The sequence below is a fragment of the Gymnodraco acuticeps genome, unplaced genomic scaffold (assembly GCF_902827175.1).
Source record: "Gymnodraco acuticeps unplaced genomic scaffold, fGymAcu1.1, whole genome shotgun sequence".
Lineage (NCBI taxonomy): Eukaryota > Metazoa > Chordata > Actinopteri > Perciformes > Bathydraconidae > Gymnodraco > Gymnodraco acuticeps.
The window spans coordinates 1-144,179 of record NW_022992264.1 but is presented as its reverse complement, the minus strand read 5'-3'; the positions used below and the strand labels follow the sequence as shown (position 1 = coordinate 144,179).

Below are 144,179 nucleotides of genomic sequence, written 5' to 3'. Positions count from 1 at the left end.
CTCTGTGTCACAGTTTCGGGAATATCAAGATCATTGCACAGGGCCTTGGTCTTGTCATGATAGACCTCATGTGCTTTCTCGTTACTTTGGTAACTTGTCAGTGTGTTCTCAACTGCTGTTTTGTAATCTACTGCCTGCACCAAGTCAATTGTTTCTTTCTGCAGGTATTTGTGCAGGCCCTGAGTGGTTGAGAGCAGTGTCTGGAACATGACAAGCATGTAGATGGTACTGAATTTTAAAAGCTTGCTTTCCAGTCCCTTTGCTAGAGGGGCTGAAGGCTCCCTAAAGTCTTGATCAAAGCAGGGAGGTTTTTGACATGCCCAGCGAACAAGTTGTTTGTCTCCTACCTCTAGCTGTTTTTGAAATGTTTGCAATCTCTGATGGTGGACAAGAGATGTGGAGAAGAAAGAGTAGAGACACTCCAGGAGATCAATGCAGGTATGTGAGTTTTGTACACCAGTTTGTATAAGTTTAATGTTTCACATTGCTTGTGAAAAATATACTACCACTATACGATCACTGATGTTTTGTTGTTGACTGGACACTTATTTTTTAAAAGAGATAGCATGAGAGGATCTCTTAAGCAATGCAGCTCACGTGTCCTTTTTATAATCTGTCCATTGAAATGCAGGAAAGTAATCACCAGCTCTGGGTGATCTGTTGACGAGGGGACACTACACCGGAGTTACATAAGCAGAGATAAAGTGCTATTTCTCCTCTGGGGTCCCCCAGGAAGAATTTTTTTAAATACTGAAGTTAAAAGCATCAATCTTGTGCACTTTGAGAGCAACATTAAGAGATATGGATACATCTCTCAACAACCATATGTCAAAAATAAATCAAAGAATCAGAATCAAAAACGGGTTTATTATTTAAAAACACTTAATTTTCCAATTAAATCATAAACTATGCCAAATTATTAGAAGTTGTTAGGAATCAGATTAAACAGAAAAAAGGGATGGAAGGAGGAAATAATAATCCCTCATCTCTTGCTGCTTCCCTCATCACTTGCTGTTTGCAGTTGAAATTATCTCTTTTGCTGGCCAAATGGAAAGCAGTGATGTCTCACTTGCCTTGGCCCTGTATCTGCAGTCCCTAAATCAGTCATGTTACCCATTGACTCTTGTCTGTTCTGGTGTTCCTGTTCATTGTTGTCTCCATTGTCGTTCTTGTCTGTTGTATCTCCTTCTTGTGTGTCCCTTTCTCCTGTTCTCCTTTCTTCATCCTCTACTCTGTTTGGCTCATCTGTGATGACTGTGAAGGTAAACACAAACAAGTATGTAAGTCAATCAGTTTCCAGCTCTGTCAAATAAATGAATTTCAAGATACACACATTTGTCTTCATTAAAATGAGTGTCACCACACTGTCACAAAATGTAATACTAACCAATTGAAAATAGTTACATTTACATTGGAAACCTCTTGTAGATATCACTGTTAAGAGTAGTTATCTGCCAATAGGACAGAATCATTCCTATACAAATGCAGTTTGAGTAATTCACTTAATATATTCACTTAACACTTTAATATAGTCATTTTCACTTAATACTCTAATATAGTCATCTTTCTGCATTCAACACTAAGGAAAGCTGTACAATTTGACATGATAATGAGGAAAAAAGGCCTCCGACAATGCAGATCATTTTTTGATCATATCAATTTTAAGATGCGGGTCAAGGCTTAATATTTGGGAGCATAGTGTCCCTTGCCCCCTTTCAGGAGCCCCACTGGATTGGCTTTGATCTGAAATATTTGTATAAAAAGCTTGTTAGCTGGCTGTCCATCTCATAATGTTCACATAGAAACTAGCTGTCAATAGGAAATATCAATCAGAAGAATTATAATTTCATGCAAAATCTGTCACAAAAAGAGGTTGCACATTTAAATGCAGGTGTTGTTATGGCAACGTCAGTGGCCAGACAGCCACATTTACTGCTGCAAATACGTTCAAACCAAGCGGCAAACTGTGGGGTAGAGCCGGGAAGCCAATACGGAAGTGCCACACACTGCAGTTCATATATTGGCCGATAGGCGATGGCTGCAGAAAGGAGCAATTTCCATAGACCCCATGTTAAAATGCCCAACTTTACAGCAGAAAAAAACATGTTTCTACCCCTGGCTCCATACATTTTTTTATCGATATAGTTAGATTCCACCTTCATGATTATGGATCTGTGAGTGAATTGTTTTCTAATGCGACCCTTTTATTTATATTAGGTCTTAAAGTGTGTGCATAAATTAGGGCGTGGTCACATTGAGTGACGGCTCTGTCAAGTGCCTGCCGCTGTTAGCTTCTTGTCTCTCTGCTAGCTGCTCCGTGAAGCTAGCTACAGGGACTCTGCCTGCTCAGCTCATCCAGGAAACACAACTTGTGTTTGTTCCGTGGTTGTTTGTTCTTCATGCTTATATATCGGACTATTGTGACTCGCTCTGCGGTTAAAACAGACGGTGCATGAATGCGGTAAGTGAAATTCGAGTGCTTTATTTATGTGTTAATGATTTTTAATCAGCTACGTAATGAATGGTAAGGCTTGGGTTAGCATGTAAGCTAGTGGTAGCTACATCGGTGCTAACGATTGTAATCGTAGCCTCCAAGTTAAAATCATAGACTGTATATATAAAGGTTAAAATGAAATAGACAAGTGTTAAGTGGGATAATACTGTTGAACAAACGGCTTCTGTTTGAGGTTGATAAAATACGTTTACATCCTTGTAACTTAGAGATATTGTATTATGTAGGGAGAACTGTATGCATCTAAGGTTAATTTAAATTGGCTATGCTCAAGTATGTAGACAAGCTAATGTCGAAGTAGTGTATGTGAAAACAACCTCACAATAAGATGTGTGTATATTACAATTATTAATGTCATATTTCAAGATGATTACTTAGATATTACAATATGGTTGGTTGAGCTGGAGTTCATTATTGAGCTTACACGTTAACGTCACAGTCATCTGAAGAACGAACCCAAACCTTGTTGTTTTTATTAATTGCATTACCAAATGGGTATCAAATAAACAGTAAGCATTGGTAACACAACTTCCAAAGTTACAGTAAAATAAAAAGGCCCCTGACTCGGACAATACACAATCCAACATGTTCAACAGAAGAGAATCAGTTATAGTGTTTGTACACATGGTACTTTACATATATCTGTTTGTTTAAGGTGTCCAGGTGATGCAGACAGGCTGGACCAGAGAGTGAGAGACAGAACTGGACTCCTCACAGCAGTGAACTTCAGCACAGGTACAAAGACTCTTTTTTCATACTGTACAAAGAATCAAGAAAGATATTGGTTTAAATGAATGAAGTATTGACTTGAATACACTGATATACATTCCATTAAACAATACTAAATACTAGATCACCTACACATCAGTTAAGTTGAGGGTTTTTTTCCATGCAAAAAGTTACATTTAGATGATAACAAGCAATATGACTGCCAGCTTTCTAATTTAATGTATTGAAGGCAAAGATATTTAACACATAGTGAGAACTGCTGCTATTTATCTCTCAATATTGTCTGTAAAAAACGTGGTAAAAGTGATTCTTTCAGTGAGACAACAGAGCAAGCTTCTACAGTTGCACTACGTTTTGATAACAGTTAAATATTATTTTGATAATAACATATATTTCAATGTTGATGAACTTCATACTGTTCATTCATAATCTGATTGTCTTTGTAGCTCATTGTTGAAATAAAAAAAAAACATTACAATTACAAAATAATTATATCTACAGCCCCTAAACACACAAACACACCGCTTTCATAAATAACACACTTGTTCTGCAATAATATGTTTTATGTTTCCTGTCATTTTTGTTAGGAAAGGACATGCCTAAAAGACACAACATTTTCTCCTTCTCTGAGGGTCAAGAAGAACATCCAAGAGGAACATTAAAAGCTGATGTTATGAGATTTTAAGACCAGTACAGGACATTCACTAAGAAACTACTTTTATTGTAAAAACAGTCAGCTGATCGAATGCAGCTATTTCCACATCTACACTCCATCCGCTGATTATTTCTATTTGCCTCACTTTATGAGCTTCACAACATGTACCTTGTTTTGCAACGTCACAAATAAATGGGGCCAATCTTCAGTCAGATGTGAATGTGTAATCTAACATTTTCAGTAAGAATAATGGACAAAAGGAGTGCAAATACAATTTATTGAAATGTGAACCAAAAATTAATCAAATGTTTTAAATAAAAAGCACATATGGACAGAAGGTGTAAACCTATTAAATGTATTAAAAACATTTAGTCAAATAAAGTGACAGACTAGGCCTGTGCAGTTGGTATCAGCTTTGCCCAGCATGGGCTCCTTCATCAGGCCTGGTCCTCCTCGCAGAGGAAAGACCCTCAGTCCTCTCCAAACCAACAGACAGGATGTCCATCACACGGAGGTTTCTCCCTGAAGTCTCTGCAGCTCTCTGGACACCACGCTGTCTCAATCCGTCCACACTGAATATGAGATTGGGAAAATGAAAATAATAAATGCTTTAGACAATAAGAAACATAAAGTTGACTGTTGAGTTGCTCAGTTTTTTTAGATTGTCAATACTATTACTGTATAACTAATATCTCAGGTTAAGAGGCACATTCAAATAAAGATTGGTCTTTAAATACATTTTGTCTTTTGAATTGTTTGTCTAGGATCTAGAACTGGTACTTAGTTTTAATGATACAGTCTGGTTATTATGCTGTTTGGAGGAGGCCTCACAGGTAAGAGCACTAACTAGCTACCATCACATGTACCTTAGCTTGACTTAAATGTATTAAACGTATAGTTAAGTGATATCAAAATATAAATAACTAATGTCATGCAAACATATTAATATGCGCTTGATTCCAGTGTTGAATTTAGCACAATTGCATACAAACATTAAGGGGTTTTAAGATTCTGAAGTATTATGTTAAAACTCAATAACTTAGATTATTATTTATAGTTTTGCTGAATAGTTTCATGTCCGCTTACCTTAGAAACGTAAAATGCGACGGCAGCGTGCAGATGGGGAGCATGTTAGCTTAGCTTGGTAGCTTCAGCTAGCTCTGGAACTTCCAGCTCGGTGGCAGCAGGTCCCGCCTCGGCTCCGCCTCTTTGCCCTTATTTGGAGCAGGCTGGAGAAGGCGGGAGTTGAACTCTGACGTCACTGTCGAGCCGTTAGTGGCCGACTCCGCCTACTAAGGGCTTCACGGCAACTCTGCAGAATCCTATGGGTAACGTCACGGACCCTACGTCCATTTATATATACAGTCTATGGTTCAAACATGCTATCGACACGTAAAGCAGTGGCAACTATGCCACCATTTCAGCTGACTTTTTCTCAGAAATACTGTCACATAACATCCATATATATTTCAGTGCTAGGTTGATGCTTAGCTAAGTATGGAGTCAGATTTGGGTCAATATTCTAGCGCGTAAAACAAGCTACTCACGAGCGGAAAATGTGCTTTTACACGCGCATAAAATGACCCTCGCGCACAGATTAAACCCCCGCGAGCGGCTCTGCGCCCGCGAGCATCAGCCTCGCGGAGTCTGTCTACGCGCGCGTGAAAAGTTTCTGGCACTTTGGGGTGGAGCCACTGGGCTTTGATTGACAGCTGCCAGGAAACCCGGAGTTGCCAGGTTTGATAAATGCCTGAACTACCAAGAGCCGAGGAGTGACGGCAGCAAAATCAGTTGGACGAGATTGAATGGTAAAGTTGTCCATAAAAAACTATTATATTCGTAGTAAAGTGTACAGCTAATATATATATATATATATATATATAAATTAATTTTATATAAAACAATATATTTTTGAGTGGGCTGTATCTGGCGAAAATTGCATATATATATATATAAATTAATTTGATATAAAACAATATATTTTTGAGTGGGCTGTATCTGTCGAAAATTGCATATATATATATATATATATAAATTAATTTGATATAAAACAATATATTTTTGAGTGGGCTGTATCTGTCGAAAATTGCTAGCTACTGTCTGCTGTACACTCTTAGAAGGGATGTGTCAAAAATGACACAATATGTGTTGAATTTCAACACACCTACAGAGTGTGCTCAGGGACAACACGTGTTGTGTTTATTTATGTGTAAATCATTTTTACACACAAAATGTGTTACATGCCCCTAACACACAATGTGCACATTTTACACATTGTGTGTCATAAATGTGTAACCAAGATGAACACACTCATTTGTTATTTCTGCACATTTTGTGTTATATTTCTTTAACCAGAATTAACATTTGATTGTGTTATATCTGCACATTGTGTGTCAATGACGATTACTGGAAGTACCAGGTGGTGGATATGGTTTTTATTAAAAAAAATCGAATGCAAGAATACATTCATTGGACATTTATTTACAAGGATTTAATTAGCACAATATGTCATTAAGAAAATAATTGTTAACATTTAAAAATATTAATATTTTTCTAATTCATCAAATGTTGACAGAATAGATAATTCATAAAATCACACCTAAAAAAACCTTATACCTTGGTTAAAACAAACTTAATCTTCAGCAAACTATTGTTGTAAATGACTTTCAGCTGAGGGAATATAGTGATGAGATTCTTCACAAGGACCACCTTTTCAGTGTTGGATGGATAATTAAGGATAAAAATGAATGACAAGTGAGCTATTTATTTTTTATTTTTCAAAAATAATACAACAGTTCTAGCATACAAATATTACAAATGCGTGATAATAAAGCAATTGGTTATAAAGAATGTCCTTTTGTATCAAGCAAATAAAAAAACAATTTTTACAACCAATTATATTTATATATATATATATGCAATTTTCGCCAGATACAGCCCACTCAAAAATATATTGTTTTATATAAAAATTAATTTATATATATATATATATATATATATATATATATATATTAGCTGTACACTTTACGAATATAATAGTTTTTTATGGATAACTTTACCATTCAATCTCGTCCAACTGATTTTGCTGCCGTCACTCCTCGGCTCTTGGTAGTTCAGGCATTTATCAAACCTGGCAACTCCGGGTTTCCTGGCAGCTGTCAATCAAAGTCCAGTGGCTCCGCCCCAAAGTGCCAGAAACTTTTCACGCGCGCGTAGACAGACTCCGCGAGGCTGATACTCCCGCGAGCGAGCAAGAGGGCCGCTCGCGGGGGTTTAATCTGCGCGCAAGGGTCATTTTATGCGCCTGTAAAAGCACATTTTCCGCTCGTGAGTAGCTTGTTTTACGTGCTAGAATATTGACCCAAATCTGACTCCATACTAAGCTAACTATGAAACACTTTAACTGACAGGACTCAGGAATCAGGATCAACTGTGTACTACTGTAACGGCCCGTCTACACTACAGGCATCGAAAAATGCTTTCAACGCTTCGCCCATTCATTTGAATGGGGTGACGTAGAAGATTTTTAAACTTCGCCGAACTGCATTGTGGGGAGCATGGCATGAATTTGCAAGCATCACGAGCATCTATCGGCATCAAAAGTTGAACAATGTTCAACTTTTGAGGCTTGATGCTTGGCATCAGCCAATCAAATCCCGCGTATGCAAATCTGACAGTACAAGCGCTAGCCAATCAAACCGCGTGTATGCTGGGAGAGACTACGCAGGTCATACATTACATTACATGTTCGCATAACTTGTAAGTTTACTGACAGGTACATACCTTGTTCACCTGGCTCAGGTGGTGGCTCTGGGGTTGTTGTGTGAGCCACCACTTGAGAATTGCCGTCTTTTTTATTAAATAAATGTCTAATGTCCATCTTCAGAATCTCCGCGTCCGGGGCTGACAGTTTAAAGTTTAAACATTGTCACAGAGGAGAGGTACGTACCTGTCAGCCAATAAAACACGTTTATTTCCATGCAACTCTCTGATTGGTCTGGTGGCGTCGTCTTGCCTCTGTGTTGCATTCACTGAACATGGGAAATTACATTCCTGCCGTCCGTCCTATAGGTAAAGTAGGTTAAGCCCCGGATACCTACCCCAGGCGACGCCCCTGGTTCACACAGGATCTGCTGGTCATATGATGTCCTGATGAACAGAAACACAAGCAACCCGCTGGACTCAGATCTCTAGATACCTCATCACTCCTCCGCTGCTCCGATACAAGTCCGGTCTGCGGTGGTTTGTTGAAACATGTCGTCTTCTTCTGTTTGCTTTAATCGAGGCTGCGTAGTTATGCAGCGCCCCCATCGTCAGTAAATGGAAGTACTACAAAGAACCCCTTTAATATAATTATTTCACAAGTTTTGTATACACAGCTCGAAAAAAATTACCGAGGTCCGGACCTCGGTGACCTCAATGGTGGATACGGCCATGAGTCACAGAACAAGAATCGACAACTCGACCCTCTGCTCACTCCTTTCCTGTCAAATACAGGTCCAGCCCACAAATATGCTCCATCAAGGAAGGTGCTACAGGCCGCAAGGCAGTGCACTTACAACTACAATAAGCATGTTAATGTTAATCTAACAGCTCCGGCGATCTAGCACGATGGCCAGCGAAGAGATATAATCCCTCCACCTGGTCCTAGGTCTACCCCTTGGTCTCTTCCCAGCTGGACGTGCCTGGAACACCTCCCTAGGGAGGCGCCCAGGCGGCATCCTAACTAGGTGCCCGAACCACCTCAACTGGCTCCTTTCGACGCGAAGGAGGAGCGGCTCAACTCCGAGTCCCTCCCGGATGACCGAACTTCTCACCTTATCCCTAAGGGAGACACCAGCCACCCTGCGGAGAAAACCCATCTCGGCCGTTTGTATCCGCGATCTCGTTATTTCGGTCATGACCCATCCTTCATGACCATAGGTGAGGGTAGGAACGAAAATGGCCCGGTAGACAGAGAGCTTTGCCTTCTGGCTCAGCTCCCTTTTCGTCACAACAGTGCGGTAAAGCGACTGCAGTACCGCTCCCGCTGCTCCGATTCTCCGGCCCATCTCACGCTCCATTGTTCCCTCACTCGAGAACAAGACCCCGAGATACTTGAACTCCTTCACTTGGGGTAAGGACTCATTCCCTACTTGGAGTGGACAGTCCATCGGTTTCCTGCTGAGAACCATGGCCTCAGATTTGGAGGTGCTGATCCTCATCCCAGCCGCTTCACACTCGGTTGCGAACCGATCCAGTGAGTGCTGAAGGTCGCAGACCGATGAAGCCATTAGAACCACATCATCTGCAAAAAGCAGTGGTGCAATCCTTAGTCCACCGAACTGCAGACCCCCTCCCCCATGACTACGCCTCGAAATCCGATCCATGTATATTACAAACAGGATTGGTGGCAAAGCGCAGCCCTGGCGGAGAACAACCCTCACAGGAAATGGGTCCGACTTACTGCCGAGGACCCGGACACAGCTCTCGCTTTGGGAGTACAGAGATTGGAACGCCCTGAGTAGAGACCCCCTCACCCCATACTCCCGCAGCACCTCCCACAGTAACTCCCTGGGAACTCGGTCATACGCCTTCTCCAAGTCTACAAAACACATGTAGACCGGATAAGCGTACTCCCAAGCCCCCTCCAGGATCCTTGCGAGAGTAAAAAGCTGATCCGTCGTTCCACGACCAGGACGGAATCCGCATTGTTCCTCAACAATCTGAGGTTCGACAATCGGCCTGACCCTCCTTTCGAGTACCTTAGAGTAAACTTTCCCGGGGAGGCTGAGTAGTGTGATGCCTCTGTAATTGGCACACACCCTCTGATCCCCCTTTTTAAAAAGGGGAACAACCACCCCGGTCTGCCACTCCTTCGGTACTGTTTCCGACTTCCACGCAATGTTGATGAGACGTGTCAACCATGACAGTCCCTCAACACCCAGAGCCTTCAACATTTCTTGGCGGATCTCATCCACCCCCGGGGCTTTGCCACTGTGGAGTTGTTTGACGACCTCAGTGACCTCCCCCCGGGAGATTGGTGTTGATCCCCCGTCATACTCCAGCTCTGCCTCTAACATAGAGGGCGGAGTTGTCGGGTTCAGGAGTTCCTCAAAGTGTTCCTTCCAACGCCCTAACACTCCATCAGTTGAGGTCAACAACGTCCCATCCTTACTGTACACAGCTTGGATGGTTCCCTGCTTCCCCCTCCTGAGGTGTCGGACAGTTTTCCAGAACAACTTTGGTGCCGCCCGAAAGTCCTTCTCCATGTCTTCTCCGGACTTCTCCCACACCTGCTGCTTTGCCTCGGCCACGGATGAGGCCGCTGCCCTTCGGGCCTGTCGGTACCTTGCAACTGCCTCGGGAGTCCCCCGGGATAACAAATCCCTGAAGGCCTCCTTCTTCAGTCGGACGGCTTCCCTGACCACCGGTGTCCACCAGGAGGTTCGAGGGTTACCGCACCTTGAGGCACCTAGGACCTTGAGACCACAGCTCCCCGCCGCGGCTTCGGCAATAGAGGCTTTGAACACTGACCACTCTGGTTCAATGTCCCCAACCTCCACAGGAATGCCCGAAAAGCGCCGCCGGAGGTGTGAGTTGAAGGCCTCCTGAACTTGGGCCTCCTCCAGACGTTCCCAGTTCACCCGAACTACACGTTTGGGCTTACCAGGTCTATCCAGAGGCTTCCCCCGCCACTCGACCCAACTCACCACCAGATGGTGATCAGTTGACAACTCCGCCCCTCTCTTTACCCGAGTGTCCAAAACATACGGCCTCAGGTCCGATGATACGATAACGAAATCGATCATGGACCTTCTGCCTAGGGTGCTCTGGTACCACGTACACTTATGAGCAGGGCTGCACATAACTGGTGCGCATGCGCACCTCCGCCAAAAAAAGAGCACTGTGTCATTTGAAAAAAGGCGCATTTGCGTACCAACATTGAGAGAGAGAGAGAGAGAGAAGAGAGAGAAGGGAGAATAGAAAAGAGAAAAGAGAGAACTCAGGGCCGGCCCGTAGCACTGGCGTAATATATGTTCGCCTAGGGCGCCAGATCTGTGGAGGCGCTGCGCTGGCAGCTCTGGGAGGGAAAAAAACATTTTTGACCGTTGGGGCTCATCCTAATTTTCGGCCTTGATGTAACAATATTCATAATTAAGTAAATGTAACACCCTTTTCCCCCCGGTTACACGTTTCATTTGCCCTGTACGATGGGCGCTGTAAGTGATGAAAATGGGGGATGTTGGCTTATCTGGCGCCCGCAGCTCACAGCCAAAATGCGAGTGAGCGAGGGAGAGAGAAGGGCGCACCGCCCGGTACCGGCGCTGTTGTTATTAGAATCTGGTGCTAGCTGCTTTAACGGATATAAGAAGAAGATGTTTCTACAATAATGTGGAGGGAGAGTCCTCTCCAGTCAGACTGAGAGGCTGATAACTACAGCTCAGTGAGGTAAAGGACTCTTGAGTGTTTAGATAGTTCACTTTAGTCTAAGTTCAAACGGTTTGGTCACAATTTATGTAAACACACATTTCCAAGGCACTCCTTTATAATTATTGAGATAAACAGGTTTGAAATCATTCCAATGTATACTATAGGACAGTAACCAAAAATATCCTTTAAAACTGGAGAGATTAAAAAAAATGCATAAATAAATAAATGTTAAGGTAAAATAAGATATGAATGAACAACATAAATAAAATAAGTTACATTAATTTGTTATTGGTTATGTTCACATACTTATTTGATTACATCCACTTTTCTAAGATGACAACAGAGACTTTCAACCCAAAACAAGCAGCTAATCGCAGACTCAACCAGAGAGATGGCTACTCTCTATGGTGCACCTGTAGAAGCTGCAGAGTATCCTGGAGTCCATGCAGTGTGTACCAGACAGCTTAATGAGCTGAAAATGTGCCACAAACAACCCCTTTATGCATTATCAAATGATATACATGTAATTTGATAACAAAATACATTTTTGTTATTGATTATAGCTGCTTTCAAGTACTACAGTTAAGTCTATTGTTTCCTCTTCTCCTCAAATGATGGATGCTTAACTAGTTTTTAACATTTGGCTTACATTTCCCAGTAGATTTGTTTCATTTAACCTACTCTTTGACCCACTTTAAAGAGCTTACTGCTGACAAAAACAAAAAGGCAACATGACACATATAAAGTGTGAAATTTAATATAACTAAGAAGCCCTTTCTTGTGATTCTTTTTAATTCCTCCACGTTTGAGCAGGCGTCTGGTGTACAACAAAGTCAAGGCCAGGGGACTGTCTCTAACAATGTGGCGGCCTGTCAATCACTCACTGAGACTGCGTGGGTCCCTTCACCCAAGGGCCCACCTCTTTCCATTAGGCTGAGTAAATGAGGTGCCATTCAGGCAAGTGAGGTTTTGACTCCACACAGAGCACAATGGTGCCACTTGTTTTTTCTGGTTATGGGGAAATCTTGTCGGGGGATTCACTTCACACTTAACGCATTTTGGGAACAACAAACAGAAGCACTCGCTGTCGGTGCAGGCGGGGAATTGTGTGTCTCTGGTTATTTTCAGGCTGAAAAGGCTGCAAACCTGAGAGGAGAAGATCAAAAGGAGGAGAGAATAGGGGGAGAGAATGGTAGAAAAAGACTAGCAATAACCATAACTACTACATGTCCTACACAAAAGAAGCAATACCCCTCTGGGCCAATATGTGTACTAAGATTTTCCTCGTCATAACTACAGTGTAGCTATGTTCGTATGACAAAATAAAAACCTTGAACTTGAACCTTGAACCTTTTGAAAATGCTTCAGATTTGAGTCATGTATCCCCGCAATTGTTGCATGAATCCAATAAGAGGTACCAACTCTGTAGTTATAAGTGAAAATGGTGGTCATGGTTGAAAGATATCAATATTGGCTATTGGTTAAAGGGATGTAAACTGCAGTCAAATTTTTTTTATAGTTGTCTATTTATTTGTTAGAACACATGCCTAATGTTGATCTTTATGATGAATAAAGCAGTCAAGTGTTCATTTAATTTTACTTAGGGAAAAACAAGATAATTTTTTATAAATTGGTAAAAATGTATATAGGCAGTTATTTTAAACAGCTAAATATTTAGTTTAACATTTTATTTATGTTATTTTTTAATATTTTCCCTGGTTTTACCTTACCTTCAGACAGCCTTCAGATGCTGCTATCAAGCCACCAGACTTCATAGATGAAAACAATGGTTTAACAGTGTAGAAGAGGGAAGTTGCTGGTCTGCCTCAATCTGTTTTTTTGTTTGTTATGTGACTTAGTTCAGATTTACAAAAGTCACATCATTACTAAAACAAACTAACAGATTTTGGCAAAAATAGACCAGCAACATTAGTGTTCTGAAAGGTAACTGACTGTTTTTGTCATTGGAGTCTGGTGGCTTTAAGAGAGATGGATTTTTCAGCTTTTGTTCCACAATGTAAAGGCTTTCTGACGGCATGGTAAAGCGGTGACATTTTTCCAAATATAGCTTATAGGAAAAGTCATATTGATAACTTTTTTGGGTGGCTTTTCTTTTAGGTGTTAACATAAATTGTGCAGTACATGGCTGGATTTGTCTCGTTCGTTACTCCTGTCTGTCTTTCCCAAATGGGAGTATACAGCCTGATGTAAGTAAGCTAACACACTGACTATGTGTACCTCATAAAACCCCACTTAAAAAAAATCAGATGTATGCCTTTGAAAAAGAAGATTAATGGATAGTTCTTCTGCAAAAACAGCAACAGAAAAACAGTAAGTATGGCATCTCATGGGACCTTTCCCTGCTGTGCTGTCAGTCATATGGAGACACTGATATCTCTCCTGCGCCTCCTTTATCAGGAAACATGGCAGACATGAGATATACATATCAGCTATAAAGACAAAAGACGATGGCTATGCATGCTACAAAGATTGCTTCTACCCGTGGACCTTTTTTTTCTTTTCATGGTACGAATTTTAGCAAAATCCCTGCAAGTACAATACATTTTAATCCACTGTCAGTTTAACATGACGGATGGTGAAATAATCTTATGTCACACTGCAAGACAAAACTCTATAGCAAGGTGACAGAGGGAAATCATGCGAGGCAGTGCTTTGAACTGGCCATTGGCCTGCCTGGGTCTTAATTCATGAAAAGTCCTGCTGAGCTCTTCCCCTCCACAAGTTTCTGAGGGTGCTCGCCGAGCGTACTAGAGCAACAATGATTAATGTGGTTATAAAACCGGTCGGGCGACTTTTAAGTGTTACACTAGATCATCCAGGGACGGAACGCGACCATGTGCACTGGAGCGACATAAAACTGGGAGCTGTGAGAAGTGCATCAGAAACATATCTCGCATCAAACTTTGATGTGCCTCCCGCTTTAACAAAAAACTCCTCCTCTCTGACCGGGTTATGAAAAGCCTTATTGCCCCTTAAGTGTCGTGCTTCCGAGGTAATATTTGCTTTCCATCATACACTGAAACTGCACTGCTGCTGGTTTCACATTAGAGGTTTGATTGGTATTTTCGTTTTAAAGAGGCAATAAGTAAGAATTTGACACAAAATGGCCATAATATATTTGTGGGGAGTAGACAAGGTTGTGGATCACTTACTCCCAATGGCTCAGGGATTACTTGCCTAGAAAATGAGATCTGCTCCCAGAGAATCATGTCCTCATGCTCAGATTTACAGCAGCTTTAAGGAGGCTAAACAAAGTAAGCAAATACATAAGATGTGAAAGCAGATGCTATATAGCGCACTGAACCGAGAGTATGACTTTCATTTTTCCTCTTTTTGGTCTAACACTAATGGGCATAGGCGGCGCGTGAGGCTCAGGTTTGGGAAGGCTAAATAACTTCTTTTTTTATCTGACGCTGCCCGCCTCCGGCGTCTATAGAAAAGAGATCAACTCAGTGAAAGCACCGCCTGCTGACCAATCAGAGCTCAGTGTGCGGAGTTTAAATCTATCAAGTGATATTACAGGATAAAGGAAATACAGTTTAAACTGCCGTATGCAGAGAAGACGCCGACGTGTCGCACTTATCATTCATATCACACTGATATCACATCATCAATCAGATCATCGATCATATAATATCACAATATGTCCTTATCTGAGTCAGCTTCTCGAGCCGTATCTGGCCGTGCAACACTTACATTGTCACATATACTGTATGCAGACGTATTATTTTAAGCAACACATTAAGTTGACGAAACACTCAACTCAAATGTAATTAAAGTCAGATCCCCTCGTGTCTTAGATGGGGCAGTATCATAAAACTGTTTTCAAACACTCGGTAGTTTATTTTTTAACGAGTTGCTCTGTATTCTCCTTGCAGGTGCAACTATGTGGCTCGTATCCTGGATTATATGTTTAAGTCATGGATGGTTAAAGTTCATATTTGTCTAATATTAGTTTACTTTTCATTAATGAAGTATGACGCTGCGCTGTCAGTACACTTGTCCCTGTTTGTGATTGGTCAAATGTTGCTAACCCCGCCCCTTTCACGAGAACACGTTCTCAGCTAGAGAGAGAAACCCTGGCTTGATTCACCGAGTTGATAACCAGCGTCGTGGACCACTTAGCGAAATCTCGTTTGTTAGGGTTAGTTAAGATAACTCAAACATATCCAGGGTCTGTTGAACTGGCTTCGTAGAGGGCACAGGTGGCTGCATAGCAGCACTAATGTCAAAGACACACACATTATACATTATATTTTTATTTTACCAGGATGCAGTGACACAAATATTTGGGAAGGCTTAGCCTTCCCTAGCCTACAGCACCCGCCGCCCCTGCTAATGGGCTGTCAATCAACTCCAACCATGGTAGCCACATGAGGCTGATGCTGACATAGACTCCTTATATAGTTTATTTTTACTACACTTGTTTGGACAGATGATGGTGTGACATCCCTCTTTGGACTGGACTTCTTGGCCTCTTCCTGCTGGAGCCCGGAGGGTGGGGTCAGGTGGTCAGGGAGATGCAGCTCACCTGAACTGACTGTCTGATTTCTCTATAAGCTTGTGGCAGTCAGCCAATATTTGTTTCTCTACTAGCTTCACACAGTTTAGTGTTTTAATAATTGTACTTAGTTTGCTCTCTCCTTTTCTTCTTGTGTGGTCATAATGTAAATACACCTATGAATGGAAGCAGCTGCTTGGGACAGGACTAAACAAGTTTGTCTCCTATTACATACATCTTCAAGGATTATATTTATGTTTGGTTAAAGCAGCTATATTGGTAAAACAAAAACAACTTGATAATATGACATGGTTGGCTCGCAGTGATGCAACTACAGAGTACTAGCACCTGAATCTGCTGCTCCCCTCTTCTTTATGGACTTTTTATAGGGAGTTTCAGCCATTGACTGTAAATAAGAAGTGGACATAGCCACTATAAAGTCACCCATTGGTTTCTGGACTACCATTTTCAAGCCTTGTTTTTTGGGAAACAGAAGTGACACTATAGAGGATTGGGCCATATACAACCAAACCCTAACCAAGACATACTGTGTTGAGACTAAAATGTCACTGAGAATCACCAGGAAATGGTTAAAGTTGTAGGACCAAAAATGGACAACACCCAAACTGGACAATGCCATGTAGAAACCTGTCATCACAAGACAGCCCCACTCACTAAATCAAGTGAGAAGTCATTTGTGTGTATGAAGGTTTAAGGCACCTCCGCATTGTGTTTAATTTTCTGTTGGTTTCAGTTTAGCAGTCCGGCTCATTCATTTACTGTTTTGATTTACTCTTACAATTCAAATAGCATATCATGGATATATAAAGAACCTGAATAATGGCACCAACAGCTTTTAATCCACATGGAAACGTAATTAAAAATAAGTTTATATTGTAGGTCAACTCAATTTCTGAAAAAGCATCTCATCGACATATCAAAGCTGACCCTACTCCTTTCCTGAAGTCATCCTGTATATGTGTGTTTAGAAAGATGAACGTTCTCTTTCAGAATGTTGTGTAAATGGTTTCCCATTCACACATTCCAGAACAATAGAAAATAAATCTTACATTTTTAACCTCTTTTTCGATTGAATAGCAGTTGGCAAACATTCATGCACCTGGTTATGCAGTTATCAGCAGGTACACTGGTTCCAATTAGTAGAGATTACATGAGATCAAGGGAGAAATCAAAGGCTAGAAACAAATATATTCAAGGCATTTATTGCACTGTGCTCAACAAAGCCCATGGAAGGTGGGTCCTATAGAGCTGAAAGCCCACCAGCAAGTCTGACAAACACTTTTGTGCATTCAGGCCTTTCTTTTCCAAGTCAATCTTTTTCAAGTTCATTACAGGATTGTTTTAATATAAATAATGGATGGAGGTTTGCCAGTTTTCATTTTGACACGTCCTCGAAACATGAAAGAGCCAGGAAAATGGAAACATTGTCAATGAGTAATCAATATATTTCTTGTTAATATCCAGAGGTCTTTAGTCCTTGTTTAACCTACCCTTAAAAAGTGTGTACTACTTGGATTTCAGTTGGCCATTATGAGTTTCAGTACTGACCTTTTCTTTGAAGAGGCCCTACTATGTAAATGTTCAGGTTACATAACTGCATTTTGTTTCCATGCTTTTATGTTCAAAAAGCTCTTTATTTTCCTCATATTGCCTGTGCTGCAGCACCTATTTTCACCCTCTGTCTGAAACCAGAGACCAGTCTGTTCTGATTGGTTAGCTGGCCGGCTCTGTTGTGATTTGTCAACCGCTTAGAGATGTCTCGCCCTTAGCCGATCACGTGCAATGTGTTGGAGCGCTAGCCAACAGAAATGCAAGTGTTACGTGGTGATGTCACCATGATATGGAGGTAAACAAAGGAGTCTGATAGAGACGTTTCAGGCAGGGGGTGGGAGTGTGTGGGAGAGAAACTTTGCAGTTTTAGCCTTTGCAGACACTTTACATGCATACAAACCTACATTACATAAAACAAGTAAGGGAAAACCCAAAAAGCATAATGGGACCCCTTTAATTGAAGGTTTTTATATCCACATTTAATGAGTTGTGTAGACACTGTCGTCCTAAACCAGGGGTGTCAAACTCAAGGCCCGGGGGCAAAAACTTCATTTCATGTGGCCCGCAAGAGCTTGCAAAGAATAAAATAAGTTTAATAAACGGTTTCATGCCACTTTACAGAAGCAGAGATTTGCAATTATTTGTAATGAATTGCCCTAGACTTCTGCTTTCAGACGTAGTTAATTATAAAGTTATTAACCAATCCGATAATAATCCAATGCATAGGCAATAATGTAATATAATAAATAATTATATATATTTATTTGTATAAATATATATACATAGAGTTACAACTTAACTTAACTGGCCCTTTGAGTGCAACCTTAATGATAATGTGGCCCCTGATGAAATTGAGTTTGACACCCCTGTCCTAAACTGTTCCCTCATCATGGAGGTGGACTCCCTTAAAGCTGAAGGTCAGTACTTTAACCTCATAGTAATTGTTTCACTGCGAATCCAATATGCTGAGTCAAAACAATGAAAAACATAATGCATCACTGTCTAATACTTACAGACTGCACTGCAGATATTACATTTAGTTGACTTTCTTTTCTGATAAGATTCAATTAATGTAAATGTTAATTATAATCCCTGCTTATTACTTTTGTCCGTCTATGCTTATGTTTCTACTCAGACTTTCTACTGATTGAAAGTCTGACCAGGACGAAAATAGCACTGTTAATGATGTTGCTGTATACTTTTTATGTTTCCAATTCTATTGATTCGCCTCCCCCTCATCTCCACCGTCCTGTCTTCCTCACATCCCGAGGCGTTACGTAGGCAAATACAATTATTTGTTCAAAAACAAAGGATCAGCGACAGGATTCAGTTCTGTATTAAGCTGTGTTTTATTTAGCCTTGGGGCGAATATCACAGCATGCATAAGGAAACAATTTCCTTTCCAAGTGAAGATTAGATGCGTCTTTTTCATGCTGAATACATTGTGCTGTGCCACATGCACTCGGAACCTCTTTCCTTGTTATCCAATGCCAAGTAATCTGTTTGAACAAAGTCTCTCGTTGCTGTACATATTGGATTCATGGCCGCTAGTATTGACAGTGACATATGAGGCCTGGTTGTTTGGGGGGGGGGGGGGGGGGGGGGGGTTTGCGTGGAGAGCCAGATTCAGAGCATAGATAGATAGGAGGTGTGCCACATTACTGAGTCTGTAGCTACCACTCCTTTCCTCTGTTTCTGCTCTCCGTGCCAGGCAAGCATACCCGGGGGGGGGGGAGGGGATGTTGGAGGATCTGCCTTCAAAGGTTTTTTTTTTGCATATACCTGTTCCCCGGTACATCAAAGCAAGTCTATCAATCATAATTTAGGTGTTAATATGCGTTAACCATTGCAGAACTCGTCACCACTGAACAAATGGTTAACAGTGATATTTGTGTACAGCTGCTAGCCATGTCATGTTAAAGAAATCTAGGCGTACACGAGCCCATCAAATCCATTAGCTTGTCAAATTGTTTTTGACTGGCTTTGATTTTGCTTTTACCCTCGTCTGTCGCTCGGCAAGAGTGAGGCGAGGCTGTTATCATGCAGAGGAAATGGAAAACAGGTCTTAGTCTGTAGTACAATTGCATTGAAAGCTCTTTGAGTGGGACATATCAAAGAATACGCTTTATCAATTCACAGTAAGTGGGTTTCAAGGACAAGTCCAATAATACTTTAGTGGCTCATAAGGAATACTATGACTGAATTAATGCAGACAGATTATTTGGGTTCTACATAACAGGGACTTCAATCTCAACATCATTTCAGTTCATTGTAATGCTTACTTTGCTTGATTAAACTGCACAATACGTTTTTTTAGACATGAATATAAGAAGTTGTACTGGAAAGAATGTATGAGCATGATAGGAGCAAAGATTGCAACCTCAACTATGACGTCTGGATATTTATGGAGGAAGGTGTGGTTTGCTAATCAGTCAGCTGGAATTCCCCATCAGTGTTAAAAATACATATAGTTAAGATACTGAAGTGGTGTACTTAAGCACAATTTGAAGTACTTGTATTTTACTTTAGTTTTGCTACTTTATACTTCTACTGCATCTCAATTCAGTACAATTCTTATAACACCACTACATTTGTAGGAAGTGTGAACGTTGAAACAAAAACAGTTTGTAGTTGCAACCCTGTCTCTTAGGAATAATGTTTATAGACCTACATTACTTAATTGTTTTCCCAATGATACTGTGGGGAATAAACCAATACATAATTGTCCAAGACAGTCAGGGGACTAGCTTCAACCTGTCCAATTACTAAGGTAAAATTACTGTTATTTAGTAATAACTTTTTGATCTTTGACATTTATCTAATTGGTGGGGTATAAAGTGCTTTACATGTATGTTTATGTTGAGTTTATGATATAGAACATCAGTGAGTTTGAGTTGCTGGTAGTTGTATTGTTTCCACATCGAACGGGGTACCATATCTTTGTTTGTGAAAGTGTCTCTATATCTATTAATAATGTTGCAACCCCGTCAATTGATCTCTGTCGGCATTATAACCAAAAAACGACTGGCAACATTTTGTATACATTTTGGGGGAATGAAGAACCCCATTTAGTTTAGGAATAATTCAAATTTTAGAATGACACAAACAATTACAGATTTTGTGAGATAGGGCATTTGTGCATCCATGTGGTGTTGACACAATGGTACATTTCACCATTCAAACAGCTCTGAGCAATAAATCACAACATATCTTCTTTGGAGCAAGTGATTGAAGCATTGGCCTTGGTGGAAGTCTGCTTGAGGGCCATTCTTCCAAAATAATCCAAAAGATGGAGTTAGTCGTTAGTCGAAGCTGTTATCAAACTGACAATTATATGTGACATAATATCACATACCAGCAGTAAACAAACAGTACACTCAATGCATTAGTCCCATCTAGGCTGAGATGTGCCTGATGTGTTTTGTCTACAGACTCATGGACACCAGGGGCTGCATGGTGCAATAACAAATACCTTAATGTGTAAAATATGTGTTTATTCTCTGAATCAAGCCGCTTCCCTTCACCACTAACCCACTTCCTGAAATAGATCTGCACCATTCACTCTCTGAAGTGTTCCAAAGAGAAAAAGTGCTTCTGGCTGCCCATGTCCTACATAATGTAATTATGTAAACCCAACCAAGAGAAAGAGCCCCCACACAACAAAATCTACCACGCAATCAATGGCAGATAATCACTGAGAGAGCTATAAATGCGCGGAAGTGTTTCCAAGCATTCTAAACACAGTTGCGGTTAAACATGGTGCCGGTGTTTTTATCCTCGGGTTACAAGGATATTCTTTTTCTCTCAGCATGAGTCTTTTGGTAATATTGATTAAAAATGTGTTTCTACAGATGAAAGGATTCAAGAGTTTGTTATGTACCGACAGGGGCATGTAAGAAAGCCCTTCAATGTGTCTACCCTGACAGCAGATTGCTTTATTCAAGACCAAAATGACAACAGCCATTTTCTGTCCATTCAACAAAGCCATTTGGTGCTTCAATCGTCATGAATTGCCCCTTGAAAGCCTCACTCTTCATTCTGGAGAACGCAATGGGCCGCTGCCTTCATTTTTGCACTTATACACACTCACATGTATACCATCAATGTTCAGTACATGGGAATCAAAGCAGAAGAGTGCTTTCATATAATTTCTTTGTAACGAAGGTCTGAATGTGGGTAGAGCTTAGGAGAAAGAAGATGTCGTGTTTAAAGCATGTCTGTAACACAGCTCATTGGTCTAGCCCAGTGGTTCTCAAATGGGGGTACACAGACCCCTAGGGGTACGTTGGAATACTGCAGGGGGTACGTGAGATTTATTTTATGTTAATGAAAAAAAAAAAATAGATAAATATATCAATTTTAGGAAAAGTAACGAAGTTTGAGCAGTGTGGGTTTTATATTCATAGACTAGAGTTACACATATTTCAAAACTCGAAGTGTAATAACTGCAGTTTGCCTCCCTGTCAGAATGACAAAGATTCTCAGTGAAGCACAAGCCCATGTTTCTCACTACATTGTAAGTACATCTTATTAAAAAGATCAGTTCAATGCAACTAATGTCGTCTTAGTGTTATTGCATGATGTTAAAATTGGTTTGCCATGAATTTAGTGATGGATTGTAAACATTTGAAATGTAGCATTTAAGTGTTTCTCAGTTACAAGGTTGTTGTTTTAATAAATCAGACACCGATGGTGCAGCACTGTGCTGTACCTCTTTATATACTGTAGGCATTTCTTCCCTAACAAATTGTTTTTGCGCTGATCAGGGGGTACATGGCTGGATTTTTTTTTTCAAAGGGGGTACATTATTGAAAAAAGTTTGAGAATCACTGATCTAGCCATTAAAAAAGAACAGACTCTATCAAATGCGTCCATTGATCATATTGACTCACTCGGGCCATTACAGTGTGATTCAATCTGCGAGTGACTACAGCACTCCTTCTCTTTCTTTCTTTTCTCTTTTTAAGAACTGAGAGGTGATACACACACAAATACACACACACATATAGAACCCAAACATCATAGCCTATTGGCACTATTAAAGCCAGGGGCATTTTCCTCAGCTAAACCTGTCAAGTCAATAAAGATGCACATAAAGCGAAGTGAAAGCTTTTTGTCACCTTTTTTTGGACACATTACATGTTCACACAACAGTGTCTGAGTCTCACCTTCTTTGAAAGACCATGTAAAGATTCTTGGTATTTATTTCACAAGATGTCAACACTTTCACTGATATGTCTGAGGCAGGAAGGGGTCCAAATGATTATAACATTGTACATTTGCCGTACTGAGTGCTTTATACCCAACACTTTCAAGCCCTGACTGGTGTTTGAACCACCATTAAGGCTAGACCACCATTACATAATGCTTTGTTACTCCCAGGAGCATTCATCACACTTACTCTTGTCCTCACTCAACGCTGTTTCCAAGAAGACTGCCTGAATTGAATTGTCAAATAAAATGATCTTCTTCTCATAGGTTTAGTTCTCAGAAGCAACATGTCATATTTCATGTATCTCGTCTTTTTTGTCTTTGACTACTCCAGATTGCTTTATTGAAAGAGATACTTCTAACTGGAATGTGCATTCTACAGTCCAAACGTGATGGTAACAAGTGTGAAAGGCAGCTATCAAATGGCATAATATTATCCTTCCTTGTCTAAAGTGATGTTGGCAGGACAGATGCAAACTCATGATTGATAAAGGCAATTTCTCAACCAGAGATTGGTTAACATAAACCAAATGTCAATCAAACAAATGTAATTGAGTCTATAATAAGGCTAAAAGAGTACTTAATACCCAGGGGTGGAACACTTTGGGAATCTCGCAATGTAATTTATTACTTATTGTTAGTCGCTTTGGACAAAAGTGTCAGCTCAATGCAATGTAATGAAATGTAATTTGAATTATTGGGGTCCTTTTAAATTGATTCACGGCCGAGACAAACCATTCACTTACCCAAGTTTCTAGGCCACTGAATAAAAATTCAAATGTAACTTTAAGTTCATTGCCAATATAGGATTTCACTTATTCTGGCAGATAAGGCTTTCTGTCAGGTTTGAGTAGGTGTGTTCACACTTTTAGATTGACGTCACTCTGACTCTCCTTTTAGATTTGTTGCACCTGTTAGGGTGGGAAAGATTGTTATCATTCTAATTAGTGTGAGTAAGCCGAAGACGTCATCTACACTCCATTGTTCCGATCAACTTTAACCTGATACAGAGGTTAGTTGGTACAGGGGATTTATTCCCTCTTTCTCATCAGAGTATTTATAAAGTACATTGCAGAAAGAGAGAAAGAAAGTTATTAGGTTGATTAATATATAATCCACACAACTGTTTTACTTCTAAAAAAATTAATTGGTTGCTTCACTGATTCATGATTGAGATCCATCTTTGTTCCATTAACATAATTCACATCGTAGAACATTTATTAATTTATAGATGTGAATTGTGATTTTTATATCTTAAAAAAATTGTCTCCAACCCAATAAGAACAAAATAAAAATGAACATAGGGTCTTTTAGGCTTAAAATAGATTGTGTTTGGGGAGTAGTTGTTTGTTCCACAATTCTCTCGGCTTGTCAGAGTCGAGCATACTGCTGGCAGCTCGCATTTTTCCCTCTTTTAGATTTTCTTTTTAAGGATAAATCAAAATCCAGACTCTATAGCAACTCCTCCCAAACCGTCACAAGTGTCTTTTTCAGTCGTTCAGTTGCTACTTCAATTCTGAATGCTGAAAGCGTTTATAAAAAAGGGCAAAAATAATAACAGCCACAGTGAACTAGTTTAGAATACATTCAACATTTTCATTATTTAAATGTTTGTTCAGCTAATAACCACAGCTTTGTATTATGCACTTTGTACCCACCGTGAATTTGACATGAAGATACCAGTCTTTTAGAAATGAAAACTGAGAAAAAGTAGCCAGTCTTTTTCTGTGGGGAGCAAAATTAGGACATCGACATCACACTGTGAGGGTATCACAAGGCAATATGGCTCAGGAACATTTGAGCTAAATTCAAAAATGTGTTTGTTCATCGAGTCCTAATTATGTCGTCCAGTCAGACGGTAGACTGTATTTCCTCATTAGAACTGGTGTCCCGGCGTAACCTCGGCCTCTATGACCTGTGGCTGTGTTATAGATTGGAAGTTGGTAAAGTGGCAGCACTCCCAGCTCAAGGGAACTGGCGGATGGCAAAGGAAGTGGCCAATTAATATTTCAACAATACATCCTCTGTGGCCTGAGATTGACTGACTAAACTGCTAACTGTCAGAGCAGTTATTTCCAAAACTGCCATGAGGGTAGGAATTCAGAATGCTCTGTTTAAAAAGGTATTTCACAGTCATTGCTGACTTTTGCATTGTGCATAAAATTGGTTATGGAGGCAATTAACACTGCAGAAAAATGAAATTAATATAAATAAGGCTGAGAAACAACAAGTCAAAGTTATCAGACATCTGGAGAGCTAAGGGTGTTTTGCAACTTTGGTTTGTCTTTGGATCATAAACTAGCAGGAAGTGAACTGAGAAAAACTTTTCTGAAAATTAGATGATTCCTAAACTATCCAGCTCTCAGTTGGTCTTTTCTGGATGTTAATTAATAGTTATTCATTCAAAGTAACCCCATACAACTGTTTGTATGATATCATAAGATAAGTTATTTGGTATTTGTTGTGCGTATTACCAAATAAATGTGTAGCAATATAAGCAATGGCCAAGCATATTCTGTGCATTAAACTGACTTTTTTTAACTAGTCAACACTGACTTCTGGTTTCAGACAGGACACGGCAACAGGCTCCTCATTAAAATCCACCTTCCAACCCACATTTCTTTCTATTTAGACTTCATACTATGTCACCTGGTCTGGCTCACTAATAGGTTGGTTACATATAAATGACATTGTATTACTTTCTATGCCTAAACTACAAACAGTGATACATGATTCCATGTACAAATACTTGCATAATACTAGCACAAGAGACCACAGAAAAACAGACCAGAAAACAAAAGGCTTTTTGTATTCTTTAGTTGAAAGTACTTGAAGGATCTGATCACTGATTTCCACCTAAACTGATGAATTCACCCCTTCCTTTGAAGCTCAGAACCAATAATGGCACAGTATGTGATGTTCTGTTTGTACAATTGCAAGATGGTTCTTGTGCCTGTTTCAGTAGGTAATCTCTAATGTCCATTGGTGAAATCTGATTGGGATGAGATAAGGAACATGAACTGTACTTCTTTAGGATAGACTCATTGAAAAGCAGTATACTGTTCCTCATTGAAAAAGGTAAGTGGCTTTAGGTCACACTGACTGGAAACTTAACATTTTTGAAAGTTACATAATTAAATGCCATAAAGTATGCCTTAATAGCACCTCTATATTACACCCCATATCAAAAAGCCTATCCGGTGATAACAAGACAGCCCTGATCCACAACCAGGGAAGTAAAGCTCATTATTTTGACTTGCATGGGTGTTACATGAGGCGGTGTGAGCCGGATCCTCAGCTGCTTGTCAGAATGTTGTGAAGTGCATTACAAGTTTGCTTTTGTTTTTCACTCCTCCTCTCTGGCTGTGACGTTTCTGTGTCATGTTGATAGGTTTATCTGCTGGATGTGAGACTGATGAGGCGCACCTTGGTGTGTTTGGACTTCCTGATTAGTTGACACAAAATAGGGAAATAGTGGCATGTGGTGAAAACGCTCCACGCTGTCATGAGGAATGCACCTGCTCAGGTTGAGTGGATTTCTCTCTTTCGTTTCATTACAACATCCGCAGCCTTCACGTTCTGTTGGAAATATGAAAACAATGTTTACCGCACTTGAAAAACATGATAAGGGATAAAAATGCCATAATGTGGCATGCAATCACTTCTATCATTCTTTTCGAGACATATCATTTCAAGCTGAGAGGTAAAACTTGCCATTTAATAGTGTACTATTATATAATCAGTGTAAGTTATTTGGAATGACACATTAGCTGAAAGGAATGAGATTTATCTTGAAGATTTGTTGGGAGTAAAACGTTTTTTTAAAACTCATGCTCAATTATTGTTATATTATTTATATTGTTTTAATAAAATAAAAACTGAACAAATATATGTTTTAACCTTTGCAAAGTATGCAGTGCAATTTAATTCATTGTACACAAAATAGAAGCTCTCACCACACAAAACTGGGTGGAAAGTTGCCTCCAGACCTTCAAGGGGAAACCACGTTCAATGTTTCGCTTCATTTGTGGCAATTTGATTAGTTTGTTAAAACAAACTGAACTCTTACGCTTGACCAAACAGTAGCTTGACCAAAGAATATTGACTCAATTGATACTTCTTCAATACAGCAGGCTGTTCATTTTGGAAAGAATTGTCATAATAATACTTTAAAGCAGCCTGTCCTCCTCCAAAAAACGACCAAATATGATTGTTCAGCAGTTTATTATGACCTATAGTCAGGGCTGCACATAACTGGTGCGCAGGTGCGCATGCGCACCTCCACCAAAAAATTAGCACCGGGTCATTTGAAAAAAGGCGCATTTGCGTACCAACATTGAGAGAGAGAGAGAAAAGAGAGAAGAGAAAATAGAGAAGAGAGGAGAGAGAGAAAGATATTTGCGAGTTGCATATGAACTCAGGGTCGGCTCCGTAGCACTGGCGTTATAGATGTTCGCCTAGGGCGCCAGATCCGGGGAGGCGCTGCGCTGTCAGCTCTGGGAGGGAAAAACTATTTTTTGACCGTTGGGGCTCATCCTAATTTTTGGCCTTGATGTAACAACATTCATAATTAAGTAAATGTAACACCCTTTTCACCCCGGTTACACGTTTCATTTGCCCTGTATGATGGGCGCTGTAAGTGATGAAAATGGGGGATGTTGGCTTATCTGGCGCCCGCAGCTCACAGCCAAAGTGCGAGTGAGCGTGGGATCGAGGGAGGGTGCAACGGTTCCGGCGCTGTTGTTATTAGTATCTGGTGCTAGCTGCTCTAACGGATATAAGAAGAAGATGTTTCTACAATAATGTGGAGGGAGAGTCCTCTCCAGTCAGACTGAGAGGCACAGTGAGGTAAAGGACTGTGGAGTGTTTAGATAGTTCACTTTAGTCTAAGTTGTCTCAGTGGGTCTCAAACGTTTTGATCACAATTTATGTAAACACATATTTTCAAGGCACTCCTTTATAATTATTGGGATAAACAGGTTTTAAATCATTCCAATGTATACTATAGGACAGTAAACCAAAAATATCCTTTAAAACTGGAAAGATTAAAAAAAAAGCATAAATATATAAATGTTAAGGTAAAATAAGATATGAACAACAAAAATAAAATAAGTTACATTAATTTGTTATTGGCTATGGTAGGTTATTGGTTATGTTCACATACTTATTTGATTACATCCACTTGTCTAAGATGACAACAGAGACTTTCGACCCAAACCCAGCTGTTGACTTGTAGATGCAAGCAGCTAATCGCAGACTCAACCAGAGAGAAAGAAGTAGGCCTACATCATCAGCTACCATGTCTGACAGAGAGGAAGACAGTGAGGAGAACAGTCAGGAGGGTAGTGATGACAGCTTGTAGGATTACTGGTCGTGCTAATGTTGTCTTGTGTTCACCTCTGCATGTGTGTTCTGTGTTCACCTCTGCATGTGTGTACTGTGTTCACCTCTGCATGTGTGTTCAGCGCCGTGTGTCTGGCAAATAAAGTCAAGACCCCCTCAAAAGTTACGGTTTATTTCATTTTAAGGATGAGCACCAAGCAACATCTCCAGGTGCTCCTTTGAAAACCAGGGCAAAAAAGTTATGTGCACCCCTGCATATAGTCACGTTTTAAATTGTAGCACCTGTAGTGGTCGTGTAAGAAACAACAATTTGCAGCCTTAGTTTTAGGCATGTTTTCTTTATTGCTAGCTGAAATTAGCATCCCAATACTAACACAGTTAAGTACATTTCCGAAGCATCTTGCTAACCAGGCTACAGTGTTAACTGGTCTAATATTACCTTCTGTAAAATATTTTCCAGTTGTATATTTAGTGATAAGCATCTTTTTTGGCTAGCTGAAATTAGCATCCCAATGCTAACACAGTTAAGTACATTTCGGAAGCACCTTGCTAACCGAGCCAAATATTATAGTCACTTCTGGTTCCAAATAATAACAGTTTTTCAAACCAATGGGTGATGCCTTGTGGATTAATAAATACCTGCCACGCTGTGTGTGTCCGTCAGGAAACACGCTGTTTACAAGTAGTTCCAGCAAACATCCACTGATAAATTGGGATGTTAACAACCTCATGATAACCTCATGTGTTTTTAACTTAGGATCATACCTGTGTTTAGTCTAGAAAAAGGTAAATGTGTGCATTTTATTATAAAGTTGTGTATATTTACAGCATACTTGCCAACCCTCCCGATTTCATTGCCCTCTCCCGGTTTCCTCCCGGGGTCATATTTCTCCCGCATGTCTCTCGATTTCTGACAAAATCAGATTTACTCAGGACTGTTTGCACTCTGACTTTAATACAGCTGGGTCGATTCTTGTTCAGTTTTTATCTTCATCACCCTCTCAAACGTTGAGTTGCGCGCGCTGCTAAAAAGACGCGTTACCATGGAAACCAAACAATGGTGTAGCTGTATTAAAGTCCGAGTGGAAACAGTCGTGAGTAAATCCGATTTTGTCAGAAATCGGGAGAAATATGACCCCGGGAGGAAACCGGGGAGAGGGCAATGAAATCGGGAGTCTCCCGCGAAAATCGGGAGGGTTGGCAAGTATGACACACACACACACACACACACACACACACACACACACACACACACATATTGTTCGTATTTAGTTTCCTGATTTTAAATGGGAATTAAATCATTTGAGTGTTCCCAAAGCACCAGTGTTCTGCAGTTTGTGTGGGCCTACTGTACTGTTGCACAGTTTTGGAAGATTAATATCTAACCACACATCACCAGATAATTTAAGGGGTCATTTCTCAAAAATGTCTTCCGGAGGAGGATCCCCCGGGACCGCCTTAGTATGGTTTGGTCCCTATTTCCATAGCCCCACCAAAAATATTTTCCACCAGCCGCCACTGAGCTACACCATTGTTTGGTTTCCAAGGTAGCACGTCTCTTTAGTAGCGCGCAACTGAAAGTCTGAGAGGGTGAGGAAGATAGTCACAGAAAACAGAACAAGAATCGACAATTCTACCCTCTGCTCACTCCTTTCCATATGCTCCATCAAGGATGGTGCTACAGGCCGTAAGGCAGTGCACTTACAACTACAATAAGCATGTCAATGTTAATCTAACAGCTCTGGCGATCCACTAGCACCGATTTAAATCTATCAAGTCATATTACGTGTCGCACTTATCATTCATATCACACTGATATCACATCATCAATCAGATCATATCACAATATTTCCTTATCTGAGTCAGCTGACACTCACAGTGTCACATACTGTATGCAGACGTATTATTTTAAGCAACACATTAAGTTGAAACACTTGAGTCAAATGTAATTAAAGTCAGATCCACTCGTGTCTTAGATGGGGCAGTGATATCATAAAACTGTTGTACGCTTTCAAACACAGGTAGTTTAATTATTTGTTAACCAGTTGTTCTGTATTCTCCTTGCAGGTGCAACTATGTGGCTTGTATCCTGGATTATATGTTTAAGTCATGGATGTTTAAAGTTCATATTTGTCTAATATTAGTTTACTTTTCATTAATGAAGTATGACGCTGCGATGTCAGTACACTTGTCCCTGTTTGTGATTGGTCAAATGTTGCTAACCCCGCCCATTTCACGAGAACACGTTCTCAGCTAGAGAGAGAAACCCTGGCTTGATTTACCGAGTTGATAACCAGCGCCGTAGGACCGCTTAGCGAGATCTAGTTTGTTAGGGTTAGTTAAGATAACTCAAACATATCCAGGGTCTGTTGAACTGGCTTCGTAGTGTATAGGGCACAGGTGGCTGCATAGGCTGCTAATGTCAAAGACACAAACATTACACATTATATTTTAATTTTACCATGATTCAGTGACACAAATATTTGGGAAGGCTTAGCCTATAGCCTACAGCATCCGCCGCCCCTGGTAGGAGCTTTCAAACATCACCTGGAGGCAACATCACTCTTTTCCGTGTGAGCAGATCTTTTTCAGTCGAGGGCTGGTGAGGGTTGATTTTATGTGGTATATCCATGTGCAGTGGAGTTGCAGGCTTTGAGTTTCTCTTCCTCTCTCTCTATGTAGGGCAGCCCGTGGATCAGCTGACATCCCCATCCTCCCACATGCCCACACAATCTTGTTAAAGCATGCAGTTAATCTGAAGAGGAAAAGGACTCTCTTCACAAGCAAGCGGCTCTTTCATCACCCAATTATATTGCCCACATCGTGCTGTCACGCCAATATCGGATTCTCCCAAAACTCAGGTGCTTAGAAGAAGCTCCGCCCTTGCCTTGGCTTTGCGTGATGTCACTCGACTTGACTAGTTAATTGGGCATTCTCTTGCACTCTAGGAGCAAAGATGGCATTATGTTGCGGGAGAATCAACATCTCAATGGGGACTCTCCATTAATGTTTCTCTTCATTCTTCTTAAAAGTCCACCATCAATTATTTAAACCGAAATGCCGCCAGAAGGATGAAACAAAGTAGTGCTCTCCAGCAAATCCTCTGGAGGAAGCCTACAGTTGTCGATTTGGGAAAGCTTGCTCATATTCTATGCATTTTCCTAAAAAAGCACGAACAGTACAACGGAGGGAGTAAAATGCTCCTTCCTTCCTCTCTGGCTCTTTATGTTTCTGCTTTTCTTTCTGTCTTTCTATTGATAACAAAGAGTCGGCTGTTGTTGAGAGACTTTTTGATGGACACAGATAAAAGACAACGAGAAAAAAAGACCTGGGATTGAATTGCCACTCTCTGTCTTTGCTGCAGACACAGATGAGAGGTTCATCCATAAATGCACGAGGGCCACATCCCGGCACTCGTTTGACAGGAGAGGTATTGTCTGGATCGAGGTGAGGGGGCGAGTGGGCTGCGGTGGCGGCAGCGGCTGTTTGTCCCTACTGTGAAGTGGCTTGAAACCTTGAGACCCAGCTTCAAACATTTTCTCCGTCCTTGTGGGCACTCCTTCGCTTTCATAGGCTGTGGAGGAATATCTCAAAAGCACCTTTCAATCTCTCAAAAGAGAGAAAGTGAGAGCAAATCATGTTGAACTCGAACAACTCCCACATAATCACGAGTGTGCTTTTTCAGACATAATACAAATGCACTGAGCTCTCAAACAGGCCTCTATGGGTGGATTGTGCTCAAGAGGAAAATGAACCTTGAAAAAAAACATGCAAACCTCTTCATTCGCCTCCTATATCAGCTGCTTAAAGATGACTGAGTCTTTATAATCCATTTATCTCATATCCCATTCTGTATTATCAAGTCTAACAAAGAAATTCATAGAGGAGATTTTCATGCCATAAAGCCGCAAATGATGAAGTTCCACACTCCAAATGTGCTACGTTGTAGATGTCTCACAGGTCTTTTTCTATTTAACTGGAAAGCATGTTCCAGTCAAGCAAACATTGCGCTTTGGTTGACTTGGCAACACTGCCATCTCATGGTGACCAGAGAAAGAAACAACATCAAAAAGCACAATTATAATATGAAAATATTTAATAGAAAATGTTTATTAATTAAGCAAAACATAATGTGCACAACACAGTGAAATCATGTCAATACAAGTTGATTAAAACAAACTGGAAAGCACAAAGCGTGTAGATTTGGATTCAGCTGTCGTTCCTCATACACACAGATTGACAGTTACAGAGCTGGTGTTCTTCTCCCTGGAAACCTCCTCTGACTGAAACACCACTTTTTGGAAAGGTTTTCATCAAAGGGGTTGGAATAAATGAATCTAATCTTTTCTGTGGGGACTTATTCTCTTCTCATGTGGTCTATTTCTAGTCACTGAACCCTCCAGAGAGCCGAGACTGTCTCTGAGCGAGGCTGAGATGCAAGAGATGGCAGATGGGTTCGACTCTCGCTTGGTCTGTGAAAGCCTACCTCGCGCCCTAGCCCCCGAGGGCCAAAGTCATGCCTCATGGCATTTTGAGCTTTTCTATACCTGGACACCACTCTGATCTTCTTCCCTCTCTATGCCTCTCTCTGTGTCTGTCTGACAGCTCTGCTCCTCTCCACCTGCTTCTTCTTCCTCCTCTTCCTCCTTACCGCTCTGGATTCGACAAAGGCGTACCAAAGCGGGACACCTTTCCAACTCTGATTCCCCAACCAGCTGCTCGCACTGCACCACAAAGATTCTGTAAAGCTCCAAGAGGACGATGAGGATGTTCTTGCAGGTGAAGAAGATCATCAGCTGGTTGAGTACCTGCTCTTGGACCATGAGGTAAAGCCGGTAAATCAGAAATGGGCCATCTTGGAGCCCAACAGTGAGAAGCAAGCTCCACACTTCACTGGAGCAGCAGGAGGTGAACCACGATGGAGCACCAGGGCAGAACACGCACGTCTTTGGAGACTCCCCCTTTGGGAGTTGTGTCTGGGTGAGCACCAGAGGAAACTGCATGAGTGCCCAAGAAAATAGGCCCAGTCCCATGATGACTACCGCTCGGTTGGTTTTGACCTCGGGTTCTTTGAAGGTGTCGAAGATATCCAAGATGTCTGCACCCAAGCCCACGTAGACCATGAGGAGCTGGGAGAGCTGGTCACGGGACATGTCCCCCTTGGGCATCAGCCAGCGACCCAGGACCAACACGATGAGCATGGTCTGCTCCAGGCCAGCCACCCAGTTCTCCGGGTCCAGCTCCACAATGCCCTAGGGAAAGGAAACAGCATCATGTTCTTAGGTCTAACGAGTTAAGTTAAAGTTGTCTGCCCTCTATGCTAAACAAATTCCATCTTAAGCGCTGTCATGGCCAGTTGGATGGTTGGGCGACACAAAAAACACAACTGGTATCGCCCAAAAACAGCAATGTCAGTGATCGGGTATGTGTTGTCATGTCTCGGAAACTAATTATGAAAGTTTATTCTTTATATTAGTTTTGTCATGTCCCTTTGTCCTGTGCCTTCTGTCTTATTTTGAAAAGGAATTCTCCCTCTCGTTTCAGGACTCCATGCTCCCCGCCCCTATGTGTCTCCTGCGTTCGTGATTGTTTACCCCACCCTGATTGTTTCCACCTGTGTCCCTCACCTTGTGTATTGTTTTAGTCCCCACCTGTCCAGTGCCGGTTCGTTTTCATTCATGACTACATTCAAGCCTGCTCCATGGTCGTATTCCGTTTTCATGCTCCTGATGATAGCAATTCGTTTTTCCTCGAAAGAGTGATTTTGTGTTTCCTGTTTTGTTACTGTGTTAAAGTCCAGTAAAGTCTTTATTTTTGAAAACCACCTGAGTCTGAGTTGTGCATTTGAGTTCATGCCTCTGAGTTCACCCCTTGACATGTGTCGCATAAGTGTTTGTTTCCATGTCTACGCATAAACACTCACTAACGATCTTAAAATCTTCACCTTTTGTTTTGCAAAAGCTCTGTTTGAAGAAGACCAAAAATTAAATAACATGTGGTCTAGGTGTTCGACTATTCCTTTTCCACAAGGTTGTGTTACATAGCTAATATTGCAACTATTTCTGGATCATTTACATTTTACATCCTCTCGAGAAGGCCTCTCCACTCAACTCTCAATATAATACCCATGATTGTGTGTCAGATCCTCATTGTGTCAGGGTTCATTAAGTTTATCTTGACAGCCCTACTTGACATTTAACAATGTTTCCGAAACACCACGTCTTCAAGTTTCAAAAGCTGCCACCCAGCCTGGAGCACAGCCAGGGGGCAAAAAAGTTCCCAAATCCTACATGAAAGAAATCGCACTAAAACCAGCCCAGGAGGAGAGACATCAGAGAGTTTTTTCAAGCAGGAGTCTATCTGGACTTCATTTGAATGTGTCTATTACACATTTCCTGCAACTAATAGTTCATCCATCCCCCTTCGAGACTTGAATCTTATCTGATATCAGGTTTTGCTTTAATGTAACTGCGTGGAGGGTGAAGCGGGGAGGGCAGATTTGTGTTGGGACACCTACCGCTGTGATCGGGATGCCAGCCAGCAAGTGAAGCTCGGGGCCTGAGGAATTGTTGACAGGCAGCTTGGACTGCAGCAGGCTCAGCTCCAGGAACCAAATGGACGGGATGACTGTACTGAGGTACAGGAAAACCATGGGGGAGAACCTAAAAGAGGACCGCCAAAGGAGAGGGAAGGGTGGTGGTGGTGAGGGAGGTAGGGGTAGGTTATTTTTAGTGACAAGCCTATTTTTTGAAGAAGAAAGAGTAAAAATGTTCCCCAAAAGAAGCATCGAATTTTAGACAGACAATTATTCTCATCATATATGCAAATCCCTCTTGACAGTGCAAAGCCTTCTCCATGAGGGGAGAACTTCAAAGTAAGACTCAGGGAGAAAGAGAGAGGCCTGAAGAAAGCTTGCGTCTGAGGATGTTCACTGTGTATGTGCCAGAGAGCTTTTGAATGAGTCGCAGCTTTATGTTGAATAAGGTGTGACACTAAATGCTCATATCCTTTGGAGACTGGTGTCAGTTTATGTTTACTTAATCCAAGCTGTTTTTTTCTAGCTGGTCAGAAGTGAAAACTTGAGCCAGCCGCAGACATTTTTCCTTTACGACTGTCTGGCTAGCAGAGGAAGTGACAGATAAGTAATAGCAGGCTCAGCTCAGGGAAAGACAGTGCAATAACACAGCAGAGGAAGAGATTTGTTTCTGATAGACAGTGAAAGAGAGAAAGAGCTGCAGAGAATCACAGATAATTTAGTGGCAGAGAATATTACAGGCCGTACACAAGCTGCCTCTCAACAGCCCGACCAGATGGGTTGTAAAATGTTCACACAGTTGCAAGTTCTGAAATTATTTACTCCCTTCGTGAAACAGGTTTACAAAATCTGCATACAACACCTCGATCACCCCTTTAAAAATAATAAAAGCAGCTGTTTTTGACATGCTTTTTCAGTCCACAGCACACATTTTTGTTTATTAACGCAGGAGAGAAAATGATTACAGCTATTACATGTATATATTCTCTTTTTGTTGTTTAAAGATTTAAACCTCACTTGTATATTTTAACACCAAAGCCTATAAAAACACTTCTGCTTCTGTAAAAGATCTTAGTAAAGCCAGAGAAATTGAGCCATGATGATGCTATCAGGTTTAGCTTTGTTATATATATACTAGCTAGGGATGGTCTTAAAAAGAGCTGTTGTTGCATTATGGGAAATGTAGGATCCAGCGTTTGTGGCAGGTCCATGAAAGGGGGCAATCTCCAGTTTTTTATATAGCCAACGTATATTATATAGAAGTCTATGAGAAAATTACTCTACTTCTCAATTGATACTACCTCAACATACATTATCCATTTGACTATTCATGTTACAACTTTAACCCTAAACAGTGTATTTTCAGTTAATTCAAGTTCATTGTAATCTTTTTGCTTTGGCTGTACTTTGTTCCACCCTCTTGTGGTTCCAAAAAAACTAGATGGAAACGGCCAAAATCACAATTTTCAGCCCAATCCCCACAATCAGAATCCATGGTACTTGATTTATCACTGGTTAAAAAATTGGATAAAACAATAAAATAAACACTGATAAAGTGGCCGCATTGTTACCATTTCCACTCTGCATTTCGCGTGCACTTCAGAGTGACAGCCATTTCCACACCCAGCAGAGCCACGCCTGTCAGCAGCAGCCAATAGAGTGGCTCCCCTTTCACGGCCACCACACGCCACACTGTCACCACCCCGTGCACCACAAACAGGAAGCGACTCAGCAGAGCCAGCAGGACGTTCAGGAGACGACACATGGTGCACCGGAGGAAACCTGTACAGAAGATAGTTGTATTATTATGTTCGATTAAAATGTATAACTTACTTCAAATTATAGAAATGTGTTTAGTTGGTGTTGAGGTAGGTTGTAAAACCTTCTTTTCTATGCCTTTTGTTTGGCATAGAGGTCAAATGTTTGATTGTGAAAAAAGGGGGTGGTCAATGAGAGTGGTCTGTAACAAAAAGTCTCCTTACAATAAACTAAATGGGTCTAGTACATACTAATGCCAAACTCTCAACCGTTTATAGTAGACTCTTGTGGGAGACTATTGGTCTAAACATAGAGGTCCTGTTCCATTGTTGCCAAAAGGTCAAGGGTCTGTGAAGTTCTGCATGTTCTGAGGTTGTGTATGTGTGTGAATACAGCCATTGCATGATTAAAAGGTCAAAATCTGTAGATTTTTGGTGTCATGCAGTTGTAATTGAATCCAGTTGGGGGTCAGATGTGGCATACAGTCATTTGAAAATCCTATTTGTGTGCCATATTTGCTATTCAATACATAATTATTGCAAGACTAATGAAAGTTGAGGCATACTCAGAATTTTGGCAAAACCTTTACAAAACTTTTGTTAATAATGTCTCAAAAGTTGTAACAATAAAGGCCTTTATGTTCTTTCAAGCTCTTTAGTGTAACACACTTAATGTCAAACAATAAAAGCTTTTGCCAAGCTAATAATTGAAAAGTTCCAAAGGCCACTATTTTTGATTGCATTTTGCAATACATTTAAGGAATAAACTGTCACAGAATAAAGTGTCAGCCAGCCAAAACCCAATTCAACTATAACATGTTTACACTCTTATGTAAGCGCATCAGTCGAAATCATTCCCCCGGTTTAGTTTTTATGATCAATAACTATTGCATGAGCTTAGTGTACAAACAGTCCTCACTGTCAATTAGTCAGCTTAGGATAAAAGCTGCTGAGCTTCTGGGGAATTCAGAGCAAGCTGTGATTAGTAAGCAAGAGTTAGAAAAACGGATCTGCATTGAAAATTAAAAGACTCCAGTAAGCTTTGCATGAGTTGCCTAAATCTGATCTCTGGAACCCCTGTTGATTATTGTGATGGTTTACGACTTGAAGGTGGTTCCCTACTGGTGTAAATGATATAACCCAGTTTAGGGTTATATCAGGAACATCATTTGCAAGTCATATTCCTCCCTTGTTTACTGTTGGTATTTACAATGTCACCATGTTGAAAACAAAATGCCAATAACAGTCCTCTTTGAAATTACACTCTTTAAAAGTGGTTAATAAAATGTATTGATATTGTATAGATCAGACACAGAAGAATAATGTTTTAGTTGGCAGGTTGTTAAAGATCTCTTTCTATAGTCCAACAAATTATGTTTGGCCTATGTTAAATTCATGTTTTGTCAAGACAGCAATTTATTTCCCAACAAGTGCACATTATATTACAAGATTGGATATTTTACTGACACAATCATGCTCGAAATGTGTGCCATTTTAGGTTCATTTGTATCGATTATTCATCGTGTTTCTGTCCAACAAAACATAACCCAAGAATGATGTCCCTTAAAACATAATTTTGTCACAAATTAGCTTTATTTAAATGTATTTATAGAAGACAGGTCTGCAAACCCACAACAGAGCTTTCACCAAATATGGAGATATATGGTTTTAACAGGACATTGGAAGAGTCTCACTGCGCAGTGTTTTTTTTAGAACCTGGCAACCCAAAATGTGTTGTTTTTGATTGCTTATAACTTAGCTTAAATGCATTAGTACTTGTTATTATAAATAATGAAGTCACATATTATATATAACTCTTTTCAAAGTGTGCCTAAATATCTTATAGTTTAGATTATGAGCAAACAAATAACTGTTATGTCTTTAACAGAACTCATGCATTATGTATTGTATGGTGTAGTTGCATGCAGAACGAACCTACAGATGTGAGCAGGAGTCCTCGTTGAATTGGTTTGGGATCAGTTTCTTCAGTGTGTTTCCCAAAGGTTCTCAAGAAGAAAATCACCATACCATAACAGTCACACACAGTAACCAGAAGAATCTGTCTGTCCGATTTTCCCTTATACATGACAGCCACCCCCTAGACCCACTAGATGTGTAGGCATGTCAGAGGAGTGTGTTTTCCTGTGTGTATATGTGTCCAATGTTGTCCGCTGGAGTGGAGTATAAGTGAGTGTGAGTGTGTTCCACAAGTGTACATGTGTGTGTCTCACTACCCTCGGTGCCATTGTGGAAGATAAGGTTTCCGGCCCCCTGCGCCCACATCTTCATCGCCATCTGTCATGATGTCACCTCTCCTGGCCCAGAACAAAGCTATCTCCCTGGGAGAAGCCGTCCTGTCGCGCTCCCTGTTCAGAGAGCACCCAGCCCTGCCCTGCTCTCCACCCAGGCCTGCTCTGCCTCCGCGCTGCCTGCCCTGATAACAGCCTCGCTCCCTGGCACTCACAAAAACATGGAGCAACAATGGAGATGCTGATGGCCCCCTGAGCAATCACTAAGGAGAGTGCGGGTATGTTAGTGCTGTTGGAGAAACTGTGTAGGTCAATGCTGTCCAGGAACATCACTCCACGAAAAAGTGGAACAATGACGGTTGACTGGCCAGATGTTTTATTTGATCAGTGTTGACATTGGTCCTATAGCCAATATGATGCCTCCTGGGGGCAGCGGAAACAAGTTGTTAAATGTATCAGTATAATTTGTCCACCAGTTATAGTTGCTAGTTTTGTCTATCGGCTGTTAGTGTACAGTTTATATAGCTTATCATAGGGGCAACTGTGGCTGTACGGTAGTGTGGTCGTCTATTGGAAGGTTGTGGGTTCAATCCCAGCCCTTGCAGTCAACATGTCGATGTACCCTTGGGCAAGGGACTTAACCCAGAGTTGCTCCCAATGGCATGTATGAATGTGCTTACTTGACTAAATGGTACATTGCTCTGTATGAAGGGGGTGTGAATGGATGAATGATGACTTGTGGAATGTGAAGCGCTTTGACATATAAATACAGTCCATTTACCATTTGTTTGCTGCCTGGGAGCAATGAGAGTGACCCAAAAAGTTAAGTTGTTCAAGAAACACCAAACAATTAGCTAAAAGTATTACATAATGAAAGGCAATGAAATATCTCAACTTGAACAAAAAAAGAAATGTTGTCTGCAATAGAATGACTGGAAATTAGCTTCACAATCAGTCTGAACCCTTTTTAAGGCCATTGTCTGTAAGTTAAGAGTGATTTATGACTGGAGTTCACATTAACTATTTAGGTCAACCAATCATCTGTCCCTAACCATAATCATAAACGTATCAAGCTGCAGTTGCCATGCAGAGATATATGAGGAATAAATAATTAATAAAGTTGTGATTTTTCTTTGACAAAGTACGTTAAAAGCTATTATGATATTAAATGTATTGATAATATTCATTTATCTTGATTCTAAAGTATTTGGTTACCCTATGATCATGCCTGTTGGGAAATTAGCCAACAATTCCTACTTTTCAAAAAAAATATTGCAATACAGAAGACAGTTTGCTATCTTCATGCTCCTCAGTCAATGAATCATTTTACATTTTGGCTGCTTTATGTTTCCCCCTCAAACTAAACGGAAGTCTAAATAAAATAGCATAACGACATTTTTGGAATAGGCCAATGTAGGTTTAAGGGTCATGAGTCCGGAAACCTTGACACGTTCAAAATTAACGCAAATTATTCACAATACCAAGTTGGACTCAAATTGACTCAATGTTTACCATGAATTGCATGGCATTAAAAAAAAGCAGAGGAGTCTGCACATGCTACACATTACATTAACTGGAGACCACCGTACATCAGTAAGCAGTAGGAAAATATTCCAACGAAAATGAACAAAATTAATTTTGACGAACCAAGCGACGCTTTCTGGAAGTTGAGTTGGATAGATAGTGCTCACAATATGATAGCAGCAGAGATAATATTCCCTGTGTAGCACACATTGTACAGAGGGTCCTCTCAGCGGTTCTCCATAACAGTGTCTTTGTCAATGTAATAGTTACATTTTGCATACCTCATGACAAGAATTCAGGGTTAGTGTTAGGGTTATCAAAAATAAAAATAAAACACTTTTTTCTCTTACGTAACGTCCACACGGTTCCGTCGCGTGCTTCAACAGAGACGCTTCCCATTCACTTTGAATGGGGTGACGTCAAGCTTTGCTGAACTGCATTGTGGTTCCGTTGCTTCGCTTTGCCTCCGTTGCTCGCGCTGAAAGTTGAGAAAAGTTCCACTTTTCTGACCAGCGGGCCATTTTGAATCGGCCCTCAGCAAATTCAAAAAGTATAATGGAGTACAGTATGGCTCACAGATGAAACTTGTGTTTGTCTTATATTGTACTTCTCAAATATAGATGAAAACAGATATTACACAGTATTCATGTGTTATGAAGCCCACTTTTCAAACAATTCAGTCAATTCAAGTTGAAAACATTTTCTATCAAATCTAAATTGATATGAAAAAAGCCCAGTAACTTATTTTCATAATACGCTTGAAATAAATCCTTCCTATTTCCTCTTATTATAATCAATCTGAAGCTTCTGTTTTAAGGAATGAGCTGCTAACAAGATAAGTGAAACCCTATGGAGAGCTGTGATGTATACAGTAGGCTGTCTTACAGCATTTTCAAGTATTAAGCATAATTTACCTACATTTGATTTATTTTGCTGACTTATAACTTAACTTATCAGGGAATATACCTGCACCTCTAGTGAGTAGCCCAGCCCTTCGTATGTTTTTCTGTATGTGGCCCTCGGTGAAAAAAGTTTGGACACCCCTGCTTTAAATGAATTATACAACGTTTTCTTATTTATTTTCTAATAATATTTGCTAAACCCCAAAAGATCAAATTAGAATGTGCTAAGACAAGACACCTGAGGTTAAAAAGATTATCATAGGCAATGCTTTGATGCTGAATCTAATAAGGAAACTAGGTCATTCTTTCAAAGGGTAAGCAATGCTCTCTCATGCCTAACCTTCCTGAAAATCAATTTGGATGTTCAAAAAAAGGACACACAAAAGTATGCAATTATTCATAGACCACGATTCTTGACCTCTGACAGTTGGACAATTCAATAATTCATAATCCATTAAATTAGAGCCTTTAGACAACCTTCTTTTTGAAATAATATCCTAATATTTTGCATTGACAAATTTGCTGCCGCCAGAGGGGATTTTAGCGTTTGTATTTCAAGGTTAAAGTGACCGTTTGAAGCCAGGGGAGAGAGACACACACACACAGACACACACAGGTACTGTAGTGAAGGAAGTACTTTAATGGCGAGGAAACAGGCAGAACTGGCAGAAGGAGATAAGACCCCGCAGACGGTGTCCTGTACGAAAAATGAATTGAAAACAAAATGGGTGGAGGACCGAAGAAGAGAGAGGAAGAGAGGGGGTGGCGATGGCGCGGGAAGAGGGTGAGTGAGTTATCAGCCATGCAGGATAGTAGTACACCTCATCTCTAGTTTGGGCGGCGCTTTTGCTTCTTTTTTTCTCAAGATAACAGGCGGTTCACTCCAGATTGTTACTTTGAGTTTGTTGAGCTATTTGGTGTTGGCGAGATGTGAGCTTGTGGTCAGTACTGCAGGTAGATGTTTAGTCCTGTGCTTCGTTCTTATAACAGGATGACGTGTGGAAATAGGCTAAACTGTAACTGTGCAAGCAATACAGTCCTTTGCCTTTATACAGCACATTTCTGTTTGTATTTAAATATATATAGTCCTGCTAACACTTTTTATACTCTGAACTAGTTCCATTAATTACCGTATTTCCATATTCAGAGACCGTGTACTATTTTAGCTGGGGCCTGCAGTATATTTGGGCTGCACCAGTCTGCCAGCATTGAAGTGACGAGACTCCAGCAGTTTCTTATATACAGCCCTGGATGGCAGCCATTGGCACGGACCAGCAGCCTTCTCTTCACATGGTGTACGCCACCCAGTAGATCACGTTCACCACGGCGAAAGTGAAAGGGAACACGGCCCTGGCGTAGATGTCGATGGTGTCGGCATCAATGGGCTTGCAGACGCACTTGGAACAGCACTTCTTGTCCTCCGTGCTCTCCTCCGTCTGCCGGGATCTTCTCCTCCTGGGCTCGGACTCCTCTCTGCCGCCCTCCCTGGGGATTTCACTGCTGGAGCGCTTGGGCCGCCCGTGGCGGTTGGAAATCATCACGCCCTGGTTCATTCCGGTGACCGACAGGGAAAACAGAACCATGGCCTGTTTGCCATTCTTCACAATGGACTGTATGGAGGCAAAGAGAGAGAGGCGTGTCAGCATTTTCTGGGGCTTTACAGGCAGTTTTCAGTCAATCAGAAGCAAATGTAGTCAAATCCTGCAAAATCAGTCATCTAGTTTAATAGTAGTCTAGAATCCAGAAAAACTGGCAAAAAAATAAGGGAAGGAAATACTAAAAGACCAAAAGAGATGGAATGATGTTTTAAAAATGCATGTTTACGCAATTTGAATATTGCACCTTCAACAATTTATTCATAAAAAATCCCAATAGATCTAACAGTGAAACACTTCTTGATTAAACACCTTGAATGTTTAGCACCATCTGTTTACACTCCTTTCACTTTATTATAGAAATACTTGGGATTTTTTACATATTACAACATCATCTTTTGGATTTTAGTCAAATAAAACTTTAGCCCCATCTACTTTAGATATAATGATAATGAATCAACAATCAAGAACAACAAAGAACAACTCCTGGCACACAACACATTGGCTAGTATTTGAGTCGTTATTAAAGAAACGATGTTCTTTAACGTGTTCTTTTTAGGTAGACTGTAGCTGCATTGGTAACTTTTTACAGTCATTGCAGCTGGACTCACTTTCACAATGCATGCTGGGTCCCCACACATTTGTAATCACATCACGGTGAGGTTTAATGTGACTCACTTCACTCGTCTTTTTCTGTCATACCCTGTCTTGTGGTATTTCTTTTATTCCATTTGGACATTCAATATACAAAGAGTCAACACATCTGATGGTGTATCTCAGCATGATTTATATCAACCGCAAAACGAACAGACAGTATGATGAGAATCACTAATACTCCCTGAAGGGAAGTCTTCCATTTCCCCATTATGCTCTATAGAGATTCATTGTCGTGCTGAAGGTCAGTGGGATGGATGCACAGGAGTGAGAAGCCCGGCCCAGGTCTATGTATGCAAGGCACGCTCATTACTACAACCCCCCCCATGCGTTGTTACTTGCTGATGGGAGTACATGATGGGAAAGATTTCCTCACCTCGGAGCTTAGCTTGTTGGCCTTCACCTTGGCCTTCTCTTTGAGTCTATAGTCAGCGTTGTAGTGAGCGAAGGCGTACTCGATGAGTGCCGCGAACACAAACACGTAACAGATCCAGAAGTAGACGTCCAATGCCTTGATGGCCGACGCTCTAGGAAGGGAGGAGCGGGCGCTTACCATCAGGGTGGTCATAGTGAGAACAGTCGTAATCCCTGTGGAAAGATCCAGATGTAAAGTACAGATTAGGATGCTGTTGGTTTTTTGCCATGCTAGCAACACTGCCTAAGTATAGCTGTAGAAAGCCGCTAAAATAGTATCATTAACAGAACACACAGGCTGTGAACAGAGAGCCAATATTCTGTCTTCTGCTACATTTCATTATTGATATTCATCATTTTCAAGAGGAAAAATACATTGTGTTCACAATACTGGAAGGGAATAGCACTAACGGTTTTTGATGCTTGCAGCCTTGGTGACACTTCTGGCCAGGTATCAATCTCAAATATCCACTTCTACACATAACTAATCAATATCTAATGGGCCTATTGCCATACATATTATTGAGGATATTGTGCTACTTACAGGATTAACTTTTTCCACCTGGGACATTTAATGAGCTTGTGCCATTTTCAGGACTTTTACACAAAAACTCTCATTATCTAACTGTCAGTCTGCAATGAAAATTAGGAACAATTTTGAACATTAAATCATTTAAAAAGGTCACAGTAGAAGCAAAAAATAAAAATATTAACCTGAAAATGCACAATCTTTTTAAGTTAACTCTTGTTAAAGAACGGTCTGAAGCTCTGCACGTTTCTACAGATGAATAAACAGCCATTTTGAGGTTCCACTTTTTAAAATGTAATCTTAAATGTAAACACAATCAAACTAATACCAACCCAAGGACACACGAGCAGGGACTGCTGTTTGGCTGATCCAAAAGGACACCCAGGACATGGCGACCAGCAATATGGATGGCATGTATGACTGGATGATGTAGACGCCTCGGTTACGCCTCAGCTCGAAGCGAAGGCTGAGCCTTGGAAATCGTCCCGCTGGGAAGACAGAAAACAGACACTGTGTTTAACGGCTTTCCTGAAGAAGCTTATTATCCATTATGAAAATATCCAATTGTTCTTCACAGACCAAGGGGCACAGACTAGTTGAAAACGGCAAATATTACAAGCTACATTTTCCCAGCAGCAACTCCTATCATCTCCTAAACCTCCTGCCTGGCTCAGCAGCAAGCCTGGCTTCATACATTCCTTCTATGCATAGAATATAACCACAGAAGTTCTTGAATAAAAATAAAAATCAAGAAGTCTTCTAACACAAGATACAAGCCAAGTCCGAAACTCAAAATCGTACATTATTCATAGAACATTCCCTCACATGCAGAGGGCTTGCAAACCAGCTCTACGGGAAGGAAAACCTTGAAAAACATGATGGATGCTAACCAGATTTGAAGTTCATCATCTCAGTGACAAACCGATAGTCTGTGATGGTGAACTGGGAGAGCTCTAGTTTGTCCAGGCCGTGGATGTGCTTCTGACTGTCCGACCAGTGGTACACAATGTCCTCTGAGGAGTAGCCATCTAGAAATAAAGAACTGATGTCAAGACATTTTATCTGTCCAAAGATGCGGTTATGTGAGGGTTGTAGCGGTAATGGAGAAAGCTTGTAACATTGTAACCTTTCTTTGGTGTCACTTCACTTTGGCATGAACACGTCAAAAGGAATCCTGAGAGCATAGTTGTTCGTGAATGTGTAAAGGAGGGAAAAGATGTTACCACTTACAGCTTTCCAGGTCCAGCATACACTCCTGTTCATCCATAGGATACTTGGTCAGGTCCATGTCACAGGCCACCGTTGAAGTGATTCTAGGAACAAAACAGCCCAATTAATCGACCTATATTGTTGATTCTTTACAAATCTACTGACCAACATGTTTTACTAAGAACTCCTGGTTATCATTCACATGGTTACAACTTGTCAGACCTGGTATCTTTCTAGAGACATCGCCATCCTCTTGTTACCGTAAATAATGAGGAAGAAGAAGTTGTTTAATAAGAGAAAGATACAGAAAGACCCAATACTTTGAGCTACATTTGATGATTTTCTTTGGCAACTTTGGGAAAGTGAAAATAATCTATAACTACAATATGGACATATCAAGTAAATTGCGCATATATAAAAACAGGAAGTACTAATTAATGTTGCAGAAACAGACAACTATTGACATTCACTTGGAGTCGTGTTTTTGGCCAACTGGCAGATGCAATTCCGATATTCTCCTGTTATCTGCTGTGTTTGGTTTCCACCAACTTCTGAGAAAATATTTGGGAACAAAGCTTACTTTATGTTTGACTATACTGAGGAGCCAGACGCTAACTTTGCCTGCTTCATCATATCATATAAGAGCAACAAGAGTGAACGAGCAGCTTGGCTGCAGTAAAAAACTCAAAACGAGATTTTCTAACTTAAACATAAAGACAGATAACAGGCTCATCACAGACAAACTGGATGTGGCCAAGTACTTGAACATTTTTTTCACAAACATAGCCACAACTCTTGTAAATAAATTACCCTCCCACTCAGGGCTTTTTGGAGTAGATCACATCATGACCTACTACAAAAACCTAGGGGTACGCAAAGATGATTTCAGTCTAGCAAGGGTAACAACAGCAGAGGTACTCATTAAACTGAGCGCCCTCCAACCTAACAAGGCCAGTGGCCACGACAATATCCCCTTCAAATTCCTCAGAGACACAGCAACCGCCATCTCACCAGTCATAGCTCACATAATTAACCTCTCCATAAAACAGGGAAAAGTACCCAAAGACTTCAAAATTGCAAGAGTAACCCCCCTGCACAAAAAGGGCAGCAAATTGGACCCAGGCAACTACCGCCCTGTTTCTATACTTACCTCCATCTCGAAAGTCATGGAAAAAATAGTATATGAACAGGTCGAAAAGTACCTCGCGGAAAATAAACTAATCTATGAATTTCAATCTGGCTTTAGAACATCCCACTCCACTGACACATGCCTTCTTTATTTGAGCGACCACATCAAACAAGAGGTGGACGAGGGCAAGTACTGCGGCATGGTGATGCTGGACCTACAAAAGGCTTTCGACACTGTCAATCACCCCATTCTGATTGACAAGCTAAAAGCAATTGGTTTTGATAAACTATCGGTGAGCTGGATGCAATCCTACCTGGAGGGGAGAGAACAGATGGTGGAGGTAAACGGTACTCTGTCCCCCCCCCCCTCCCAGTGAGCTGTGGTGTTCCACAAGGAAGCATATTAGGTCCGTTACTGTTCCTAATGTATGTAAATGACATGTCATCAGCATGTGACTGCAACTTGTTCCTGTTCGCGGACGACTCAGCCCTGCTGGTCTCTGACAGAAGCAGATTGCAGGTTGAAAAAACCCTCAGCTCCGAGCTCGGCAGAATCTGCACCTGGCTCGCCGATAATAAATTATCATTACACCTGGGTAAAACAGAGTCCATTCTCTTCGGTTCGAAACATAATCTCAGCAAATCCGACGACTTCTCAGTTGCAGTGGGTGACATTATTGTCACAAGTAAGAAGGAAATTACATACCTAGGATCTATTCTTGAGGCAAACCTCTCCTGTGACAAAATGGCATCCAATGTAATAAAAAAAGTCAATCAAAGAACTAGATTCCTATACCGGATCTCCTCTCTGGTAAACAAAAACACCCTGAAAACTCTGGCAGGAGCACTCATTCAAGGGTACTATGACTATGCTTGCACGTCATGGTACCATAGCACCTCCAAGGCGCTAAAAATAAAACTTCAAACATCGCAAAATAAACTGGTCAGACTACTGCTTGACCTTTCATCTAGAACCCACCTTACCTCTGCCCACTTTGACAACCTAGGATGGCTTAGAGTAGACAACAGAGTACAGCTACTTGCAATGGGCCTGGTCTACAAGATCCACTACACCTCTATGGTACCCATGTACATGTCAAAATTCTTCCCAAAGGTCAAGGAATACCATGATCATAACACCAGAGGGAGCTCCACAAATCATGTGAAACCCAGATTTGGCACAAAAAAGGGGGAATACACGTTTCGCAATTATACCACATCAAGGTGGAACGCTCTTCCCACAACTGTAAAGGAAAGTAAAACTATACTTACCTTCAAAACCTCTCTTAAAGAGCACCTTCGGGGGAGAGCATTGCAAAACTGGCCCCGGTAATGGTACAAATCTCAACCTGTCGTTCAATGGACAGCTTCCCCCCCCCATCTATGTATATACTCGCATTTTAGACTCTGTTACTAACTGTATATCTGTAGACTTGGTATGTCTTAAATGTCCGGTTAGGATGTATTAGAACGAAATCTAAAATGAAAATTGTAAATAAGCCATCTGTATGTCAAATATGTCGTATATGTCTTAAATGATATGATGAATTGGAAATGGGGGACCCTGATGTAAACAAGACGAAAGTCTTTCTCTGGTCTGCATCCCCTTAACAATTGTATGTTTTGAGCTATACTGTACTGTACCCAATATACAAGCTGTTAATAAACTTTTCAATCAATCAATCAACGTAAAACTAAAACAAGTTTTAAAATGCCAAAAGGCTCCCAAGAGCTAAGGGGAACTGAAGAGGTGGGTGATACATCTTTATGGGTTTGTTTGTTATCCAATCAGATTAGTCTTGCCTATTGTTGACTGATTGTCGAATCATGTGTTTTGTTCTCATTGGACAGAACACGGTTTGTTAGCTTGCTTGTAATTTGAACTTTCAGCTATAATTCCATTGTAGCCTCATGTTTTTTTTAGCATTTCTGAGGCTATCTTCTGCGTCTGTAGGTTTTGTATCATGATTTATTGGAGGAAACCAAACAATTCTATGCAAGTCATTCATTCAACTCCCCCATATAGCCCAAATTGAATGATCCTTTGTTTCAGAAGCAGAATTTGCAACCTCTACTACAACGATTTAACTGTGGGATTGACTGTTAATAAAGCTCCTTAGATCAACTCATAGTTGACTATTCAGGGTCACCTCTACATTACTCATTAAATTCATTGTTGAGATAGAAGTATTGATTATAGCAGTCTGTGTGAAAATGTTCACTTCAAATGTTCACGCCAGAAAAACAACAGAAAACTTTTTGTTATTTATAGCAGTTTTGGGAGGCACTGACAAACAATGTCATTCTGCCAATAGAGACGGCAGATAAAAACACATATAAGGGATATTTGTAAAAGCAGTGACAAAGAGCATATAGTTTGTCATTTCTATCGGAGTGTTTTTATTTTTATAGCCGTCGAATGGTTTTGTTTAAAATGTCATGGATTCTGCAGACATACTGACAGTACCACTTTAGCTTCTGTGAAGATTCACCTTGATCCATTTTACCTTCACCTTTCCATATTCCCCCTCATCCGACGTCTCTTTGTACAGTCACATCAGAACATATCCCACTTTTTTTAAGGCTTCTGAAGTCACCTCAAAGAAGATATTTACTTTCAGATCATGGTATGGATCATGAGGGATTTTCAAACCCAAAAACTGCAAATAAGAAATGCCTTTGCTCTCAAATGTCTAAGGTTTTGACAGCTTTGAAGAAAAATAAAATAAGCATGGACTTTCTTACATACAAATACAAAGATCCACATCATGGATAGATAAAGTGCTTTCTGCCCCCCTTGTTGTGTTGTCTGACTGTCTGAGTATGAGAAGCAAAGACAATACTCAGTGTTCTTATACCGGCTGCTGTATAGAATGACTCCATTTGGCTGCAGGCGGATCAGCTTGTTCTCCACCGTGACATCGTGGAACCAAGCAGATTTGGCGTTGACGATGAAGGTGTCGGGTAGCCACAGCTTGTCCACAAATCGACTGTCCAAACCCAGCGTCTTGTTGGTGTGATTGTAGGACAGGCGGTCGTCTTTCCAGCTCTGCCGCAGGTACACGGTCATGGTGTAATCCTGGCATGAACAATACAAATTCAAACACACAGACACAAACATATAGGCTGAGTCAAGACATTCTTTCTAATACTAGTTTCAGTATTAGAAGAAGGAAACTAACTTTACATCAAGAATCTTTTTTAAACAAAATCCAATGCAAATTGTGTGGTTTAATATTAGATTGAGTAAAGTCTACAATTATAGAATTAAATACAGATAAGGATTAAACTGGAACTCAACCTATATTAATAAAACATGAAGATAATTTACAGGTTGTGAGCAATACTACCTTTGTCAACTCTTTAAAGTTAAAATGCCTTTTGGGATCTCTAGTATTCTGTGTTTTTGGAGCTTAACCCATTAAAGTCTGGATTTTTCTACTTCAGATGCGTCAATTTCAACCATTCACTTTTTTAAACCATCAATCACATGTCAACAAACTTAATGGAACTGTAAAGTTTAATTGTTGGAGAACTCCTTTAATTACTAAATGTTCATGTTAAACTAACACTCAATTCAGTGTATGTAAAGTTAAGTGACTATAATGTGTCAAATCTTACTGTAGACCAGCATTTCTTATTTAATTTAGTTATTTTTAAGAGTGTTTTCATAGGAACAAGTTGTGATTTAGAAGGAGATATGCTATCTCGGATTTGTATTGAATTTTTATTGAATTTTTTTTAATTAATTAATTTTATCAGTGTCCTTTGTTGTGAAGCGCTTCGAGATTTGTCTTGGCAGATGAGAAGCGCTATATGAATTAAATGTATTATTATTATATGCACATTTGCAACTGCTATAACTATTAGTCCTTTGCTCAAATCAAACATACTGATACTGTCGGAAATAATCTACTTGTTCATAGTATTTAACTTCAATAGGAAGAATGATAAACGGTAATAACTGACCAAAATGTAGATCCTAGTTTAATTTATATTCTTGTATTCAACCTATTCACATCTTTCTGTGAGAATCCCTGTGGTGTGCTTTTCATGCACCTTTATTTGAACACTTATAGTTGAATTTTCAACTTCTGAAGCAAGGAAAAGATTAACTTGTTTGGAAAAACATCAGGGTTTCATCCATAAAACTGCATCCCCCCACTATATTTGGTTCTCACCACAGAATCCCTGAAAGTATGAAATTATCCAACGTGTCACACACGCTTACTTTGAGTACTTCCAAACCCTCCAGTGGGATAAATCAGGATTATGCAAATAGCGAATCTTTGATCTTTGCCGCAATAGTGAATTTAAGGGATGGTAGACAATTTTAGTGTGGAAGGAAGTGTGAAAGTGACTGTATACTCTACCATGTTGGCTTCGGAGATGTGGTCGATGCTGGCCACTTCGATGGCCATGGCCACGTTGACTGGTGGACCTGCGAGGTGGAAAAGTCAGAAAAAGAAAGCAAACCCTATGCCCAGACACAAACTCACACTCACACACACACACACACACACACACACACACACACACACACACACACACACACACACACCTTCTCTGCTCATTCTAAACCCAGCAATCCCTTCCAGCCTAGCTCCATCACCCATCTTTTTCCCTCCCACCTACCATCCTCCCACGTCTCAAACACTCCTACAGTGCATGGAGATTAAGCATTATCCAGTTTAACCATCCTAAGTGGCACATCACACTATGGGCATTCATAAACAGCGCTGGGTTTTCGTGGACTCACACTAAGTGAGCTGCTGCCAACATTTGCACACACACACACACACACACACACACACATAAACACACACACACACACACACACACACATACACACACACACATTTCCACTCAACAGTTTGCCATATGATTAACATGGAGTATGTCTCTGTGATCGGATGCTAGAGGGCAGAAACTACAGGGGAGCGCACTGATGCAGAACAGAAAGGCTATTTATACTGAACATTAAGGAATCATACATTACCATTCCCCACCATTCAACACCTTCCCATAACAATTTCTAGCAAATCGTTCTCTATTGGCCTTGAACTGGATCAAATGTATAGTGTGCGGTGATTTACAATGGCATGGTAATTACATGCCAAGGTCACCAGGAGCGAGTTTAGAGGGTGTAACATGATGTAAGCTTGTTTTATCCTCCATTGGCTCTGCACACATTAATAATACATTTGTAATATACATATATATACTATACACATGTATATGTAGTTAAATAGAACATGTTGCTTTCAACAATCCAACCATAACGATGCTGTTATATTTATGTTAATGTGTCATTAGTTTTGTGTCATAAAGCTTGGAAGAAATAACATGAATATTACAGATATACAATGAGATTCACAGATGTTTTAAGTGCCTTGAAAAAGCACAAGTAGGTTTTTAACTCTGGAAATTCTGCTACTGATACGGTGGCCAAGAGAAGTCAACATTTTATATATTGTTTAACTCAGTGGTTCTCAACTGGTCAGGCCTCGGGACCCAACATTTTGAACCACTCAAATCTATTCAACAAAAAATCGTGCTGTAGGCTAATATATACGCTTTTCAGCATACAATATTAATTAAAGTGAAGTACAGTGCATAATGTCCCTCATCTCCCTTCACAGAACTAAAGTTTTAATGAGATGATGGAATAAAAGCTGAACTATATCACATAAAAGCCTGACATGCTGAAAACCCAACCCCAGAAGGGGGGTCTGGGGGGATTCTTAGAAATACTAACATAAAAACTACGTATTCTGGTACTCTCTGAGTAGAAAATAAATAAATATATTACTACCCGACATATTAATAATATTTTATGCCATTGTTTGTTTTTCACTTTGTTCTGACAGCTGAACTTGTCTGTGTGAATTACTTTGTGGGTAAGGGTAGATAGCCCCCATTGTTCTGCGACCTGTCAATCATCAAACCGGGGGTCATATTTCATTATGTGTTCATTTGTATCTGAAGTTGTACCCATGGATGTATAAAGAGTATCTACCGCAAAGTTATTCTCCGTGGGGACTTCCGGCAACAATCTTGATTCTGATTGGCCAGAAGACTGAAAAACCATCAGCAAAGATATTTTATTGCGAAGATGATCACTACGTGACAGAAGTTTTCAAAACCGTTTATGGTCTCCGGTACTTCCAGTCCAACGCCTACTGCATGCACAGCGTTAGAAAATCGGGCCTTCAAAATAAAATGTTGACTTTTCCCCCCAAAAAAAAAAAATCGGCGACCCAGAACCACTGACTTGTTGTGTTCGTTTAGGAGGCATGCCATTTAACAATGTCGATTTGGACAAAAGTATCTGCAAACTGAATTGTTTTAATGTAAATAAATGTAATTAATAATAATACATATATATATATATATATATATATATAATTAATAAAAATAATTGTAATAATATTATTTTTTAATATTATTGGTACTTCACGTGGAGTCATATTTGTGAATCTTATCTTATTTTCCGGATGCAAAACATGCCTATGAATCCTTTTTATATACAGCATATCTGTGTTAGTTTGATATTTACTGTCTAATGAGCAGTGTTGTGCTAGTTATTGAAAACCAGTAACTCGTTACCATTACTAGTTACTTCATTTAAAAAGTAACTCAGTTACTTTACTAGATACTTACACCAAAAGTAATGCGTTACTGTGAAAAGTAACGTTTTAGTTACTTCGAAAAATGGCTCCCATTAATGCCCTTATAGCCTTCATTTCAGTACTGTTATTGCATTGGAGAATAATACAATCTGTTGATCAACTTGACATGCATTATATGCAATCTGGATTGCATCGATATTAGCTGGCTTTCCATTTTTGTATATTCTTTCTCCAGGTAGTTGGAAAAAGTTTTCCGTCCCATATGCCGTGTGCCGCCCGGACATTGTATCATGCTAACTAGCTCCCTGAAAGCGGGTGACTCCACTGTAGCACTGGGCAGTAGATAGGCTCTTTGACCCGCCAAGACACAACTTACATTTAACTAAAACGTTCTTTTCTTTGTGCTCGACAAAAGTGAAATAGTGAGAATATCTCCAGGTTATTTAGTTGGTCATATCCAACTAAATAAGGGTTGCCCAATCATTTGGTGATACTTTTGAGGTTGCCAGAATTCAAAAAATGCATTTAGGTGAAGATAAAGGTAGAAATTGACCAAAAATAAGCTGTCAAGGTTATTTTCATTTATGTTGTTTTTTTTCTGCACAGTGTAGATTCTTGTTGTGATGAGAGGGATGGAGGTATTTAATAAAAACCTTGCTCGCTGGAGAATAGCTAAAGAAGTCCTGTCACAAGTTAATCGGAGAGGATCACAGCTGGCCACGGATATCGATGCTGCATTCGGGCTGTGAGTAAACAACTTGTGTCTTACTTTTAGGCTGTCTGGAGGTATGGACAGCTATCAAAGCTACTAAACATCACATTAACAACGATGTACAAATGAAAGTCGGAGACAAATACATATTTGAAATGATTTATTCACGTTTGCAATGTTTTGAACAGACATCCCCAGTCACCTCATTGTCATTGTGTAGTCCTCGCTGTCCGCGTCCGGATATCGGCATCGCAACCACAACCTCACACACTGGTACTGAATGTGCATCAAAGTGTTCCTATGGAGCCAAATATACCAAAAGATAAATGTAAACAACAAAAGAAGCGATCGAAATGTGTATTTCCTGGTTATTCGACAATGGCTCCTCAAAGTACACGCCCCATTCCTACCGTTAACGTAACGTATACGAGTTCCCCGGTGTAACCAGTTAAACGGTAACACCGGCGCCCCGTCACCGCCCACTTACGTCATCACAACAAACCACACGTGTGCAGTGTTAACCTGAAGCCCTTGGCCTGTGTTGATGGGATCACTGTTTTACCAGCCATTGCAACATATAACAACTCCCACACATTCATGTTGTTAAATACCCGCTCCCTTAACAACAAAGCATCACTTATTAATGAAATCATCATTGATAGGAAATTGGATTTTCTCTGCCTCACTGAGACATGGCAAAACCAACAGGACTTCCTCACACTCAACCTAGCCACCCCCCCCCCCCCCCCCCCCCCCCAGGTTATGCTTATCTCCAACAGCCCCGCTCCATTGGTCGTGGTGGTGGGCTGGCAGTCATCCACAGAGCAGATATCCCTGTCAAACAGCTGCTTGTGACGAATAAAATCTCACTTGAGTGCATTGCCTTCTCAGTATCTGCCCCCTAAAAGCAGCAGGTAGTCCTCATTTACCGCCCCCCCAAACCTTCCACCTCATTCATGTCTGAGTTGTCTGAGCTTCTCACCACAATCTGCTCCATGTCCCCATCCACACTACTGCTAGGTGATTTTAACATCCACGTGGACTCCAGCACCTGCACCTTTGCCGCTGAGTTTCTGTCACTAGTGGAGTGCTTTAACATCACACAGCATGTCCAAGGTCCCACCCACACTAAGGGCCACACCTTGCGTGTCTTCACTTGCAGAGAGAAGCAATCAGCTTCATGGACTGTCTTGCATCACTCCAATAGTGTCCAGAGCTGGCTGCCATTACAAGTAGTGGTTTGGGATTGTAGCAATGCAGTTGCAGTTGTTTTGCAATTTACTTGATATATGTTGCAATGCAGGGATGTGTTCAATTGTTTATAGCCTGCATTTATTTTGTGATTAGACTTTTATAAATCATTTAACTAAGAGTGAAACACTTGATGTGCTATCTTTGTGTGTGTGTGTGTGTGTGTGTGTGTGTGTGTGTGTGTGTGTGTGTGTGTGTGTGTGTGTGTGTGTGTGTGTGTGTGTGTGTGTGTGTGTGTGTGTGTGTGTGTGTGTGTGTGTGTGTGTGGTGTGTGTGTGTGTGTGTGTGTGTGTGTGTGTGTGTGTGTGTGTGTGTGTGTGTGTGTGTGTGTGTGTGTGTGTGTGTGTGTGTGTGTGTGTGTGTTCTGAAATGTACTTCAAATGATCACTTTTCTCTTGATTTCCCTTTGATATTTTGTTTAGGTAGTGTTACTTGCAGCTAATTGATTGATTGTTTTATGGGTATTCTGTGTTGAGATGGTGCAAATATTTTTAATACATATCTAATATCTTTCTAATACATTTCTCTTGTGTTGTTCTTTCACATAACTAAGACTATAGAAGTGTAAAAAATAGGCTACGTCAGATTATTCCAAGGGACATACAAGTCAAATCAAGTCAATTTTTATTTATATAGCCCAAAATCACAAATCAGAATGAGGGGGTCCTTGGTGTATTCTCTATCTTGTAAGGGGTCCTTGGCTGAAAAACAATTGAGAACCTCTGCTCTAGAGATCTAGACTTCTGTGTGAAGAGCTGTTTCCTGGCATCATTCACCTCCATGCTCTCACTGGTTTGGTCGTACATCAGCACCACAAATCGCTCCAGCAGTAACATTGATCCTTCACTGACCTCACTTGGCATGCATAGGAGTTCATTGAAAGCACCAGTCACCTCTGGGAAAGACTTCCACGTTTCCCAGGCAGTCTTCTTCCCTCTGCCAGCCAGTGGCGTTTTCTCCTGGAGGCCAAGGGAAGCCAGGCTTCCCCTGTTTTTTCGGATTGTAGTTATAATTTTAATAAATAAATAAAAACACTTCGTTTAGTTTCGGAAATTCTTTGTTGTGTGTTGCTGCCGGCCCGTCTCTCCCCCATTCTCATTGAATATTTTACAAAGAGTGAAACAGCGCCCCACTAGATGTTATGGTGAAACAGTAGATTGCACTCTCTGTTGCGAGAGGAGGCCAGCCGAAATTGGCTTCCCTTGGTGAAAAAAAATGGAGGGATTGACCAATCAGACATGACATCACGTCATGCCCCTGCAAACCTGTGATTGGTCAGGGCCATGCCAAGGGAAGCCAGAGGCGGCTGGCTTCCCTTGCCTCACAATCCAATCAAATCGCATTAACTTAGTGTTGCAGTGACGCGTCCTAAAATCCGGAAGTAAGCTGCGCTCGGTTTCCCTCATGTTTCCCTCGACAAAAAAGCAATGGGATTTCTCCATAGGATTTTGGAAAATAGCTCGAAATAAGGTCAGTGGAAAACTAACCTGTTAGATAAATGCACGTTTTGTTCAGCCGGATAATATCCACATGTCTACCCTACTTTTATAATTTTCGAATCATAAATCTAATCGATAGGAGATAGATAGCGTCACTGCACCACTCTCACCGCCATTAGAAAGTAGCAAGCAACTGAAGCAAGTGCAATTATGGAGGGTGGAGATTTGGAGTGTTTAATACAAAATAATTGTACTAAACCTCCGCTACAGCAGCAACAACAAATACAATCTGATGACAGGCTAATGCCCAAACTGGAGCTGTGTACAGCGAGGAAAAAAGGAGCGAGTCGGACGTAAAACGTTAAAGGTCTCCTGATTTAGTTTGTGAATGAATGCTTATTAGAGTTTGGGCTGGAGAGTGCGTGCGGACCTGTCGGTTAGATAACAGGCGTGTGTAAGTCCTGCATCTTTATGATACAAGTGTGTGTAAAATGATACCGGGTAACTCATCTGGTTACGTTATTACATTGACCACCACACCCCCGACCCAAAAGAAAGGAGGTATTATTGGCTTCCCCTAATTTTTTTCCCACGCCACACTACTGCTGCCAGCGAAGGCAGAGACAGTGTCACACCAGGTGAAAGCGTGAAGGACTGGGAGAGTCAGACACTTTGTTGGATTCATTGTGGCAACAATTTCATGAACAGCTATGTAGTGAAAGCTTGATCCAACACCAAAGGCAACCCACAGCTCATCAGGAGCTATTTTGCTGAATGAAGCCACAGCCAGTACCACTACATCGGTATAAACTGTACGTATGGTCACCTTCTTACACCCCTTTTGCACAGCATCTGCCACATGCAGAAGTAGACGAATGTCGGCCTCCTCTTGAGAACACGGGGCAAGGCAGGCTAAGTAAGACTCAGCAGGAGAGCAGAGAACTCCACTTCCATCTGTTGCATACAGTTCCTTGCCCTCTGCGAGAGGAAGATGAACAACTCTGCGAGACAGGAAAGCAAACAAGTCGGTTTTGTTCTCATTGCATCGAAGAAAGTCCTTCCAGTCAATGCAGCTGCTTTTCTCAAGTTGAGCAGAGATGTATGGTGCAAACACTCTATCTCCATACTCTTGAAATGTTCTTGATGTTCCAGGATTTAACATTTGAACCACAGCTGCACCATCGAAAATTGTTGCATCAGCCATAGGTACACTACTGTTTTCAAGCAGATCTGATTCTAGGCAGCGAAGTAGATCTGCTTTAACCCCAATCCGAATTTTTCCTCCAGTTGACAGAGCTGGTGGGGATCCCTGGTTTTCATGGGAGAAGAAATTGTCGATGTCTCCATCTCGTGTTTGACAGAAGATGTACAGCCACAAAAAGAGACCACAGTCACTCTTCAGTGCTGCAAGTTGTGCCTTTTGTTTCGACTTCATCTTGACCGGCGGCCTACTGAACAGTGGCAACTTGTTCTTTGGAAGTGTTTGTGTGACAGGTGTTGTACACTGTTCTAGCCTCTCTTTCATAAACGTGGTGTACTGCTCCTCACCAAGGGTCTCGATCCTTCTCACAGTTTCAGCCACTTTGATGTCCATGATGTCCCTTGTGTCAATGACTAGTACATCTTGGCTGTGTTCTAGGAATGGATTTCCCATCTCATCCAGCACTGTCACAAGTGCTTTAACTTCCTTCAGAAATGCTGCTTGTACGCCAGGTTGCTGGTCGTGATGACGGTGCCCAGTGTCACTAGCACTATGCTGTTGCTCAAACTCTGTAGTGATCCTGGAAATGTCTGGCCCTGCTACCATCCAGCGTCTAAGTGCTCCTGGATTGCCAGTCAGTCCAATAGCCCCACCAGAACCTTTCACCATTGCATTGTTCTGCTCATGGCACTGGTCGAGTGCCATGGCGGAGAACTTGTTGCTGGTTTTGTGTACCACAAAATGTCCAGACTTGAATTCTGCTAGGACATGTGGATGTTTTTCAGCGAGAGTCATCATGTCACGGATGTGTACGGAAAGCCATCTGGAGTAGTGTGTGTAATCTAGGTCAAACATCCAGGGCCTGATCTGTGTCAGGGATTTCACGTACAGCTGGAAGTTACCTTCACGAAGTGACCTGATGTACCGCAGCAAGAGAAGCTCCAATGACAGGGTCTTTAGCCAGTAGTCAAAGTGGACACTGGCCTTTGCTCGCTGTATGCACCACTCAAAAGGCGGACTATCAGGTTGCATGGCATTAGAGTCATCAGGTGTGCAGTCTTCACTGTAAGCTTGTTGGAGGAGTGTATAAAGGCTTGCAGCTGTGAGCTGGTGCGCATGGCGGGTCTTGGTGACATGGCTGGCATGGCTGGCATGTATGAAGGAATTTGCTGTTCCAGAACTTGCAATGTCAGCCTGTACCAGGGTGTTCGTCCAGCCACTGTCTTCCAGCCAGTCTCCCAGCAACTTCAACATGGCCATCTCAATGTGTAGACCACCGAACATGATCACAAAGTGATCCTCTCCATAAGTGGCTGGCCAGGTCCACTGGACTTCCTTAGCAAGAGCATACAGTGGTTGGTCAGCTGCAAGGACAGGAATCTGACCAGGGTTCACGTGCTGAACTGCTGCCTTGACGATGTCCATGGAGTGACGTATCATTGCCACTGAGTGTGCATTGTCAAGAAACAAAGGCAATAGTGCGGTTATTGCTGCAGGTGGGATGACAGCTTGGTGCGCATCAGCGTGGTAGGCAGACCACGATATCCAGCCATCCATGGTAGACTTTTCAACAGCTGTCTTGACTTTGCTGAGCCATGCATACATATCTTCTTTGGCAGCTGCAGCAGTCAGGAGGTTGGGAGGTCTCACAGGACCTTGTACAGCCGGCGCACTGAAGACCTTTGTCTTTAGGGCTGCTGGTGGCACAATTGTGTAGGCTGATGGCAGAGGTGTCACTGACTTGGTGGAAGAGCCACCCTGACCTGAGCTTATTTTTTGTTAAATGTCTATCTTGTCCTTGTCCAATTCAGTTGGAAATGACACCTTAAATTATTTTCTACATTGTTTGGTTCCAAAATTAAAAAAGACGTGGACATTAAACACAGCGGACTGGCGGCCATCTTGGATTTGACTGTTACTTTGATGTCATTTATCTAGCTGATGATAAGTTGATATCATTGGTAAGGCGGGACCATAAGCTACATATAATTATCCAGGATTTATTTACCTGTATGGCTCAAGAAAACATATAACTCTACAGAGAATGCATCTATACCCAGTTAGTTGAAGCATGGATATACACAATACATAACTGCGCCACATCTGCCACCAGCACACACACACGATAAATAATTTACAATTTTGCAAATTTCAACTGATTGACAGCTTATTTTTGGTCAATTTCTACCTTTATCTTCACCTAAATGCATTTTCGTGAATTCTGGCGATCTCAAAAGTATCACCAAATGATTGGGCATCCCTAATTCAGTTGGATATGACACCTTAAATGTTTTTCTACAATGTTTGGTTCCAAAATTAAGCGTGTTTGAACATTTGACCCAAGAGACTGGCGGCCATCTTGGATTTGACCTCTCACTGTCCTCACAGGTCAAATCTGACTTCCCTCCACATCTGAAAATAAACCTTATGGTATGCACTAACTATGCTAGAAATGTCATGCTTTTCTCATAAAATGCACAATTGTTGTGCTTATCCGCTGTACTATATAGGATGTCTGTTGAATGACGGTAATCTCTCCCAATAACACACATGATTCCTTAGTGTTCACAAACAGCTCTCAGCGCATTAAAATGTCAAACCAATAGTAATGCAGTCACCACATGATGCTGTGTAATGATGGTCTGTGTGGAGCTCTGGGCGGCGTGTGGTTCTCCACATTTTCACCTTTTGCTCAGCTGAGTTAAGCTGTGAGATTGAGAAATCTATCGCTGTGGTCATTGGATGTTTCACATCTTGCAGCCATTCTTAGCAAAGTCAGTCGGCAGTGCTCAGTGTTTGCACCACCCGTCCTTGAGGGGCATTGTCCCACATAATCCCTTAAGCAAAGCATCTCTTAGAATAGATGTGTTTCCAAAGCAGGTATTAACAGGAGGTAAATACGGCTTTGTTCTAACGGGAAAAAATGAACAAAGGCACCTCTCAGGTGAATAGAATTAGAAAATTAAATGTCTTCGTTGCTGTAGCTTGTGGTGGGGGGATGCTAAGGATGGCTGTAAATGTGAGGGGGTGAAATGCAACCCAACGCCACGAGCAGTAGATCTCATACTCACCTCCTATCCCAGGGCGAAAATTTCTGGCATAGCCCTTCATTAATTCATCCAGATTAGGTAACCAGGATATTTCAATGTCTGAACCTACATAGTCCCCAATGTCACTCAGCATGGCCCTAAAAGAGACACACAGCAAACACAGGAGGCTTCAGCGGTCGTTCGGCCACGCCATGTGTCCACAGGAGAGTCTCAGATACATTCAGGAACAAACACAGGGGAAATAAGCCTTGAAAGGTGAGAGAGTGTTACCTTCTGAAAGAAAAAAGTGTTAGAAGTCATTGTGAATAAACTTTTCTTGCACCTGCATGACCTCATCAGGTAGCACTTTTTGTGAAGCCAATGTCTATAATGAATTAATTATATAGTTATAATATTCACTGTATAATTGTATTTATACCAACGCAGACTTGAACCTACCACTGAGACAGCATGCCTTTCTTTCCATTTACAGCCATATAATTTATAGCTAAATCGGGCATACATAATCAATCCTCTTATTTTTATGCGTGGTTCTTGACCACCAAACACTTTGCCTAATGTTTTATAACAGTATCATCATGACACATTGAAAATAATTTTAGAACGACTTAAAAGGTCAAGTGACATACAACTTCATCATTTTTTAAGTAGCAGTGTATTATAGTTCCCATTCTCATAATATAATCTCTTTAAACGCATAATGATCACAATCATTATGCAATGTAATGTGATTACATCTTACATAAGTGGTGATTAGGTGCTATAAGTCAAGTTATACAATTATATGACGAAACATTACAAGCTTGTTATAAATCATTGTACGTGATCATACACTGTACGTGATCATACAGTCAGTCAAATGTCATTGAATGACCAAAAAAAAAGAATAATTATGATACTTGACCTTATTTAAATGCTTTGTAATGTTGAATTAATTAATATTGCCCTAAAAGCATTATGAATATTAGTGCTTAGAACTATAATTAAACAGTGCTACATAAAGATGCATAATAGACATGGGCTTCAGAGATAGTGTTACCCTTTTTGGCCACTTGGGGGCAGCAGAACCAGCTGTAAACACAACAAGGACATATTATCACCTTGTAAAGTTGTTAGGACAAACGTGTCAAGTGTTAATCTACAAATCCGGTAACATAGACATTTATTGGGAGCTGTGTTCCTGTTCTCTTGATAAATGTAAGTCCGATATTCACTCTCCTTTTAGCTCTCTCCTGGTCTCCATCATCTCTTGAAGGAAATATCTGTCCAAGCTAGCAGCTAACTGATAGCATACAATAGGTTTGTCACTACATAATCCCCTTTTTCACTGTACAACAAGTCCTTTTAACTGATAGTCATACAGGATATTGGAATAGTGCAGCTTTGATTTTGAGTGTTGTAAAATGTGGTCTGTTAAACATAGGGATCTCCATCTAATTCTAAGGTGTATTGCAAACCTATTCAATCATGATTTTAATTATAGAATTGTGATTGTCCTCAACACAATGTTTACAGTGATTATATTTCACAAATGATAGAATATAAAGTTGAAAGCCATGTGTGGAAATTCAGTTCAAGAAGCTACAACATGTTTACATATTTCTGCCACATACTATAAATTGAAGTTTTCCTAATCGCTCCAATCCTTTAAATTATTCATTATTGAATTAATTGCATGGAGTCTCTTAAACTTACAACAACACTAAGGGTAAATGTGACCACATTAATACTTAAAGAGATAAAAGTGGGATAAAGCTGGCCCTTTTTTCTTTTTCATGCCGCCTCTGTTTTTACTCTGTTTAAATGTATTTAGTTAATGTCAGTAAGAACTTTATTTTAAAACATTTATGAGTCATTACATATTATATATGTGCTCCTACACAGTAAAATCCGGAGTGATAATTTAACACTGTAGATAAGGACCATAGGCTCTCAGTGTTAAAATGGACTCTTTAAGTGTGTTAATCCCTCCCTTTAAGTGTTAATTGAACACTTAAAGAGTACATTTTAACACTGAGCCAGTGAACATATGGTCCTTATCTACAGAGTGTTAAATTAACACTACGGATTTGACTGTGTACATGTACATACATCCAATGAAGAATTTAACTTTTTTCAGCATGAACATGAACAAATTATGTGATAATTTCATAATACATTTCCAGCCATTAGCTGCATCCTTTAAATTACCTATACTAGCATGCAAAAGCCACATTGGATAAAGCCTGGTTGGCACTGATACTTATATTCTTTTCTCCAGGGTGCATTTGTCTTATGGAGGCCAAACTGATTCTCCCAGTGTGAGACTGAACTGAACATCATGCTGTGCCTGCCCCCAGTACATTTTTATTTTAATACGGTAACATTTTTAACTAACCTTTTAGTTAGATACATTTGATGAAATGTGATGTTTAAATATACAAATTAGGCATGTGAATTTGCTATATTGCATATATATATATATACAAAAATGGGGGTATTTGATTTGTTTAAGGGACAGGCTCAATATAATTCCATTTGGTTGACATATTAGTGTCAAAGATCTTTACAGAGGAAATAACATGTATAAATATGTCTTTGTATCAATCCTTAAATCAGAAAATTCTGAAAACAGCTTAAAAACAATCTATTTCTGCCATTTAAAGAATGTATAATTAGGGTATGAGTTATATATAACAACACCGCTCTCTGAACATCTTTAGAAAATAGAAAAGAATGAAACTGGAGAGGCTGGTGCTGAACTGGATATATGAAAAAGATAAAACTATCTTTGAGAAAATATATATATGGTACAATTCCATACATTTTACAAGACACAACAGATGGGTAAATTGAACTAATGCATATCACCATGAAACTTCCCCATTTCATCACTTACATTCAGACGGGTTATGTTTTAAATGTGCAAATGAAGCATCAACTAATTTAGGATAAAATAAAAAGTCCCACATAGACGTTTGGTTACTTTATTAAACCATAAGTGTATATTGTGGATGTGTCTGAAAATAAAACATGTTATTAGAGAAAAAAGCCCCTTTAAAACTCTTAAAATTGACCAAGGTATGAAAAACATGTCCTGTAGTTTCCCACATTAAAAACATAGTCTGATAGACTACATATTCACATTTATCAAGTCTTTGAGTGAGCAGCTTATTACATCACCGTCTCTAGTTTTGGACCATCACACCTCAATTCAAGCAGTAGGCTTTCCTCTTTCCTCTAACCTCACACGAGGGAAATAAAAGTGAAATAAAAAAAAGATTGCCTCATATAATAAAACTACCCAGAGGCCCTGGGGGACTGCTAAAGGGCCCGGAGCCCAGACTGACAGACACTGGCACTGTATGGGATATAAAAGCAGCTCATCTCAGAAACCACCAGGTGGCAGTTTTGCATTCTGAAAAAGAGCCTGTAAACAGATGACATGCAGATAGACACCATGTTGGTGTGTAGCACAGTGTGGACCTTTCTGTATGTGTGTTTAAATTGGGACAGAGAACAAAGAGCTGACTTTAAAAAAGATGTTATAAAATGAAAGGTTTCACTGACATTTAGAGTCACAAAGGCTGGTGGTGACATTGATGTGGAAATATGGAGGCCTTGATCGAATGCGTGATAATTGAACACAAATGAAAAGCCTTTCAGTGGCCTTTGAAATAAGCCTGACATTTGGAGAAAGTCCACTTCCTAGAGAGCGACGCATTACATCCACAGCTACGGAAAACTGACCTCCACAGCAAAACATGAAACAATCATCTGCTATACAAATGGTTGCAAAAAGAAACCCAGGCAAAAAATGTATTTCTGCCATGTCATTAACATTTTCCTTGCTAATCCATTTTGCAGGCAGATGTATTTTTAGTACGGCAATCACTGTCGTGTGTGAAATAAATGGGAGCACCGAGTGAATTAATTAATCACTGTGTGACTCCTGGATTTCTGCACTAATTGGTACTTTCTAAATATGGAAATAGTGAGCTTTCCCTCCAAAAAGTGTGTTAACACACCAAGGTCAAACAGGCCTTTTGCAAGACAAATCCTACAGTATTGGTTGATTTATGTAACTTCATGTTCATTTGTAGGCGCTTGCTGTATCATGTTTCCATGGTGATCGAGTCAGGTTTGATTTGAAAGTATTTTTTTTTAGGTGTATCACAAATCTTTCCTTTTTTATCTTTTAAAAGCCTGTCTTCTAATTTTTCCAATATAACATGTATTAATAGCAACCGATTACAGAAATATTATTTTATTTGTCTTTATGTCACAGAGAGAAGCTTAACAGCTTTTTGGTTGGATTGATTTAGATTTTCTGTCAATGCAATCTGATAAGTTTTGCTAATATTTAATCTACATTAATTTTTTTTAAACACATCAGAAGTGGGTCACTTTAGAAGATTTTCTAAAAGACTTGAGCGATAGAATTACTAACAAAGAACTGCTAACTGATCACTTATATACTAATAAAGGACTGGCTTACCTAAAGCCAGTTGAGTAGCACTTGAAATGTTTGGCTCTATGAAACCTGATGTACTTATATGATTCTGTTTTCTTCAAGGTTGTGTCTTCCTGGTCGAATGTACTTATTGTAAGTCGCTTTGGATAAAAGCGTCAGCTAAATGCAATGTAATGTAATGTGTACGTTTTTATCGACTTAATAAATCTATCAATAATTGCTTCTAACTAGCAAATTGGACATTTAGTTAAAATGTAAAAAAATATTACTTTCATTAAATATTGCCATTTAAATATGTTATCTGACTCCAGAAATAAATAGGTTTTGAGAAAGATGTTTCAACCTTATTTTTTTGCATTTTGAAGCCAAAAAGAAGCCAAAAGGAAACCCATGCAGCTCGCTGGGAGTAGACAAAATGTTCCTGTTTGTCTGTGGAGATTCACAAAACATTTGCACCTCTCTATTTCCTCACCCCTCCATCCATGACAAACAGTGGAGTGTGTGTTATTTCCCGACGCTCCGTTTGCTTTTGTATTCCACTTTCATTAAATGTCCCTCCGGAGGCCTGGATCTGCAGCCGTCTGTTTATGAGCTAACATTAAACAGATGGGGAGAGGAGGCAGAGGAGAGACAAGGAGCAGCAGCCTCTCTCAAATGGATGGCGTCTCTTTTGTGAACGTAATGTGCAGCGTGCACTAACAAGCTTAATTAGTTTTATATACTGACACTGCTAGTTACCTGAGAGCCTGTCCCCTGATCCATGTGTCATTTGTTTTATTGCCATTGATGTGAGGTGAGCAGCATTGCAAAACCCATTTGTAAAAATCATAATAAAAGATAAATGTGCGTGCTGCCATAACTGACATAGCAATGACTAATAGATTGCTTTTCATTCGCCAAGCACGCCATTGTTATGGATTACATTAGTACTCTTTGACATATTCGTCATTTAAATATGGAGTCCAACAAGTGACAATATTTTAGCTTTTTTTTAATAACATTTGATTCCTATAATGTATCTTTAACATTATACTTCTATTAAATTGTTTATTCCTAGAGTTGTTCATCAAAGCACAAATTTCAGGACACAAGAGTCACCGTAATGCTTAACATGCTGTTGTTTGTTGTCTTTTGGGAGTATATCTGTTATCCCTACACATGCATATTTTCCCAACACCCTTGTCATTATGAAGTACGCAGCAAAAAAGGAAAACGTTTTAAGACAATATGGGGTTACGAAATGGATATTTATTTCTGCCATAGGAAAAAAGGAATAGGAAAAAGTTACGTTTCAAAAATGTGTGTTTGTCGGAACTCCTCACATTTAAGGTGATTCGAATAAAATAAATGATGCTCAAGTAACTAACTTGTATTGCTTATTACCGCATATTTATTTGCTAATTACATTTTAGAATAACTTAATTACACGTGGAATACATTTACTAAAGTGATCGTGGTGGTTGGTGGATGTGAGAGTGCACAGGACTTGGATTTGGAAAGAATCCGAAAGATTACTAGCGTTGTGAAATAGTCGCAGTTAACACGTGGTTAACATTGTACAATTAAAACAAAACTACGAGGTTAGGTTTACGCAAAACAAAATAACATGATATTTACCAAATGTTTTAGGTTAAAATAACAATATTTGTTGCGTAACTTAATGTTGAGGTAAGTTAAGTGTGTTACATGAATCACCATATTTAAGGGACACGCAAGACTAACAGCGGTGTGAAAGTCCTGTGTTTTTTTTATACATCCATCCCAACCTTTCCCTATGCGGACTATAGTCTTTATAACGTCGCCTGACCTACACATTTGCTCCCGTCATAATTACTACGGCCACTAGAGGTTGCTGCCTGTCAATAAACGTTAGTAGTAAGATAGCTTGCACGAAGAGCCTACCGATAAGGCAATATGGTAAATTGGCAGGGAGGGTTCTCCCTGCCCCCACTCCTAGGTCAACAAACCATGCAGCCCTTCAGGGGAAATATTTACAATAAAGAAAGTTTCTCTTCATCATTTCTCTTTATCAATTTTAAATGCTACAGATCTAATGTTCAAGTCAGTCTCCTGCAAGATCATTTTTACCAGAAAAAAAGAACTTCCTGACATTTGAATTATTACATGTCTTCTTCAGTCACAGAGGACATGAAAGGTGCTTAATATCATAAAACAATATGTTTTTGAGGTATTTAAGGCAAGGCCTCTGTGAAAAGTGTGATTTTTTAATAATCAAGTTATTTAATCAACTGAAAATAAGTGACTCTGAGCTCATGTGATAAATTCTTACAATTCCTTTTTATGCAAGACAGACCTACAATATTCTAGACTCAAAAATGTTTTCATAATTTTTACTTTTTAATTGTATTAAGTTAAATTCAGGTCTTAGAGATCACTTACTTTTTTTGATACATCTAAAACGCATTTAATGTTGGAATTAGCGTATATAATATCTCTCAAGCTTTACATTTTGGAGTGAATTCACCCCAAAGTGCTTTCAAAGAATTCTGGTTGCCACTCACTTTATACTGTATGTACTCACTGTATGAGAGTCAAAACGAAAGTTTTCTCAAAATTGTATATCTCCAATATGCCTTTGAGATCTATGTCGGATTACCATCCTGGAGAAGTGTCTTCAAATGAAAATAAATAAGTAATAAAAAAAAAAAAAAAAATTCCAAACATTTTATAATCAGAATTTTAAAATATTCAAATTCTGATTATTCTGTGAGCAATTTGTTTTTGCTCACAGAATAATGGAATAGAGTATTTTCTTTACTGTTTTATGCTGCATCACCTCAAATGGAGTAGGAGGCTTTACTGTAAGTGGAATCAGTGAAGTGTCCCTGCTGCAGGAGCAGAGCTTATAGAGACGCCCGGCGCTGCCAGAAGAACATGATCAAATCAAGGTGTTATTGGGAAATGTACTCTCCGGACAGTAGGAGGGATTTAACTGCTGACTCAGCCTCGATTGGTCAGGAGCACTGTGTCACTCGAGTTCAGGCTTAAGGACAAGTGTGACTAACCAGAAAGATCATGGAATGTTGGGGATTAAACGCTGCTGCAACATATATTGCTTCCATGTTTGGGCGAAACACTCTCTAAAATCTTCCCCATGTCTTTCTGAAAAGCTAAAAACACATTTGGTGTAACATAAATTAGTATCTCTTGTTGGTCTGGATGATAAAATAGGCTGATAATGTTAGCATTCAACAACTACAGCTCTTATGCAGGGCTGCCATTGACCCCAATTCCTCCCACTCTCTATGTACTGCGTATGCATTCTGTTTCTTACCCACAGCGCACTACGCATGATACATTCCTAGTTTCATTTCAATTTTACTATATTTTGCCTGGAGCCCCAGAAAACAACCACCTTTTGTGGAATGTATATATACCCTGCCTCACTTTTTTTTGTGAAATAGATTCTGGAAATTGTACAAATACATATTATTTAGAAATATGCCACATATGAATACTTCTAATGCTACAGGAGGTATTAGCTCACCTAGAGATAAGTAGTCAACATAAATGGGTCTTTTTTTTGTACTGTTCTGCTGTCAGGAATACGTTTTGTAAGGGAGTAGTTGTAAGAAATTAGGGTTAGGGTTTGTTTTTAACTTATTTGACCACTGGGCCTTTTTCGCAATTTAAGATTTGAAATCCAATAGCAGCAAAGGCATAGGTGTATTAATGACATTTAAAATCACTGCACCGTATGGAACAAAGCAGTAACATCATTAGTTATTTAGTGCCAAACATACTGAACAGTCTGCAGCAACACTTTTTTGCGATTGAATGGCAAGGCTGACGATATTTTTTAAATGTTTGTGTATAAAGCCAACAAAGCCAAGCATGTTCCTACTGAAGCTCATCAAGACATACATTGTTTTTTAAAGAGGTTAAGTAATTCCGTAGTAAACTGGGCGTTGGACCACATGCAGTGACAATGCTTACATGCACACTACTATTAGAACTCTTACAGTAAACCAAATGTTACGGGTGATGTGAACTGCATATTCTGTTTGGATATTTCCAATCGTGCTTGATTTTCGAATGAAGACATGTGGGATATGCAAATGACTATTATTCAGGTTTTAGGAGTGTTCTTTGAACATGGATACAGAGCATTCAGAATATGAGAAGTTGTTTTTTTAACCACAGTTTGCTACTTTTAATATATGTGACACCGATCCAGACACATTTGTAATGATTGGTTTTATTTGCAGGGGTTGCACGTGAACGGCCAGCAATTTGAAAGAGCAAAGTCATGGTATTGGTTTGCAGATTTTAGAGACTGGGTTGGTCACTTGTAAAATTCTGTATTGACATTCAAATCAGTCCTTTTTGCGATTATAGCATTTTTCCAAAAAGGAAAATCAGGAGATGCTGATGTATATTGGGTGTTTGGACCATTCTTTAAATTATGCATATATCTCATTCCAAATAAGAGCCTCAAGTTGGGTTTGAAAATAGTTTTCATCACTTAAACCACCTTGCCTGTTTACGGTCATCTCTGTGCAACAGACTCAAACTGCCTAACCAGCAGTTTGCAAGGCTGGTGTCCAAATGCATGCTCCCCCCCAAAAAAACACATTTCTAATCGGAGGTGGAACTAAAGATTTGTAACATCCTTTTATAAACCTTTTAAACGTTATTAAATGCTGTGATATACCAACTGTTTTTTGGAATTGCACAAATATGGCAATGCATAGAAGGTGGCAGTATGAAAGAGGGGACCCGACAGTGAAAAACTTGTAAACAACTCAAGGGAAATGTGTCTTTTTCGGATAAAGCCGAAAAACTGAATTGAAGTGAACCGGCTGTGAATTGTGGGTTTTTGGTTATTTCATTGGATTTGTCGACAATAGGAAACATATAGAACATTCCCATCCTTGTTGTTTGATATTTGTTGATGGTATTTTTTTTATCATTGACCCAAAAGCCAATCAAAACAAAAAATGGCACCAAAAATGCTTAGACCCTTATTATTATACTAACTTAGGTAAAGAAAACCAATGATAGTCTTCTTTATTTTTGGGAATGTTTGTAGCCAAGACCAATTCAATCTGTGTACGATGTGTTGGTATGTTCTATATTCCTCACACTCGTCTGTGTTGTTTTCTACTTGTCCTCTACTAGGTTACAGTATTTTTGAAGCCCTTGTCCTACTGCAGATATTACACAATCAATTTGCAGATTGTGTGTGGGGAAGCGAAGGGTAAGTGACACTTCAGCATGGGGAAAAAAACCTGCAAGATTTACACCACACCAAAAGTAGCAAGATAACTTTTCCAGGCACATTTGTTTGTGAAATGCATAAATGAGGTGCTATAAGAAAGGAAGAACTGGAGTTATTTTGTTTCGGAGAGCGGGGAAGGAAGCAGTTAGCAACTTTCAACCAACAGAGGCAAACAGCAGTGTGTGTGTGTGTGTGTGTGGGTGTGTGTGTGTTGGTGTGTGTGTGTGTGTGTTGTGTGTGTGTGTGTGTGTGTGTGTGTGTGTGTGTGTGTGTGTGTGTGTGTGTGTGTGTGTGTGTGTGTGTGTGTGTGTGTGTGTGTGTGGTGTGTGTGTGTGTGTGTGTGTGTGTGTGTTGTGTGTGTGTGTGTGTGTGTGTGTGTGTGTGTGTGTGTGTGTGTGTGTGTGTGTGTGTGTGTGTGTGTGTGTGTGTGTGATTTGTAGAGGACACTTCTGTGTAGCATGCAGTGGAGTCACCGACTCAGGAAGGAGACACGGGAAGAGTCGGAGCTTTGATGTCAAACCACTGTGATTTATTTGGAGTTGGTACCAGAGGATTCACATCACAAATCCAAGAGTCAGAGGTTCTGACTCCACGGTAGAGTTGCCACGTCAATTCTGGAGAGCCTCTCTCTTGCCAGCCCATCTAACTGGTTTCGCAGAGAGTAAACAACATATTTGAGGAGATAGCCTAAACAGTGTGGGAACACAGAGCTACTTGCCTCGGACACTTATGACCTCGAAGATTTTACCTTGGAGTCCACAAATACAGAGAAGGAAGTGTCCCAGTGTACCCATAACACAGACCATCTGTATCCCAGTATTGACCGGTCACAGAATGGGAACAATAACATTATTGGCTAAGCCGCCTGTGTCCTTAAAGGAGGTAAACAGACATCAAGGTTTGTCCTGTATGTTACTAATTGGCGTCTTATGATAATTATTTCCACAACGTGTGTGTGTGTGTGTGTGTGTGTGTGTGTGTGTGTGTGTGTGTGTGTGTGTGTGTGTGTGTGTGTGTGTGTGTGTGTGTGTGTGTGTGTGTGTGTGTGTGTGTGTGTGTGTGTGTGTGTGTGTGTGTGTGTGTGTGTGTGTGTGTGTGTGTGTGTGTGTGTGTGTGTGTGTGTGTGTGTGTGAGAACATGACTCTGAGGGAGAGAGCTGACACATAATGAGGTGCAAGAAAAAGCCTTCATTCTGCATTGTACGGGCAACAAAATAATAATAATAATAATAATAATACCAGCCGTGACTAGAGGCAGGGAAATCCAATTACTATAGCTATTACTCCCTCTGCTGGTGGACAGCCAAGAGGGACAATAGAAGTGATTTGCTCCAACTTTACCCAAAGCTTTAGTATCTTAACCCTTTGACCTTTTCAGTGGAGACACTTGCCAGAATATGGGCTTTGGGGAAATGTGGGCTCAGCAGTGGATGCTGGCTATCCTAACAATTGAAGCTCATGAACAAAAGGGCATTTCCACTGTACTGTAGGCCTCTGTTGAAAACATATAAAGGGCTAAAAGAGTCTGGTTTAGATACACCTGCTCTACGCAGCTGAGACAAGCAAGGCTGTGTAAGAAGGTAATGCATAATACTGACAGCCAGAGGTCATGGTTGGATTACATTAATATGTGACACTTTAAGGTTTTCTTAGAAACCAAATAGAAGTGAATCTCACCACACTTTAAGTTTACAGTTGAATGTGATCGATTCATTTTTAAAGACTCATTTTAGCACCAAACAGGAGGTGGAGTGTGATGGCAGCGCTCCATCTGTTCCTTCAAATCTCCAAACAGGGCTTCTGTGTTGTTTATAGCAGAAGGGCTGCTCTTTCTAAGTAAGCATCCACAGTTAGGCCCAACCTATATTTATATTATTTGACCCTGATCGAACAGGACTCGTAGGTGACAAACATGCACCCACTCACCTCACCTTGCATTCATCTCCAGTAATAAAAACACACACAAAAATCACCTCTATCTATGCATATGCATTATGCAAATAGTTTCACCATGTGCCCGGAGGTTAAGCAGGGGAGAAGCAGACAGCAGGTGGAAAAGTATACAAGGGTAAAGCCACGTATATCAACTGTACTAAGCTGTAATCTTACTGTACATTAATATTAGTAAAATAAGTCGTGGGAAGCAGCGAGGAGATCAAGAGATAGCTTTATTTATATGTGTATTATTTTTTATAAAGGTGATTTTGGTTTTGTATTGCCCCGTGATGTACAGCAGATTTGTTTAATTTAATGATGTTATCGATATGTTATTCTGATTAGGTTAAGTTTAAGGTAGGCTATATCCAATTTATTTCCTTTTTTTGGATCGCTCCACTTACGCACGACATAATCTGCAAGAAGTGAAAAAGCAAAAGGTGATCTCACCAGGTGAAAAGATCCCCTCCAACGAAGAGCACAGCAATAGTCGCCAGCAGGAAAGTTGGGATCTCCATTCCGCAAGCTTTGAGATAAATAATTCAGGGGGTAAAACAATTAAAAGTTTCCGGGAATAGAAATCGTCGAGAGAGAAAAAGCCACAGAGTTTTATTTTAGCGCGCTCTCCTCGTGATCCGGCGCAGCAGAGAAGAAAGTAAAGTGTTGTGCTGATGCTGCTGAAGTTGATGATGAAGATGACCCCATCTTGATGCTCCACACAATTCCTCCGCGTCCGGGAGCGCACAGGAGCAGAGCGCACCGAGGGAGAGGAGAGGATACCCGGGCAGACCGCAACAACCAGCCGATCCAACGCTTCCGCTACGGTCTGTCCTCCAGCAGAGAGAGAGAGGGAGAGATGGAGAGAGAGAGTGTGCGAGAGAGAGATGGAGAGAAAGAGAGAGAGACTCACTAATCTTTCAATTCCCTCCGATGCTTGGCCTCAGATTCAATCTGGACAGAGAGGCGGCTGATGTCATCAGGACTTCCGTTTATTATGCAATGTTTGACACGTTTGGTTCACATGCATTAGGTTTTAGCATGTCTGAAATAATGTCGCATTTCACTCTGGTGGAAACAGGAACAAGTGGCTTGAGGCGGGCCACCCAGAAGTCTTGAAGTTCCTCTGGGGGACTTTCCCCATATGAAAGAAGGTTAACATGCGGTGTTTTCACTTGGCCCTTTCAAGTCAATTTTACCTATGTATTTTAAATAATGTATTTTATCTTCGATACGGAAGTTGGTGAGTTATCATTATATTGAACAATTTCCAATGGGACCCTGGAACCTCCCACGGCTGATATTTACTTTTGGACAGCAACACAAGGAGAAACTAGCTAGGCTACTTCGAAGTAAAGCATTATACACTTTTCACATCTGAATATTTCTCTTAACCCATGATTATAACATTGTTTATGTAATGTTCAACAAAAACCCAGTGGAGATTTGTCACAGAGGACAATACGACCAATACTGATACAAAAACATTTTCAAGAATATGAGGGGCACACCATGGGGGCGAATCGCATCAAGGAACCTTCATTGTTTGTCATCACACATCTCTATCTGCCTATTTTCAATCATCAAGTAAAGTAGTAAAGGCATTAGACTTGCCCAAAATATACTTATTAAAGAAACAGAACCTGTCCTAGACCCTAATTCCAAAGTTTATTAATCCAACAATGGTGCATGGTGCAGCCTTAAAGGTTAACAATATCTGACCAACACCAAATTTCCCTCAGTTAGGAAATTTGGCTCAATAATAACTAAATGTGTAGTTGCCAGCCAATTTTGTGCTGAAATGAACTGACATCTGTGAGTACATTCATGTAATTTAGGTTTGATCTATACATTTTGAACTCCAACCCAAGCAAAAACCAAAACAACAAGTATGCACATCTCGCTCCATGGGAAGTATTATGACAATCCAAGGGATTTATTGTATTATAGGCATTATATGAGTCCCAGAGATTATAATCTCCTCTCAGTGTGATTGAAAATCATATTGATTGATAGGAAATGTGTGATTCTGTGAAAAATATTCCTAGCTTTATTTTTCTCCTTATTAAAAGTTACCTATTTTTTATGTGGGACCTGCCCTGGTTTCTGCTGGCTCACTTAAGATTCAGTGGCTGAATTCAAACCACCGTCTCTCCCACCGGACCTTCTGCTTGAATTTCCACTGTAATTATCTTTTGATACGAAGATATCAGGCTGCAGTGCACACTGCAATGTACTGCATTGGATACTCTCTCAACTATCTCTTCCTTTCAGTCCTCTCACCCTCATGTATTCTCTTTCTCCATGTCTCCGCTCACGTTGGTCTCCTCTGTTGATTATGTCAGCTGGAGTCTTTGTTTTCCTCACTGTTATATGCTCTGCCTTTATCTCTCCAACAAAACCTGCCTCCATATATATTCAGTCCCCCATGGTGATACAAAATGTTCCTGTATCACAACATTTGAATATGTTAGACACACTTCTCTCCTTTCTCCTCTTCTGATTCCTCTTCAACATTGTGAAGGATTAAAATAAAGCGTTATTGTGTCCAATAAGGGAACATCTTCAAAGCTCATTGTCCAATACTGACCAACTACAAATACATATATTTTTGGAGTGTTAATCAGAAGCAATATCTTGCATGTTTGACAACAGATTTGTGCATAACTCACAGGTTTGCCATTCTCTCTGAGGCAGCTAAGCTATTTTCTGCTGAGTGTGGACTGACAGATATCAGCCGGAACAAATATACAAGGGACATTAGTCCCTTGTATATTTTGGAAGGTACAGCTGTCAGCAGTCAGAAAAGGTCACTGTTGTTTGATAAAAAAGATTGTCATTCATTCAGAGGTGGGAGAGGTACTCAGATCTTGTACTTGAGTAGAAGTAGACCACACCAGAGTGTAGGATATACTGTTACAAGTACATTCAACATGTTACTCAAGTAAAAGTACAAAAGAATTAGCATCAAAATAAACTTAAAGTACCAAAAGTAAAAGTACTCATTATGCAGATTGGTCCCTTTCAGAATAATATATATGACATGTTTTGATTATAATGATTGATGCAAAAGAGTTATCAAATCTGGTAAAGGTGCAGCTAGTTTCAATGACTTTGTATGCTGCAGTAGCAGCATGTGAATGTTACTCCAGGTTTAAATAAAGTCCTTTTTAAGAGTTGATTATATTTCACATCATTAATCCAAATTTGTAAAGTAACTTAAGGTATTAATGTAGTGGAGTACAAGAAGTAACACTATTTACCTCTGAATTGTAGTGGAGAGTAGAAGTACAAAGTAGCATACAATTATAATACTCAAGTAAAGTACAAGTATCTCATAAGTGTACTTAAGTACAGTAAGTTTGAATAAATGTAGTTTACTCCATTGCATTCATTACTCCTTTAATGCTTTGATTAATACGGCAAAAGTAAGACACCAACGGTTCAAACTTTAACATATTGTAACATAGTAAGTAAATATTTTATGTGGTAAAATTACACATGTTTTGTCCCTGAGAACACTTGTGAACAACTTTTGGCATTTCAGTTATTAGCCTCTCTTGTAGCTAGTTGGCCACCAGCATCTTTCAGTTGGTAGGCCAGTTGACACAGTTGACAGCTAACGTCCTCGTGGGGCTTCAAGACCCCGCCCCCTGAGTCCAGTCTCCATGGAAACACTAACAAACATGGCGGGTTAACTTTTGCGGTTAGATACTGTAACTTTGAGAAGATATCTTGCCAAGAGACGGAAAGACAAGCAAAACGAGGTAACAGCTTATGTTTGTTAAATTAATTAACTAAATGTAAAACAGCTTAATTCAAGCTTTTATTTTACGTAACTTGTTGACATGCTTTCTAGAAAGTGGAGACAATCTCATCTATCGAGAGACGACACGCCAAAGTCCATTCAGAAATCTGGTTACTGAATGTTTCCCTACTAATTGGCAATGTCACACACCTGTAAAATTCGAGTTATTGTCTGCTGCAGTTCAGTGACAGGCACTCTTTGAATCGGCAGACATATAATCCACCATATAACATTTCAAAATGAAATATTAACGTTTTAAATGAGGGAGGCATGAGCTAACGCTAGCTTAACATTGACGTGATGATTTATAATGAATAAAAGCTGTATCTGCCTGATGAAAATAAGTGGTTTAAAATAAGTCAGTGAGCATTGCCAGGTAACATTTCTGGCAAATAAAAGATGTCTGTTACCCTAAGTACGGGGATATGTTGAGATGTGTCTGACATAATGCACCTGTGTCATTTAGAAATCAGGTGAAATGGACGTTGAAGAAAACAGGGAAAGTCCATTTGATGATGAAGCGTCAGACAGCACTGATAATGAGGGTGAGTGACAGCTGCTGTTGCTCCATTGTTTGCAAAATGCAGATTGTAGTCTCTACTGTACTTGCAGCCACTAAAAGATACCTTTTCCTCATAGCATAATCATATACAAGCCATGTATTTTTGTATTCATTGGTGTTAGGAGACTGGGATATACTAACTTAACATATTTTCATTTTGAGAAGATGGTCCAGGCCAGGAGTCATTTAAAGAAGAAGAGGTTGCCCTCCCTCCGGATTTCGAGTGGTTAGAAGAGTTGTATAAGTGAGTTTTTGAGTTTTTGAGTTTGAATATAAAGTCACTCTGACTCTAGTGATTCTTAATATGACATTTAGAGAAAATAATCATCAGAATTGGGTTTATTGCCAGTGTGTTTTACAAACAATTAGTGGCACATACATAAACACCATTACTTTATTTAACTCGTTTTCATAACATCTCTTTTTAACACAAAATAAATAAAAGATACAATAAAAAGAGCAAATGTATGAATAATAGAAAAACTGAGTTGAAAACTATGTTAACAAGAAAGATACATTATTATTATTATTATATTATTTTTATTTCATTCAAAGTCTTCCACTTTTAAAACCTCATTACAAACAAATCCAGGCAACATTGGTATCAATACATGTGTATACATACATAGTCATATATTCCATTAAACATGCCACCTTTCCTAAGTGTCATTTTCCATCTACATGCCACCTTTCCTAAAGTGTAATTTTCCATCTGCCTGAAGAGAGGACGATGGTGATGGTGACCTTGCGGTTGCGGCCGTCAGCGGTGAGAACAGGAGTTATGCCGAGACAGCACGGATGTTCAAGCTGAGACGAAACCTGGACCAGCTGGACTGCTTTCACCGACAGAAGGAGCACGACGTGCAGAAAGCCAGGTCTGAGCCTGGCAATCAACTGACCTTTGTAGTAAAAGTAGCAACATAGCCTAGATAAGAGATCCATGTGCTTTTAAGACTCTTATAAAACAAGCACATGTAATGGATTTCAGGAAAATTATAAGTCTACACATCTTCCGTCGAAGACTGAAAACTAACCTGTTTTGCCTGAACCTTGGCCATTAAACACAAACAAAAATGTAATACTTAAAGGGGCCCTTTTATGCAAATTTCTAGGTTCATCTTTGTATTTTGTGCCTCTACTGTGACATGTTTAAATGCTTTAATGTTCCAAAAGCTCTTTATTCTTCTCATACTGCCTGTGCTTCTTCTTATCGTGTCCACAAGGCAGTCAGTTACAGGGCTTGGTTAGATGTGGTTCAGCCACAGCTGAACACATTGCTGTCCCTTCTCATTAAACTCTGCCAAGTCCGATGTTGTGCAGGGTTGCTCCAGCAGGGGGCATATCAGGAGATGTTGCATGGTTTGTGGTTCAATGCCGCAGTCACACACAACGTCCCCGTCATTTAGGTATCCCCATTTGGCGAGAGTGGCTTTTGCACGTCCAACACCAGATCTTATTCTGTTTAGGCATTTCCACACTGCGTAGTTGGTATCTGCTCCAGGGGGCAGTGCCTCGCTCGCCTTTAGCTCCATTGTTGTTGCTGATGGGAGGTTGTCAAGTCTTTCTTCCCACCGAGTGACTCTTTCACTGCTTATGCTCGGTGTTCCGAGGGGTGGGAGGCTCTTCAGGAAACTTTTCCTGGATTTAAGGCGGCTTTTGGCTGGCACAAGGCCAAAGAGAGGATGTCTTTGGTCAGTAGACTGTTGTTGGCGCTCTTTCTTGCTTGCTGCATTTCGTCGTATCTCTGGTGGGGCTATGCCTGCCAGGATGTACAGACGGTCTGTAGGTGTTGATTTCAGGCAGCCTGTGATAATGCGGCAGCTAGCATTGAGGGCGGGATCCAGCTTCTTGGCATGGGCAGCTCGTTCCCATACTGGGCAGGCATACTCGGCAGCTGAGTAGCAGAGGGCTAGTGCGGTTGACTTCAGAGTCTGTGGGTTTGCACCCCAGGTCGTGCCGGTGAGCTTGCGGATGATGTTATTCCTCACACTCACTTTGCACTTAGTCTTCTCAGTGTGGGTCTTAAAAGAGAGGCATCTGTCCAGGGTTACCCCTAGGTAGACTGGGTGCTCACAGTGTTCAAGGGAGGTTCCTGACCAGCTGACCTTCAGTTGGCGCTTGGCTTCACGGTTTCTCAGGTGGAAGGCACACACCTGTGTCTTAGATGGGTTTGCACGTAGGTGGTTCTCTTCATAGTAAGGTGTTAGCTCTGCCAGAGCGTTAGAGAGTCTGTCTTCCACAGTTTTGAAATCAGTGGCTTGTGCACCTACTGTATGCCAAAATCGTCTGCATAGATGAAGCGGCGGGTGTCTACACTTTTTGGTTGGTCGTTGGTGTAGATGTTAAAGAGAAGTGGTGTAAGCACACTTCCCTGTGGGAGGCCATTCCTGAGTCTTCGCCACCTGCTTTTCTTTCCTCCTAGCTCAACGAAGAAGTGCCTATTTTCAAGCATGCTTTCAATCAGCTCTGTCAGGCGGGTGTCTCTTGTGGTCTCCAGGATCTTAATGAGGAGACGTCTATGGTTGACTGTGTCATAGGCAGCTGAGAGGTCGACAAACACCGCACCAGTTAACATCCCTTGCTCATATCCGTCTTCGATGTACTGTGTGAGGTTGAGTACTTGGCTAGTTGTCGACTTGCCAGGGCGGAAACCTGCTTGTTCAGGGATTAGGTGTTCGTCAACAAAGGCACCAATTCTGTTGAGGATCAGACGTTCAAAGAGTTTGTAGGTGTGGCTCAAAAGTGAGATTGGTCTGAAGTTCTTGGGAGCGGATGGTTCTTTCCCAGGTTTCAGCAGTGCTATAATGTGGGCTTTCTTCCAGATGTTAGGAAGCTTGTGTGTTGTTAAGCACTCATTGTAGAGCTGTTGGGGCCACGTCTTTGCCTTGTGACCGAAGTGCTTGATCTGTTCCGTTGCGATAGTATCCAGTCCAATTGCCTTTCCTGGTTTGAGGATAGAGATACCCCCTTCCAGCTCTTCCATAGTTAGTTGTCTTGTAAAAGCAGGCTCCTCTATGTATTTCTTGCGGTTCAGCTTGGTCTTTTTCCCTCTCTTTCTACTCTTTCCATTTTCGAGCAATTGGTTGGCAACTTGGTTGGCCCTGACTTTTGGGTCACCTCGTAGCTTGTGAATAAGTGCCCATGCTTTCTTGCTGTTTTTTGACATGTCTGTGGACTCTATAAGAGCATTCCAGGTCTTGCTTTGCTCTTGGGCAATGCTTTCCATAACCTTCTCGCCTTGGGTAGTTGTTTCATCTGAGAAGGGATCTGCTTCAAACATGCTGACGTAGTTGTCATAGAGTCCTGCACAGTCCTTTGAAAGTCCCGTTATATATTCAACTCTACATCCTCGTGGGATATGTTTCCGAGCAGTTTTCAGCACCAGGTTAGCAAATTGGTCGTAGTTCTTGCTAACTGGTATTATGTTTGTGATCTTTTCTTCCAGCTCGTTGGTGAAACCTTTCCAGTCTGCTTTCTTGTAATTGAAGCGCCTTTTAAAGGGCACAATGGTTGGGACTACAGCCGCATTGATTAGGATCCCAATGGGGCGGTGTTGGCTTGATGGAATAGGGTCCAGCACCGTCTTTTTACACAGTCCAGCGATGTTACTTGTGACCATGGTGAGATCTGGGTTGTAGCCACGTTTCCAGCGAGCACTGAAAAACGAGTGTGGTAGCTTGGGGTCATGGATCAGACTTAGTTGGTTAGTATCCATCCAGTCCTCTACTGCTTCTCCATCCTTGTTCATTTCAGAGTAGCCCCACTGGGTACTGTGGCTGTTGAAGTCACCAATAACGATCTGTGGTTTGCCGTGTATTTTGGGGATTGGCTGGGAAAATACAAAGTCTACAGGTGGTGGTTTGTAGACAGATGTTACTACAACACTGCTTAGCTCAACAGATAGGACTTCGATATTATGGCCATCTGACATATCTGTATGCCTGTGCTGCAGCACCTCTTTTCACCCTCTGTCTGAAACCAGAGCCTAGTCTGCTCTGATTGGTTAGCTGGCCGGCTCTGTTGTGATTGGTCAACGGCTTAGCCTTTCACTTACAATGCGTTGGAGCCAAGCCCCCAGGAAGTGCTCCGGACTCTAAGGAAAATATTCGTAGTGGCCAAACGGCAGTACCACAACTTCCGTATCAGTCCGTGACGTCACCCGGCCCAGAAATACTTTTCCCCATTGACTAATATTGGGGGTAAAGAGTCTGTAAATCAGCAGATCATTTTTTTTTAACTAAATAAAATATCCAATATGTGCGGAGCCCTGGTGGGTTCATAGAGAGAAAAATAAATAAAACAAGGCCACGTTTTATATTAATTCGTGTGTGTGTGTGTGTGTGTGTGTGTGTGTGTGTGTGTGTGTGTGTGTGTGTGTGTGTGTGTGTGTGTGTGGTGTGTGTGTGTGTCTGTGTGTGTGTGTGTGTGTGTGTGTGTGTGTGTGTGTGTGTGTGTGTGTGTGTGTGTGTGTGTGTGTGTGTGTGTGTGTGTGTGTGTGTGTGTGTGTGTGTGTGTGTGTGTGTGTGTGTGTGTGTGTGTGTGTGTGTGTGTGTGTGTGTGTGCGTGCGTGGTTATAAACGTAGCAGCGCCAATGAGCAGCAGCTTCATAGGAATGAACGAGGTCCTACCTCCGACGCTGTATCCAGTTCTTATTATATATACATGGTAGGAACACTAGTCAATTAAAAACGTGAGTGTTACATAGTGATGTCACTATATCAGGGTTGCCAACTCTCACGCATCTGGCGTGTGACACACGCTTTCACTCTCAATCTCACGCTCTCACGCTGCCCAAACTATTCTCACGACAAAAACAAGAATACCGAAGACTATAAATGGTTTTGAAAACTTTAGTGATCGTCTTCTCAATAGAACATCTTTGATAATGTCTCCTGGCCAATCAGAATCAAGATAACAGCGTGGTGTTGTTGCAGGAAGTCCCGAAGGAGAATACTTTTGCTGTAGTACATCTCTATATACATCGATACAACATTACGTGTTGATAGAAATCAACACGTAATGAAATAAGACCCCACGGTTTGATGATTGATAGGTGTGTGGGCTGTCTTTCATTTTGACACACAGAACAATGGGGGCTATCCACCCTTATCCACAAAGTCATTCACACAGCCTCTTCCCTCTTCTCTCTGTGAGGAGCAGCAGGTTCAGCTTTCAGAACAAAGTAGGCTAACAACAAACTAAAATGGCATTCATTTTTTTAAATATGTCGTGTAGTAATAGATTTATTTTTTTTCTTCTCAAGAGAGTACCAGAATGTGTATTTTATGTTAGTAGTATTTCAAAAAATCTCCTGGGGGAGAATCCCCACAGACCCCCCTGCAGGGGTTGGGTTTTCAGCACGTCAACTCTTTCACCTGTGGAGAAATTGCCGGATTGGCTCCAGGTCGCCCTTTTTATTTACTACAAGAGAAATGTGCCTTTTTATTTCATACAGTTCAATTTGGATTGAGACAGGGAAATAATCTAACCCTCACGCGTGGCGTTTCACTGTCAAGGGGAGTGTGTAATTACATTGCAAATACTGACTTGAGCCCCACCACTGTATGGGTTAGCCCTACCATAGATTACCCAACAAAAATACTCTGGAGCCGCAACTGCCGACCCGTATTGCGCATGCTCAGATCTAAGATCCAGTAGAAATGATAAAAAAGTAAAAGTCTGCTGCTTATTGTTCTACTAGGCCAGGGGTCGGCAACCCGCGGCCCACGGGCCGCATGCGGCCCTTTAAGCCCTCGGCTCTGGCTCCCTTGAGTTTAGACAAAAATAAGAAGGAAATAAAATAAAAGTATTTGTAGGACTATTTATATTTTGTTGCATGGTTGAAAATGTTTCGTATCTTGTATTTTGAGGTGATACTGTGACACATAAATAAAAAACAAAACGGTTTTAATCAGGTCAACTAAAATATGCGTCACATCCTGCTACGGTCCCGGGCGAGCGCCTTTTCTTGGAGGCGATCGAATAACCTGACCCCCGGCTCGATGAGCGAACTATGGATACATCAAAGAAAAGTACCGGAGGAACACAGGATTTAATTCTGTGTGGACAGAGTTATATGCTTTCACAGCAAACGATGCTGGTTTACCGGTATGTTTGATATGTAGAGAGAAGTTGTCAAAGGTGCTGCAGCCTTTACGTATCGAGGAACAACACGGGAGAGGAAGACAGCTGACGATCTTCAGTCATAATTCAATGGGGTATGTAATTTATTTCAGAAAACACTTTTTGTTATATTCCATGGAATGCTCTTAACGTCCCGATAGCAATGAATATATTAAATGCTTTGACAATAAATACATACAAAAATTAATCTCTGGAAGCCGTAGCGCTGTAAAAAGCACGACCAATCATCTGAGCCGGCCCGGCTAAAATAACTGGATGGCCTACCTGCCTGTCAGCCTTCCATCTCGTGCCCTCATTGGTCATGTGCGCGTTCGTGTGTGTTGGAGGAGGGACTCTGTAAGAAAGTCTGAAGGAAGAGGCATATTTGTTCCGGTTGTGTACTTTCAAATTCTAGCTCACTCGAGCTGGTTTCTCCATTCTTACCTACCCTACCTTTAACTCTTTTTAGGGTGCAGCTATATGTTTTATTTATTTCAAAGTTTTCCCTTCAAATGTGCAGAGGACTCCCCAAGTGCTGTGTTTAATTTATTTTAAAGTAGGCCTGTGTATTATTTTTAATTCTCCTTATAAGAGTTATTTGTTTCTTATTAGAGGTTAACAGTTGTATATCATGTAATAAATAGTAAATTAATTAATTAATAAATGCAAAAAAACTGTAGTTTTTGTCTGATATAACAATAAAAAACTATGAAATATATTTTGCTGCTCCAGACAAAAAAATGTTTTGGAAAAAGGAGCAAAATGGCTCTTTTGGTCAAAAAGGTTGCAGACCCCTGTACTAGGCCAAAAAAGAGTCAAAGAGTATGTGAGAGTGTGTTAATTAATATATTTGGCAGTTTGGAGTAAGTCTGTAGATTTGTGTGTGTGTGTGTGTGTGTGTGTGTGTGTGTGTGTGTGTGTGTGTGTGTGTGTGTGTGTGTGTGTGTGTGTGTGTGTGTGTGTGTGTGTGTGTGTGTGTGTGTGTGTGTGTGTGTGTGTGTGTGTGTGTGTGTGTGTGTGTGTGTGTGTGTGTGTGTGTGTGTGTGTGTGTTTCATGTATAGGCCTCTCACGATAATTAATTTTGTTGGATACATTTTCCCGGAAATTATTGTCGGCACCGTTGTATGACCATTTAGACCACTGACATAATGATAATATATAATAATAATTCAAGTACATCCTTTCAAACTGCTAGTCACATCCTCATGTAAATGGCAATTTATTAAGTTCATTTTTATTTATTGTACGATAAGTCAATTAATTGCTTATCGCGACAGGCACACAATAAAACAGTGGAAACAAACATGTGTTTGACTTTCATTAGTGAATGAAACTGTGTGCCCTTTATAGTCTGTGTCCAATATTGTGTATTTGTATATATTGTATATATATCCTATATATATGCTAAGGTCTCGCTGCTGACACGATAGCAGTCATTTTGTGCGCATATGTGTAATTAAACCCATGATATCAAAATCTCACTCCAGCCAGGTACCCAAAGTTGGCAACCCTGCTATATTACGAAAGTAAAAAAGGAGACTGGGATTTTAGCCATTGCAGACAATTGACCTGCACAAAAACATATATAATACACTACAGGAAAGGGAAACCCTTAAAAGCTTTATGTTTTGGCTCATTTAAAAAAAAAAAAGATGCAAAAGCCCTGACAATGGTTTGGCTTTTTTTAAAGTAAATCAACTTGCACGTGCCTCGCTTTTCTGAGTTTGTATCTTCACGGTTTATTGCACTTGTTGTAAAGGAAAACCTTGTTTTTGTATTTCTTGTGATTTTTTGTCTGTGGTCATTGCATTGCTAAGGATAACAATTTCCCACAATCCTTTCAGTTTCTGGAAAGATATTTCCCCCCCCCCCCCGTTCTAAACCACTTTCCCCTCATGCCTTCTTCACACAGGAACAATCATTTCTGTACCAATTGATTCAGCAATTTGCCGGAATAGAACATTTCCCATAATGTCCTCTCTCTTCACACTTTTCTTCCCTCTTTTTATTTGTCTGCAACGCAAGCCATTAAGTACCCGATGAAGTGTGTGTGCGGTCTCCAGCTGAAATGGCTGTCATTTTCCTTTGGCACAAAACATCAGAGGTCAGAGTGGAGCTGCACTGCGCTCTGATCAAACATGAGTTTTTTTCACGATACACAGATTGTTCTGTTGCACGTCATTAAACTGCACAAAGAACATTGGCTATTTCAAAGCTGTTGAGGTGAGTTTGTGTCCACTCTCAGCTTTTCAATATCTTCATTACAGTAGATTACCTTGTTAGCCGACAGAATGACCTTCCTTTTATTGCAATGGCCGAAAATACATCCATTAGTGTGATGCTCTGAGCACAGCTTTTGAAATGTTCTTTCTGGTTTGGGATGTGTCTCTATGTCAACACTTGAACTTGTCTTACTGTTTCCAGAGAAGAGCTTAAACTCTGCCGTCAGAACATTGAAAGTGTGTTGGAGCAGAGGGAAAACTTGGAGGAAAAGATGGAGGAACAGAAAGCAGCAGATAACAGGTGAGCTGAGCAAATTGCCACTAGTCTCTACTATTTCATTTTGCATAACCTCTGTTTATTCTGTGTATTTTATTCTGCAGCGTTGCAGTGTTTCGTACACGAGCCCAGCATAAGCTTTTGTGTCAGAAGCTGCAGAGTGAAGAGGAGCTGGAGGGCCACATCAACACGGAGCTGAAGCAACAAGAGTGAGTCCGAGAAGAAGGTGGTTTGGCAGTATGGTCTTGCTTTGATAAGCATCAGAGGTGTATGGAAATCTCAGCCCCCTTCATATATTTAAATGGACCTTGTAATTAACTAAGAAAGCAAAAACAGAAAAAAATTACACCATGCAGAAGATCCCCATTGTTTAAAGCCACCGCCCCCTTACAAGATAGAGAATACATCGGGAACCCCTCATGTACGTTCCTTGATATACATTGATATTGTCCATTCTTGACACTTTTATAGTCAGAGAAAGATTTCAAACATGCACCATCTCTACACCGAATACTCACAAAACAGTGCAACACCCATCAATTGAAGTAGCTACAAGTAACAGCAGCTGTTCAAAAGTGTCAAAGGCAAATCAAGAGTAAAGGGCTCATTTTAAGTGCATTTCAGACTATACACGTACAGATATCAAAATAACTGTGAACTTAAGTTTTTCCCTTTTGGTTCAAATGCTAAATAAATGATTCTGATATTTCAAATAATAGCCTTACAATTTGTTAGATGAAAACATGATATATTGTCTATTTTCGATAAAAAAAGAATACTTGTTAAACTATGAAAGCTTTTGTAATAAAAGAACTGTAATCTGAAAAAATATCATGTTTTTTCACTATATTAGTAACAGAAACCGCTACGCAGTATTTACCCATCTGAATAACCTTTAAACTCTTATCTACGTCTCAAACCAGACTTCGGGGTTGTGTTTAGCACCTCAATGCTAGATGAAACCAAACACCACTCGTGTTAATCCCAATTTAATGCTCTTTTTAATCAGAAATCCCTGCTTATTTGACTTTCTGTCGGCTTCATCACAGTCATACATGCTGTCAATGATCGTCTTTGAGTTTGATTAGCAAGAAAAGCTTTGCCATTGTCATGTGTAACGTTCTGGGGCAGTTTTGTTGTTAAACCTATAACGCTGTATGAAGGAACTGCTTTGAAAATGATATGCTCTAATTGTCTGAATGCTGTTTTGTAGGATTAAAACAATTATCACTGCCTAGACTAATTCATTCAGTTGATTGATCTATTTTTAATCATAATTATTTTTACCAATTTGATAAGAACCAAATCAAATTGCCATTGTGCTTCCAAACCCTGCATACGTGTAGTTCTCTTCTCTCAGCCACATTAAAGGTCCCCTATTGTACTGTTTTTCATCAATATATTATAGCTCTCAGTTATGCACAAAGCATGTCTCTGATGTGTTTGGCTCCAAATACCAAACAGATTGTAGCATCCCATAATCCCCTCTGTTTCAGCCCTGTTTCAAACGTGCTGATTCTCTGTGTGTTACTTTAGATGAAAACAAGGAGCCCCTCCCAATGCCCCTCTGAGAGAGATTTGGTTAAAAAGAACACAATGGTGCTCTAGGAGGAGATTCAGGTGATAAGGTGGGCGGGTGTTACCTTGGTTGGTGATTGGCTAATGGTTACGCAAGCCAAAACATCGATATGACATCATAAAGTGGCCAAAATCTGATCAGCTCATTTTCAGACAGGTTTTTATAGAAATGGATCAGGACAAAAAGAGAGAGAATCTTTTTTCCTGAAACTTTCAGAATCTCTTCACACAGAGGGGACACATGTTGATGTATAACAGATATGACAAAGTGGATTTTGCATAATAGGTGACCTTTAAGTGACGGTACTGGAGAAATAGATTTAGGAAACGTTCACTATCAGTCTGCATTTCCAACTTTCTTCCTCTTTTTTTTTTTCTACATCTTTGCTCCTCAGACTGGAGCTGAGCGAGGTGGAGGTGGAGCTTGGCAGGTTCTCCTCTCTCCGGCAGGAGGTGCAGGAGGAGGAGCGGGCTTTCGGGGTCCTGAAGAAGCAGAAGGCGACGAAACGGCTGCAGCAGGAGAAGAAAGCCAGCCAGCACCAGCAGCTCAGGATGCAGCATCTCAGGGAGTACGGAAAACAAACATATTCTCCATTCACGCTCTATCGTTTTTGTGTGTCGAGCAAAAAATTCATCTCATTATATAAATAAGTGAGTAGAAGATGTCACACAGCGAAATCACATTTGTATGCCTAGGGAGATAATTAAAAATGAATTATTTGTGCACTTTAAAGTATCACTCCCTAATGAAAGTATTGTCATATTGCACCATGCCATTCTTTATTGATTCTTTTTAAGAGAAGCCTCTATGGGGCATCAGCTATATCGACCTTGAACAGCCATATTGAGACTGATATGTTCTGCATGTCTCTGTGATTGTGTTCTGATAGTAAACAGGCATCGATGCTGAAGAAAGAGGAGGCTGAATGTCAGAGGAAAATCGAAGAGGGCCGAGCCAGCCGCAAGGTAGCTGCCAAGTACTTGAAAGAGACCATTAAAAGGTAATCAGCCTTTAAGCCAATATACTGGGCTCAGGGTGGAACAAAAGCATATCTCTGAGGACTCATTGGAGAGTTGACACATCCTATTGATCATTCACTCATACTGGCACAACATATGACAAGCAGCAGGCCTGATAGGATGCTTCAAGAGCTCAAATTGACAGAGAAAAGTTCTAGCTGAAAGATCTGAAAAGTGATTAAAGTTAGTGAAGTTAAATGTCCCTCCAAAAAATACTGTACTAGAAGTAGTTTTTTTTCTGGTTAGTACGAGTCCATGTGAAAGTTGGCTTATATGATTTTGACGGGTCACCACTAACGAAAGTGTCCTTGTTGCCGACTTTCATACAGCTTATTCAATAAGGGCAAGTTACGGCGGCTTTATGTATAAAGCACATTTCATAACAAAGACACTCATATTAAAACGGGACGGGTGGTGCAGTGGTCTGTGCGTTTGATCATCAGATCAAGGGGGGCGTTGGGGAACTCCAGTTCGAAACCCGCTCCCGCCCTACTGCGTCAGGCCGTTGTGTCCTTGGGCAAGACACTTCACCCGAATTTGCTCCTGTGGGTATTGTCCACAGTAGATGACCATTACATGTATGATCTGTATGTGTAATGTGTATTTGTAAAGCGCTTTGAGAGTCTTTGATAAAGCGCTATAATAAATATAAGGATTATTATTATTATTATAAAACATTTAAATAAAGAAGAGGCAGGAAGAAATTATAAATATGCAATATATTGGATTAAGATTTAGAATAAACATATATCATTTATTTGGTTAGTGAGTTATTTATACCCAATGTAACACACAAACGATAACATGAGTCATAGGTGCCCAGTGTTTCCCACAGAATTTGATTCCCCTGGCAAGAAAAGCCAAAGGCACCTTAACCTATACGGGTGGCCCACGCATCCACCCCCCCTCAAATAAGATAATACATGTGAGTTCATGGCTACTGTAGACAACGTTCTTGTTGCTCTGTGTTGCGTTGTTAATGAGTGAGACACACCGGAGTTGAGGATCTGTGGGGTAATTTACAATGTAGGCATTTAGCAGACGCCTTATTCCAAAGCGACTTACAATGACATTCTCCCTGGAGTAACCGAGGGCTAAATGCCTTACTCAAGGGCAAGTGGTGTTCCAGGCAGGATTTGAACTCGCAACCTTCCGATCATCAGCCCACCTCACTATCCATTAGACCAGTGGTTCTCAACTTGTGGGTCGCGATTTTCTAAAGCTGTGCATGCAGTAGGCGTTGGACTGGAAGTACCGGAGACCATAAACGGTCTTGAAAACTTCTGTCACGTAGTGATCATCTTCTCAATAAAACATCTTTGCTGAAGTTTTTTCGAGTCTTCTGGCCAATCAGAATCAAGATTGTTGCCGGAAGTCCCCACGGAGAATAACTTTGCGGTAGAACTATTCTTTATACATCCATGGGTACAACTTCAGATACAAATGAACTAGTGCTGTAAAAATTATCGCGTTAACGGCGGTAATACATTTTTTGAATTAATTGCGTTAAAATATTTAACGCATTTAACGCATGTGCAGAATGGCCCGCCCCATACATCCCACCAGTGGCAGCGCCAGGGTATGGCTGGGGTAGGCTACACACATACCAAGAAATGGCTTAGCCCCACCATGAAAAATGATGTTAAAGGAAGCAAAATAAAGTCTGCCAACTCGCGCGGAGTAAATTGCACAGCAGTTAGTAATATTGATTTCAGTAGCCACGGTTTTGAAAACTTTTGTGACGTAGGCCTAGTGATCGTCTTCTCAATATAACATCTTTGATAATGTCTTCTGGCCAATCAGAATCAAGATAACGGCGTGGTGTTGTTGCAGGAAGTCCCGACGGAGAATACTTTTGCTGTAGTACAGGGGTGCACATAACTGGTACGCAGGTTATGTGCGTAATCTGAAATGCGTACCGTCACTTGTGTCACAAAGCGCATTTGCGTACCGACGTACTTGTGAAGCTTTTCCAGAAGGCGGTTAGATCACCGGACGACAGAGTCGGTCTCCGTGTGCACAGACAGGGCTGCTGTTAACGTCGGTCTGTACAACGGAATAGTGCCAAAACTACGCCAACCGGCTGCGGAGGGAGACTTTCCCCCCCCCCCCTTCACTGGAGAACTGCGCTAAAACAGCTGATCACAACGTTCACACTCTGTGGTCACGAAGTACTCCACTAGCCGCCCCCCCTCTGTCGACTTTCCTGAAGTACTCCCCCGTTGATAGAAATCAACACGTAATGAATTAAGACCCCACGGTTTGATGATTGATAGGTGTGTGGACTGGGCTGTCTTTCATTTTGACACGCATAATAAACATAGATAGGGCTACTGTATGTTAAATGGATATATCCGCCTTCTTTCATTTATCTTTCCATTCCCACAACAATATACATAAAGAAATAGCATATTTTGGACATAGTTCGAATGGTGATTAATCATGATTAATTAATTTTTAAGCTGTGATTAATCTGATTAAAAAATGTAATCGTTTGACAGCCCTAAAATGAACACATAATGAAATATGATGATTGACAGGTCACAGAACAATGGGAGCTATCTACCCTTACCCACAATTTAAAGTCATTCACACAGACTATCTCCTCTTTGCTCTTCTCTCTGTGAGGAGCAGCAAGTTCAGCTTCAGAACAAAGTGAAAAACAAACAATGGCATAAATTATTATTAATATGTCGGGTAGTAATAGATTTATTTATTTTCTTCTCAGAGTGTACCAGAATGCGTAGTTTATATGTTAGTATTTCTAAAAATCTCCTGGGGGAGAATCCCCCCAGACCCCCCTGCTGGGGTTGGGTTTCAGCATGTGTGCCTTTTTATGTTATACAGGTCAGCTTTGATTCCATCATCTCATTAAACCTTTTTAAAAGCATACTTTAGTTCTGTGAAGGGATATAAGGGATATATGCACTGTACTTCACTTTAATTAATATTGTATGCTGAAAAGCGTATATATATTACAGCAGGATTTTTGTTGAATAGATTTCAGTGGTTCAAAATTTCGGGTCGCGATTTATTGACAAAGGAAAAAGTGGGTCCCGAGGCCTGACCAGTTGAGAACCACTGCATTAGACCACAAAAATAAAAAATAAATTTTAATTGGCGGCCCGCCACAAATAAATCAATGTATGGGAAACACTGGGTGCCATTGAAAACCTCAAGCCTCGCATTATAACACTTTATTGTCCAAATGACCTCTTAAAAGACCAAAACAAACAATGAACTGATCCCAATTATAAGTAGCAAATGCCCGGTGCACTGTATTTTATTCTATTTTTAATATTGAGCTCCATTGTAGTTCAAAAAGTATGGTATATGTTGAATTCTGAGTTATCATAGTAACATTTGTGTCTGTACATGTAAATAGATTTGTTCTGTTTGGTTTTATATTCAATCAATGAAAATACTTTATTAATCCCAGGGGAATTCGGTTGGGGAAAGTCGGAACATATTCAAATGAAATAAGTCATTATTTATATAAACAAAAGTACAAATATGCAATAAAAGTCCTTGTAGCCACAGATATTAGGCACAGGAACAAGGCAGGACGTCCTGCACAGCGCAGGGACACTAAACTCTAAATGCCTACATGTAAATTGAACCTGAGCTCCCTAATCAGTATCAGTGTATGATACTTTCATGTAATACTCTAAATAAAACTATACACAATAAAGCATTGCTCAGAGTCATGATAATGAACCTTAATGCTCAGCTCCTGGAAGTTACAAACCTAATCAGCTGCTTTGTTTGTCTCTCTACTAAACTATTTCTGATCTTTAACATGCTCTGTTATTGTCCCCGTTTCATTCAGCATGCAGCAGCAAGAGGCTGAGAAGGAGCAGCAGAACCGGGAGCTACTGGAAAAGCGGATGCAGGCTGTCAAATCACTGAAATCCAACATCGCAGCCACACAAGTGAGCGCCAGCACCCTCTCATATAAATACTGTTTGTTGTTTCAGCAGTCATAAGGAACATGAGCTGTAGAGCTACAGTATGCATTATTAACATTTCCTATAGCTTCCATATCTATAAAGCTATATAAGATCATTCCAATGAGCATAAGTATTTCTGCATGCCTCGTAGAAAATAAAGGCAAACGTGCATCTCAAATGAAGAGTTGATTTAGAGAATGCATTTCAATTAGCCCACACAGATGTGGATGTCCAATAGCTGCAAAAGCTGGACAGTTTTCCTGAAACCACAGGCAGTGTAACACCACAACTGTGTGTGTTGATTTATGTTATCAAAATAATAAGAAGGCACTAATCCAGATTAAGGCTGCTCGATTTGGAAAAAATAAGTAATTGCAATTATCTTTAATATTATAATTGCGATATGATTCACAATATTGGAGGGATTGATCATTTAGCATCATTACTGTTTTCACCCTCTGTCTGAAACCAGAGCCCAGTCTGCTCTGATTGGTTAGCTGGCCGGCTCTGTTGTGATTGGTCAACCGCTTAGAGATGTCCCGCCCCTTAGCCTATCACGTACAATGTGTTGGAGCGATAGCCAATAGAAGCGCAGGTGTTACGTAGTGATGTCACTATGTCACTGCAGTGGAGGCATCTCAGGCAGGGGGGGAGTGTGTGGGACAGAAACTCCCTCTGGACGGAACTTTGGGATTTGAGCTTTTGCAGACCATTTACGTGCACTAAAACCTTTTAAACTCACAACAGGAAAGGGAAAACCCCCAAAACCATAATAGGGCACCTTTAAATATTGCTCTTCCTACGATATGTACATTGTGCCAGCCCACATTTTATTTTTAATTCAATTTTGAATATTTGTTCAGCCCTAATGCAGAGTTTTTAGGCAGTTACAGTAGCTCTGCTCAAAGTGTGAATGTTCCCCTTTAACCAAGCAGAGAAACCATGACAACTTGGATCTTCCATTCCTGCTGTTATAGTAACAAGACATTCATTTATGTGCACTAAATATCAATATGTGTGCACTTATTAAGTCCATTTGAGGTTTATACAGTTAATAAAAACATATTTCTTGTGAGATGAGGCAAATGCACAAACATTTGGACATAAAATGACTTGAAGTTGCAATCAAAGTCTTTGATTACCTGAGTCTTACTTCAAACACGGCTGTAACGTTTGCTACATTAGGAAGCATAAAGAAATCATCATATATTTTGAGACATTAGGACTTGTATTCGTTCCATCCATCTGGACCAAATGATCCTTTAACATACTGAGGGAGAGATTTGAGGCAGAAGCCACATTATCATTGTATTCTCATTACACCCCCTCATTATAAATACAGTCATTCAGCTCTGGACTACGAGCACTTATATGCATCACAATCTTGCAATGCTACCATCATCAGGCTTTATTTGCCATTTTAACCGGAACATTTCATCATTTTGGAGCACCTTTCCTAGTTCAAATACATGACGTTGTCAACTAAAGCTTAATTAACCTGATGTGTTTTCTTTAGGAGAGCTTACGGGTCAATCAAAGCAGAGCCAGAGCCAAGGCTCAGAAGGAAGAGCAGCGACAGAGACAGCTGAGAGAGTCCCTGCAGGCTGAGGGATTGAACAGTATCCAGCATATGTACCAGCAGAAACAGCTAGAGGAGATACAACGAAAACAAGAGTATGTCCTCTCCTCTCCCTTTCCTCTCCCACACGCATGTCCTCCACTCCCACGCCGTGCAGCAGCGTGTGGGTGTTTTCTCTCGCTCGTGGCCGCGTTTCAGTATCATGCAGTGTTGTTGATTTGCAGAGGTGGAGAAAGTACTCAGAGGCTTTACTTAATTAAAGTAGATAGTCTTATAATACTATATTACAGTATATATTTTCATTACGCAGAATGGCTTTTTTTAAACCGTTATACAATATTATTATTTAGTTTTTATCACTATCATTTTGCGATTTGTCAATGTGGAGCAGATTTGATTATTTTATTTTTATTATTATATTTTATTTTGTATGATATTAGTATTATTGATATTATTATTTGTATTATTATGTATTTATTTTATTATAATTATTATGTCTTAATCCAACAAGGAGGATGCATAAAAATACATACATCTCAAAAGTTATTGCCCAAAAATGTTTTAATTACATTTTTTTCTTTTTGTAATGGCTTTAAAAAAATCTAATTGGTATCAAAGATAATTCCTAAATATTTGAATTTGAAAGTTTTTCATTATTTGTCTACTAACGCTAAGCTGTGGATTCACAATATATTTGAGCTTATTCAGTCAAATACTGCACATCTTCACGATCATTGTCAATATGTCTTATTATATTTTTTGATAGCTAGTTACTATGAAGTATAAATAAGTGTAATGGAGTACAATTTTTGCCTCGTAAATGTGTTGTTATAGAAGTGATAAACGGCATTGAATTGAAATATCGATTAAAGTACTAGTATGTCCAAGGGTTCTTAAGCACAATACTTGAGTAAATGTACTTGTTGACATCGTACCACGGTTGCTTTGCCTTCTTTCTCAGGCAATTAGAAGAGAGGCAGAAGTCAAAGAGAGTGGAGATTGTGGAGAAGATCCTTCAGGAGGGGCCGCTGGTGGAGAGCAGAAAGAGAAACCCGCCACCGACGCCTAAACTGTCATTAACTGACAAGTACCCGTCTCTGAGGAGGGCCAGAGAGAAGCTGCTGCACTACCTGGACCGCAGACCCCCAACGGCCACAGAGGAGAGAGCTACCATCGTGAGTGGCTCATACGGTGGTGCAGGAAGGAGTCCTAAAAAAAGGGAATGAGTCAGAATGTTAACATTTCCGGGTGCTTCATTTGATAGTATATGTTTTTTTTTACCTGTTTTAGGTTTGATGCTTGAAAAAAAGTCGGTGGTTAACATACGCTTAAGAGATTGTCACGTCTTGTCACGCGAAATCACCCAACTCGTGAATATCCGAACCATCTTTATGTCATAAAAACACCCTTTGTTAACATAATCCATCCATCCATCCATCTTCTCCCGCTTATCCGTGGTCGGGTCGCGGGGGTAGCAGTTCCAGCAGAGAGCCCCAAACTTTCTTTTCCCTGGCGACATCAACCAGCTCTGACTGGGGGATCCCAAGGCGCTCCCAGGCCAGCGAAGAGATATAATCCCTCCACCTGGTCCTAGGTCTACCCCTCGGTCTCTTCCCAGCTGGACGTGCCTAGAACACCTCCCTAGGGAGGCGCCCAGGTGGCATCCTAACTAGGTGCCCAAACCACCTCAACTGGCTCCTTTCGACGCGAACATTAACGTAATGAGACGGCTAAATGTAAGCACGTCGAACATTAGGCGCCTTTAGCTCAGGGGTGATGATCGCAGCCATGTTTCCGTAATGTTCTGCATTTATAGCCTAACGTTAGCTATTTTACGACTTGGCAATTGCATGTATCATATGAGTGGTGGATATCATCCTGCTAAACAAAACATGTAGGTATCATAAATGTGTGATCACATTTTCTGCAATTTCTACGAAATCTCATTGCTTTTTGTCGAGGGACCTCCTGCGATGCTAACTTCAGGTTCGCCCTAGAAAAAACGTCATTACTGCACCACTGTGATCCACTGTATTTTCATCAATCATGACCCGATGTGTGTTTTTGCAGCAGTTGAGAGACTTTAGCAGCTCGTCATCAGCTTCCTCTGATGTTGACGACCAAGAGGAACCCACCAACCAGGAAGAGGACCACCCGAGCCTTTCTGACAGCCTGGCTGAGCCTGAGTTCTCTGGCCTTTGGGACCAGAACTACAAGGTGCGCTAAAGAAAACACCACAGCTGAACAAAAGCAAATCCCTGCAAGCGGCTATATATAAACACTCATACATCATGTCCCATTCACAGCAGACACATGCTTTTTCTATGGATGTGCTTATTGCATTTATTTCCACTGCTGAATTCCCTACCTGCACACTGACGCATGGATCATGAATAATTATATTTAAAGGCACTTCACTGATTTTAAATAGTTGTGTAGCATGTTGGAAGTTAACAGAAAAGAGGATTCTACTGACTTCTTCACTGATTTAATAAGGGACAAGTTCAATTCCCCGTAGCCATACTGTACCTCTGGCTTGTTAGTGTGTTCACAGCGGTCAGTGTTTAAGGATGAGGGATTGTTCTCATTCCTGCACAACTAACTCCTACTTGTTAGTCAGGGTTGGGGTCTTTTGGGGTTTTTCAAGTTTTAAACGTCTTTTTTGTGAGTCCATAACCCAAAGATAATTACTTATATATGATTTTTTGAAGAGGAAAAACTAAAAATCTTAATATTTGACAGGCTGAAGTATTACTTAAACAATAACTCATTATCAAAAAAGTTTGGGATTATTTGACTGCTGATCAATTGATCTCCTAATCTTTGCAGCTCTACATTGCAAGTGAAAAGAGACACATAGGCAACACAGTCTGTTTTCATTGTCCCAGGACAACAATCAGGCCACAGCGCTGAGGAAAATAGGACAGGTTGGAACAATCCAGGTTTTTTAGAGCTTGTAATGATATATAAGAATTTAGGAAATAAAAGAGCAATTCGATTAATTAACGGGACAATATACATTAGTGATGTGAGCCATTAGTGCTGTAACAATTAAAGGACAATTAATTGATTCATCAATATAGAATAAAGAAAATACATATGTATGATTTTAGAAGACATTTCCTCTGAATTTTCTAAAATATTTAAAATTTTAATTTGTCGTAATTTTATTGACTTAATACAATGATGTTAATTGTTATTTATAATCAAATTATTATTTGCGAAACATATTATACAACACTCACATGCCATGCACACTAGGAGTTGTCTTCCATACCAGAAAATGGAACTGTGACATGTTCGATGTTTGACCTCAGCTCTGCCCCTGCTCTTTATCGATCCAGCTAACTGTGGCTAATGCTACTTTAACAATTCCAGAAATAGTTCCTGGCTCAACTCATTAATCCATTTAAACACATCATTAATAGGATAACAATGATACAACCATGATTCTTGCCATTATTAAAAAATAATGGATATTATTATTAATTTTCACCTTTTCCAGCATATGTCAGTTGACCTTCATTTCCTACAAATATTTTGGAATTTAAAGGTTTTTCAGTAATTGATATAAAATGAATGCTAATGCTGCAGTGCATTGACAGCACCAAAAGGATTTATTGGGCTTCTCCGTGGTATTTCTTTGTAGCAGAAACCTGCTGACACCGAGGTGAGTTCTCTCCCATCCTGTCCCCCCCCCTCAACACACACACATATCTACACACTTGAATGTGGGGCGACAGGCATCACTTCTCATCGCGCTGGTGCGTTTGAGGCCTCGGAGCGAACGCGGTGCTACAGCTCTGAGCTCTGAGCCGGAGACAAGTGAAGTGGAAGCGATCTCTCCTCCTCACATGCAGATCAGACTCATTCCCTGTTAAAGGCTACTTCTCAACACAGTAATGGCCAGTGCAGTAGACCAGCACAGCAACGTAACACAGTTCATAAGATCATTCATGAGGCGGAGAATGATGATGTCATGTCACTTGTGCAAAGTGCTTTACATTACATCCTCAGAATAAGCCTTGCTATCTAAACATGGCTTTTAAAACATCATTTCACTCGTTTGTTTCCTCTTAATAGCTTTATTGTTGGAATACTCATGTTATTCCAGTATTTAATCCAACTTTCTTTTGTGTAAAATGGTTTGCTAGAACCTTGCTGACAAAGTTATCAAGTAACGGCTAAATGCGGATTAGAAATCCTTTCCTGATTAAAATTATAACCTTTTTCAAATATTTAATTAAATGTAATAACATTATGAAGTAAGATGGATATTATTTTACTGTTGAAAATCAAATTCCTCTGGCAACATATTTTTTAAAACAAGTATTTCTTCTTGACCATTGAAATTTGGAAGAGATAACAAACTACATCAAATGTTAGCGCCATTGATTATTATTGTTTATTATTTCCACTGATAAATCCCAACACCATAAAAACGTATCCAGAGCGTTTTGCCAACACCTTTTCTGTAACATTCCTGTAATGCAGTTTCCTGTTTCCTATCAACAACATGTATGACTGTACAGATCTGTATAGTGTCACCCATTATATCTCAAGATGGAGCAGATTACTGATATCATAGCAACAATAAAGCGTCAAATTGACTTTAGCTAAAGATAAAGCTACATGTCTATATTACAGCAGACTAAGCCGATAGGAAGTACATTGTAATAATCTCATTAAAGGATTTCATAATACTATGTTAATGAGGTTTCATCTTGTTTGCACGGGACTAATATACAGTTAGTATTCAGGCATAGTAGCCCCTAGCGCTCAAAGGAGAACATTTTTTAAAAGCAAGAGAAATCTAAGGAACTGAAGCAAATATGAAAAGTAAAAAACATGTTTGAGATAATGATCTTACGATGTGAGAAATTGAGTTAAAAATGTTTATTATTTAAAATGATGTCACTAGCTGTTGCTTCCCTGTGTGGTTACAGAAGCTCCTGAATGAAAAAACAACATTGGAACAGGCAGAAGTAAAGCAGGAAGAACCGGCAATGGCCATTGGAAAGCTCAACCGCCCTCCTAAAAAGGTTCATGGGAAAGAATTGAAAGGCCCTCCGTTCATCAGTAAACCAGAAGTCATCCTCTTCAAGGTACCGCACTGCTGCTTCTGTAGAAAGCACGTCCTGAAATGTCTTGTGTGTCATGTACAGGTTTCCCATGTAAAACTATGTTAGTCGAACTAAATGTTCTGTTTTAGGACTTCGAATTGGGTAAAACGTATAAGAAGAAAATCGTCCTGACTAACATCAGCTACATCACCAACCACTGCAAGCTGCTTGGGGTCTCGACCCACCTGAAGGATTTCATCACTATCAAGTAAGATGTTATACTGTCACTAAACACACACCAGTGACCACAGTGCAGTGCAAATCATGACAAAAACAATCACTAGGACAGTATGCAAATAAATGCTTCAGATGACATCACTTGAGGCGATAGATCAGATTTGACGCCTGTGTTTCTACAGTATGCATTATAACTTCCCAAGTACCCCTTAAACAAGCGATACAAAGCAACAGAGACTTTCAACCAATTACATAACAATGTTTGATTGTGTTATGCTGTTTCTCCCTGCTTCTAGTCTCTGAGTTAAACTTGGCGACACATCACTTGGACCTAACTCTCTACATCGGGTCTAAGAAAATAATTGTTGACCTGTCTTTTGAAAGTGAATCTACAATTTTACAATGCACTCATAATACCATCTTTTCACCCCCTGTCTGAAACGGGAACCCAGTCTGCTCTGATTGGTCAACTGCTTACTCTTTTGAAAATGTCCCACCCTGTAGCCCATCACGTACAATATGTTGGAGCGCTAGCCAATAGAAGCGCGAGTGTAACAAAGTGATGTCACTATGTTACTGAAGTAAACAAATGAATCAAATGGAGGCGTTTCAGGCAGGGGGGGGGGGGGTAGTGTGTGGGAGAGAAACTCCCGCTGGAGGGAACACAGGGATTTTAGCATTTGCAGACCATTTACATGCACAACAATAGATACAGAACACACGAGGAAAAGGGAAAACAGCTAAAAGCACAATAGGCCCTCTGTAATGTAGCTATTTAAAAATCAGATTGATTGATTCTATGTATGGATTATCAGGCAAAAGAAAAGCAAAGGATGCTTGGAAAGAGTGTTTCAAATTCAGGTTTTGTGACGATAGCTACAGGTGTTGGGTTTAAATGTTAAAGCTCCTACATACTGCATTTTTGACAGCTTTAACTACCACATGGCAACATCTGTTGATGCATCACCACTCAATACCACCACTTGTTGTCATGTAAAGAGACCATGGAGTGGACGTGAAAGCAGAGCCTGTCCTCCCACATATGGACGCCAGCTTGGCTCCACACGATCTCAGCTCCTCTCATGAGACTCAATGAGTCAGTCTACGTCTCTGCCTTCTCCTGCTTCTTTCTCTCCGCCTGCCAGCAGCCCACAGGCAGGGGAAGAGATGCATTGTTCTGCAGGTCACTCGCTGTGTATCACTTTCCCGTCAGCTCCCCCGTGACTTGATGTGGTTTCTTCTTCTCTCTTCTTTCTGCCTGACTGAGCGAAGAGTCTCCCAGGCTACAGCGGGGTCAGCCGGAAACTACTGATGCCGTTCTTCTCCAGCATTAGCATTGGACCACTTGTCTGAACACATCACTTTATAGTTCTCTGATCTTAACTCACATGTAGCAAACATGCACTTTCACATACTGTGTGTGTGTTGATTAAATCCACTCATCTTGCCATCTCTCTTTCATGTTACTGACAATACATCTCTCTTCAGATAGTTCAGGATAAAACACAATTTGAAAGTAAAAATAGTTCGAAAATGAATAAGATTAATACACATACTTACAACAGGAGCTCCCTGTTGTTATGTGTTTACATTAGATTCATCAGTTCTGAAAGATACATACAAAATGTCTTCATGATAAAGCTTTATTAGTTTCCCCACCAGATGGTTTGTTACACAAAGACATTGGAGAAGCCGACAATGGAAACAGTTTGGAAAAGGGGAGGAACTTTCAAGAAACACTTTTCATGTGATCGGATGAACAATCTAATGAAGTATACACATATCTATCCACTCTAGAAACCCCTCAGTGCCATTCTTTGCTGTTCTTTCTAAATTGGGAAATAACTGGTGCTGATGCAGCCTCTCTAACCTCTTTAGGAGCCGCCATTAATGTTTAGAATTCAAACACGCTGTTGTTGTTCATTTGTTCAGGCTTCTGAAACGTATTCCTGGAAGCCTGACAAGAACGGTTATTGTGTAATATCGCAATAATGTGCCATACTCAGCCACTTCATTAATATTCCCTGAAATGAATGAAAGGAGTAAAATAAGTCAAATAAATTCAATTCAAAAGCTATAAAGCCCTAATTCAGATCAATACAATCAGGGGTTTTGCTTATAAAGCCTTACATGGTATGGTTTGACCAGTTATAGCCCCCGTCAACCAGCATGCTGTTAGATGGCCATCTCCCAGAACCCTGACATTTTAGTCACTCTTGGCTCATATCACTTGTTACAGCAGATCCTGAACTCCCCAGATGGCAGGCAGTTTTTGTACAGATTTACAAGGTGTTGGGAAAAATGATGTTACCAATCAAAACACCAAATACCAAGACAAAGACAGTTTTCTTTGTTTAAAGTATGCATCAACACAAGACATGTTGAGCCAAAGTTGTGCAATTTTTCTTCCCCGCCCACAAATGTTGCTCAGCAGCAGTAAAGTGAACTAACGTTTTATTGAGAATGTTTGTTTTAATATAGCTTCAATTCAGCAGGTGTTGATTGTCCTCGCATTGTATTGACTCCAATGGATAATGTATTTGTGTCTTAGTAATCTGAGATTTGTGATGCTTAGCACCTGTCTGACTTTGTTTCTGTGTTTGCATATAAGTAGTAGTCTAGAATGTTTTACTTAATTAAACAAAATCTAATAGAAATTGCTTTATCATAACTTATACTTTATTGATGTTTTAGCTTCTATTTGGATTCATTATGATAACTTAATAAAGATGAATCCTTAACATTGAAAGCTTTCATTTAGGGCATTTTGTGCATGTTCCTTTAATTCAATAATTTGATCTGCTGTGTCCCCTCTCTACTGGGTCAAAACAACCGCCCAGGACTGCCAGAATTGGTGTTCGATAAACTAGTACTAATATTGGTACTCGACAAAATGTAACAATTTGAGGATAATGGAGCATTAACTAGTAAGAAAACCTTTTAAACTGTGTTTCAGTAATCATCAAAAAAAGCAACTTGATCTGTAAGGTATCCTAATAGTCATTTTGATGCCAATAGAAACTGGTGTAAAATAATGTATCTGAAATGGTTGAATCTTTTCAAAGGCAACAAAACATGTCTCTCACTTGGGTGGAGTAATGTAGAAAATTGCAGTTGCTATTGATAATAGATAGGCTATTTAAAAATCATGATTTGTTTAGGATGTGTCAAGCTATTCTCTTACCAAAATGTGATCTACAGTTGTTTGGAACCACGGTGATATCATTTACTATCCACAACTTTTGCTAATGAAGAACAAATAAACAGAGCGAGTCCAAAAATGCATTATTTAGTACGAACATCAGTCAAAACCGCAGTGGAGCTTTATTTCCTATATCATGCCAGTGTATCCTTCTTATTTAAAACAATCACCTAGGACTACTACGTTTTTCGCGTAGGGCAAATACCATTACCATGCAGGAACAAGCATTATATTCTAGCAAAGTATTCTAAGTCAAGAGATCAAGCTCTCACACACTACAGAAACAGTATTCAGGTAATCTTCACAAGCATTGTCAGAGACTTGATGCTTCACTGTAGATCGCCTTCTGACATGGTTAAGAGCGTGGGGGGGGGTGAGCTCTGCTGAACTGAATAATGATCTGAGCATGCTTATTGATTTACTGTAGGAGAAACCAATGGGCCATCATTTAAAATAGAACACCCGGCATAGTTAGTAATACTGTACAGCCACGGTCCCAGCTTCATCACTTCAGTTGACTGCAATAAATATGGTGTACAGTATATGGCCTCGTTTGCAGTGCGTTATATAGGGCTGGAACGGGCTTTCTGAAACACTGCCTCACTTAGCATTTAATCCCAAGTGAACTGCCCTATATAATCGTCACGTTTATCGTCACGTGTATTTTCATACCAGCTGTCCTGAAGCCATGAAAGATGAATGGTACCAATAAGGATGGAAATTAGCATTAAAGAAAAACAAATGCTGATGAAGGTTCAATGTGACATTTATAATTAGCAACAGATTCACCATGCTAGATGGAATGCTTTCATACACTTCCAGGTCACAGTGATGAGCTGGATGGCAGATCCAGGCAGCCAAAATGACAGCTGGACCAACAACTTCAAACCAAACACTTATCCGTTGCCCACTGGTAGTAATTCCTAATTGTCTCAACCAAGTTTGAATTAAGCTGTCCAACAATGAAGCATAAATCCCCTTTTGTCTTTCTCAAATTGAGTTTGAAGATGTCCACTGCTGTTCAAACCATGTTTCAGCAAAAGCCACCCAATCAGGTTCTCCTGCAGTTTCAATGTCTTTAAATGTTCTGTTCTTCAACAGACACATTTTAAATTGTTTAGTTCTGGAAAAGTTTGTTTGTATCGTAGGCAGAGTAGACGGCAGCCTGCTACACAACACAAGATCCACAGAATTCAAACAACTTCCCACAACCCATTAGCTTTCCTGCTAAATGATACTACTATCATATTAGCAAACATGACCACATGTGTTGTCTCACTTTTAGCTGAAGTGACGGAACAATCATCCACCAGGGAAAAGTGCCCTGTTAACGTCAGGCTAGAGAGCTAATTGGCTAGTCAGCTGCAGCCCATTCAAAAGCATGTCAATGTCACTCTGGTCATGTTAGATGTGTGGTCCTTACAACTCGTTGTTTTCCCATGACTTGTAGCAACAGCGAAGGTTAGCTTACTTTGTCTCTTGTTCATACAGTGTAAACAATTGGTGGACCAATCAGTTTACAGCTCTGTCATTTGGGACAAAACTTCCTGCAAATATTAGAGGACGTTAATAAAGGAGGCACTGTAATCAGAGAAAGATTCACAACACTTGAATGCCTTATTCTTGGTGATATCATTGAATAAGTACGCACATCAAAAAATGCACATGGATATATTTGCATATGTGTTAAAAAAAAAAAAAGAATTTCACTTTGACTTTATTCACCCCATGCTGTCCTGTATTAATTGTGTATCTGTTTATCCTTGATTGATGTGTAACAGAAGGAAAAGTGCAGAATTAATTCTCCTTCCTCACAGAGTGTGGCAAGTTGACATAAGAAAACTAATATGAACCCTTTCCAGCTTTGTTTTGAACTACCTGCAGGCCAACATCTCATAATTTATACATGAAAACACCCACTGCATGCATGAACATGTCCAAATGAATACGATGAAACCTTTATGAAGGCCGTAAGACAAAGGCTTGGTATATTTTATGTATTCTAACTGTAGCTTCTTCCTCATTATGGTAGTAGTTGAATTTATTTTTCGAGCTTATCTATTTATTTTTCAGAATCCTCCGTGCTCCTCTGGCTGGCTGCCTGCTATATTCATATCGATCGGCTCTCCTCTTGTGTCTTTCGAAGGGCGGCAAGTTGTGAATCTCCTCAGGCAGCTTGGTGTTGGTGTAAACATGTGCTGTGAGATACACATGTTGCATTGAAATAGCTCACAGTGCTCATGGTTCTTTTCTCGACTGGAAAGAAACATTTGGTAACAGTGCGATAATAATATAAAATGATACCAAACCATCTGTTCTACAGTGCAGTGTTTTCCTAAGGAACAATAGCTTTTGTTCACCTCTTCGTCTTGTGCGTGGTTGAAACTGAGCATCAGGTTGACTGTTGACCTCGGCTCTTCAGCTTATCCGCTCTCAGGAGATTTTGCATTTGATCTGAAGCAGCTGCTAATGCTGGTATTCTGAATGTATTTCCTCCTGAAGTTGCACGTACTTTCTGTGGTGTTCTTGTTTTGTCTTGTTTTCTGTTATTTCTGTTATCTACATGTGTGAAGCCACGCAAAGACGAAACAAACACTGCTTTTAAATTGTGTTACTCATATCTTGAAGAAAATGTCTTAACTGTGTAATATCCATATTTATATGCTGTTGTGGGTTTTTTTTGTTGAAAAATGCAGATGTTCTTATTCAGAACTTGTGATTTGACTTTCAGCTTTGATCCACCTGGTTCTTTATCCACTGGGATGTCCTGTGACATGCAGGCTGTTTTTCAACCTATGGTTAGTAACACCCCCTCCTTTCAAACTTCTACACATTTGATTGTTAAAAGACTGAAGACTTGTTGTGTTTTTAATCCTTTTTATATCTGTGAAATGTACAAAAAACAAAAAAATATATTAGTTATTAAATGGAATAAACCATTGTTCAGACTTTCATAATACTGTATATAAATAATACATGTATTTCCTTTCAGTGCAATCAATGGCACATTTTGTGTTGTGTTGACTGTTCTTTTCCACATTGGATTTAAAACTGAGTAATTAACACATTAAGGTGCTAGCGTTTTATTTGAGTGTTTTTACATCCACATCAGATGAACAGTGTAAGAGTTACACAATGGAGTCTTGGCTTAATCCTGTGGCTCTGTATATCATACTCTTAGACATGTATGAGCTGTGCAAGGCAACAAGAGGTACAGAGGACTGAGATATTCCCTGCAGCACCTTTATAATATTTCAAATAAGATCTAAAATGATAGTTCAATCCAAAAACAGTACATACATGTAACCTTGTGAAGAATGAAAATATTGGAAGTTGTTAAACTTGTATACAGCTTTCTTCTGTTTCTCATCAGCAAAGTCAAAAGAACTATCTGCTCGCTGTCATTCGACTTTAAGAATGAAATGTCTGTGGATTTATCTAATATCAAAGTTATGGCGTTATGAAGCAACACATTGTCCCATGATCTGATCACCTCAGATCAACGAGGATCTGGAGGGAGAGGTCCGGTTTGCATCAGCAGTGGGTCCCTTCTCTGTGCCCGTCAGATGCACCATAAAGAAATGTGATGTGAGTCATGCTGTGTAGCACTCCTAGAGGAAATTACATTCAAATGACCAATGTTATTTTCATGCTTTGCTATTTTTCTAGCTTTGCATATTTTTGTGAGCGTTTGGGTATACCACATCGTATTTATTGGCCTTATAGTAATATAAGGAAAAATAGGATAAATAAAGTATCTATCTATCTATCTATCTATCTAATATAAGAGAACATTGGAACAATAATTATGGAACAAATATGACAACCTAATGCAGTATTTGTATATGTATTTATGTATGTTAAACTCTGTACTTAAAAAAATCGTCATTGCTAACGCTAATTTCTGTATATAAATGTATCCTCTCTCTAGATGAAAGTTGACAACCAGTTCATTGACTTTGGTTCGCACGTAGTCGGCCAAACTGTTTCATGGACTATCACCTTGACCAACAAGGGAGCTCTGGCCAGCCGCTTCAGCCTGGACACTTCCGCGTGTCTCAGTCCAGAAACTAGCCACGTCCAGATGGCATCCCATGTCTCTGCCAACACCAGCCAGGTCAGCCTTCTGATCTGAAACTCGAGAGTTGCTTTTTGTGATGGCCTTATGGAGAAATTGTAATGCTACAAATTATAAACTAGATACAGCATATATGATGAATGTGTAGTCAATTCAAATAACGAGGTCCAAAGACACTCCTATAAATAAACGTTCATGTATAAAGTCTGATGAGTTGCTGTTTGCTGACAGGAAACAAGCAGTCCAAACACAACATCTGACTCTGTATCCATGGGGACTGGCAAACTCCAAGCAAAGGAGGAGAGTCAGGAGCTTTCTGAGCTCCCAGGTAATTCTGTTATACAGTTGGGGCCCTGGTTCCAATCCAACCAGGGGCCCTTTGCTTCATCTCATCCCCTGTCTCTTTCCCCCCTTCCTAGGTTTTTACTGTTGTGTTTATATAATAATAGCAAAACGGCCCAAAACATAAAACGTTTTAGAAAAGCACAACAAAAAGTTGTTAAGTTGTTAACATTCAGTATGCACAAACGCCCAAAATATTATTAAATGCCTGTCACTCAAAACCCAATCCATGTCATGCTAACTGGTGATGCTAAATTTGGTATAATTTCTTTCCTTTTTCTCCGCTACCCATATGTATCACGACCATTCCACACAACCTTTCAGTAATATCCAGGTAAACATGACAACCTTAATATTTCTCTATAACTGTAACTAAGTTCGGCAAAAATACAAGATAAAATGTCAAAATAAGCAGCAATTAACTTGTACTAACATTGTAAGTTTGCTAATGTTAGTTAGCTAGGCTAAAGTTAGCAAACGAACTTTAGCACAACAACAACAACAGATACAAGCTAGCCAGCTAGCTTACGTTAGCAAACTCCAAGTTATTTGCTCTTTAACGTCACTTTATAAACTTAGTTATATTATTAAAAAAATTACTTGGGTGTAAATGGTTGAGGTTGTTCAGCTTTTTTCCATATTGATTCGTGTTCACCAACACGATTTTCGCATTTTTTTCGTGTCACACAGAACGATTTTAAAAGCAATGTATTTCTATTGGTAGTATGTTTAATGCCTGCACCACGTCTTTTTGTCCGGTCGGGTCTTGGAATACCAGAAGCTGTGTGGTTCATAAAAACATTTTCTCACTCAATATATTACCCTAAGCCTAACCCTATCCCTTTTATTTTAAATTGTATAATGTCGGAGTTTTTTTGCCGTCCGCGAGGAAAATAAATGGGGCTCAGAGCCTCAGAATACTGAAATCTGTATTTGTTGTCATTGTGGTGACCACCTATTTAACCACTGGGACATAATTCAAACTTGGAACTACAGTTGCGGTTATTGTTCCCACACGGACATGTTATGGGTTACCTATAAATAGTGTGTGCCCTCTTGGCTCTCTCTTGTCGACCCGGGCTGCGACCCGACAACATGTCCTTTGCAGCTTGTGAATAAATTACTATTCTTGCACCTTCCTTGCACCGCCTCTGACTCCATATCTCTCGGCACTACACTGGTGACCCTGATACGTCTTGAGAAGTTTCCGGGACGGAGCCGAACACGGCAAAAGGAACTCGAGTTCCTTTCTCGAAATGCCGGGGTTTGATTGGAGATGTCCGTGGCTGCCACCGGCACGCGGACTGAGGCTCGGTGCGCGCTCCGCAGAAGGCTGGAGACGTTGCTCGCCGTTCCCGCATTGGCTTTCTATCCAACGGGGGGGACGATGCACGACCTGCTGGGTCGACCAGCAACCCCATTGCTACCTCGTGGGTTTGTTCTTCGGGGCGTGCGGCTGCACATCCCGGCTGCTAACCACGTGGGGCTAACGACGGCTGGCAGCTACCCATGGCTGCCAGCTAGCGGCTAACCACGTGGGGCTAACGACGGCTAGTGCTAACGGCTATCGGCCCTTTTGAGTTTTTTTTTCTGGTGCCGGAGAGGAGGTTCGACCAGCCGGTTGACCTCATGTGGACACTCTCACCTTTTTCACCGCCTCGACGGCGGTTCCAGACACCACTCACGTTTTCATCGACGCGTGGGTGGTGCACTCCTGGACCCCGTCTCGCCTCGACGGTTTTGGACGTCGCCCATGCTGCCATCGGCCCGTGGGTGGCGCGCTCCGGAGCCTGTCTGTTCTCTCCTGCCTTCCGGGGATATCCAGACGCCACTCACGTTCATCGGCGCCTGGGTGGCGCACTCCTGGACCCCCTCTCGCCTCGACAGTTCCGGACGTCGCCCATGCTCCATCGGCCCATGGGTGGTGTGCTCCGGGACCCTGTCTGGCCTCTTCTGCTTCCCGGGGATGCCTCAGCGCCTGCTGAGGACTTCATGCCCGCCGCCGCAGCACGTCTGTCTGCGGCCGGGTTGCTCGCCTGCTTCCCGGGGATACCTCAGCGCCTGCTGAGGACTTCATGCCCGCCGCAGCGGCACGTCTGCCTGCGGGCCGGGTTGCTCTCCTGCTTCCCGGGGATACCTCGACGCCTGCCGAGGACTTCGTGCCCGCCGCCGTTGCACGTCTGCCTGCGGCCGGGTTGCGCTCCTTCCTGCTGGGTTCTCCGCGACACCTACTGCGGCCCGTTCCGGCCCGCCCCCGGTGGGGGTGCCCTCGCCCTCGTTAGGGCCCCTACCCTCTCCTGCGGCCCCCTTTCGTGGCCCGTTCCATGGCCCGGTCCTCACCTGCGGCCCCACCCTCCTCGGCCCTTGTGGTGCTTCTTCCACGGACGTGGGGATATATTTTTTTGCCATGTTTGAATTCTGGGGGGGCTTGTTTGGTGATCACCTATTTAACCACTGGGACATAATTCAAACTTGGAACTACAGTTGCGGTTATTGTTTCCACACGGACATGTTATGGGTTACCTATAAATAGTGTGTGCCCTCTTGGCTCTCTCTCTTGTCGACCCGGGCTGCGACCCGACAACATGTCCTTTGCAGCTTGTGAATAAATTACTATTCTTGCACCTTCCTTGCACCGCCTCTGACTCCATATCTCTCGGCACTACATCATCTTTTTTTCCTTCTAATTTGTTATTATTTGGTGCAGGCACGAAACATACTACCAATAGAAATACATTGCTTCTAAAATCGTTCTGTGTCAGAATACTGAAATCTATATTTTTTGTCATCTGTTTTTCCTTCTAATTTGTTATTATTTACATTGCTTTTAAAATCGTTAGACTGTGTGACACGAAAAAATGGCGAAATCGTGTTGGTGAACACGAATCAATAGATTACATTCGTGGCTATAATGCCGTGAGACTGTGTTGTGCTATCGTACCCTGATGATTATCTCTGTCATACCCAATTTCAGATTTCACTTTTCCTCCCAAGCTAAGGTCTCTAAAGGGTCCAACAGTTTAGGTTGGCCCCAAGCCTGGAGCTCTCTAGCTAGACCCTTCTCCTCAGAGCAGTTAAAATGGCTGTAGACTCCTGGTGTCGTTGTATAATATTTATCAGAGTTTTGAACCAAATCAATAAGTTTGCAGTAGGATGTAGTAGTGCTGGGGGGAAACAATTATTTTGAAAACGATTAATCGGGCGATTATTTGATCGATTAGTCGACTAATCGAACGATTATTTTTCTGTTGTTCAATTCATAAAAAACGTAATGTAAAAAAAACGTAATGTAAACAAAAAAAATTTCACGATACTGTGTCTCAGGGGATCTTAATATTTAAGAACCTATTAATGTGTTATACCAGATTAACGGAAATAATCTCAGCTAATTGACGATACAAACCATGTTTACCAACACAAAACAAAACACAAGTCTCATAAGAAGCAAACTAAAATGCTATCTAAATGACCCCTCAGCGAAAAATGCTAACGGAATTGGCACAGAACTCAAGATAAAAGTACCCTTATTACTTATCGTAGCTGCACATACAATATATCCGATTAAAGCTGAGACTCCACAGATTATGTAGGTGCATAGTATCATCACTGAGTGATCCGGACTCGCGACAGGGGAAGCAAATACAGTCATCACAACACGTACCTTCACAGAGCTTCTAGGGAGATCGTCTCACCGCCGTAGCTGTCAATCTGATCAAAATACGTGTTCAATGGCATTAAAATGAGAAAAAACGCGGCTGAATCGGTTAATCCATAGGTTTTTAACGTCTATGTATAAACAAATTATTGAATTTATAATCCATAATTCCATTTTTATGTAAAAATCGGAGAGCAAATGCTAGCTGCTAATGGTTGCCACCACAGCTAGCTGCTGCTTCCGGTCAAGCAGCAGTCTCAGTGAGATATAAATATATAAATATCTTTGCGTTTTGGACTAACTTTAAAATATTCCCATGCTTTTGAAGACCTAGGGCGAGATGTTTTCGTTTGAGGGCTTCGTGCGCAATCCTGTGAGGAGGAGGTGATAGCCGTTTCAGTCTCCATTGTGTTAGAAGTGCGATTGCGAACTGCTTATTGCTTTGGGTGACCCACGTGTGTGTGGCGACCATATATACAGTCTATGGTGGCGACGCGTCGACGCGGAAATATGTCGTCGACGATATTTTGAAGTCGACGCGTCGCTACAGCACTAGGATGTAGTGACCTTTTCAAAATGTAACATCTTTAACACCCACAATCTTTCCCTGGCCTTAGCCAAGTGTTTTGAATGCTAAACAGAGCCATAATCATGCTTTAGTTACAAGAAGCTGTGTTGTAGGAAGAAAAATAGACTGACAGTAAATCAGTGTTATGTTTTACTGTTATGTTTATGAAAATACAGCAGTATACTAATCATATTCGCATTTGCAGTTATACGAATATAATTTGCGAAGGACTGTTTCCTAAAACAGCCTCTGAAACACAGGAACTAAGAACAAAATCTCCTGTTGTGGGTGATTTCTCTCATCTCTTTATTCCTGTTAGGACATGCAGTCCTTGTGAAAAAAAAAAGAACGCACACACAGAACGTGGAGGGTTCACCTTGCTCTCACAGCTGATGACAAGGAGGCATGTTCTCTTGAATGTTCCCTCAGATCAGAAATCTTCATCGCTGCACTCAGCAGTTTCCTCCACTGATGCTTTGATAAGCTGCTCAGTCTTTCTCTGTTCTGCTGGTTTGGAAAAGACTGAGTCTATTTTTCTATATTTACCATTGTTGCGAAAGGCTGTTTGATCCAGGCAGAATTTATAGGCTGCTGACGTTACTGAATATGTTGCCTGTATTTGCTTTTAATGCCACCAATATCTCTTGAACTAATGGCCTGATAGGCATCACATTGAATGCGCCTATTCATGCTCCCAAGATGAGGTTTATTATTTTTCTAGGCCATCTGTCCAAATTCTGATGTGCTACTGTATCTGCTGTACCTTGCTCTAATAACACACTATTTGAAGTGCTCCCTCATACTGCCAGTAGGAAGAAGGCGTCTGATTTTGGTGCCCCTCATGAGCTTTCTCTTAGTGCCACCATGAGGCCGAATTTTGGGTTTTTCAAACCATAGATCTATCGAGTTCACAGTGTTGTTGTTTTTGGAGGGTTGGCTGTTATCCCAAGACAGGTTGATCACTCAGCTATACTGTGTGTGTGTGTGTGTGTGTGTGTGTGTGTGTGTGTGTGTGTGTGGTGTGTGTGTGTGTGTGTGTGTGTGTGTGTGTGTGTGTGTGTGTGTGTGTGTGTGTGTGTGTGTGTGTGTGTGTGTGTGTGTGTGTGTGTGTGTGTGTGTGTGTGTGTGTGTGTGTGTGGTGTGTGTGTGTGTGTGTGTGTGTGTGTGTGTGTGTGTGTGTGTGTTGTGTGTGTGTGTGTGTGTGTGTGTGTGTGTGTGTGTGTGTGCAGAAGCTATTCCTGAGACTTGTGTGTCCACTGATGTGGATGCCCAGATGGACCAGAGCAACTCCGACTTTGGTGACATAAGTCTAGGAAATGTAAGTATTTCAATCTTATCTTTAACAGTCAAAATTATGTTGACGATTCCATTGCTTTTTTTATAACTATTATTTTATAACTTCAAACCCTGACAAAATGAATGGCATTCCCATCAGATTTTGCTCTGTTTATCTTTGGTGCTTATTAGCAAATGTTATCATGCTTACATGCTCAAGTAAGGTACAGATTCCTACCTGCTGAACATAAGCATTTTAGCATTGTCTCTGTGAAAATGTTAGCATGCTGACGCTAGCCTTCAGCGCAAATCACTGCAAAAGAAGGCCTAACAGGACTGCTAGTATGACTTTAGAACTATTAGGTACAAATAGTACAACACAAATAATGCTATTAGCCATATACATTTACAATGAAATAGTTGGCGTATTCAAAGAGTAAGTGGCAACCCAGACTTTCCAATTATCATTGTGAAACCTATGTTGTACAATTCATGAAGCTACAGTCCATTGTACTCACCTGTCTACACCTGTATACAGACTACAAGTGTAGGTGGCTTTAGACAACATGTCAGGGAATTATTCATAGATTCATCATCTATTAATGACGATGAATAGCTGTTTCACGACTGCTTGACCGATAAAACCTTCCCTGTGGCTGGCTGCATGTATAGGAAATGGTTATATTTGAAGTTATTGGACTTATCTGTGTAACTAGACCAGAGAGATACTCAATCTATTTCTTAGACAGATTATTATTTGCATCTGTGGAAAACTTCCTGCCTCTCCGTTTTGTTTTTAGCTCAGTGTGCCTTGTGGCCCATGTGAAGTTGTGGAGTTGTTCAGGGTTCATTACGTCTCTCTGGTGGGGGGCTAATGGTGTGCTGCCTCTCCCTCTGCGCCTGTGTGTGTGCGGCATGTCTGCATGCCCGTGGCTCGATTATTGTCATTATGAGGGATACTTTCACATTGTGTGGTTGAAGGCTGGTGTCTTGTATGGCAGATTATCCATCATGTTTTGTTGTCACACCATATTGAGTCTGTTGCTGCACGATTGGCTCACTCTTTAGTTTTTTATTATTGCTCTCACCACCTTTATGCCTTGGAGCTGAATAACAATCGCTTCTCACTGTAGTATGATTAAATGCTATTTAAGAGAACTGAGAGATTTCAGCTTCCCCTACATTGACAGAAATGGTTTGTGTCGTGGAATAAAACCGTGAAACCGAATTGAGCCAGATAAAAGCTTTTGGAGCTCAGTTAAAAACACTCAAGGTCATAGGCTAACTTTTGTTTTAGTGAGATGTTCATCTGAGGAAAATCGTCATCTTGTTTTGTGGAATAATTTTCGACTGTAACATACAATATGTCATGTTTGATGTACCCTCCTTCTAGGTAAAAGAAGGGGAAATTGGTCCTTTCGAAAGCATCAGACTGGAGGTCATATTCACTCCAACCATTCCAGGAGAGAGCAAACTGGACTTCCACATCAGATTCTCTGACTTAACCAGCAAACCAGTAAGACACTACGATTCTATCACCTTGGGAATGTAATTAAAAACAAGATAAGGGTAGACATTACAAAAATGATAGAGCCATAGAGAGACTGTTATTCTATGTAAACCAAACATTTTTTGTACCTACAGATACCCATCCAGGTGAAGGGGGTGGCAGTCAGCGTCCCTGTCTGGGTGGTTCAGCCCAGCATTGACCTGAAGATCTGCATGTTTGATCGCCTCTATCAAGACAGCATCGTGGTCCAAAGCAGGTCGGTCCCATACACTGTGATTACTGACTGATTTTCCATGTAGATAAACCCCTTGATGCAGAAATGTTGTTGTGAAACCTGCACTGTTGCACTTGTGTTATTTTTGTTTCCTGCTAAGCTCCCAATCATAACCCAGAATTGTGTTCTGACGTCTCACTTATTTTCATCTATACAACAGTACCTAGAAGTTGAAAATGTTTTGTATATCTACTTATTTGTTGTTGAAATGAATCAGGAAATCCCTACAGTAAAGTTTCAAATGTAGCTGTGTACCTTGTTAGCTTAATTCCTGTGTCATACTTAACACTATAATACAATAAATGTAATTTAATGGAGAAATCCACCCGAGACATTTGAAACAGACGCTCTGCCCTTTTTATTGAATACAACGTGTTTTATATCCCGTGTTGATGCCCAATTGGTTTACATCCATTGACACATCTGTCTTGACGAATTAAGGGCAGTGAGACGTCATTAGTTTTCATATCAGTGTCACTTTAAGTAATCATTGGTCACAGTTGGAGAACATAATGGATCAAGGGCAAACATAGTGTGCCAAGAAACTAGACGAAGCATTATCTGAGTTCCATTACTTTTAATGTTAGGTAAAGGTTGTAATTAAAAACAATAGGCAACAGTAATTGTGAAGGACAATGAGACCTCAGGGTGACTTTTATTTTACAGCCAGGTTCATTCTTTTTTTAAGCCTTCGTACTGTTTCAAATGTCCTTGTTTGTATTACATTTAGTTAACCTCATCGTTCTTTACTTTAGGTCAAGTTTTATTTGAGTCTGGGCATTTTTGTGTTATCTTAGTCAAATAAAATTAGATTTTTTGTAATTTTAGTCAATGAAATAGAGAAAAATAGTGAGATTTTGGTAGAGTTTATATTTTTTAAACTCCATTTTAGTCTTTTGCTGTTACACGATATTGCATGTTAATAATAATGCACACAGTATTTTATGACGTCGGACCTGCCTAATCTTTTTATCTTGGTCATGAAAAAAAAGGTTGTGGACCAACATACATACATTATATATTTCGTAAAGAAATTAGACAGTTTTAGGTGTTCCTTGGTTTCCTCATAGTTTTCTTTAAAATAAATCAAAATCACCTCTTTTAGGATGAGTGTAAGTGATCACCAGAAATCAGCAAGATGGAGCAGTGAAAATGCTCTAAATATAGCATGCACTAGTAGTGATTATTATTTTATTGGTTTTGTCGCTTCCCCCATCTAAAGCAATAAATGGCTTAATTTCCTTGCCATTTGGTGTTGGCGCGCTGACAGCCTTCTACTGTACCGTGTACCATTATAAAAACCCACTTAAAACATCCCGGCTATATCTGAAAGAGACAGTTTAAAACCCCTCAGCCCAATGAGATGACTGCAGAAGGGAGTGTTACATGTCATATTTTCATTTTAGTTGTTGTCATGCTGACTTATTAGGGTTTGGAAAGTGGCATGGACTGCTGATGTAGCATGTACTTATGTGCTAAAACTCCCTCACACACTCTTTGCCAAAGCAATCATTTCCACAGAAAACCGGCTCATTGAAATCCCAACGGACCAGTCCAGCTTACTTTTCAGATGTCCCAACATAAAACTCTCTTAACCATGCTCAGAGCCAAGTATTGAGATATTCTGCCTCAATAAAATACCAATGCATTATCTGATAAATATTCTTTTAACAAAGGATGACGCAATGAATCGAGTGGTAAGCTCACATCCCCACAATCCTCTTTGGTCCACACAATAGCACATGGTAACAGGAAATCCTTTGTGATTACGAGGTTAAAAATTCACCGGGGGCAGAGACATTTGCAGACGTGTGGTCCACCACCTAGCCTGTCATTGTGTCACATCACGTGGGGGAGGGAGTGCATGTGTGGGGGTGGAGGATTTGTGACAACTGCCATCTGGTGCGCTGGCACAACAGCTCATGTGACAAGATGACGGAGACGGCATCAGTGTGAACAGCAGGCTTTAAATACAAAAATGTTGACGCTTGGACCAGCAAACCATGCAATATGTCACCCTTCCTCCAACACTGTAATTTGAACAAAAAATAGGGAAACAATAAAAGAGCGGCTGCAATTTGTCACTTCTTCCTTTGAGTAGATGATGAGATATCGCACAAGTCCTTAGTTTGTGACAGATATTTATAAGCATAATTTAATATTATTATTTTCTGAGAGCTAGGGATTTTAACATTTTTTGCCAGCAAATCATTGGAATATAGTGCACACAGTTGGCAGAGTTTAAAAAAAAATTGGAACGGCAAGGCTTTCTTTTGCATCCTGGACTTTCAAACCCTCCCTGCTGGAGTTCAGCATTCCTGCCCAAACTCAGGCCACAAAGAAAACAACCAAGCTGCTTTTTTTTTCTTCACAAAGCCTTCTGTCCTTGATTTCTCTCTGTATGTCTTATATGCCTACTGTGCCTTCGTCCATCCTGTCTCCTATGTTGTTAGGCAAGAGGAATTTGTGTTAGTATTTGATGTTAGAGTTATTTTTTATTTAATTTTTTGTGATAATAGATTTATATCTTTCTTTTCCATGTGGTTATTTTGAAATATACGATAAGTCAATAAGCAGACAGTGCTGCATTATTGGGATGGTTCCATGCAAGTGTTTCCGTGAAGGCTTGGTTTCCCTTGAGGCTTGGGAGTACACATAGAGAAATGATCTGACTTCTGGCTATAAAACATCATGGTTATTGCAGGCACTCTGTTTCCCCACAAGAACATCAACATACTGACATGGATGGCACGGCTCTCACCAAATGGGGAAGACATCAACAAATAGACCATTTGATGATCAACTAATACCTCATTCACACCAACGCAACTCCGGTTCAAGCTCCGTGCTAGAGCTTTTCAGGTTCAGAACCGGTTCTTCGGTTTAGCGGAGGCTCTTTTCACACCGCCCAGAGTCCGACTGGTGCTGCGTCATTGCGTCATCGTTTGCGTCATGACGTAACCGTTTGCGTGCCTGCTTCATAAAGCCAAACCGCGCGGAAACCCCTCACAGCTGACACCGACAACAACAACAATGGCCGATTGTGCTCCAGCTTCCTCTGTACCTCTTCGGAAGACCAGATTCCCAGTAGGTAGCTGGTCTCTTCAGTGGACCACTGCTGCTTGTTAAGTTTCTCCATCGTTGTGTACAAGCTGGATAAAACGCGGGCTTCTTGTTGTTGTTCAGGAGTTGATCCCGCCCCTGCCCTTGCCCCCGCCTCGACGTAAGCGTGACGTATGTGGTGCTTTTGCTCTGGCCGGACAATTTTTTGGTGCTTGAAACGAACCGGATTCCGGAGCTAAGAGGCTGCTCCACTGCGGTGTGAAGAGGAAAACCCGGTGCTTTTCAAGCTCCAGCTCCGAACTGGCCCCGAAACACCGTTGGTGTGAATGAGGTATAAGAGGAGATGCTTGTTGAGAGATGTCAAAGTGTAAAGAGGAGTCTCTAGTGACCACTACTCTGATATAGCATCAAATTGAAGCGAAGGAGAGTAGGACCACCAACAGGAGGATCTCAAAGATTGGATGCATGCTGAAAGACCCATCCATGAAGAAGAAACATCCCAATACCAGAGTAGATATCAAGCCCCCTCGAATAATGCAAGGAAAGATGATGAGGAGCATGAGGCCAGGATCATCAAACATTAGGCAAACATATTTGAAATCTACGACAAAACTATCAAGAAACAACGTGGGAGATGGAACATGGGAGACTATGCAACAAACAGAAATAACATTACCAAATCACCTAGGTTCAAACAAGAACTACACGTTTAGTACCAAAACACCAACAAACAGGTCAAAAGGCCAGTAAGGAGTTGGCCTACCTTGAGGAAATGCAACTGAAAAAGCAGCTTTGTTATATTATCAAGGAACATCCTACAAAATCATCAATGTGATATGTGGAACACAATTTAGAACCAATTACCAAATCCATGACAAGCAGGGACAACTACTTAACGCTGAAAAGAAACAGGAGAAAAATGGACAGAGCATTTCAGAGGTTTTTATCTACAGAGATCTCCCCAACATCCAATAGAAACACAAGAATTTGCAGAAGACCTGGGCATCCATATGAACCAACCAACACAAATATATACTGTATGAAAGACATTAAATCCTTTGTATTCTAAACCAGATCAATAAAGCACTGGAATCTGGAAATCCAAGCAATCCACCACCAAAACCAAACTATGAATCTACCAACACTTTTTTCCATCAACACAACACTGTATATCCACCTTACAAACATCATGCCAATGTAGCATCTAGCATATGTTCTGGCCAAAGACAATCTCCAATAATAACTGTCTCAAAATAACCCATAAAGATGACATGCACTCCTTACTGAAAAGAGGCAGGTGGGTCTGGATTGGCCATGTGCTCACAATCAACTTCAAAGTAAGCCCTAGAGTTGCTTTACTCTGCACCCCAGGAGGTAAGCAAAGGAAAGGGAGGACCAAAATAACATGGCGCAGGACGATAGAGAAAGAATTCCAACACCAACCTCACAGTGGGGAAACCATAGAGAAATGGGCCAAAAACAGAGGGAAGTCGAGAGGCTTTGTTTCTTTGTTCTTTGAGTGAGTGAGAAAGATAACGTATTAAGGAAATCCTCTTGGAGGTGAATCTCACATTTTAAGTTAAGAAATGCTTTCCTAGAACACAGTTTCTGTTTTAATATGTAAAGCGACAACCAAATAAAACTGTATAATGTGCTGATTACATAATCATTGTGAGTTTTACCCCAAGGCAGCAAATGACGTGAAATGATGTTTAGTGACCTTTAAATCACGAGACATTGCTTCAGAAATAAGCTAGTCACAGGCAGCCAGTAAAAAAGATAGGATCAGCTAAATGCCCCTGTTAGTTAAAATTATAATTGCCCTAAATGATTATGTACCCATGAATACTCTTCTGAGAGTTTCTTGAAGGTTATCATTTGGCCTGAATAAAGATAGCGACTTAATACCCCCAAGTGTTCCTGAGAGTCCTTGCCTCGGGGAAACAACCATCTGGTTGACCTCTCTGTTCAAAGTGGGGCATTTCGTTTGAGAGGGGGAATCGAAAAATGAGGGGTCCCTTCGGTCGATTTCGCCACAGCTCACTCTTCGCTCACCTTTGTATCTCTGAGGACGAAAGAAGACATAGCTAAATGTTACACGCATTTCACCTCCAGCAAACAGGTTTATTTCATTGTGTTTGTACTGTCATCGTTGTCTGAAGGTGTAAACGTATGGGCTGTGGTTGGATGTGATGGAGAATTCCCAAGATGAAGAGCCATTTATAAAATAGCTTCAGCTATAACTGAGGCTTGTAGCCACAGGCACAACCATCTGGAGCTCCTGGAAAATGGGGTGACCTAAATGATTTGGACTGGGTGGTACATCAATCCATAAAAGGCAATTTGTCTGTCACTCAAACTAAAAGTATTTTCTCTGTCTGTTCTTCAGTCCCTGGGGGGTAAAAGGTAAAGATCCACTGGGCATTGCACCTGGCAGATGTTCTTTTGTTTTTGTTGCTGTTATATGAAATGGATGGCTCACCTCAACGCTGCTTTCATGTTGTCTTTTTTATGCCAGAAAAAGTCAACAGCATTTCCTGTGCAATATTGCCTGAGCGTTACTGCCTGTGCATTATTATTCAGTAGCAGCACAGACAGCCCTTGATAACCCCCTTTTTTTATACAGGTATGCACTTGCTGTGTTAGCATTAAGCTAATGAAACTATTGCATTACAGAGCCAGCACAGCCTTGAAGCTGACCTTTGAGGTGTGCCCGGAAATGAGGAAACACATGGAGATCCTTCCAAAGACGGGTTTCATCCAAGCTCAATCGAGATTCAACGCCCAACTCAAGTTCCTGCCGAGGTAAGGAAGGACACGCAGAGGATGCAATGATAATGGAACCACTGGAGCATTCATAATCTTATTTTAGACCTTAAGCTTGTTAAGATTCTATCAACCTTCTATTAAAGTGCAATCTGTTTTCCCTTCAAGCTAGTTTTCCTGTTGAAAAACTGCTATAGATTGTATATTCTGCACATACTGTAGAAAAGTCTGTGTTAAGAGTTCTTGGATGTATATAGAGGTGTTAGTTGACCCCAATTAACAAATACCTCTTTACACCACTTAACCGTAAATATATAATGTTGACAGTATTGCCTGGTACGTGTGTTACTGCAAAGCTTATATGATAGCTTCCCTTTTTTATATAAACAAGCTTTGGAGTCTAACGGAGGTACACTATAGCCATTCAACAGCCAGTGGGTATAAAAGACTTGCTTCCACACACCTGCACTCTGAGCGTAATGGTAATGACTTTGGAGGACATGGTAATTCTTCCTACAACAATACCGGCTCTATATTTAGCTGGAGAGGCAGGAGTTGAACTGCAGTTTGAATGCCAGGAGAGCGGACAGGAGACCCCCAGGGCAAATATGAGAGGCGTGCAGTATGTAAAAACTCAGCCTGGGCACTCTTCTGCCCACCCTCCTTTTTTTAACTTTGCAGTTCTTTGTGTATCGATAGCTGATGCTAAAACAATACATATTAACAGGAGGAATTTTTCCTCCAATACGATAAGAATGAAGGCCGTGCAGCAGTCATCGTTCAGGAAGGGGGCAGGAGGGAAAAGTGGGAAAATGTCAGTAATCTGCTTTAGTGAATCAGCAGAGGTTTTAATGCGCGGCTTAGAGTACAGCATTACTGCTGCTGAGCGTTCACAAGCACTAACGCTGCAGCCACAGCTACCACCCCCTCCCTACTCTTTCTCTATCACACGTCTTCTCTTCTGTGTCTCCATCTCTCTGCTCCTGCACTGTCTTCTCCCACTCTCTTTTTCTTGGCCTCTCACCTCCCTTCTTGACTATGCTTCACTCTCATTGCCTTTCTCTACACTCCTCTATCACTTCCCCTCTCACTCTGCATCCATTCTGCCTCTCTCTGTTACTCTCAAACTCTTCCTCTCGCCCCTCTGTGTATCCACCGTCCACCGCTGCTTATATGCTGGAACCTGATTCTGATTACATAACCTGAGACACCAGAGCTAGCTTCAAAGGTTAAATCCAGTTTATTACATCGTCTTACTGAGATAATTGCTGAGATTGTGGAACAGATTGATATTGCGAACAAAATAAGGTGCTGAGGGGGCTGCAGCACCCCCATCTGCGAGGCTCCACTAGCTGTCTGAAACCAGAGCCCAGTCTGCTCTGATTGGTCGGCTGGGAGCTCTGTTGTGATTGGTCAAGCGCCATCTGACAATAAAAGCTTGAGCGTTACAAAATGATGTCATTATGTTACAGAAGTAAGCAAAGTAGTCAAATAGCGGCGAGAGTTTCTCTCCCTTTTTTACAGAGGGAGAGAAACTCCCTCTGGAGGGGAACTTTGAGAGTTTAGCCTTTGCAGACCACATGCACACAAACCTATATAACACACTACAGGAAAGGGAAAACCTCAAAAACCATACTAGTGCCCCTTTAAGGTGTTTTTTCATGATTTGTTGCATTTGTTACTCATATGTTTAATATTTAAAGTAGATTTTGCTGATTATATTTACTTACTTTAACTTAAATACCATTTTAAGTGCAGGATGTGTACAGTGTGGTTTAACTAATTTGAGTTAAATATTTGTAATCTTTTTCCACTCCTGTAATTTAGTCTGACATTGTGTTCCTATTTTGCCTCCGTCATGGTTGGATCTCGCCTTCTAATCTGTCCAATTTTTTGGCAGATTGGCTTTTGTTTTATTCACTGGTGGTGTGTCATTAAAAAGGCACTGCCAATGTTTTCCTACCCAGAGCCTGATTGGATTTCTAAATCCTCATTAGCAGCACTGCCTTCACTCACTGTCTCCTCCACGCATACTCATACACAGTTAAATCTGGATTCCAAATGACTCATAGCTTTCATTCTTTACTCAGGTGCTTGCTTCTTGCCTCCCCTCCTCAGGCTTTAGGGAGAGGGTGAGCAGCACATTCTCGCTTCCTGCTCTGGAGGATTGTGCTCAACCTGCCCACATCCGTCAATGTCTTTCCCTTGCTTCATCCCTCTCTGCCTGCCTTCCTCCACTTTTATTTGTCACCATGCAACCCACATGTTCCTCTCACATATCCAATGCATTGTTCCATACACTGTTTGCGATCCTGTTCAGCTAAGAGGAATTCAGAAGGAAACAGAAAACATGAAATTGTGTTCAAGTAACCAATTACTGTTTGGGAGAAGGGGTTATTTTGTCATTCACACACGACATAAAAGTTGCATTGGTTGTTCCTTGGAGTGTTTCAGTATAACTGACAAAATATGGAGTTTTAAAGGGATATTTTGATGTGTTTCAGGTGGGGTTGTATGATATCTGTTTCCATAGTTACGCCCCTTTTTGGGATAAACCGACAGGAGTTACAACCTCAAAGAAAAGCAATTAACTACTTTTCATGGGGGCAGAAGCAAACAATATGTTTACCAGCAAAAACATGGCCAACCTTGAAAAGTCTATATCACTTCAAGCATACGATATATTTTTTTCAAATATTTTGAACACTTTAAATTTGACAACAACTCTTATTTTAGCTCCCAAAACAAAATTGTTTCTGGTCACTGCTGTTTCCAGCATCTCTTGTGTTCTACAAGGTCAAAATACATATTTTCTTCAATCATTTGTTTTGTCCAGTCTGGTGGCTTTAAAGAGATGATGGATAACACCTTTAGTCACCCATATGAAAGGAAAGCTGGCTGCATGGTAAAGCAGGGGAAATATTCTAGAAATGCTGTTCTTGACACAGATATTCAGTTTTCTTAGATAGATCATTTTTTAGATTAGCTTAATTATTTGACTGCCCTCAGCTGTATACTGCCTTGCTCCGTGTACTTCCTGTCTGTTTCTCCAAACTGGGGGCTTGCCAATCGCCATGTGCTGTATACTAGTGCTGCACGATTCTTACTCAAATGTGAATCACGATTTTCCTCCATAAGAATTGAGATCACGATTCTCACACGATTCTCATCGTTTCAATGAAAATATTTACTTACTCTTAGACGTCACGTGAGTACAATGAATTTAAACAGACAAGATTTGTCTCTCTTGTAACAAAAACATAACTTTGTCTTTAGTCTGTAGTTGCTGAATACTGAACAAACATTACTACATTCAAAATGTGGCACCTGGAGCCAACTATTGTGACTTTAACAGACACCATCAACATCAAAGTGCTTGACTTAAATCCAAGTCTCAGTTTCTTGTAGCAAAAGTATAAAGTAACTAAAATGAATTTGACAGCCAACTACTGTGGCTTTAAACAAAGTGCTTGACTTAAACTCAAGTCTCTCTGGTAACAAAACATACAGTAACAAAAATAAAGATATTGCTGCTGCCTGAGTGCTGAACATAACAAATAGAATTTTTGCAGCTTTATAATAACAAAATGTAAACTTTGCAGTAGCACCTGTCCACAGTGACAGGACACCCAACTGTTTGTTACAGGGAGGAATGCACTTAAGTTACTCAAAATACCTCACCACAGTGCTGAATATAAAAACAAAACATTCACAGCTTTAGAATAATAATATTTAAAAAAGCCTAACCGGCTAGCACCCAGTTCAACTACTGCACTTAAAGGTTCTTGTACTGAAAAAAACATAAACTTAAACAAAGTGCTAGACTCCACTGAGTAGTAATGTCACTGAATCAAAAAGGATTAACTTAAATACTGCAGTCAGTACTGAATATAAAAACGGAACAGAACATAAAGTTACAGCTTCAGAATAAATGTAAATAAAGCCTAGCTGCCTAGCTACTAGCACAGTCCATCTACTTTTTTCGGCACAAGCACAACTTCCCTCTCACTCTCGCCAGAGTCGCCACCGGGATTTTCATCGGTGTTGTTGTCATTGTCCTCGACCTCCTCGTCACTAATTTCTGTTTTTCTTGTACTACTAGTCGCTCTCGTCACTCTTTGCTAATCAGTGCTAATGCTAACGCTTCTGTAAACATACTGCCGGTGTTGTGCCGTAGATTGAAGCCCTGTTCGCGGGGACGCGCAAACGTGACGTCATCGCCTGTATTGATCCCTACTCAACACAAAAAAAAAATGTAATTGTATTTTAAGGTGACATTTAATGCTTTGAAAGGTGCCCTAAAATAAAGTGTATTATTGGTGTCAATAGGGAAGATCTGCACTGTTCTCTACATAACATGTTCAGAGCAGGTATTTCTCCTGCCGGATTTGGAACCCCCCCTATATCTTATATATGCTAGAGCTGCCGGATTTTGAAGCGCCCCCTGTAATTTTGGCCAGGATAGTCACAATGTCACCAAAATCACACTGGTGCTTGCTGTTCCCCTCTAGTAAAATGCTAGGCCCAGAGTAAAATGCTTTGGTGAGCACAAACTAGAGGGGAACAGCAAGCACCAGTGTGATTTTGGTGAGTCTGTGACTATCTAAGGGGCTTCCAAATCCGGCAGAGCAGACTTTCTATCCTGAGGCAGATTTTCTATTTGCTTGCAGTCCAAGTCATTTCTGCGTTTCTGTGTAATATCATAATAATAAAGTTATCCTTTTTCCTGGCAATGATAAATCCCTGTTTTTACAAGTTCAAGTGTTTTGAATTCTTTCAACAGCGCACACGTTCTTTATTACCACATGGACACAAAATAAAGGGACATTCTTTTAACCTCACCCAAACATATTTGTTCACATTTGTGGTATCTTCTCCATTTCTTCACTTTATTGCAATAGGTTTGTAAATTATAAATAATTAGACCAATACAGTATTTTTCGTTTGCAAACACACTAAAATTACACATAAAGCAACATTATTTAAAGTGACACTCAAAAAGCAAAACCTCAGCTCAAGTCTCCAAACATCTAAACACATTTTCAGCTTTGCACTCAATTTTAAATTCAACAGGGCACTTTTGCAACACTGCACACAGTTCTACAGTTCAGGCAAACAACTGACATAGTCACTTGTTTGCCATTTTTAAAACACTGCCATTAAAAATCAATAATCAAATACACATGCCAAATGACCATAAACACTGAACTGCTTTATTGACTCATCAATCAGGATGAAAGCACTGTAAAAAGACTGCATGCCTCTTCTACAGGCAGGGCCCAGAGTGAAATGCTTTTGTGAGCACAAACTAGAGGGGAACAGCAAGCACCAGTGTGATTTTGGTGAGTCTGTGACTATCCTGGAGAAAGATATAGGGGGGGTTCCAAATCCGGCAGCACCAACACCTGATCTGCCGGATTTTGAAGCCCCTCTTTAGTTTTTCACCTGCAGGGCCCAGAGTGAAATGCTTTGGTGAGCACAAACTAGAGGGGAACAGGCAACACCAGTGTGATTTTGGTGACATTGTGACTATCCTGGCCAAAATTACAGGGGGCGCTTCAAAATCCGGCAGCTCTAACAACTGCACTGCCGGATATGGAAGCCCCTCTTTAGTTTGTGTACCTGCTGGGCCCAGAGTGAAATGCTTTTGTGAGCACAAACTAGAGGGGAACAGCAAGCACCAGTGTGATTTTGGTGAGTCTGTGACTATCCTGGCCAAAATTACAAGGGGCGCTTCAAAATCCGGCAGCTCTAACAACTGCACTGCCGGATATGGAAGCCCCTCTTTATTTTTTCACCTGCATGGCCCAGAGTGAAATGCTTTGGTGAGCATAAACTAGAGGGGAACAGCAAGCACCAGTGTGATTTTCGTGAAGTTGTGACTATCCTGGAGAAAGATATAGGGGGGGTTCCAAATCCGGCAGGAGAAATACCTGCTCTGAACATGTTATGTAGAGAACAGTGCAGATCTTCCCTATTGACACCAATAATACACTTTTATTTTAGGGCACCTTTCAAAGCATTCAATGTCACCTTAAAATACAATTTAAAAAAAAATATGAGTGGCATTACAATACAAACATGTGTTGAGTAGGGATATATAAAAATGATATTCAAAGGAGCAATTCAAGTGAGTGATTATCTTTTAGGCTTGATTGAAAATAACACAGTGTCTGACATGATCATGTGATATAATTACTGTTATATCATTGCTTACTATTCGTGGTTATCAGACACTTAAATAACAGAGAAGGTTTTAAGAAATAGGACTATTGACAAATCACATATTATCCTGTCATTGTCTGTTCTGTAGGAAGGAGGAATATAACAGAGTGGGACTATACACTCAAAAACTGAAGTTTATTCCAATACGAAGATTGTGACAGATCTGAAAAACGTGTCCTTAAAACGAGCCTCCTCGCAATTGTATGCACATTATTTATTCAGCCGTTTGTTGTTTAATCTGATATATCATTCAAAAGAGAGAAAAAAGCTTAGAAAAGGGTGAAAAAACGGCGAACGCTCAATACAGGCGATGACGTCACCTTTGCGCGTCCCCGCGAACAGGGCTTCAATCCACGGCAAGGCTTCAACCTACGGCATAACACCGGCTCCTGCCCTCACGTGCTGCAGTCAGTGAGTGTTGCCAGGTATACTTATTATAAGCCACATTGGGCTTATCTTTCTGTAAAGTTGCTTGGTAGTAAGTAATAATGGTTGTTGCGGTTGTGAGCTTGTAGATAGGTTATTTTCAAATAGCCGACCCGACATATATAGGTTTAAAGTGCTCATGTTCTTTTGCGCTTGTTTTCATAGACCAGGGGCCTCATGTATAACGCCGTGCGTAGGATTCACGTGGGAAGGTTGCTTACGTAGTAGAAATCCGAAAAATAGGTCCATACATTTTCCGCCACTTCCCGATTCACCAAACATTGCGTACCGGCAAGGAAAGTGCGTACGGCACTTCCTACGCCGGTTTCCCTTTATAAATCACAACCGACTCGAAATGCGGTGCAGCTTTTGCGGGCTTCACGTAACGCCCATATTTGCCTATAAATAGTCAAAGAAACGCCCATTCATTCATTCATTCTGACTGACTTTATGAAGAAGATCGCAGGAAATGACGACAGAACAGTTAAAAAAGACATCTCACACCGTGTCAGATGTGGGTTATTTTGGGGAGGTGGAGATAAATCATATTGTTTGGTGGATGCAGTTTGAACCAGAGTAGCAGCATGGAGGTCGGATCGTCACCAAAATAAATAAATAAATGGCCCGAAAAAGGTTAATGACAAAAACAATACACATAGCTTCCTCAGGCAGTGTGTTTGTACCGGGGACAGGAGACACCCCCTTGATGAGAGACTGTAAGAAGTGATCGGGGAATCCCTCCGGAGTGGAGTCATGACGACTGGATCTGAATTATGTTTTTGTATTTGGTGGTTTGTGTTCCAGCTGTCGATCAGCTGTGCGCAGCGTCTCCACTGCAGCCTGTGCGTCTCAACCCCCCCTGCCCCCCCCCCCCCCCCCCGCAGCAACCCTATATCCACCAGTTAAAGGAAATACAACTAATGTGTTGTGTTATATCAGCTGTACAATTTACCATATATGGTGTTCTTAGCTTCCATACCTCCTGTGTTTTACGAGCGACTTATCAAGTATTGGCAAACGGCATAAAACACGATTAAACATGATAGTAGCCTATATAAAACCATGCTCGTATCTACAACCTATAGAAATGCAACACGGCGTCAGTTTAGACGTAATTCTGTCCTTCTGCTTACCGCATCATTTATGAGAAAACATTTCATAACATTAACACAACATATTCGAGATGGTTTTCAATAACATATCCGTATTTATTTATTTCTCCAAGTTATGTTTTCGTGTGCACTGAGGAGTCGCAAACAGGCGTTTGTTTAATCTTTTTAAGATTGGCTTTAATCAATGTTAAATGTTAAATGTTTAATGTTAAATGTATGGAGTATTTGCTTTACATCGTTTAAGTATGATTGACATTGCAAGTTGGTATTATTCAGAAGCAAAATAATTTAATTTTTTTTTTTTTTTAAATCAGCATGACGTCATAGGATCGCCGTAATTTAGAAATGAGATCGCATAGGTGTCTGAATCGAGATCACGATCTTTTTTCGATTAATCGTGCAGAACTACTGTATACATACACTGACTATAGATAAGTCCCTCAAAAACCCTACTTCAAAACAACTTACAATGTCCTTTACAGTTATATCAATTGTTTTTCTGGAAAAAAAATCATGGCTATGAGCCATATGAAAATATGATGATCCCATGTTTAATCCCGGCTACAGAGCTCTCATTGATTAGTTATCTCTCCAACTGGGATAGGCAGAATTCAGAACAGACATCATGTCACATCACCACATCCATGTGACCTGGCGTACTTCAACCTAAAACTGTGAAAGAAAAAACATGGTTTAGTTATTTGAAAGCAATTATAATGTATGTAAGGAGGTTAAGGGAAAGAGTGTGTCGGCATGTAGAGAATGTATTGTAAACTACATTTTAAACTGATGACAAGATCATTTGACTACGATGGATAGAACGAAGGGTGTAATCCCTGGAGAGCCCTGGCAATGTGTCCCACTCCGTCTGATAAAAGGGAGATTACACGGATGATTTACTACAGATTACAACAAACGGCTCCACCAGTGATTTCACTAATAGTTCATCAGTCACACCAACAAATAGAAACTTTAATGAATCCATGAGTTCCAGGAAAACAAATTAACAAAACAACCTGTTTGGTTAACACTTTCAAATTGTTTTACAGTCATTTACTGTATATTTTGTCCGTGCATTTCCGCATAGCGGTCAATCCCTAAACCTCTTAATCTGTTTTGTAATCCGTTTCATCATCACTTTTTTTTAATGGTGAAGTGGAATCAGAGCAGGCGTCTATATTGAAAAGGAATTTATATTTCAAATATGTTGTATAAATTACCATCAGGCAAAAGGTACAAATACCCAGTTTCCTCAAATCAGATGCTAAAATGATCAGCCTTTGGTGATAATTATCATGATGGTCATAATTATCTTTTGTTTCACATCCAAAGTTTTTTAGTAATCGACAGAAAGATAAAGTTCTGACCAGTTATTTCAATAGCTCTAGGTCAAATCCCTCGATGATTCCCACTCGAGCTTTCTTAGTAGTACCCACAGTTCGAAGTATTTCAACTTTACAGTGTCCTTAGCTGATCTCAGTAGTATCATTAAAGACTATAAAGGAGAATTACTTGTCGATGAGGCTGTGTGGATAATCTGGCCACAGATAGATAAAGTAAATCTGTGCGGGACAGTGTCAAATCTAAAACCCCATCCGTCCGCAAAGTTCTCCCGGGCATATGGGCCTGGCGACTTCCCGCCGCACTTTTCCACTCTGCCCTGCCAAGCTAATTCAAGAGTGACTCTCCAGCAGCGAGTCTATTTACAGGCAGAACAAGAGTGCTTCCTTAAATACAGCCCCTGTTGGTCAATGAAGGGGAGGGAAAATACTTATTTTCATTAGTCCCCTTTGTAAATGAAGGGGATTTAATTCTACGAGGAAGCAACCTTTTTTCTAGCGTTGAGTCATGAAGGGTGTAGTAGGGAATGTTTACAGCAGCTGCAGCTGACACAGGAGGAAATAAAAGCCTGTCCTCCAACCTGAAGCTGACAGATTTGTCGGAGGCGAGGTTGTAGCACTTTGGGGGAAAAAAACAAGCTGACATCTGGAGAGCCTTAAAACCACTGACATTTAGGGCATTAGCTCTCCAGCATTAAAAAGCTAGAGACAGGGAAGACAGTTGATAGGAGAAAAACAGAAAAGGGAAAAGAAAAAAATAGAAGAGAGGAAGTGAGAGGCGGGGGTGGATCTGAACCACCAATTCCATTTGACATTCTACCACTGTTTACATGCTAATGAACTCTACACACTTACATATATGCAGTGTATATATAGTATATGTTATGTAGAAGGACTGGAGTTTTACATACGCCTGACTGCTGGGCCTCTTTGAATCATACTTACGTCTCCCATCACCATGGCTACAACCTACTGTAGTGTGGAGGCGCGTTCTACATCTCTCCCATGCTTTCCCTGGCGAGCCGATCCCACAGTCGTGGGTTAAAGTAATGGGTCTGAATCTTTGTCTTTCTTTGAAAAGCTCCACCCTAATGTTTATTATTAAGGGGGTGGTGCCGGAATGAGTCCTTAAATCTGAAAATTATTTGGCATATTACCACTTCTAGTTCCCTTGTCTCCAGGTCAAAGTTTTTGATTAGATGCCTGAAATAAGATCTGAGGTTAATACAAGCTCATACGATTTTTATGTTTGTTCTACGACATAAAATATTTGAATCAATCAAAAATACTTTATTAACGCAAGGGGGAAATTTAGTAGGGTTGCACCATATTAGACTGAAATAATTAAATATGTAAACAAACATAAGTTTAAATAAAAATGTGCAATAAAATTCAGTGTAGCCAATGGAACTCAGTGTCTTCCCAGTCTGGAAACCATCAAAAGAAAAGTTGGAAACGTTGTTGATGGAAACAGATATATCCGGGTGCGGCCATGTTTTCGTAAAAACAGAATATCTGGAGATATCCCAATATCTCCAGATATTCTGTCTGACTCCTAGCAACACTTAGCTTGTCTATTCCATAAGTCAATAGTCCCTCTTATGCAAACACCAAAAACAAGTCCGATTTTAGCTTGGATGTCTTGACGTGAGGTCATGCAACTGTGATGTAGTTAGTTTTACGCAATTTTCTTCAGGTATTTCGCTTCAAAAACTACTCAAGTGGTGTAAATATGTCAAGATTATCCTGATGATCAAAACATGTAAATAGCATAAAGGTTTGGTTGCCACAAAGCTTATTTGTCTGCATTATTAAAAAATCCACTGGATTATTGCTTTAGTAGAGGGAGCGCTTGTAATGCCCAGTTCCGGGTTGGCCTACAAAAATACGTCGTCACTGCACCACTGTATTGGGGTCTCTGCTTTATTCAGTTCATGATGACATTTTGTGCATACTAGCATGTGTCCTCACAGTGTACCTGCTTGTTGTATCACTCTCTCACAGGATCTCCTTATCCAAAGATGCCATGGAGCTTTTTGATGAAGATACAGGAGTCCTAGAGGTTCCGCTAACAGTGCTAGTAGCAGGCCAGGTTTGTAACATAATACACACGCAGTGTATGTTACAGTTAACCTCCCTTTTTATCTGAAAACATCTTTCTTATTGTGCAAAATAAAGGGCTTGTGTCCTACTTTGTTTCTAATAGAGGCAGAGCGGCTGAAGGTTGTAACCCATTTTGCTGGTAACAAGCTAAAATTATCTCATACCCCCAAGGCCCAGTTACTCCATGGGTGCTAATAAGCCGAGCATAAAGGTTACCCCATATGGTTTCACTGAAAATGTCTCTCAAAGCTCAAAAGGGAACAGAGTGTGTGTTTTCTTCTTATTCCATGGCGTACATATTATCTGGCCATTTTTGGCATGTATTATATTTTTGTTGTGGTTACTTTTGTTAAAAGTCATGCCTTTTAACATGTGGTTAAAGTGGCTTACAGAATAAATGCATCAATTACAAAGTGATAAGTTAATAAACTCCTAAAAGGTTCAAGCCTATGTGGATACAACATGTAAATTGGTAAGTCATCTATGTTACATTGTTATCAGGAACAATTTAATTACCTGCCTTGGAGATGACACTTTTTCAAAACAATGTGCAGCTGAAATGGGTTCACATTTATATTATGTATATATTTATTCTGGGTTAATTTTGGGCACATTTTGAGAAAAACATTCCCCCGTGTCTTATTGCCAAATGCAACGAAAAAGCTGTGATTCACATCTCTGCTCTGGCTTTTCCCCCTCATCAACAGCACCTGAGGCTGTTGTATTATTCAGCGCCATCCGTCATACTAAAGTAACAGAAAAAAACACTTTTCAGAAACAAATGCAATCATTTTTCTTGACGATGTTTCTCAACACACTGCTGAGACACAGCAGGCAGCAGATGGATGAATGTCAGCTTAATGTAGGCATCTGTCCTGGTCATCAATTTCAATTATATCAACTTTATTGCCAATAAATCATGTTTGGTCCTGGCGAATGGCTCTTATTACTGTGGTAAACAGTTATTGCTATGGAGAAGAAGTCAATCAGAGTGGAATTCAGAATGGTTCATTGTTAGATAAATAAAACTGTCCAAGAATCTGAAAGTTGTTTACTTCCATAACATAATGACATCACTATGTCACACTCGCGCTCCTATTGGCTAGTGCTCCAATAGGCTAAGGACTGGGACATCTCTAAGCGGTTGACCAATCGCAACAGAGCCAGTCAGCTAACCAATCAGAGCAGACTGGGCTCTGGTTTCAGACGGAGGGTGAAAAGAGGTGATGCAGCACAGGCAGTATGAGGAAAATAAAGAGCTTTTTGAACATTAAAGCATGGAGACATGTCACAGTAGGCAAAATACAAATATGAACCTGAAAATGACCATAATGTGGCCCCTTTAAATGCGTGTTTGCAGCTTTCCAATGGCTGTTATCTGCGCAAACTGTTTTTGATACCTAGGGCTTGATAATATCTGATCGAGGCTTTATTTATTTGTTTGCACTCAGTGAGGACTAAAACATGTAGATGCTCAATCTGGAATCAGTTTATTCCTAATTAGTTTACAATAATCACATATAATAGGTGTGTCTTAATGCGATGAACATATTACAATATACAGCTCTGAAAAAAATTAAGAGACCATTGCAAAATTATCTATGGGTATGAGTTGTGTAAATGGATTTTTTTTTAATTGTATTCCATAAACTACTGACAGCATTTCTCTGACACTGGAATGGAATGGCTGCCATACATGTAGAGATTGAGATTTAAGAAAAATGTTGAGTGGTCTCAGAGCTGTATCTTTAGAACGGTACACATCATGAATTTGTTGTTACACGGGGCATTATTGTGCAACAAACACTATCGGGGAGACTGTTTTCAAATCTGTGTCAAACAACATAAATCGTTTCCCTCAAGAGGCATACATCTCTTAACACATCCTTTTTTCAAAACAAACTTGCATTTGGAAATATGAAAACTCAGAAGTCCTTGAAGCGTAAAATAAATATCTCCTATCGACTGAATTCCTTCAGCTCGTCAGCAGCAGCCTTTATTCAAAAACACGGAGCAGCTGCTTAAACATTGGTGTTGCATCGATGCCAGTCCTCTTTCTCAGCTGATCTAAATCTGGTTGGTCTTCTTGCCAAATCGTCACCTTCCCCCCCATCCAGCCCGTATTCCAAGTCTTCCTGAGAGGAGAGGATTGTGGGGGGGAAGCGGAGCCAAAGACTGGGCCAGGATGCTCATGTGGAGCACCAAAGCTGTTGCCCTCCGCCCTAGACCCTGATCCCCTGGCATTAGACCAACACACACACACACAAACACACACGCTGTTGTATGGTCACCACCAGACACCAGAACAGCCAGGACAGCAATGATGCAGAGAGCTATAAACAAGTTCATCTGTTGACATGATCCAGGAAGACGTGATCTTGAGTAAAAAAACACAGCCCCCAAGATTACTTAGTTTTCTAAAGTAGTGCTGCTCATACATAATAAAGAATTGTTAAAGGAAAAAGGCTGATAATACAATATCTTTTCATATTGCCAATCAATCCCATAAAAAGACCAAAACCAATGCATCCATTATTGATTTATCTTCAATAATCTGTGAGACTAGCCTTATTTAGTGTCGAGGAACTATTTTTTAAGCACAGAATGAGCCACAATCATGGATGTATGAAGACAACTGGGTGCAGCGTTGACAATTACTCAGTGGCTCATGGAGCCAAAAATGGCCTGAATGAAGATACAAAAATGTGGGTTCAGTCAAGAATCACTTATTTATATTATGGCTATTAAAGTGTTCTTATTGGGTAGTTTATTTACCTCCAAAAAAGTATTTATAGTAAGTATAGTAGTAGCTGATTTACAGACGTCTATTTCCCAATGGACTTATTTCAGAAAAATTATGTATTGAAGTCAATGGGGAGAGAAAGATGATCTTTCGATCCCGTTTGAATTGTGCCACGAATTACACATATGATGTTTGTCAATCTTAAAAAACAATTTCCATGTCAAAAAAGTCACAGTTTGTCGTAAAACTGTTGAAATATAAGACTATGAAAAATATGTAACTAGAAAGACTACAAATCCCAGAAAACCGACTAACTCCCCTTTTGTGTATGTACAGCTCTCAACATGCCCAGACTTGTAGTGATGTTAACCTCGTTTAATACCAGGGATACAAACTTGTCACCTTTCGGCGAAATTCGCCGTTTTGAATCCAAAATAGGTCGTTTGTGTGATTCATGTAGATCTGCAATAAAAATATTTTTTGGGGTATGGGGGGGTCTGGGACCCGGAGTAATCTGCGGCCGCGAGCTGTTATGTGCCATCATGACACGCATGGTGTTCTTTTTTTTATATATTATAATGAAGCGCGAGCTGTGTGCTTGAGTCTTCCTGCCTGTCGGCTCTGCTCATGGATGTATAATAAGGCTTTGCTGCTCCGCGAAGATGGTCTCGCTTCAGCAGCTACATTACCTACGGGTGCGTTTGTTAATATTAACTGTGTGACTGTGGCACACCGCTGGTGAACAGCTGTTAGAACGGGGTGTTCAGAGCAGAGCTCCCTGTCGGAGCGGCAGAGCGTGATGTGAACTGAATTTTTTTTCTGTTGCAATATTATTTAAGGAATCGTTGAGCTAGCTAACTAGCATACATTGTCACTATCTGCTAACGTTAGCTTTAGCCTTCGTTTTCTAATAGTTTTTTTTTCATAGGCTATAAACAGAGGTGGTATAAGTATAGATATTGTACTTGAGTAAAAGTAGAAGCACTCAGATCTTGTACTTGAGTAAAAGTAGAAGTACCAGAGTGTAGGAATACTATGTTACAGTAAAAGTACTGCATTCAAAATGTTACTCAAATAAAAGTAGAAAAGTATTCTCATCAAAATATAGTGAAAGTAGCGACAGTAAAAGTAGTCATTGTGCAGATTGGTCCATTTCAGAATAATATATATGATGTGTTTTATAATGATTGATCATGAAAGTGTTCTCAAAGCTGGTAAAGGTGCAGTTAGTTTGAATGACTTTGTATACTGCAGGGTAGCTGGTGGATTTACTCCAGGTGGAACTAAAGTCTGATTTAACACTTGATTATATTTCACATCATTCATCCAGATCTGTAAAGTAACTAAAGGTATTAAATACATGTAGTGGAGTAGAAATACACCATGTACCTCTGAACTGTAGAGGAGTAGAAGAACAAAGTAGCAAAACATTTAAATACTTAAATAAAGTACAAGTATCTCAAAATTGTACCCACATATAGTACTTGTTGAGTTTATGAACGTAGTTACTTAACACCAGTGGCTATACAGATAGAAAGACTAAGCCTTGCACAGAGGCATGACAATACATTTCCAAAATGCTCAACAGTGCTGCCAAAATTATAAACTGACTGCTACACAATTAAAATAAATGCTTTTATATATTTCTATTAGATGTGACTCTTTCGCGTTTCTGTTATTATTACCACTGCTGCTTTAGTTGTTCTGACTGCTAAAATCATCTGTTATTCCTCATTTTAAAGCCGATATTCCGTGGGGTCGGGGGGCTCGGATCCTTGTCACCTTTTTCATACCTGATGAGTTTGCATCCTTGTAATACTTTTCGCCTCATTCCGAAAGAAAGAAGTGAAATGTGCCAACGTGACGGCCGTCTTGGTGTGTGGTGCGAGACGGGAGATGTAGTTCAAAAAAAAAAAGTGTTACTCCACATTTTTACGACACATTTATTTTTATGTTTTACTTGCAAAATTATCTTTTAAATTGACAAACATCATATGTGTAATTCGTGGCACAATTGAAACGGGATCGAAAGATAATCTTTCTCTCGCCATTGACTTCAATACATACTTTTTCCGAAATAAGGTCCCATGGAGGTCCCCGGAAGGGGAGGGACTTCGCCTCACTATGGTAAAAAGCAGCGCTGGTAAAAAGTATTTGTAGGGCCCACGAGTGTGTGACGTCACACGACTGACATGGAAGTTGAAGTACCACAGTTTGGCCACTACACAAATTTGCTTCAATGCCCAACTAACTTCCTGGGGGCTTGGCCACTCTGTCGCACTGGGAGACTTTTTTCCCAGTCCCAGTGTAACAAATATTTGAGCAGTGTACAGTAACAAGAGGGATTTGAATCAAATCATGCGCAAATGATTGGACTGTTAAAAGTGGGTGGGCTTAGAATGTAGCACGACATGGAGCTAAAGAGGACTGTGGCTATGTTGCCGCTAAAAATTGTGGATGATTTATGTTGGTTGAAATTGGTTGGTATGAGGTCACGTAAGAAGAAAAATGATTCGATTTTGTTATAAAATTACAACAAAACTATTATCTTGGCATATATTGTTGAATAAGTGGAAAATATGAATACAGATTTGATCTTAATGAATTCAAAAGGAATGTTGTATTGCATCTTGACTTTAACAGCCACTTGGTCATCTGTAAAATGATCCTCAAAAAGCTCATATTTCTGAAATCAGGGACTTAAGGAGGCGTATTTATTTGGATAACATGCTCGTCCCAAGTTCATGTTGTTTCAGTCTATGTTCTCGGCAATGCTTTTCTCTTCAGTCCGCAAATGAAATCATGTAATTAAGATTTAAAAAGTGATAGCAGTGCAGAGCAGTTTTTCAGAACAGCCACTGGAAGCCATTTGTGTTACATAAACCCAACCATCATTACAGATATTAACATTATTATGAAATTAGAATGAAGTAAAGAGAAACTAATGCAGTGTTGTAACATGTATAAAGGAAACTGATCCTCTTTGTTGATTATTCATTGAAGAAAAATACCCCAAGATCTGTAAAGCTGCTTTATGTGTGTGCGTTCAGGTGAAGCCGGTCCCTTTCACCATGCAGGCCGTGGTGACCTGCTCAGAGCTGCTCTTTGACCGGGCCCAGGTGGACTTTGGCTTCTGCTCCGTTAACCAGTCGGTGAGGAGCAGCGTCCGCCTCACCAACACCTCCCTGCTGCCCCAGGACTTTGGCTTTTTGGGCGTTCCAGACGTACGGCACACGGCTCAAGAGCTTCTCTCTTTTCAGTTTGTAGTACTGCGATAGGCTTGTGTTTAATATTACTGTACATTTGATGTACAGTCACTTGGATCCATGCCATAGGAAACTCACTAAATCTAATGTCTTCTTTTTCCACTAATTCTTGAGATAAGGGACAAAACAAGCATTCGGTCATATTCTTCTTTTTTTTAAATACTTATATGAAATAATATATATATAAGGTCATGGTTTTCATTTAATCAATTCAACAATAGTTCAAAGTCCTCAAGTATGTCATATTGGGGTTTATTAATAAGAAATTAATTAATTTCATAGATTTCTTTGTGAATTCACACCATTTTGAAAAACCCAGTTTTGAAATACCTTTATTTTGTACATTAACTTTAAATATTAAGTATAAATAATCAGTGTTCTTCATTAAAAAAAAAAATATGACATGTAGTTCATGTGGTGTTATAATATATCAACACAACGGAGAGTAACATGTTTCTTTAAAAGAATGACAAAAAATGAAAAAACCTTCATCTGACAGTGTTGACACAACTGACTGTTAAAACCAATTAAGTATAAATCAATATTTTTCTAAGAACTGATTGAGAATCCAACTGATTACTTCATGTGTCAGGTGCTTAGGAGACTCATTTAGTTATTCAATAAATATCTATGCACTGTTGGAAATTCCTCTTTACTCTTGCTTTCACAGCTCTCCTATTCATTTATTTTTTAGATTTGCTCTTTTTGTTCAACCCTTAAAGTTGCAATCCTTTAGATTTCAGTCCTGGTTGATTTGGCAACCTCTGTGGTTACCGTGGAAACAGCAAATGCAGTTCAGCACTACAGCAAACGCTCGTCGAGGAGCTGCTTTGGTAGAAATAAAACAGTTGGATATTTGGAATGTGAAGCAGCAGCACTATGAGCTATATCCTAGTACAGATCTGAGTCATTTAAAAGAGTGGATAGTAAACAGTATTAATGAGATTCAATCAACTTGATTACCTGAGAATGGTGCACTCAGACATTACCAACAAAAAAACACTACAATCCTTTAACTGCCGACCCAATTTTAGAATGTTAATTTTCCAGTGTTTTCCTAGACTTCTGCTTTTATTGCTGTGTTAATGGCACTAATCTAATAAGGGGTGCAATAAAAATAGCTACCAGTTGTTGTCTTTAATTTGATCCGGCTTTATCTGGCTCTGGCGGTTATTACGGCTCTATGTTACAGTATATAAACTGCCCAGATATGTGCTAAAGTGTAGGCAGAAGAAGTAGATGTAAAGCCACACATGGACACATTCCCGCTTCCAATGCAAACAGGAAGTTAAAAGACAAAATTGGTCAATATATTTCATCTATTCAATGCAAACAGTCAATAGAGAGAGATAACTACTGGATGTAATTACATTGAAAGGATCCCGAAATAGAGGGTTTGATTTACTCAGAAAACGTAAAGGTCATGACAGTAATTCTGTAGTTTGCGCTTCCTTGCACTGCAGTTCATGGAGGTCCAGCCCAACGATGGCTTCGGCACTCTGCTCCCACAAGAGACTCTGAAGGTTGATCTGATCTTCAGCGCCAACAAGGCCAAGGAGTACAGCTTCCAGCTCCACTGCAAATCAGGAATAAACCGGTTACCTTTCAATCTAACACTGTGTTAGCACCACTGTGTATTGTTTTATGCATGTTATGTATTGTAGTTCAATGTGCAGAGTTTTACTTTAACTTCTTATGTTTATACAAACATTTGTTATTGTATTTCTTTTTATTTTATCTTTTATCGTACATTTTATTATAACTTCTTATGTTTTTAGAAATATATTAATTAATTTTCAGTTTTATTGCACATTTTTTTGTTTTGTTAATATTTTATTCTATTTATACATATTTTATTTGACATTTACTTTAACTTCTTATATGAATATAATCATTTTTTATATTAAAAATGGTTTATCTTTGTTTATTTGATTTTTTTATTGTAAATCAAGTATTCTGATTGATTTGATATCATAGATGGATCTGATGATTTATAGACCAATATGTCCCTGATGGCATCAGTTGATGGATATGATTCAGTTCAGCTGTATCCAATATGTTTGATCTATATCTCTTATTGTCTTTATCATCAGAGATTTCCCCCTGTCTTGCCGGGCAGTGGGGGTCCGCCCTCCTTTGCAGCTCTCCCACTCTCTGGTGCAGTTTGGGGCCACAGCAGTAGGAGACCACTCCACTGCCATGCTCTACCTGACCAACCATCAAACCATCAATCACCAGAACCAACAACCAGCCCCTCCGGTAACCAAGGACACCATGGCTCCCCCCAGACTGTTCTCCTTCAGCCTGCCCCAGCCTTCAGACCTCAGCATCACCCCCAGCGCGGGCCGCCTGCTGCCTGGGGAGGTGGAGTAACACACCTCTATTGTTTACATTGATATTAAAGGGGCACGTCACCAATTTTACACACAATCAAAATATTTGATTTGTGCTGGGGGAAATTGGGTTTCATTGAAATTGGCAATTTTAGAATAAAACAAATAAAAGATTACAATAATAAAATAATACAAAAATAATATAGATGGAATTTGCAGTAAAAGGTTAAAATAAAAATAAATGTATTGACATAAGCATACGAAGTTAAAGTGAAATGTCCAATGCAAAATAAGTACAAATAAAGATATTTATAAAAACATAAGAAGTTATAGTAAAATCTCCAATACAAATAGATTTAAATATTTATATTTGATAAATAATTGTTAAATTGCAAGTCTTTTAACATGTCTTGTGATTCCTCGGAGTTCATGGAAGAGCAATACTACATTTCTGGAATGCCTCTTTAATATGGACTGTGAGAACTTCTATAAACTATCATGTTTTTAGCACTTTTGGGGACAGCTGAAGAATATTTTAGCACTAATATTAATTTCCCCCCATCCTGTCCCTGCTGATCTCCAAAGGTTGTGTTTTTCATTTAATCGTTAGCTTCCAAAATATAAATGTACCTTTTGTTGCAAAACCGCAATCAAACTGTAGGCTACATAAGATCAGATCAAAATGGAGGTGAGCTTTTGAATGCGATGTCTAATTTGACTATGTAAAGACACCAAACCTGGGACTAGCAAAAACATGTAATAATCTACAGGATATTAGAGGAACGTTTCCAGTTTGACTTCAACAGAACTACAGTGATACAAACTGCCATTACAGCTGCCATTGGCTCACAGATTCCTGTATGGTGTGATGATGCACTCTACTGGACATCTGACGGAAGTGAACATGTGGTTTTTAATTGTGCTATCATGTCAATGGCTTTCCTGGACAAAGAGTCATTTCAGTATAGGCGTGTTGGAAAAATAAAGAATATTTTTGTACAATGACCATAAAATGTAAACCATACTTTAATGTTTCATTTTTACCTCTTTGCTTGAAGCTCTTTAAAGAGTTTGGTGTCAGCCCCTGTCAACAATGTGGAGGATAGGTGTTGGAAGTAACTGAGCAAATCTACACAGCTGCTGTGTAAAGGAGCCCTATTGTGCTTTTTGGGGCGCTCCCTTTCCTGGAGTGTTATATAGGTTTGTGTGCATGTAAATGGTCTGCAAAGGCTAAAATCCCAAAGTCCCCCCCCCCCCTGCCTGATACGCCTCCCTTGAACTCCTTTGTTTACTTCAGTAGTAGTAGGAGGGGCAGACAGGGCTCTGGTTTCAGACAGAGGGTGAAAAGAGGTGCTGCAGCACAGGCAGTATGAGAAAGATAACATGGAGACATGTCCCAGAGTAGAGGCACAGAACACAAAGATGAACCTGAACATTATCATGGCATGGCTCCTTTAAGATTTCAGTTTATTGTTTTTGGGTTGCGACAGTTCAAAAGTTCCCATCACTAGAGTGGAAGAATGTTGTGTTTATGGAAATAATTGCATTCTATTTTGGTTTTTTTCCACCCAATAACAGTGGCCCAGTGGGAGAAATCCAGTAAATAGTCTGCAATTGGAAAACAGGGATTATCCTCCTCGTTTCACGCTAGAGAAATCCCACAACAGGAGACTCCCCAAAACTCATTTAAACCTCAATTGAGTTATAAGAAGAACAGGCTTAAAATAAAAGTCCTCAGTGAGGAAGAAAACTGGTCAAGAAGCTTTATATTCTAAATGTGAGAAACTCTTGTCATATCACCATCTCTCCTCTCGTAGAGATGCCTGATCCAGGTGACGTTCAGACCCAGACTGTTAGACGAGGACATCAGAGAGGAGGCGCTGCGTCTCCTCCGAGCCAAGCTGCTTCGTGAGAAGCACTGGAGAGGAGCAGACACGCTGAACAGGAGGTACACACACATTCCTGCTCCAGTCACCTCCTGCTGGTGTGGGGTCAGGGGCTTTACATGTGAGCACTTCTCGCCCAGTTTACTCAATTTTTCCCTTTCTTAAACAAGCTGGTGTTTACACAGAATGTAGAAGCTAACCTCAGTATGAACCCGTCAGCTACTGTGTGTTTGTGTGTTTCAAGGCTAAAAAGGATTTCCCAGTGGAGACCAGTAAAGGGAAGAAGGCCCCAGTGATTCCAAAGAACAGTAAGGTGTCAGACGCTCCACAGACCGAACTACTAAGTGAATCACCAGAACCTGCCGACATACAGCCTGGGTAGGAGGGTTTATTTCTTTCTACAAAGACATGTTTTCATTCCCTTGATGTCATCAACCTTGCTTGCTTAGTATCACAAATGTACGGTGGCTGACAAGGGCAACAGTGATGCGCACAGATAGGACCGAGTGCTTGTTGACGTTCGGGATTATAAAGTTGGCCAACTGTCGTGTCACTGGAAGCCTACTTTAAATGTACCTTTTAATTGGCTTGTTTCAATATTATGATTACATGATTCCTTTCCACTTGTATAACAGTTTTCTGTAAGCTAGCTATCTAACCTAGTCGTTTCAAATAAACTAACAAAACATTTACAATCATAAACGTGTGCCAACGTGACCGTGATTGTTGACCAATTGAATAATCCCCAAATGTCAACAAGTGCTCTAGTCCCAGTCCCATCACTTTTGAGTGTCCCCGTTTGCGTTGTGTTTTGAGCTTCTTGCAGCATTTTCTATTTGCAGTATTTAGTGTTTGCAGCGCTTTTAGTAAACGCTGTGCATGTTTTGTGACGATGTTTCTTCTATATTTGCATGTGATTTGCCACATTTGTGTTTAGATATTTACATCGTTTTTGAAAGTACAGCGCGTTTACCCTAATGTAAGTGTTTTGGCCCGCTGTAGCACGGGTCGGGGACTGTACAATTTACCTTGAAAAACCCCGTTTTCTGGACAGAAAGGCCAGCAAAGTAAATATTCATGAATCAAATTTCAAAGAGTAGTACTGCCAAAAGAGAATACATTGTTTATACATCTCCTTGAAAGCTCCTTTGTAGGGAAGAAGGCTGAACCCAATTCACAACAAACCTGAAACACAAAGCGTTCCCTGTTCTTCCACCGCTTTCATCAGTATTCCCATTTATTTTGATTCGCAGTGATCACACCATATAGAGTATTATCTCCACAGAACTGGCAGACTTTGATGAAATAAAGAGTTGTTTCCTCCCAGGTCAGAGCATTTTGAGGAGGCCAGGGCGTCCCTGCTGTACTCCTTCACCCAGCGCTACAGCAAGCACAGTGTCTCCTGCTTTGTGTCGGACGGAGATCCTCCGGAGGAAGATCTGCAGGCCCAGCCGGCGTGGAGGTAATGCTGAGTCAGCTTCTACAGAGCTGTGGACACACGTGGACCCTGTCACAATGTAGTCGTGTTGTGGCAAAACATTTCGTTTCACAATATCTTATATCTGTTTCCATCGAGTGCCGGGTGATTTTCATTCAGTACAAATCGGTTTTGATCCTAAAACCTAAATGTGAGACCTCCATTTTAATCCACAAACTCCTTTTCTCTACCTGCACTACCATTTGTTTGCCTTAGATTTTGATTCATGCAGTAAATAAGGTCTGCTGTTTGACCCAAGTAACACATCTCTACCAAGCCTATACCAAGCTACCTATACAAGCAACCAACGTAAGAATGCATAAACCCATCTGGGACAAAAAGACACTTAACAAAGAAGAACTAGGAATAAAAGCATTCATGTTTTTTCCTTGTGAGTTTTAATTTCTCTAACTACAAACTTAGTATTAACATTCTAAGAGTACAATTTTAACCAAATAAAGGCAGGAGAGTTATGTTACCTACTTGCTATCTCTAACTTTCCAAGTCATACACACAAGATATATATCAGTATTCGTGGTAAAATGTTTTTAGCTTGAGCTCACTTTACTTGAGTATTTTCATTTTATACTACTTTGTACTTTTACTCCGCTACAATTCAGAGGTAAATGGTTTACTTTTACTCCACTACATTTACTTAATACCTTTAGTATTAGTTACTTTACAGATTGGATTAATAATGTGAAATATAATCAAGTGTTGAATCAGACTTTAGTTCCACCTGGAGTAAATCCACAAGCTACCCTGCAGTATACAAAGTCATTCAAACGATAGTTACGTATGTAACTACGGTTCTATGAATACTGGATGACCGCCAGAGGCGGTGCTTAGCAACTGGATATCTTCTGTCTCGTGCATGCGTAGGTCGAATATTTATATCAACAAAGTCACGTGTGACCTCGTACGACCCGGAAGGCATAAGTTCCGGTGCCGTCGACGAGTTCAGTCCTATGGAATCTTCTCGCAGAAACACGAAATTCCGAGTGACCAAGAACTCTGGCGGTCATCCAGTATTCATAGAACCGTAGTTACATACGTAACTATCGTTCTATTTCATACCTACTGACCGCCAGAGGCGGTGCTTTAGGCACTGGATGACCTATACCAAACAGAGTCACGAGGAAGTCTGAATACTCACCTTATAAGGATGGTCTAGGCCAGGGGTGGCCAACCCGCGGCTCTCGAGCCGCATGCGGCTCTTTGCCTAGTTTCATGCGGCTCTTCAGTTCATATCGAATTTTATATGTGTGAGTTTGGGGGAGAGACACTGACTCCTGACTAGTGTTGCATGGTGTACCGATACTTGAAAGGTATACCGCGATACCCTGACCGTTAAAAACGTTACGATTCCCTCCGTTTCATTAGTATCGGTACTTTAAGAATGACGGGGAAAAGTACTCCGGTGAGAAAGCGCCGTTTTAATAAGAGCCGTGTGTTTTCAGCGCTCTGCTTCCACTCCCTGCACTGCAGCCGTGCCTGCAGCCCCTCCCTTCTCAAGCCGCTCGAAGTCTCCCTCTCAAGCACGCTCTAAAGTCCCTCCCCTCTCTCGTGCACGCGCTAGCTGCCAGAGCATGTGAGAAAACCAGAAGCATGGCTGCAAGTGGGAGTACAACTGCTGCTGCGCCTCGGCTTGTTGAGAAAAAAGACGCCAGAAGCGATGTATTTGAGCTATATCTCTGACAGTGAGGGCAAGCCTACGGGCACCATGAGGCCTGTCTGTGAGAAATGTATTA

General features: G+C 40.5%; 4 protein-coding genes across 4 annotated transcripts; 1 reads left to right on the top strand and 3 right to left on the bottom strand.

Annotated features, from left to right (window-relative positions):
* Positions 1-32,156: 32,156 nt before the first annotated feature.
* LOC117540357 (transmembrane protein 26) lies at positions 32,157-41,290 on the bottom strand. The gene is made up of 4 exons (XM_034206989.1): positions 38,185-41,290; positions 36,064-36,274; positions 34,475-34,619; positions 32,157-33,209 (listed from the first exon to the last, which is right to left on the bottom strand). The coding sequence occupies exons 1-4, from the start codon at positions 38,333-38,335 to the stop codon at positions 32,499-32,501; spliced, it is 1,218 nt and encodes a 405-aa protein (XP_034062880.1). The 5' UTR covers positions 38,336-41,290; the 3' UTR covers positions 32,157-32,498.
* A 254-nt stretch (positions 41,291-41,544) lies between these two features.
* gabrd (gamma-aminobutyric acid type A receptor subunit delta) lies at positions 41,545-73,312 on the bottom strand. Its single transcript, XM_034206988.1, has 9 exons — positions 72,818-73,312; positions 60,760-60,875; positions 50,827-50,894; positions 49,312-49,532; positions 45,347-45,429; positions 45,007-45,144; positions 44,449-44,604; positions 43,550-43,761; positions 41,545-42,534 (listed from the first exon to the last, which is right to left on the bottom strand). The coding sequence occupies exons 1-9, from the start codon at positions 72,883-72,885 to the stop codon at positions 42,211-42,213; spliced, it is 1,386 nt and encodes a 461-aa protein (XP_034062879.1). The 5' UTR covers positions 72,886-73,312; the 3' UTR covers positions 41,545-42,210.
* On the bottom strand, positions 55,321-60,753 carry LOC117540355. Its single transcript, XM_034206987.1, has 2 exons — positions 57,124-60,753; positions 55,321-55,994 (listed from the first exon to the last, which is right to left on the bottom strand). The coding sequence occupies exons 1-2, from the start codon at positions 59,291-59,293 to the stop codon at positions 55,699-55,701; spliced, it is 2,466 nt and encodes an 821-aa protein (XP_034062878.1). The 5' UTR covers positions 59,294-60,753; the 3' UTR covers positions 55,321-55,698.
* An 88-nt stretch (positions 73,313-73,400) lies between the features above and the next one.
* On the top strand, positions 73,401-142,413 carry cfap74 (cilia and flagella associated protein 74; the record flags this gene model as incomplete). Its single annotated transcript, XM_034206986.1, is given in 30 exon segments — positions 73,401-73,518; positions 76,639-76,717; positions 76,900-76,978; positions 77,457-77,609; positions 85,283-85,381; positions 85,462-85,566; positions 87,331-87,504; positions 87,826-87,936; positions 91,785-91,887; positions 93,422-93,579; positions 94,446-94,659; positions 95,555-95,701; positions 98,431-98,589; positions 98,697-98,815; positions 104,718-104,784; positions 105,485-105,574; positions 105,918-106,103; positions 106,296-106,392; positions 111,859-111,947; positions 113,298-113,420; positions 113,549-113,670; positions 119,428-119,556; positions 130,625-130,712; positions 136,517-136,690; positions 138,196-138,329; positions 138,826-139,096; positions 140,883-140,979; positions 140,982-141,013; positions 141,196-141,329; positions 142,279-142,413. Coding segments are annotated over 29 exon segments (3,656 nt in total), but the record flags the coding sequence as incomplete, so codon positions are not given.
* Between the last annotated feature and the right edge of the window lie 1,766 nt (positions 142,414-144,179).

Bases quoted from the DNA above. Each gene is read 5' to 3' on its own strand.
- LOC117540357 (XM_034206989.1), bottom strand. From the start codon at position 38,335: ATGTATAAGGGAAAATCGGACAGACAGATTCTTCTGGTTACTGTGTGT. The intron at 36,275-38,184 runs GTTCGTTCTGCA...TCTTCTGTACAG, and splicing joins ACTCCTGCTCACATCTGTAG to GTTTCCTCCGGTGCACCATG. The intron at 33,210-34,474 runs GTAGGTGTCCCA...TCCTTTCCCTAG, and splicing joins CTGGCATCCCGATCACAGCG to GGCATTGTGGAGCTGGACCC.
- LOC117540355 (XM_034206987.1), bottom strand. From the start codon at position 59,293: ATGTATGCATGGCTCAGCAAAGTCAAGACAGCTGTTGAAAAGTCTACC. The intron at 55,995-57,123 runs GGTGTGACACTG...AGAAAACGCCAC, and splicing joins AGTCCTTCACGCTTTCACCT to TGGCTGGCAGAGGGAAGAAG.
- gabrd (XM_034206988.1), bottom strand. From the start codon at position 72,885: ATGGAGATCCCAACTTTCCTGCTGGCGACTATTGCTGTGCTCTTCGTT. The intron at 60,876-72,817 runs GTGAGATCACCT...TGTCTCTTTTAG, and splicing joins GGAGGGGATCTTTTCACCTG to GGCCATGCTGAGTGACATTG. The intron at 50,895-60,759 runs GTGAGTATGAGA...TCCACCTCGCAG, and splicing joins TTTTCGCCCTGGGATAGGAG to GTCCACCAGTCAACGTGGCC.